This window comes from Zootoca vivipara, chromosome 6, assembly GCF_965207765.1.
Source record: "Zootoca vivipara chromosome 6, rZooViv2.hap1.1, whole genome shotgun sequence".
In the NCBI taxonomy this organism is placed as follows: Eukaryota; Metazoa; Chordata; class Lepidosauria; order Squamata; family Lacertidae; genus Zootoca; species Zootoca vivipara.
Window position 1 is genome coordinate 17,033,479 of NC_142589.1, and position 118,977 is coordinate 17,152,455.

Sequence of the window (118,977 nt, forward strand, 5' to 3'; positions counted from 1 at the left end):
AAAAATTCCAACTACTGTTGCAGCCTAATATGGAAAAGACAAAAGAAAATCCCAACTCATGCTTAGTTTCACATTAGAGAAGCATGACTGATACTGACCTTAGAGCTGACCTGCTCTTCATTTTTCCCATGAGGTCATTTCTTCTGGTTGCCTAAAGGAGTATTTTTGGAGGATATGCCCAGCCCTTCTCTCGCGATGCAATCCAATGACAGAGTTGTCAAGGCAGGGCGAAGGGGATCCCAGCTGACAGCGGAAAGAGCAGCTGACACATATTGTGCTCCAATTACATGTTGCTATCCTGAGTCACCACCCAAAAGCAAGGAAAAATGTACAGAGAAGGCAGAAGCACCCTTTGCAGAAAGGCTGGTGAACAAGGCTAGGGGGGCACATTAGCATCTTGAAATGCAGCAGCGTCATTTCCACCTGTTGTGTTTTAAGACACATTTATTGCATTTGTATTCCACCTTTTTCCTAGGTGGGTTACATGGTTCTCCCCACCTCCTCCAGAACACCTCTGCCTTCTTCCACAATCTCACACATTTCAATCCTTCCTTTCTGTCACTTGTTGCTATGACAGACGGGACGAAGTTGGTTCCATTAATTTCAGTGGGTCTGCTCTCAATAGAGCTTTGTTGGGTGCAACCCCTGAATTTTGGTTCTCCTTATAGAATGTGGCTTGCATGGTATAGTCCAGCTAAATCCAAGACCAGACCATTGGTACTGGGTGGAAGGCAGAGAGACCAACAACTGGTGAGGGCAGCGACAGGCAGAGCAACCCCCTGGACTAGTTGACAGCATACTGGGGGTGTTGAGGCAGTGCCCGGTTTATTTTACTTATATTTTTATGGCACAGAGGTATACATCTAAGTTTGCAGCAATAAAAACATAAAACTATACAATAAAAGCCATAAAAAGGTAAAAAACAGACACCAATGGACCACTGAGGAACAATGTTCTTAACTGCCCGCATTGGGATGGAAAAGCTTTTAGCAGGCATTTAAAAGTTGGCACAGAAGGTGCCTGTTGAATCTAGTGGCAAGGTGTTCCACAGGACCAGGGCACTGACACTAAAGACTTGGTTCCTTGTTGTCATCGTCAAATGAACCTCAGGGATCTACCACTGACACTCTTGCAGATGATCTCAGTGATCGAGTGGGATGGTATGAGGCATTAGGAACTTGGCAACTGTACAGAGAGATCTATAAATGGATCCCCAGCCCTGCCTAGCAAGGAGCGTCCTCTCCCCTCTGACCCAACCCTATTTCAGGTTGCAAGGAGGAGTGAAGATGGTGTAGCTCCTTCTTACTCTCGCCTCCTGCAGCCACACTCTTGCTGTCGCTTCCTGGGCCCCCAGCTGCTGCCATGATGCCAACCACTGGGCAACAGAGCTGCCCACCACAGCAGACGCTTCTGCAGTCCACCCATGAGACATGTCTGCATTCTAGTCCCTATATACCAGACACCCCCAAACTTCGGCCCTCCAGATGTTTTGGACTACAATTCCCATCATCCCTGACCACTGGTCCTGTTAGCTAGGGACCATGGGAGTTGTAGGCCAAAGCATCTGGAGGGCCGCAGTTTGGGGATGCCTGCTATATACTTTACATTCTGGGAGAAGCTTAGAAAGCCAAAGAAGCAGGCTAGAAAGGGGAACGCGTCCAGTTGCAAAAGTGTCAGTTCTGCGCATGCCAGGAGCAACGAACCCATGGCCATGCAAATGTCATAAGACTCCACCCCCCATCTTTCTTTGACTGTTGACCATGGTGCTGGGGCTGATGGGAGCTGGAGGACAATGACACCTGGAATTAATGTTTTGTACAACAAATTGAACATGCTTATAGTCCCACTGCAGAGTCCAAAAATTGTCACACACACACTCTCTCTTGCACACACCTTTTTTCCTTTCCACAGCCCTCCCTTTAGACTCCCCTCAGCCATAGGCATGACTCCCTTGCTGCAACTCATATGACTTCCCAATGGCCCCTCTTGTTCTGCAGCACTGCAAATTCCCCCTTTAACCCCAGCAAACTCCACCTGTCCCCACCCATTCCTCCAGCTTTCTTCCCCCAACTGTGGGAGGCCTAAAACACACACACACACACACACACCCCACCCCCACCCCTATTCCCTTTCACTCTTCAAAATGCCCCCTTATCTGCCAGTCAGTTGTCCTTGCCCCCTTCCTCAATTCCTTCTCTTTCCCTCCTGACCACCACCAGAGACGACTAAAACAGTCCTGTAAACCCAGGCATAGGCAAACTCGGCCCTCCAGATGTTTTTGGGACTACAACTCCCATCATCCCTAGCTAACAGGACCAGCGGTCAGGGATGGTGGGAGTTGTAGTCCCAAAACATCTGGAGGGCTGAGTTTGCCTATGCCTGTGTTAACCTGTCCTCTCCCACTTCTCTCGCCACCACATTGTTTTCTCAGAGCAGCCTCACCCCACCCCTGCCTTTGGAACTTTGGAAAACAGCCAATAAAAACAGAGTGGTGACAAGCTTGCATTCTTACTATACGCAAGATACATTAAAACCTAGTTTACTGTGAGTGAAATTCTCCTAAGGGGTGTGTGTTGTGTCTGCCTGTCTGTGAGTGTGTGTTTGTGTGCGTGTTATACATTAAATATCTCTCACTTTTTCCTCCAAGGAGCTCAAGGTGGTGTACATTGTTATTCCCTCCAAATTTTAACCTCACCACAACCCTGTAATTCTGTCTGTCTAATTATATATAAATATCCTCTTTTCCCCAATTGGGCCTCAAAAAACCCTTGGAGGTGTTCAACACATACTGTAAACAGGAAAGCCTATCTATAAATTACTCTAAGATTATGATTTTGAGCAAACAAAGTCCTAGGTATAAATGGTGCTTAGCCATCTATGCACCTGTTTGCGGGGGGGTGGGGGTTCGGGAAAAAGGAGTTCAATAAAATTTCTATAAATTGTGGTGATGATTAAGAGGTTTAATCTGAAATCAAGCTGGATTGAATTTGTTGGTGTCTCTGGTAATTTCTCTTATTTCATGGATGTTAGCAAATTAGATTTTAAAAGCCCCCCCCCCCAAAAAAAATTAGAATTGGAGCTGTCAGATATGGACAAGGGAATTTTGTATTAATGCTCAGGAACTTGGCAAAGCCTTTTTAAAAAATAATAATTAAGGATTCTTATATTATGGACACCCCAAATAATTTTATTGATACTATGGCTCTAATAGAAATTTCCCATGGCCTCTGGCTAGAACAATAAACCTATGAACTGAACCGAATATACATTTGCTGCATTTTTGTTTTGTTTTCACCTTCCATATAATAATATAGTTTTCATTCTGAAAATCAAATCACACCAAACATTACAAAAGAGAAAGCACTAGATACATACTACAGCCCCATTGGTGAGATGTACGGCACCACATTTTATTTTAAAATGCATTGCCCACTTTTCTTTATGCAACTCAAAGGGGCTTACAAAACAGAACCACGAAATACCGTATTTTTTCGTGTATAAGACTCCCCATGTATAAGACGCCCCCTATTTTGGGGGACTCCAAATTGAGAAAATGGGGGGAGATTATATCCATGTATAAGACGACCCACAATTTTGAACATAATTTTTAATTTAAAAAACCTAGTCTTATACACAGAAAAGTACGGTACACAAAAATGCTGCAATAATGGTTCAAATGACTTAACATCACTTATATATTTTTAAAACTAGGATCACAGTCAAACAACTGGCTACTGTATATATAGAAACCAGGGAGACAGCATTCAACCCCCCCCCCAAAGAAACCCCTCTCCGAACGAAAGCCTTAAGGTTGTATCCAGTGCTGTGAGCATGATCCCTTTCGCGCCACTGGAGGATTTCTTCACGATTTAAATCTAGAGGAGTAATCCAACCACCAACCCAAGTGGGGAGAAAGAGATTAACCAACACCCATTGCAGTCCCGAAAAGGATCACTCCCCGTGACACACACACACACACACACACACACACACACACACACTCCAGCTGGTGTTATTTGCAATTTTATTTCTAGACATAATGCACATGTTAAAAATGCAAAGATGCACTGAATGTCAGATCAGAGTTCTCTCGGTTGGGGGGGTCTGCTTAGAGCCCTAGACCTCCCCTGTTGCCTTTGAATGAGGGTTCTCCTTACGCAATCAAAGCAGGCAACCTTTTTTAAAAATAATAAAAAAAGAATTGCTTGAGCCCTGAAGGGACAAAGTACTGGGACCATGTAAGGGAGGAATTAATTCTGTGATTTCAAGGCCTGAGCAAGGTAGCTGGAGCTAATTAGGTGGTTCCACCTGTCTCTCAAAGCAGCTGTGTGTGTGTGTGTGTGTGTGTGTGTGTGTGTGTGTGTTCTTTTCCTTTCCTTTTTAAGAGCTTGTGTGTTTGCTTTCTGGGTTAAAAGGTCGTTTGCGCACAACCTGACATTCTTTGGTAAGTGTGGGGGACAGGACACAATTGAGAGGAAGTCACACATCATTGGCTCAGATTCTTTGAAAACATGATTGCCTCTTGATTGGCATGAGTGTGGCGGGAGAGATATTGCACTTGTGAAGGCTGGGCATCCAGGTGCATCAGGTGAGATGTACACAAATAGAACTATGTGACTGTGCTAATAACTTACTGTAATAATAATAATAAGAAATTCTGCACCAAGGTTGCCTAAATTCACTGACACATGCAAAAGGTGAACTCTGCAGCTGGTACACACATTGTAAATTTTATTTTGCTCCTTAAATCTTGCATATTTTATTTTCCTCCTGCTGCTAGTCAAGGGAGGTAACTCTTCACAGCAATGTAAAGATTCCTACACTTGAGTGAGTGAGTAGGTAGCTATTCTTAGTATAAATAGGTGAGGCCACATTTGCCTCCTGTTCGATTTTCAGGTTCTCTGAGGAAGGACTACGCCCTTCCTATTCTTTGCAGTCTTTTCAAAGCCACCCAACCAAAGCAAAGCAAGTTACTCAGGTCAGTTCCACCTGCCTTGGCTGATCAGTTCCAGGTCAGTGATCTGGGATTCAGCCCTGCAGGGTTCTCTCTACCAGTGACTCTGAAGAGCCAATGGATTTGCATATACCTGCCATGGGGCTGGAGGTCCCCAAAACAGCTGCTTGGATTTCTGACCGGCTCTCAGACCTCCCTACCCCAACGTGCCTCCCATGGCCACAGAAGCAGAAGGAATTCAAATCAGGCAGGAATTTCAGGGCCACCACAGCCATGTGGCCCTACTTTATAGAGGACACTCCTCTATCCGAAGCGGTTCTATATCTGAAGGGCTATCCGAACCACAATTGGCTTAAAGATGAAGAATCGTGAGAAGGGAGAACAGGAGAGTGAAGTTGTATACCAATGGTTAAGCACCCGGACCAAAGGAAAACAGGTCTCAGCCACTGGCGTAGGAAGCTGCTCGGGCACCCGGAGGAGCAAATATGACGCGCACCCGGGGGCAGGGCATTACTATGTACTGCGCATGCGCAGCACCGCTACATACGACGCGTGCGTTGCTATGTAGTGATGCTGCACATGCATGCTACGTAGCGGGGTGCCAGCGGCGCTGCTCGTGCTGCCCCCCCAAGACAGAGCTGGGAGTGGCGAGCAAACACGGATGGCATGTTGGAGGGAGGGGACGCTTCTCCCCGCCAGCCCCCAGCCTCCCGGTAAAAAGCCTCGCTTGGTTCGGCAGCGGCTGGCTTGCTCGCTCACCTGCTTGGCTGGCGCGCGCTTTGCTTCTTCGTTCCTGCTGGGCAGAGCCACGGAGGCGAGGGGCAGGCCAGGGAGGCTGCACGAGGCTTTTTACCGCGTGGCAGGGCTCGGCTTGGGAGTCACGGGGGGGGGGCAGAGTGTCACCCCTTCCAGGGTTGCACCCGGGGCCACCCACCCCCAATGCACCCCCTTGCTACGCCCCTTGTCACAGCCTCTCTGACTGTGGTGAAACGTGCTAGATTTCTACTTAAATTATAGTAGTTCTTTCCAAACTGGCATCTCTGACTGCAACCTAGCATATGCAGGTGTTATGCAAATTGGCACCCTCTTTTGTCCTTTTTTCATGATTAATTTAGATAATTTAGGGTCATCTAGTCCTACCCCCAGCAATGCGGGAAACTTTTGCCCAGCTGGGGCTCAAACCCACAACCCTGAGATGTAGAATCTCATGTTCCAGCAACTAAGCTATCGCAGGATTTATGAGTGGCCACCCTGTCTGTCCACTTAGAAGGAAGTGAGGCCACTTGGGAAGAGGCGGCACCTGCCCAGATTAGGGCCTGGCTGAGAGCCAGGTGGTTGGCATAGGGAGCCTTCAGCTATACAAACTCCCAGTCTGAACTGAAATTCCTGTCTCCCTGGCCTGGGGAAACAGAGAATAGGTCCTTAGGCTCCAGCAGAACATCTCTATCTCCTTCCCATGGGTCTTAAAAAGTGCCTATCCATTTACTCCAGGGATTGGGTATACAGTACGATGTAATCCAACTATCGTACAGTCCAGAGATATTTGCTGCGAAGCCTCTGCTAATGGAACAACCCCTCCACCCAGCCACTGGGCTCAGAGTGCTCATGGAATGCTTATGAACATTCAGACTGCTCAGTTGTTTTTCTAAGGAAAACCTATCAGGGTAAGAGGTTTAGGAAGAAATGCAGCTGGCTGAACATTGAAGGTGGGTATGGAACGGACTGGCAATAATTATGAACAAGGATCATTTCACACTGCAACGTTTTTTTTGTGAGTCCCACATATTTCACTGCACCCTTTGCCAACCCCAGTTAAATCACAATGGGTTGTATCCAGTATTAGTCCCACTCAGAGTAGATCTGTTGAAATTAATGGCCCTAAATTAGTCAGGTCCATTAATTTCAAAGGGTCTGCAATGGATATAACCCAATATCTTCTCATCCCCCCCCACCTTTTATGGGGGATTATGCCACATTCCATTTTTTTCTCTGCTGGCCAGGATATGGCAACCCAATCACTCCTGTCTTTCTGGAATTTTTTTTCTTTTTTCTTTTTTCCCCAGAATGGTCCCGGAAGCATTTTTCTCTCTTTTCCTCCTCCGTCATCATTATCAACAGACAATCAGCAAACAGCATGAGACAAAACACAAAGCTGGTGAATACCAGGTACAACTGGAATGCTTTCCTCAAAAGTGCTGGGTGTTTAAGTGTGTAGCTCTCTCTGCGGGGGGGGGGGGAGAGGGGGAGCTGGAATAATTTGCATATTTCCTTTTTTTAACCTGTTAGGCATTTTAGCACACACACTGCTAATTGTAAGGAAACCCTTATTCTCCTCCCAGAGCTACAATTCCCATAGCAGTTTAACAACCATTCCACAACTTTAGGGAACTCTGGGAATTGTAGTTCTTGGAGGGGATGGGGGTGTCTCCTAACAACTCTCAGCACCCTTAAACTACAGCTCCCAGAATTCTTTGGTAGAAGCTGTGACCATAGCTGCCAAGTTATCCCTTTTTTAAAGGGATTTTCCCTTATGCTGAATAGGCTTCCTCGCGAGAAAAGGGAAAACTTGGCAGCTATGGCTGTGACTGACTGTTGAAAGTGGTATCATAGTGCTTTAAATGTATGGTGTGAATGTGGCCGGGCTCATATTCACTGCTGGTTCTTCTTAAGAGTAGACCTACTGAAATTAATGGGCATGACTCACTCTGGTCCATTAATTTCAATGGGCCTACTTTGAGGAGAACTTAATTAGCTACAACCTGGGCGTTGTACAGGGGTGAACATCAGCCCGGAGGGCAAAGGGAGACTGGAACTGAGCAAGCTAGTGGAAAATACCCAGCAATAAAACATCTTCCTTGCTCAGTTTCCTCTGAACCTGTTTTGCTACTTGGATTCTTGTCTCTTGGCCAATTTGTCTAAAGGTGTTGTTTTTGAAAGCGTAAAGAACTGGAGATGGAGTCTGGGTTTTGGGCATGTACCGGATTTTGGCAGAACCACCGATCCTATCTTTCTCCCAACTATTTTCAGTAGTTGTCTTGCCACAGGGAAACTGTGAAACAGTTGGGTAATTTTAGACTCCGGCCTTAAAGGAGGCGAAGGGGCTCTTTAGATGGCAACAGGTATTACCACACTTATTCAAAATAGAGGACACCAGCTCAGTTAAAATGTCCTTCTGTCCTCCATCACATATTCCATCAAGTGGAATCTTTGACATCAGCCCCAAAGCACTTCCACTATTACAATAATCATCAACATCATCCTCAAACGAATGTATAGGCTACTTTATAGCATCAAGCCCTTGAAGCGGTGTACAAGGTAAAGCAGACTAAAAACACAAGTCCTAAAGACAAGAAAATCCACCCAGCAAATTCTAAAAACAATAAAACCAGTGCTTTTTTTCTTTTTAAAAAATGTTTAGGGTCACTCTCATTTTCCTACTCATATTGAAATACTGCCCCTCAATGAAGCCAAACTTAAATTCACAAAATATTTAGGGGTATTCTGTGTCCCCCCAGAAAAAAAAGGCAGAGAATAAAACCATCTTCACACATTCTAAACGAATAAATTTGTCATATGCATCATGATGACGACGTTGTGTGGAACATGGATGCGTGCCACACAAAAAGATATTTTTAATATTATTTTATTCTGCATTATTAAATTTTGAAAGTCCAAGAAGTTGTTCTATATTTTAACATTTTGTAAGTCGCCATGAGACGCCATGTAAAATGCGACGAACTAATAACAGCAATATTCTCAGGCTGGAGGTTCGTAGCTGCCAACAAAATTAAAATTAATCCAGGACATTTAGAAGCCCACTACAATGTAATTTACAAGCTGCTAACCACTTTGCCAAGCTGCCCCACCCCCACCTACGCCGACAACCCGAAGCCTGGTGAAAACTAGTTTTTAAGACCCAAAGTAGATAGATTGGATTTGCAGTGACTGGCACCTCAGGTTCTGCGGTACTTCAACACAACTCACAGTCTCTGAACTGGGATCATGCTCCCTACTTCACAGTCTTGCCACCCCATCCGGGAACTTTAGGAAACTGCCTTAGGGAGCCAGACCATTCTTCCATCTAGCTCCTTTTCCATCTCCCTCCGTCTCACATCTGCACCATACTTTTCAAGCACATTTAAAGTGCCTGGGGACTGCCGCTTACTCCTCACCTGGGGTGACCTTGGGCCAGTCACTGCCTCTCAGCTTAACCTACCTCACAGGGTTGTTGTGGGAATTAAATGAGGAGGGAGAGAACCAGGTACGCCACCTCAAGCTATATAAGTGCAATATAAATGACAGACAGACAGACAGACAGACAGACAGACAGACAGACAGACAGACAGCATCTATCCTAATGGTTATGACAGCCTCTCTCAACCTTATGTACCCAAAATGTGGGACTACAACTCCCATCATCCCTAGCTAGCAGAACCTAGTGGTCAAGGATGATAGGAGTCGTAGTCCAACAACATCTGGGGTCCCCAAGGTTGAGAAAGGTTGGGTTAAGATATTGGGCTTGCCTTGTTCTGGAGGTGGCGGCAAGATTCTGCTGGGGGTGGGTTCCTTTGAAGAACTGGCTGCCATTAGATCATGAGATATACAGTACTGGGAGTATATTTTGCTCCTTTTGTAGGCTGGTGCAAAAGTTAATGGCTTATAGAAAGGTACACAGGAAATACAGTATTAATGAGGTGTATCCAGGCAGAGGTGAGAAGGCACGAATTGTTTGTGGGTCTAAAATAAAGCATGTAAAATGTAGAACAGTTCCTTGGGGGCCTTCCTGGTGTGTGTTGTACAGTTCTGATGCATGTTTTTGATAGATGATAGATGATAGATAGATAGATAGATAGATAGATAGATATAGATGATACAGTATAGATACTTTCCAGCAGAGCTGTCCTTTCAGGGACACTGAGCGTAGTAATTTATCTCCTGAACCTCATGACTGAGCAGGGATTCGAACTAGGGTCTCTCTAACCTTTGTCTGGTACCCTAACCACTCTGCCACAAAGGATCATCTATTAGCTTTTCCTTATGTTGTCTTAAACTAGCTTGCTGAGGTAATGACTTTTTATTTTACTAATGTTTTAACTTTATTAATTTTTTCCTCTTTTACTTACTTTTCCTACCTAATGTAAACTTTTAAAACTAATGTTTCTATCTTACTATCTTAAACTACTAATGTTCAAATATTATTGTATTAATATTTTGTGCACGCATGCGCGCGCGCGCGCACACACACACACACACACACACACACACACACACACAGAGAGAGAGACTGACAGACAGACAGAGAAACCTATTCACTGATGAGTTCATGGGAATTAAATGTTCCAAAACCCTACATGGACGTGTCCTTTTGAGAGTTTGGAGGAAATACTGAATTAAAGTCACGAGGAGTTCCACTGCAAATGAGACTCTCAATAAACAGAAACTCAGTTAAGAGAAAGCAATCAGAAACCTACAAACAGGCAAATGTTAGATTGTGTCACTTAACTGGGCTGATTCACAATCCAGCCCCATAATGAACAATCCGCCAAGCTCAGGTTAGGCTCAGCTATTTAAACATCACAACAAGTAAGTTAATGTTTTACACTCGACCCTATGAAACAGATGCTGCATGGAAGTCCCACGCTCAGTGTATGCAACCAAATTGTCTACCACCGCCCTGCTAGGAAAAGGAATTGGGGTGGTGGGGTGGTGGGAAAGTTAGCTTATGTTTCAGCCAACAATTCTGGCTCCTGGGCCTTTAAACATTAGTGAGCCAGAAATGATAAGCTAGAAGGCTCCATGGTGCAACACACTCATGCTTTAACTCAGGAATGAGGAATGAGGAACTCCAGTAGGCCAGATCATTATCTCCCCCGCACACAGCCCATCGGCCAAGTTTCACTAGTGGGTGGGGTCACCAGCCTGTCCATCACCCAACATCACAATGATGTGAGGTGACTCTCTTCACCCTCATGGTTTGAAACCAAACTGCGTGTGCAAATGCACTGTTCTCAATGTGCCAATGGCATTTCAAAGTGCTCCACAAGACCCAGCCATCAGCTTCCTTTGCTAAAAGCATTACAAAACCATCACAGTTGGTTATGAAGGTCCAGAATGTTAGGAAACTGGGAGGCTAGACAAGGGTGCCTTAAGACTCATACGTATGTTGGCCAAGCCACTGTAGAACCAAAGCTACCCCACTTTGGACAATTGGCTCTGCTAGTTTCCGTCAGAAGCCAACTGTGCACAGCACCAATTGGCTGGTGCCCGTGATGTCACAAAGCATCCTCCGCACACCCTAGAGCAGTTTTTTCAAATAAATACTGTAATAGGTAAACCAAACCAACTGTTTTATCAGATTAACTTGCAAGGATTGAAAACAAAAACAAAAAAAAAACACACCAATGAAATGCAAGAGGTACAGCCTGTCCCATTTCTGTGCAAATAACTAGAAGATAAGAGCGGTAACTATTTACAACAACAGGAACTGGTGAAAGGGTCATTGCATATTAAAACAGTTGCAAGATAAGAGCAATCATAATGGTCACTAATGGTCGCTGGTTGTGCCTTGTGCAAGCCTGAACTTTGCATAGAAAATGCGAATATGCATGCATATACGGTATATATATGTCAACTGAGGATAACATGTCAGCTTAGGAGAACATCTGATCACAACATGTCATCTAGTTCTCTCAAAGGCGATATCAACAAATTCTTTCATTGTTTTAGCTACAACAGACTAAAACAGCTGCTTAGGAATCTAGATATCAGGCTAGATATGTAGATAGAGCAAGGTTGTAGAGTGTCAGGCTCAGGACATAGTTGACTGTCAGATCTCCCCACCACCCCAGGTCACACTCCCTCTTCCCAGGCACCATCCCTCACTGATCTTGCTTTGCACCTGCACATTTTCATCTGGCTGGGATATGACCTTGAATTCTCATCCTGCCTCTTGCTTGTCTGGATAAAGGATAGAGAGGTCGAGTGTGTACAGTAGAAACAAACCTACTGTACAAAGGTAATGTCTACATCCATTGCTCTGCCCACTTTTGCAAAGCTAGAATTGGTTGGTCATGCCCATCATTGGCTCTGGCTCCCCCTACTGTTCATCTCCCAGCCTTCCACCCTACCAGTTCCAATCGGTGCCAACCACCACTGTTGTAGAACCTGTGGATGGAAGCATTAGTAGTTAAGAACTACCATTGACTAGTGTTGGCTAGTGCCCGTTGGTACTGATAGAGCAGAAGAAAAGGAACCCCAACAGTTGAGGGAGCCAGAACCAATGACAGGTGGAGTCAACTAATTCTAGCCTTGTCCCCATCTTCCTCCTGGCAGGTTTTTTTTTTTTTTACAAAGGTAATGCTTGGAAGGAGGAAGTTGACAGCAGAACCACCCCCTGAGCATTACCACCTTAGAAGCTAGGGGTTTTCCAGTGGGTTTCACAACTCTCCTACCCCTCCCAGCTGTTCACATCAGCACTGCTTCATTAGTGTCAGATCCATTTCGGACTGTATACACACCGGGGAACGCTGACAGGGATGCCTTTGCCCAATGCAAAGGTATTCATACCTTGGCAAATTAGGGAAGAGCTTAAGGACACCTATCAGTGGGGAACTGGATTGAGAAACAATGCATTCAACAGTAGTATTTTATTTAAATAGAACAGGATGCATGTGTGTTTTGGATAACTTCACAAGAACACAGCTTAAAAGCCCAGCAATGAAAATGTAACGAAGACACAGTAAATGGGAATATGAACATAGCTTAATATTCCTCAGGCAGGGGGCTGTCTGAGGGCAAACTGAAGTTGGTGGGTAACTGGCCTATTTGCCCTAATAGACTGGCCTCCACTGCTCTTGGTGTATTTATTGTACGCCAATGTGATTTCCAGAGGCCCTTTTCTGGCTATCCTCCATTGTTACCCAAAAGCTTTATTGCTGCTGTGAGATCTACAGCTGCCTTGTTTTTCACACCTGTTATCAGCAGAATATAAGTCACCCAATCCAGGCTGTCTTTGCACAGCCCGGAGAGATGGAACAAAATATGTTAATCCTCCAATACATCTCTGCTTGTGACCTGTGCTAGGAAACAACTGAACTGAGATCATTGGCAAAAAATGTACCTTGCAGACCAAATTGCAAGGCCAACTCAGAGGTAAGCCCTGCAGAGTTCAATGTAGTTTAATGGAGTCCTTCATCCATAGATTTCAGGGTGGTTCACTGCAACAGAATACAAGATAAAAACACAAATTCATAGAAGTCCAGCTTTTGAAATATGACAGTGTTTCAGTCCGCATATTGTTTATGAAAGCGAGAACCAGGTATGTTGAAGTGAACCCTATTGCTCTCCCTTCCCTGTCTGCAACTGGGGCAGATTCCCAGGTTAATCTTCTGCATCTCACTAGCCGGACTTGGGCAAAGCCCCTACATCCCAGATCAAACACCTACCTGTGCTGACTCATCCATGAGGAAGACTGAGGGACCCGCCTCAGGTGACATAATCCAAGGGGTGCCGCCGCAGGTGAGCCCCACTGTTGGAGAAGTGGCAGTGGTGGTTCCTGGAACCCGGAGAGATCACACAAGAACCCTGTGAGATTTGGAGGCATCTGTGCTGCAACTGGAAGTTGCAGCCACACAACCCCAGTAAGCAAGGGCTTCAGGAGGGGCAACAAGAGGGGGGCAGGTGGCATGTGAACATTGCAGCATTTTCTCATTTTGCCACAGGCAGAAAAAGGCAACAGGGTACCCCTGCCTCCCAGGGTATTTGGTGCTAGTTTTCAGGCGTGATTTGGATGTAGGGATTGGGGGGGGGGGAGGAATGAAGAGGCAGAAATTCAGGTGTATTGCTTTCTTGTCCCAAGCAAATAATGCGGTAAGGAATAAAGTGGGTAGTTAGTGCAAAGCTGTTAAATCGTATTGCCTGCAATTCGGAGCTAAAGAGCCAAGGTGTGCCAAGGTGAATAGTTGCCAGCTATATAACTGGCAAGGCCATTCTTCAGTATACCATAACACTGTGACAACATAATTCAGCTGTAGTATTGCTATCGCCTTGTATGTTTTCTCCTTACATCAACACATCTCTGCTGTAAAACTAGAGTCAGACTGGCAAATAAATGCATTTAACGGCACTCTATGTTTATACCTTTATTTGCACAAGGGAGTGGAACCAGCATAAGGCAAAAGCCACTCATTTGTTCTGAGAATTTAAGCTTTTGCTTAAACAACAACAACAAAAAACATAGATCCTCAAGATTTCCAGGATGGAGGAAAATGTGAAAAACCTGGTGAAAATATCAATAAAATGTTGGGTGGTGGAGGACTGTTTTTGGTCCCCACAAGAGAGATGTTTTCACTCAGAATAGACCTATTGGCTTACTTAGGTCTATTTATTTCAATGGATCCACTCTGAATAAAACTTAAGTTTATGCTGACTGGCTGTGCCTCTCCAGAATGTCACATCTTTTCCAACTCGGCGTCATGGACTGGTTGGACACAGAGGAATGGTGGGAGGAACCAGCTGGGGAACTCGCAAGGGAAGAAGCTCAGAGCCCAGGGATTGGTGGTGGGATGACGATGAGTGGTCAGAGGGAGAAGACTGGGGAAGAGGAGGTGTCAGAAGCTGAAGGCGGAGCAGGGTTTAGGGAACTGGGAGAATCTTTGAGAAGGAGAAGTCCAGTATCAGAGGCAGTGGGAGAAGAAGGAGGCCAAGAGGCAGAGATAAGTCAGGCTGGTGAAGAATCATGGGTGTCTCCCCCCTCCTGCTGTGACAAGCTCCCCTCCTTCATGGTCTCCCAGAATCAGAAGAGGCATGAAAAGGGTGGAGGAGAGGTTGGCTGCAGGCAGACGCAGTCTCTGATTGCTTGGAAAAGCCCTGGAGAGGAGGGAATTTAGACAGCTGTGGGGAAGCAACTGATCCATGGGGCAAGACCTACTGGGGATGAGCTGCTTTGCTCATTAAGGCTAACACTCCACCAAGTCGGTGCAGAATGTGTTCTTGCTAATACAGAGTTTACTTCAATTTGAACAGTGTGATTTATTGCCAGCTCGCACCTGGCACTCTACCTGGAGATGCCAGGACTACCTGCACACAAAGTGTGCCCTCTACTACTGACCTGCACTGAGGCCTGAAGGGATTCCTGTTCCTTTAAGAGTTACATAGAAATACTGACTTTCACCAGCTTCCTTTCCTTGCCAATTGTTGCAGACCTGGGAAACGTTGAATCTCTTTGGCATCTCAGAAACCTTCATAGGGGGCTTAAAAATGTCGGGTCAGATTTAACTGGGGGATCTGTCTCAGTCCAAACTCCATACCTTGGATTTGTTTACTCAAAAACTATCCATTTCAAAAAGAACCCATGTCACAAGCCTGGCAAATATAGAATTGTGCTTGATAATCAGATAACACCAATATTATTTCTGTGAAGAAAACATTCATTCTTGCTTACATGCCTGGCCTTTGCGGATTTAAAAGCAGAGGTTATTCACTCCTTGGTGAAGAACCGCAAGTGTCCCACATTCTGTTTAAGAGGGCCAAACAAAGCTCAGCAGCTGCAATGCATTTCATATCAAAGGTCTGGGATATGAATGCATAAAGCCCTGAAGAACTCAGGACTAGCTTATGTGAAAGATCATCTGGGAACATTTTGCTCCTGGCACGGCACCCTAGAGAATATCACAGGCAGTGGCCTCAAATCAGGCATTTCCAAACATTGTCCCTGCACTCTGGAATGCCCTTCCCTCTACCATATGGGGAGCAACACACAACCATCACTTCAGATGTATTGTGATGACATTTGTTTGCTTGGCTTTCACTGACCCAGACAACTGGACTCGGTTATTACTGATTTCATTCTTTATATTAACAGCGTGGGGAGAGGACAGGAGCAAAATCCATTCTCTCACCACAGACTGCTGTTTGAAATGATTTATTCCCATAAATCAGATTTGGAACGGAACTCAAAACATTTAGCCCAGCCACAAAAAAGCCACTGCTACGCAGGCCCGGATTTAGGTTGGATGAGGCCCTGCTGCTACATCACCCCTGATTCAAGCCTCAGCTTGAAAAGCACTCATGACTGAGGACCCCCCACCTTTCAAGGCAGCCTACCCAGCTGTCTAGAAGCTCTTCCTAAACCATAATCACTTCTAGTATCTGAGCCAAGCTGGAGACAGGCAACTTCAGACATCATGCAGGAAGAGAAAGTAAGAGCGGGGTGGGATTTGCTCCTGACCTGCTCTCCCTCTGTTGCACCCTGAAAAGTGAGCACCCCACCTGTTCTTTATAGGCAGACTGTAGAAGAACAGGGCATCTGAATTGTCTGTTAGCTTTCCAGGGAGAGAGCTGAACAGGGAGGTGGGGAATGGAAATACAAACCAAACTAATGTAGCAGTATGATGGACGCAAATGAAAGAGCTTAAAAACCTCCCAGAACAGCCAACAACTATAAACTTAAGAGCCTGGTTGGATCAAAGGTCCGCCTAACTGATGTTCTCAGAGGGGCCACCCAGAGGTTTCTTGCGAAACCCCAAAGCAGGACACGAGTGCAGGATCAGCAGCACCTCTCCCTACTTGCAATTCCTAGCAGCTGGCATTCAGAGGTGTACTGACTTCAACAGTGGAGGAAGGACTAGAGCCATGGTGGCCAATTCCTCTTTAAAGCCATCCAAGACGAGTATGATGAATCAGCAGGTATGAATCGCCTTCTGGATCATGCCAGTGGCCCATCTAGTCCGGCATCCTGTTCTCACAGTGGCCGACCAGTTGCCTGTGGGAAGCCCACCAGCAGGACCTGAATGCCACAGCACCTCTCCGCTCCTGTGCTTCCCAGTAACTGGAATTCAGAAACATCAAGGCTTCCGACTGTGGAGGGAGAACATAGCCATCATGGCTAGTAGCCACTGGCTGTCTTCCCCACTGTGAATTGGCCAGATCTTCTTTTGAAGCCCACCCTGGCCCTCACTACCTTTGATGGGAGAAAATACCATAGTTTAACCGTGCACCTGATGAAGAAGGTGGAGAGATCGGAAGTTAAAATGCATACACCAGAAGTAGATTACAAGATAAAAGGGTTTTTTAAAAAAACATTCCCAGAATAATTAATAGGTATAACACTAGTTCCCACAAAAGAATGAAGTGCAGGAGATGGAAACTGGATTTCTTGAAACAAAACAAAACAGCCAGAGGCCAAGATACTGTACCGAAAACCAAGCTTGCTTCAAGATAGCAGAGCAGCCATCAATGTCAATTTTGGGAGTTATCCAAAGTTAACTAAGACACCCTGGGGTGGGGCCTTATGAATCAGAGTGCTCACATCATCCAGGATCATGTCTATTAGCTAAATTGTCTCTGCTTCCCACTCAAAAAGAGAGCCACTAGTGTATTCTTCACCGCATAATTAAAAAGTGGTTGCTGTATCCTACTTTACAGCAGACAGTCCTCTATTTAAAGGCATCCTCTGTATGAAGAGCTACCTCTGACCTGGGTACAGTTAGGAGATGAAGAACCCTAAGGAGAGGAGGAGGAGGAGGAGGAGGAGGAGGAGGAGCCTTGAAACCGTCCAACAATTAGCACCTGCACAGCAGATTGATCACACAGGTCCTGATCACAGTCTTGCCCACAATTGCTAAATTTCAAATACTTATGTTTAAATTAGAATTGTTATTTGTAAATGCGCATCTATACATATTAACCAACACATGCAGAATTAACGCAAATCAACAGCCTCTTGTTGTCAAGTACAAATGACCTCCAGCAATAAAACTGCTAGCAAATTTGCAAAACAGAAAACTAAGAAGGGGCCAGTATAGTTTCACGAGTTGAGATTCCAGCATTGGAGGTTGGACCAGATTACTCTTGGGGTCTCTTCCAACTCTGTGATCTCCTTTTATCATTATTTATGATTAGTTATTGAATTTGCATACTGCCCTGTCCCCGCAGGTCTAGGGGTGGTTCACAGAATAAAATCACATTATAAAAAAATAAAACAAAAGCAAAACAAAATGAAAAGCATCCCTTTTAGGAATACATTCCCTTTTCTCTCTGAAATGTTTAAGTAACTGGCCACCCGACTGAAGCACATTCCCACATGCCGGTAGGTGTTCTCAGGAGCTAGAGTCCCAGTTGCTATAAGGCACTCACCAACCCACAGAGAATTGCTGGCACAGCTTAAACAAACCAAGGTCAAGCATAATTTTCAGGTAAGAACCAGTCATATTCCAGAAGTCAGGTCAGGAAACAGCCCACTGTCAATATCACTGGGTGCTCAGCAAGGCACAAGACCTGGGGGGAAAAAACCTCCAGGCCACTGGCAGAAGGCTCAAGACTGAGACCTTATATACTCTGGCTTCCCAGACCACACCCTGACCACAGCTGCTGACAGCAAAGGAGCCTCAATGGACGCCAGCTCAAAAGTAGACCCCTTACTCATTAACTGTATGACAATTCTGGGTTCATCAAGTCCTGCTGGAAAACTGCAGCCACCAGAAGGGACCTTGGAAACATCTGCTTTACCCTTCATGGAGAAGGGAAGCACAGGCGTTCATTGACTTCATTGCTCCCTGGGACAGACTGTTGCTGCTACCGCAATCCGCATGCCATTGCTGAAACCGGGCTACCAATTAGTTACTAGGTTCTGTTTCTGGTATACAAAGCCCTATGCAACCTGGAAACCTGGTCTATCCTGCTTTTGCAATACTCTCCCCAAGGAGGCTTGCTTGCCACCTTCACTATATATCTTTAGGTGCAAGGCAAAAGCTTTCCTCTCCCAGGCCTTTGGCTAATTAAACAATCTGTTTTGTTAATTCTCTGTGCTAGGGACTTTCTTGTTATTGACGTCAAGCTGACTAGTCAGTAGTTAACCTAGATCTTCTTTTTTTCTTTTATTTTTGAAGACGAGGGCAACATTTGCCCGCCTCCAGTCTGCAGGGACCTCACTTGTTCTCCAAGAATTCTCAAAGATTATAGAGAGAGGCTCTGGGATTACATCCGCAAGCTCCTTTGGTAGCCTTGGGTGCAGCTCATCAGGCCCTGGAGATTTGAATTCATTTAAAGTAGCTAGGTGTTCCCTTCCCTTACTACCGTGTTTCTCCAAAAATAAGACACCGTCTTATATTTATTTTTCCTCAAAAAAAAAAAAAAAAATCACAGTGGCTTATTTTCAGGGGATGTCTAATTTTTTATTATTAAGTATGGTACACTTTAACCTACAAGGTTAAACTGCCTATCACTATGGCTTATTTCCGGGGCATGGCTTATTTTCGGAGAAACACGGCATCTCTTTTCCTATATTGGGCTGCAGCTGTCTTTTCAAGAAGCACTTTGATTTATTCTGGATGGATATCCTCAAGATATGCGGCAACGAAGATATGTGGATGTACTTGGGAATGTCTCTGAAGGAATTGTACTGGATTGGGGAAGGAGTGTTGTTGTGAAGAGATGGGGAAATGCCTGTAATGTTACTTTGTTATTTGCTTGTTATTTGCTACAGTTCTTTAAGGAAGGGAAGGGTGACAGACTGGCCTTTTCCTAAACGTTTCAAATATTTTGACTCTCTTCTGTGCCATTTTTCTCTTCTTTCACAAATTTCCACGAGGCGGGAGATCTCTGCCCTACTGAGTAAACGGAAAAAAAGATCCCTATCAGCAACTCCTTTGAATAGAATATTTCCCCCCTCTTCTCCTGTGTGGCAGGGCAGAGAGAGGAACAGGTCTAATGTTTGAGAAATACTCTCCTTTTGCAAACTAAGCTGATCCTTGACCTCCAACATCGTACATTTAGGTGTGAATGCTGTTCTGTGCAGCCAGAGGCTGAGAACCAGCTTACAGACTGAATTATACACTTATTGGGCATTTAATTCCACCTTCATTCCCAAATTCCAATATTTGTTTGTGGATAGATTGGCAAAAAGAGAAGTATTTTGTTGGTTAATTCACTGATTGCATTTACAAACTGCTGTGAGTTTTGGAAATCTTTAGGAGTGTGAAGGAAGTCTATTGTTACAGTTTTGCTTCAACCATCATGGGAATTAAAGATGTCACTGTTCCTTGATAGCTGAGACTCTCTTTCCAGCCTTGGAAGGCAATACCCATCGAAGTTTCGAAAGATGACCCCCTTCAACTAGTGGGAGAAGTTGTGTTGATGAATCTGCCAAATTCAAATTCTTCTGGTTTCTCATTTCTCCACTCTTAAACCCAGTTCTCCACATTCCACATCAGATTGTAATTCACTCCCCACTTTAAAAAGGAACATGAAAATTCACCAGCATTTTGGTGCTATTTTATCCTAATATGCACATTTTTAATCCAACCTTGCCTGATTTACAGTTTTGCAAAGCAATTTCCCTGTAATGTAATGTAATTTGTGTGTTTTTAAAATTGATATGTGCCTTTTAATGCACGTTTTGCCCCCTTGTATGCATTTTTTGTAAAAAAAAAAATGGCTGGAGAATTGTATTGCAAAATTTGAAGCAGTGTGAAGTTTGAGCAATAGATGTGCTTCTGTTCTTGTGTTATTCCGAAAAGGGTGAATTGGGTAGGCTTGCCTTTAAATGCAAAGGAGCCCAGGTGTCTACAGAGAACCACCAAAAGGCGCTCTGTCTTTCTGTGTGTATCTAATAAATAAATAAAAATATGCCCTGAACTGAATTTCTTGCCCATTCCCTAGGGAGAAGGCAGAGAAACCGTTTGGAGCAAAAAGCCACAATTGGGTGATACGTTTATTTGGCTCAACCACACTGTCAAAAACAGTGAGCAGAACTTTAGAATTCTCCAGAACTCATAACAAGGCTTGATGTAACATAACATGAACCAGATGTGGTGGTGGTGGGCACTGAAAAGAAAATACAATAAAAGGTAGAAAACAGAGATGCAACAACAACAAAAACAAGTAAAACGATATTATAAAAACAGACTGAAAGCAGGAATTCAGCAGTGACAGGGTCTGATCTTAAAGGTCTGGGGGTGGGAGCCCAGAACTGAGCAAAAAGATACAGTATACAGTATTTGCAAGATGTCTGGGGGAAGTGATGGATAGTGCTTCATGTATGGCAGAGAGAAGGACATTCCGGAGTTCAGAGGCAATGGTGGTATTCTGTTGGGCGCAGTGTCATGGGTAGCATTTCTCCAGATGATAACAAACTATTGTACCAGTCTCTATTGGGGCAGGTGGTCCCTCAGATAGCTGGTCCCAAGTTGTTCAGGGCTTTAGATGTTAACAAGAACATGGCCCAGTAGCTGGTTGGCAGCCAGTGAAAAATGGTGCTCCACTCAGCATCCCGGAATGGGTGATAAGTAGTGTCTGATCCGTTTTTAAAAAAACAAAACACAGCTGTTACCCAGAGCTGACTCACGCCCTATGGAAAATGTTTTGACTTCTGCAGCCAGCTGATGTGGACAAGGTGTACTAATTTAAGATTGAAAACATGGGAAATCCAAATCGATAGATTCACTCATCCCATAGATCGATCGATCGATCATTTCAATGCAGAATTATTCAAGTATTAAGGTCTGGGTGGACTTCATGAGAAACCTCTGCTTGACCCCAATTGTTTATTTAGCTTTATGGTTACAAATCATGTTACAGCTCCATCCTGTGTATCTGGAGTAAACAAGAAGAGATATCATCAGGATCTGGAGGCAGCAAAGAGGCTGTAGGAACAATGACCTCTCATCCTGAGCTGGCCAAGCCCTGCAGGGGTTTTTCCATTGTGATCTTAAGATAGAGGAGAGCCAAGGGCTCTTATATAAACACAAAACTCTCCTGTTCCCCACTCAGACTACTTGAATGGGTTTAAACCTGATTGGACACTGCCTACGTCAAGCAACACGGTTTTTCATTCACCTGAAAATTACGTACACATTGTAATTTATCTGGCTAGGGTTTATTGCCCAAGATTAATTTCTCCCTTGCACCTGTTCCTTTTTGGCCTTTTCGGTAGCTGCTCTTCTGATGCAATAAATAACATTTGGGCCAAGTCTGAAGGACGCCACATTATGGTAGAGAAGGGGGAATGAAGCAAAATGTTGCCAGTGGCGTCTTCCTGTTCAGTATTTTAGTGATGCCTTCTTCCAGGATATCCCATTCAGGGGCCCTCCAGACTTCACTTTTATTCATAATTATTTGTGCTCATGACAGTATTGGGGCGGTTTAAACACAATCGTGTTTGCATCTATAGATTCATTTCATTTTATAGCTTCATTTCCAATCAGTGTGGACCCCCTAACTTCCTGCTGAAACTTCCTGCCACAAGATCGCCCCTCCAGATGGCAATAATGCAATAACACTGTGGATCTGGATATCATGGTGCATCGGGGTGGGGGTGAGAGAGGGGAGAATTACCCGTTTGTATGTATGTATGTATGTATGTATGTATGTATGTATGTATGTATGTATTACTTCTACAAATCCTGGTGTTCCTCCAAAGATTAAATATACCTTCATATTCTGCATGAGTACTGCCGTGTTGGCTATTTAAGGGTTTATGCTTAAAGGAGGAACTCTTTATATGATCCCACACTTGTCAATATAGTTTTCCTCTAGAACCATTACTTCTGAGGGATTGAATCCAGAAAAAAAAACAAGGACCATGAACCCAAGAGGTACTTAACATGGGCTCTAAAGCAACATGCCCTGTGGGGATTTTGGATTCCCTCATCAATTTGCTTTTGAAAGCCCCGAAGTCCCAAATAAATTTTCCATGGGGCCTGGGGGCTATAGTTTAAGAAACCAGACTAGATCAACCTTAGGGTTCTTGGGATCCTAGTCCATGCTGCTCACTTAATCTTTTAAAAAACACAAAAACACCACCCTAAATTCTTTTATTATCTGCAAACGTGCAAGACTGCACTCCTTGTGTAGGAACTATGAGATGGAGTGGGGGGGGGCAGGAAAAGGTCATTGGAACTATTAATAGTCTGGAGCCCTTTCCTTAAGAAGAAAGGCTAAAAGCACCTGGTTACTGACAGCTGAAATGCTCCATGTTTTCCCACTCCATTAAAAATGAAGACACGTCAACTGTACTTCTAAAGAGCAATTTGACAATGGAGCCAATGCCTCAGAGGGGTGGTGGGCTCTGCCCTCAATGGAGGTCTTCAAGCATTGGTTGGAGAGTCATCTTCTGGGGATGCTTTTAGTAGACAAGAAGGATGAGGGCTCAGTGGTAGGGAACAACTATTGATCAGTGAGGATTAGGGCTCCTCACTTAGTCTCTCAACCTTACCCACCTCGCAGGGTTGTAGTGAAGATAAAACGGGGGAAAGGAGAACCACGTTCACCACTTCAAGCTCTTCAGAGAATATAAATATAATAATAAATGTGGAAATTGGATGGAACAGACTTATGAATGCATGGGAAACCGATGTGGAACTCCTTCTTCCAAATGCTTTTCACATATTACTCTTACCCCACCAGACACTTGAGCAACATTTTGATAATGCTACCTATCCCCTTCTCCAAAGGATCCCTTCCCACCTCCACCACAGAGCCCCTGTTCTCCCCATCCTGCTCTTGCGTTGAGGCAGTTTATTTCACCTTCTGAATGCAAGTTCCCCAACCTGGTGCCCTCCAAGAGATTGTCTACTATCAGCCCCAACCAGCATGGCCAATGGCGCAGGGCTGGTGGGAGTTTGCAATCCAAAATATCTAGAGGGCACCAGGATGGGAAGGCTGTAATCTGAATAGTTGAGGGTGTTTCAAAACATGTATCATGAACACATCTGTAACTCAGCCAATGATTGAGAGTGGACTCATTTAAATTAACTCAGGGTGGGCCTAGCGATGCATTAAAAAGTGCAGTCCAGTGGGGCAAAGTCCCACCAACCCTCAACCTCCTGGCAGTCAGCCTCACCTACCTGCCCCCTTACTTGCAACCACTCATGGGATTGGCTCTGCCTTTCGTTGACTCTGGTGCCAGCTACTATTGGTCTTGCTGCCCTCTGCTCCACCAGTCCCAATGGCCATCAGCCACCTCTGCCTGAGGCTCTGTGGGTGGGTGTTTATCCAATTTTGGTATAAACTAGCAAAGGCATGATTTCTTCCAAAATCTCTATGCTCTAAACCAGGCATCCCCAAACTTCAGCCCTCCAGATGTTTTGGACTACAATTCCCATCTTCCCCGAACACTGGTCCTGTTAGCTAGGGATTATGGGAGTTGTAGGCCAAAACATATGGAGGGCCGCAGTTTGAGGATGCCTGCTTTAAACATTTATTGGATACTATCTCAATTTCTGACAACAACCAGGGCAATCTAAAACAGGGGTGGGGGACCTACCGCCCTCCAGATGTTGCTGGACTACAACTCCCGTCATCCCTGACAGTGCTGAGGCTGATGGGAGTTGGAGTCCAATGGCATCTAGAAGGCCACAGGTTTCACAACCCCTGGCTCTGAAAGGTTATCTAAAGCTGCATCTATCTTCACAGGCACACAACCAATCAATCAAAGAGATTTGTATGATTGGGTCAGCCTTGACACTGATGCAACAGCATGCGATGTCTGCAAGTCTTTACATTAACAAATATTCCACGTAGCACACATTTATTGTAATAACTGGTTGTGGAACATGCATCTGCATGCAGAGGCCACATACTGGGCAGTGCAAGCTCCTACAGTATAATTATTGTCATTTATAGCACCACCCGCGGTGTGCAATTATCACCCTGGAACAGACCTCATTGGCTCAGAGGCCAGGATGGAATGTTCTGCCAGCTGATCAGACTGAGAGGATAAACAGCTATTAGCTGCCCTTCACAGTGATTGACATATGTTTGCAAAAGGCCTGGAAAAACTTCAGTCAAGCGAACTTCTAAGGAGGAAACACACAGTGTGATTACGAAGATGGTTGGTGGGTGGATGGGTGTGGCTCTGGGGCTCAAAACCCCCACAAACTTCCATCATTTCAGGCTACAACATTGCTTCCTGAACAACTGGAGGGTGTGTGAGTTCAAAATTGAGACAGTCCTGGCACCAAGGGGAAATAATAAGTTTTTGCCGCTTTGGCCCCTGCTGAAGCATAAGGAAGAAAGTATACCAGACCTCCTTTCTTTTTAAAAAAATAATGTTTAAATCAGCTGAATACACAATGAAAGCTACTTAAAAACATATTTGTATTCAGAGGACTTTATTCCAAACAACAGTGCAGCCTTGACTCAAATTAAAATCATCAGTGGGTTCCTTGAAATATGGCAGGTTTGGTTGCTAACCATCCATCTGTGGAGTCTCATTCTCCACCTTATTTGCCAAATTTAACGCTCCACCTACATCACTCTCTCTTGTTTCAGAAGATAAGTTGGGATCACCATTCCTAGAAAACCATAAGGGATCACTTAAAAGAAAAATCAGAGCAGTGGTTTTGTGGAAGGAGGAGTTTGACCCCCTTCCCCATCCTGTTTTCCAGATCTATATAGCTCTGAAACTGCAATTAGCCTTGCTGGTGTTTGGTTAGAGCTGTTTATGAAAAGATACGAAGGATCCCCAATTTAAGCAACTTTAAGGGAACTGGATTGTGCCATTTCAGATCGCAGACTTTTCCTCATCTTTTTTTTTTAATCTGTTATCTTTTGCCTCAGTTCTGGATGCTCTGGGATATTCATGAGGGGGATGTTTCACCATCTTTCTTCAGAAAGGGCAGTTTGGAGCCTCAGCTCAGTGGCAGTTCATTTGGTCACGATCCTGCCCATGAAGTAGACACTGTACACCTCCTTGATGTCTCCCTTCACATTCAATATGGCTGATCCAGTCACAGGCTGGTTGGGCTGCAGAGACAAGATGGAGGAAAGTGCTAGCCAGAAATTGCAGGCAGCCCAGTGGACAGAAATGCTAGCCCTGCCTCCCTATTGACCTCTTTATGTTTTCTGAACTACAGCTCCCATCATCCCTGACCACTGGCCATGCTGCCTGGGGCCGACAGACTGTCTGGAGGGCCTCAGGTGCTCCAGTACTGTTATAAAGGGTGCATAAATGTCACTCACCCCCCTTCCCACAACCAAATAGATTCATGTAGAGCAGGAATATTGGCACAATAGGATCAGGAGGGAAGGAGTTAAATTCTTCCCATACCACCTGCTGCAGTCTGGAGAATTATCAGCTCCCACATCAGATGCTACTTGCATTAAAAATAAAAATAAAAATTGCACGTTATATACAAAGCTGCTTGTCATGTTCAGTATCTACTATAAAATGTCTCTCATGCTTCACATGGACATATGAAGATGCATTTTACAGAGTCTGACCATTGGCCCATCTAGGCCAGACATCTAACTGGGAGTGGCTATGAAGGATGTCAGGCAGAGATGTTTCAAGCCTGACTATGCAAGATTCTTTTAACTGCAGATGTCACATACTGAACATGGAATATTCTGTCAGCTATGCTGGTGTTTTACCTAAGCCTCCTTTGCTTAACAGGGAAACTGACCTTATAAAAAACTTCCTATTCTACTGCTTGGGGAAGTATAATACAATAGCAATAAATGGCACATTTTAAAACTTGCAACATACATTTGATCCAGCAGGGGGCACCCAAGAAACATTGATGGGTTTGGTTTGTCCACGCTCAACGCTGCCTTTCACAGGATCGACAGTGAATCCTTTTAGCTGAAGAAGTTGCATATTTTCCCAGTTGAATTCCACATTCTGCAGAAACGAAAGGTTCACAACATGCTGTCAGACACTATGACTGATGAAACCTCATGGCGCAAAGCATGCCGCGGTGAAGAAGTGAACATGCCCTAAGATCTGCTCCCCATTTGTAGAACCGATTCAAACTGGGATTCTTTTTTTAAAAAAAGGGAGGCAAGAGACCATCTCAGTTTTTCCGAGTATCCCATAATAAGGTTAATCCATAGCACTGATTTGTGCTGGTGTAAAAAAAAGAAAAAGAACACCAGCAATTTCTGCTCCCATTTCTGTTTGTGCATGAATTCTCTGACATCCCTAGACACAAAGATGTGCAGAGCTGGACTCTACATGCTGGTTTGCCAGGGTCTGGAAGAGAACGATGGGGTCTCTGCCACTGCATCTGACATCAGACCTGACCTATACCTCTATTTCCCTTTTTCTTCTTCACAATTCTCCTGCACGGAAACTGTGGTGGGAGTTTCCTCCAGGTGACACATCCCAGGTTATTGTCGCTCCCTTTCTCAATGTGCCTCTTTCACATATGCTAGCAAAATGGTTCATGAGAAGGAAGGCCAAAAATTGCAGAGAGACTTGAAAGGGTAGAAAATGACCGAGGGAGATGATTGGCTTTTCCCTACAACTTGGGTCTCATCCCTTCCAAACAGTGTTAACACACTCCTTGGTATATGGCCAATGTTTCCCAGAAAACCACTGTGCTGTGTCCTCTAAGGATGAGGGTGTTGGGAGCCACTGGCATATGCCTGGTCCCTACGGCTTCTGCACCTTCTTTGATGCAAACTGAGTGCTTCGTATCGCGCCAACTTTCAGCTCCCGTGTGGCTGGGATAACAAAAGTCTCTGATTGGAAACATTCCAGGTTCAGAAGAATTGAGTTTGTAGACTTGCCGCTTTCTGCAGGAGAAACAAATCCAGTTGTAATTGTTGGTGGGGCAAGAAGAAGTTGGTAAAATCACACACACACACACACACACACTCCCAAACAATATTAACTGGGATTGTACAGGGACCATAACTACTGTCACTGGTAGGGATAGACAAATTTGCCAATTTCAGTTTGTTTGTTTGTTTCATAAAATTTATACACTGCTTGGTTTAATAAAAAAAAAATCTCAAAGCGGTTTACCAAAAAAAGACAATGAAATTATCAGTAAAAACAACTCTATAAAAACATAAAAATCAGCAATAAACAAAAACAGATTAAAACATACATCAGCATTCTACATGGTGCGATAAGTTAATCTAAACATGTTTCTAAAAATGAAACAGAGATTCACCCATCAATAGGGACGGGTTTAAGGTGGGCTACCTGCTTTGGTTGCTTCTTCAGCCATAGACGTAGTTACGGCCAGAGACTCAATGGGCACATCCAGTGGGTCACCTCCTTCCACAAACATTATGTGGTTCCGTGCTGCCCCTTTCAGCTGGATCACACGGATGGTTTCCTAAAAAGAAGATTATTGCAGCCTAATGTTTATTCCACTTTACTGCAACTGCCCTCAGTAGTTTCGGCAGCAACACTCTTTGCAAACAGCTTTGAGGGTTTTTTCCTTTAAACAATTAAGTGGTCTGGAAATTAAGTGGTTGCTTTTGGGCAACCATTCAAAGCTCTCCACCAAAGTTCAGAAACTTTGCAGAAATCCATATGAAGTTTGGGCTTTGCTGGGGTTTTTTACTGGCTTTGCAAAGGGAAGGGCTGCTCCTGTTGCTTTTCCAGGGTATTTGAGAGTGCTTTGCCCTTTGGCCTAGTAAACACTAGATGGCACTCCTCATTCATCGCCAATGTTCCTTCATTCACTGGTTCATCTTAAAGTAGGGAAGACACTTTCACAACTCAGTCCTTGAGGCCAGTCACTTCTGTTTGGATTGTGCCACACATAGTGTACCAAGAACCAAATTTACAAGGCCTTAGGAACATAGGAAGCTGTTTTACACAACATCAGACAATTTGTACATCTAGCCCATCCAACACCAATTGGAGGTGAGTCTCCAGGCTTTCAAGGAGGAGTCTTCCCTGGCACTTGCTACCTGGAAATTCTGGGGGTTGAACCTGGAATCCTCTACATGCAAAACAGATGCCACACCAATCAGCCCTTTCTTTAAGGTACAGGAACAAAGGAAGCCGCCTTATACAGCTAGACCATATTGGGTCCATCTAGCTCAGTGATGCTGATACTGGCTGGCAGCAGCTCTCCAGGGTTTCAGACTGCAGACACTCCTAGCCCTACCTGGAGATGCTGGGCATTACAGGACACTAGCAGGACCTGAGCAGAACAGCACTCTCCCCTCCTGCAGTTTCCAGCAACTGATGTTCAGAGCCCTACCTGAGCCAATCTCACCTTGCCAAAGATTAAAATGTGGATGCAATCGGAATAATACAGGCTCTCATGATCAGGGCTGAAGGTGATGGTGAACTCCTGAGTCTTCTTGAAAGTGATGGTGCCTTCCACGGGAGAGACGCTGAACACACTCAAGCCATTGTAATTTTGCGTGCCTGGGAAAGGATGGAAACACAAATTGGTAGGAGAAAAGCAGCTGGAGAGCCACATCTCCTTTGCCAATATTTTCAGCACTCTGTTCTACAGGAGAGCTAAAAAACCCAGCAACAAAGTTGGAAAAATCTGGATGATTAAACGTATTAAGCTGGAACCTGCTGTCAAGCTTGTAAAAAGGTATAACAGAGAAACACACAACACACATACACACAGCTTAGTGAACTAAAGTACCGCAGATTAGAACAATTCAAAGCAAATATTGAACACAAGGCTTGTCACCTGGCTAAGGAAGCCCTATCTGTTTTTAGTTTATTTTTTATTAAGTAAAGCTGCATAACTATACATGTGAGAAAAGATTACTTTAAATCACAACAGTCACAGCATTCTTCATCTTAGAAGAGAGATCCTCATTCTTTCCTATGCAGGTAGGAATGCCTCTGAAGATGGTGCTTGCAAATAGTTGTATTAAAAGTAACCATCTAAAAATCTGCTGCTTAGTTGATCAGGGCCATTTAAACACTGTAGCCTACATTTTGTTAACTCCGACTCCATAGGCTTTTCCCTCTCCTTCATCTGCCATCCAGCAGCAGCTATTCCATTTGTCTGCTGCAGAGAAGAGAAGCAGAGCCAGCCCTTTTTCCTTTCATGCTGCACCTTCCAGATTGTAAATTTGAGGGCAGGAACTGCTGCAAACTGCTACAGTTTGGCTTTTGCTAAAACTTAAGCTGTACATCTCACTATCTGCTCTGACCAAAATGAAAACAGTTATTTCTTAAATTAATTTCAGTGGAAGAGGAATGCCAAAAATGATGCAGAAAATAATGTAATTATTTATGTTACGTTCATGGACTAAAAAAGGATGGCCTGTGATTGTGTGATTTCTGTTCCTGACCTCGGACAAATGTGCGGATTGTGGCACTCCTGGTTCCGAAAGAATTCTCCAAAATCTCTACTTACACCGTGTGGCTGGAATTAAAAACAGCAACTGCGCCTACTCTTAGAATTACTTTCATAGAATATATACAGACCCTGATCAACACAGGGTTGCTTTCAGTAAGTCCACAATTATCTCCACCACTTCCATTAATTAATATTCAAAAGCATTAAGAGCAATTATTTACCAACGACATCTGCTTGCCCTGGAGATGCAAGGAAAGGGGGAATCTTTGGCTGTTCTCTCTCTCTGCTTGGTGAGAGCGAGTCAAGAAGAATATTGTATTTCAGGGTCAGATTCGAAGTGTTCTCTATCTGCAAGAGACCAATTAACCAACGGCAGAGTCAAAAGCTGTATTCCTGCAAACTGACTTCAACCTTTTTCTGTGGTTGTCTTTCTGCTATATTGATGCATGGGCACATTTATATGAACAAGAAATCTCGATTAATAATAATAGCAAACAGCTGCGGCAGCCTTAATGTTTATATACCACCTTCAAGTACTCTAAATGCTTTGCGTGTGTGATCTAGTTGTAATACTTACTCTGTACAGACGTGATGGAGAACCTGTGACTTTCTGAGTGTTGCTAGACTCCAGCTCCCATCAGCCCCAGGCAGCTTGGGCCAAGGATGATGGGAGCTGTGGTCCAGCAACATCTGGAGGTCCACTAGTTCCCCACCCTTCCTGTGAGGTAAGTAAGTATTATTATCCCACATGCTGCAGATGAGGGGACAGAGGCTGTGGTTCGCCTAAGGCCAGCTATTGAGTTGTGAAGCAGAGATGGGATTCAAACTGGGGGTTTCTTGATTCATAGCCCAGTGTCTTACCCACTAATTCAAGACATTGTTTGCTTGGTCCCTGTAAAAAAACGATCATATAAATACACTCGTTCTGGTCATCACTTTGGATTTGGAGCATACTTTCTCCTGGCTTTTACAGTATTGAAAAGGCAGGTGTCTATTTCAGGCTTCCTCAACCTCGGCCCTCCAGATGTTTTTGGCCTACAACTCCCATGTTCCCTAGCTAGCAGGACCAGTGGTCAGGGATGATGGGAATTGTAGTCTCAAAACATATGGAGGGCTGAGGTTGAGGAAGCTCCATTCCAGAGCTGGCCCTACCATTAGGCAAAGTAAGATGGCCACCTCAAGCAGCCAAGAAGCATTGTTGAAGAACAGGGCTGTGTGTTTCACATGGCATGCCCTGTACTCCTTAAACTAGCCTGTGGCTCTCTGAAGGATGGTGTCCCGTCACCAGCACAGAAATAAGATTCAATGGCTAATCTGGTCAGCTTCTGCATGTGGAATTGAGATGGGAGACGGGGGAGATCAATCTCGTTCTTCATTTCAGGCAACAACACATCTTAGGCTGGCCCAATGTCAAAATTAATGCTCTTTGTTCACATTCAGAGATGTGGGGAGACAGCATTTTTCATCTTGCCTCGTGCTCATTGCAACTGGTGCCGTTTCCATTCTACTACAGTTTGGCTTCTGCTAAAACCTATGTCATTTTTCTCACTAATCCACTATGGCTGAAACTAGTGTTAGGGAGGTGTTTAATGTTTAGTAGATTATTGTATTTTATTTTTCTGTTGGAAGCCACCCACAGTGGCTGGGGAAACCCAGCCAGATGGGCGGGATATAAATAAATAAATAAATAATAATTTGATTATATAATCAATTTCCATGCATTTCATTAGAAGGGAAGCATCAAAAACAATGCAAAATACAACATAATGTTTGTGGACTAAAAAAAAAAACAATAATAGTGAATACAGTGGTACCTCGGAAGTCGAACAGAATCCATTTCAGAAGTCCATTTAACCTCCAAAATATTCAGAAACCAAGGCGCAGCTTCCAATTGGCTGCAAGAAGTTCCTGCAGCCAATCGGAAACCGCAGAAGCCACGTCAGATGTTCGGGTTCCAACGAATGTTCGCAAAGCAGAACACTCACTTCCGGGTTTGCGACATTTGGGATCCAAGGTACAACTGTACTGCTTTTATTCACGTGTGTAATTTCTGTTCCTGACCTCAGACGGACCATCTCATTCCATTTCTGATGGAATCCTTCAACATCGCTATTCACAGTGCGGTTGTCATTTACCTTGAAAGTGGCAGTGGCTGTTTCCTTAGCAAGAACATATCCCATGTTGAATACGTCTCCTTCCACTGAGCAAGAAATTGTAGGGATGACACCCTGGCCTGTCAGGGTAAGGGTTAGAGTGAATCTCCCACTACGGATCTCCAGCATCTCAAAGTACTGTGAGATAAAACATTATTGGTCAGTAAGGATAGGATTGTTTCAGGTGGCATGAGCCTCCTAAGGGGTTCAATAAAGGCTGAGTGTCACCTTCCTGATATTTAGGGGCTACTGATAGTAAAGTGTCCATTACGGATGGCTAGACCTATTTGTCTCAAAGGGCAAATAGTCCCAGTGGGACTTAGTCAAGAGCATTGACACTTGATGACATTCCATCATTCTCAGGGCAAATTGTACAGAAGAAAACCACTAGGGACAGCCATGTTTCTTTTCTGTACACTTGGACTAATAAGCAAATGGGGCACTGACCCACCAACCTCAGTCTCCTCTCAGCTAGCCACCACTTCCCTACCTTCTTACAACCAGTCAGGAGGTGGCTCTGCCTGTTATTGGTTCTGGCTCCACTGGCTTTCATTTGAATGTGTGGTATACTTAAATGTACATACACATTTATATTTATATATGCATATTCATTCTTTGTTTTAATATGTCTGTTTGTTTGTACTTATAGTTAATTGAACTGAATTTTTTTTTGTATTACTGTCATCAGACAGGTGGAAGATGTGCCTGTGAGATTTCATCCCTCAGGTGCCAAAATGACCTAGCTGGCCTTGTAGCCTGACTTTGAGGGGAACTGTGTCTGCTGCCTGCACTGCCTCAGGCGGCAAAATGTTTTGGCCCTTCCCTGTGCACTTAACATGTCTGCCCAGCGTTAACAAGCCAGGCATACATGATCTGAGACTCTGCTGGCATGCTAACACAGCATGTATTGTGGGACAGCACATGTGACAGGTATATTTAAGCATGGTGGGGGCATGCAGAACTCATGCACGATTAACCACCTGTCATGAAGTCTGCATCACTGCATCACATATAAACAGGGCCCTAAGATAAAATGGGTGCGGAGGAGAGTATGCCAGGGCTGCAGAACCTTTTTCAGCCAGAGGGCCACATTTCCTTGTGGAGAACTTTCCAGGGGCCACATTCCAGTGGTGGGCAAAGCCAGAGGTAAAAAGGGTGGGGGGAAGCAATGGATGTGCCTCTTACCTTTGTATATAGGCAACATTTCAACCATTGAAAAGTCAGATGTTCTACACCAGGCAGCCCCAAACTTTGGCCCTCCAGATGTTTTGGACTACAATTCCCATCTTCCCTGACCACTGGTCCTGTTAGCTAGGGATCATGGGAGTTGTAGGCCAAAACATCTGGAGGGCCAAAGTTTGGGGATGCCTGTTCTACACAAACACACATATCCCTACCTCCATCCTTTATCCAGGTAAGGAAGAGGCATTAGCATAGTTCAAAACCCACACATTTATCCAAGCTATCCTAGTTCAATGACACATCCTCAAAGAATTTCAGCAGGCCCAGGGAATGGTGTGGATGGGGTTGTGGCCTGTGGAGAGTTCTGAGGGTCAAATAATGAAGCCTGGAGGATAGCAGTTGATTCCTGGGCCTGAGCTTCTCCACCCTTCCAGTACGATCCCCTTGGAGGTAAGGTGGGACACCAATGAAATAAACTAAACTAATTCCTTGTTTAGAGACTCACTGGTGTGTTCTCCTCTGGGCAGAATGAGATGAGAAGATTGCGGGATTCGCCTTCCTCCAGTGTCCAGATAGGATTTAGCACAGTGAAGGACCCAAAGGGATTCAAGAAGGAATATCCCAGCTGAAAATGACAGCTCAAGGAAACACAAGTTTAGTGGTAACCAAAGCAACCACTCCACCCCCCAAAAAAGAAAAGAAACGGAGACAGCCATGGCAATCTGTTACCTAGGGACTATTACAAGAATTAGCAAGCATGCCGGAAGACTGAATTGATCTACTGTAGCCTGGTTGGGTTGCCATGTGTTGCCTAACGACATACAGGGGCACTTCCGGCTACATAAAAGACTCTGGGCACAGGCTTATGATGTACACTTGCATAAAATCTGCAGCTGCTAATCTAGATCTGCAGAAGCAAACACTGGTTTCTGAGCAACTTAAGATGGAGGTGTGATCAGGGTTTCACCAGCACTCTGCTTTGCAGTATGTTGAAAAACCTTGTAAGCAAAGGAAGAGGCCTTATTATTATCAGCTTATGGTAACATGGAGGTGGGTTTTTTCACTGATGGTACCAGTGGTATGGAATGCCTTCCTTGCGGAAATAAGAGAGGCCCCATTAATATTGGCATTCTGCTGGCTCTTGAATACATGCATACCTGTTTAGGGTTCAAGCATTTTCTTGAACTTTAACATCATGATCTAATAGTTTTAACTTTTTTAAAATTAAAATTAAATTAAATTTAAAAAAAATTAACAATTTTTTAAAAATTGTTATGCTTTTGTACTGGCTTGTTTCATTGCAGATATTAGCTATGGATGTATGCTTTCATGAAATTGTTTCACTATGTATTTTAATTACGTACAGTATAGATTTTATAATTGATTTTACACATGTAAACTACTTAGAAGCCATTTTGGCATGTAAATGATGTATACATTAAAAATAATAAAATAAAATAAAATAATAAAAGTGGAAGGAGCAAGAGATCGACAGACTAGCATAAATGACATGGCTGCCCCTCCACCAGGCCATTCCCCAACACCTCAGATTACATGCCAAGAACAATATCAGATGGTGGACAGCTGATATGCAGGTTGTAGCAAAGTGCCTCATCTATTTCATTTATTTGCAGATTTATAAAACACCACGCAACAGAAATATACTGTACTTTTCCGTGTATAAATCTAGGTGTTTTTTTAAATAAAAATAATGTTAAAGGGGGGTAGTCTTATACACGGGGGAAATCTGCCCCCCTTTCTTAATTTTGAGTCCCCAGAATTAGGGGGCATGTTGTACACAAAACAATATGGTACAGTATATATAAAATATCATCTTACTTTATGTTCCCTACCTCAAGCAGGCTTACCCACTATTGCTGCTGGCAGTGACAAGCAATGTGATCTATAGCTGATGACTCCAAGATCCCTGCCATTTTCATTTACCCACAATACCCCAACACAAGGGCCTTGTTCAGGTAGTGGGCACAATACCCCACCTGCTCAGCTTCCAACCCACTCCATTGTTGAGTGCAGAAGGCCTGAAGGGGCCTCCTATATCCAGATGACAGGGAACACTGCCTTTTCAGGGTTCCAGATTGTGTGTTGGTTTCAAACAAATAGATAAGATAGCCCCTTTCAATCCTTGCCCACTCAGCACAGGAAAGTCAGTAACTGAGATGTGCTCTTATAAGATGCACCTACTATTCCATTGTCTTTTTGTATAATCTCCACTACAGATACAAACTGTTCTTGCTCCCCAGGAAACCCCTTGGAACAGTAGTTCTCCAAAGCGGTGGAGGAAACCTCTAGTGATTCTCAACTCTCTTACCAAACCATGATTTTCAGGATCCTCTGGTTGCAATCATGCCAATTCAGTGGGTACCCAACTTAAATTAGTAGTGCAGGTATCTCCATAATATAATATTCTAACCTGTGACTTTGAAAATGGAAGTATATGTGGGTATCCTATTGTTTTTATTTTGGAATATTTCATCCCAAAAAGCAGGAGGTGAGTCCAGTTGATGTCTTCTACTGAGCAGCCACAGATTTTGGGCAACAGAGTGGGGATGATTCAGATCAAAGGATACAACCAGGTGTTCTTGGGAGATGTTACGTAGCTTCACTTCTTTCTTAACTGTGTGACCTAGTAAACAAGAGAACCTCACATTTACAAAGGTGAGCCACCCAGAAAGCATCTTTATTGGATGGCCATACAAATAAGAACAATAAAAAAAACAAGCCAGGAAATCAAGCCAGCGGAAGTCTATTTTAAAAATCCACCCAGAAGCCATTCTCATTTTACTCCAGAAAACAAACAAAAAACAAAAAAACTCAAAGAATTCTTAAGATACTTTCAGATGTTTCAGTAGGGAAGACAACGAGGTCCAGCTGTTCCATGTGTAGAACGGGGACACTTTTCACAAGTGCCACACAATGTTTATTTGGTACTTGCAAGGAACTGATCCCTTAGTGTGGCAGCACCTACTCTTTGGAACTCCCTGTCCATTGATGTTGGTCAGGGGCCTTGACTGTTTAGTTTTCAGCACCTGCTAAAACTTTTTTTGTTTATACAAGCCTACCAACACATGCAATTTTTAGCATGTAATGTTCATGACATGCATTTGTTGCAAAACTGCTTTTATTTATATTTTGATCGATGTTTATGTCAATTGAGGTTTTTTTAACATATGATTTTATTGGCACCTAAAGAAAATGTTTATTAATTTTGGATATAAGAACAAACATACAATCAGTTACAATTTCCCCCTGCTCCCTCCCCATAACAACCCCAACTACGTATTAGCATTTTTAATTATTATTTGCATTTTTTATGGGAAAGGCTTAGAGCAGGCATGTCAAACCTGCGGCCCTCCAGATGTTTTGGCCTACAACTCCCATGATCCCTAGCTAGCAGGACCAGTGGTTGGGGAGGATGGGAATTGTAGTCCAAAACATCTGGAGGGCCGCAGGTTTGACATGCCTGGCTTAGAGGCTTGTTAAATAAATACAGTGTGGCTGCCAATGCCCTTTTAGGGATAGTATATGGTTTGAGCCATGTCAAGAATCAGACTGTGTGTGTTCTAAAGTTACCTAGTGAGTTTGCAGTAAAAGCAAAGACTCAGACAAGGGAGTCCTTCCTGATTCAACAATACAGCCCCATCTGTGCTATACATTTATAGCACTGTCATGTCACTTTAAACATTCCTAACTCCCTACAAGGCTCAAGACAGATCTGGCTAATGGGTGGATTTTATGTTTTAAAAAGTGGGGGAGCAGCTTGTGTAGAGATTAAACCAACTCAGCTCTTTGCTGAGCATTTGATCTGGTTTGTTTAAGGAGCAGTTATATGAAAATGAGTGCTCGTCTGATATTCATCCTGATTTGCTTTGCAGGGTACTTACACATTGGCCCACTAATCATTTGTTCACTCCACAATTCTCAATGTATTTCCCTGTCACTTTCCAAACCACTTTTTTTTTTTAAAGTGGAATTGTTGTGCCAGGTCCTTTAATTCACTTTAACTGCACAAACCTAAAGTTCCAGTTAAGTGTTCCAATCCCTCCTGCAAAATGTTTACAGCCTGGAGGTCACCCCATGTGTTTCCCAAGGGTCATCTAGTCCAACCCCCTGCAATGCAGAAATCAGAGCTAAAGATTCTTTGACAGATGCCCATGCAACCTCCCTTTAAAAACCTCCAGTGAAAGAGAGTTCAGCATCTTCCAAGGTCTGCCACATCCTTCTACACTCCATCTTAAGACTCATGACATATTTTTGCTGCTTTAACACTGTTCTAGCAATAGGGTGTGAGGAGGCTTGATTCCATACCTACGGCAACATCCCCAAAGTTGAAGACTGTTCTCCCATTATTCGAAGTCACCATGACAGCAGGTGCTACGGCAGGACAATGCAGCTCTAGGTACAAGGTATAATAAGGGCTACAAACACACACAAAAATAAAGAAAAATTATGATTGCTCTCAGAATGTATAAGGTATCTGGTTGTTCCAATATATGGACTGCAAGTCACCCTAGTGTTTTATTCAAGGTCTCAAGTATGTGCAAACATGGCTTGAAAATAGGAAGTACAGTTTTCTTGAACTTGAAGGCTTCTGCACCAATATCTGATATTTGGGTGGGGCTAAAAATGATATTGCCCTAATATGGATTTTGAATCAGCAGTAGAATTAAGAGGCTAGAAGGTATGAAAGGGGAACTTTTTCCTTTGGGCTAATGGTAGTATAGAGTAAAGGGAGGGGATTTTTGTTGGGACAATAGTGGGAGGGGAGAAAGGGCTAAACCTCTCCCCCTCCTTCATGGCTAAGTAAGGTCCATTATGGATTGAGAATCATGACTACTTTGGTCCTCATTTAATCCTGACAACAACGAAAATATGGTGCCCAAATTTATGTGCTTTCCTATTATCTTTCTCTTTCTGCATTGTAATTCTTAGCCTGTGACCAAGGACTGAGATTCCTTTCTTAATCTTTGTATGGTGCTGAGGAAACTAGGAACTTTATAAATAAATTAATGAACAACAACCACACTCCTTGAAAAGTAGGAGAGACATACATTTTCCCTATGCTGCACAAGGGGGCAGAGGATGAGAGAGAATGGTTGGCCTAAGGGTGGGCTGGGGAACCTTTGGCCCTCCAGAGGCTTCTGGACCACAATTCCCACCATCCCTGAGCACTGGCTGTGCAGGCTGGGACTGATGGAAACTGGAGTACAATACCATCTGGAGGGCCAAAGCTTCTCCAGCCCTGGCCCAAAGCCATGAAGTTAGTTCATGAGAGAAGTAAGATTTGAACCAGAACTGCCTGGGTTTAATTTTAGTCATTTCCCCACTGTGCTACACTAACCAATTTATTATTTATTACTGTTTTATTAATTATTATTATTATTATTATTATTATTATTATTACATTTATATCTCGCCTATTCTCCAAGGAACAAAGGATGGTGGACACGGATTAGCCTCATCCCATTCTATCCTCACAAAAACGCTGTGAAGTAGGTAGGCTGAGAGACTGTGACTGGCCCAAGGTCACACCCAGAAAGCTTCATGGTCGAGTGGGTATTTGAACTCTGGCCTCTTGGGTCCTAGTCCAGCACTCTAATAACTACACCACAGCAGCACTTGTTCCAGCTGGCTTTGTGTAGTAGGCTTCTTAACTGGTTTACCTATCCACTCGACCCCTACTGCAAATAATCCATCAGTGCAGTGGTAAATTACAACAAATCAAAGTGTTTTTTCCCCCTTTTCCTTTTACATTTTCATATTTAATAGAACAAAATAGCTACTTTAAAAGTGACCTCTGATACACTGCCATGTGGCGGGGGAAGCAGTGTGCGCTCTCTCTCTCACACCCACACCCCAACTCCCATCTACATCTATGCTCAAGGCATTTAAAACTATATGACCATGGTACAAGTCTGACAAAAGTATGCTTGAGCAAGTTCTAGCCTTTAATTATCCTGTGACGCAAAGAAGTCTGTGTCTGTTGCAACAGGCACACAGACTACTTGCTAATTTTAGCAGCTACAGATGTAGCCAAAGCAACCACAACAACAACACCCCCGCCACATGAACTGTATGGGGGATTGCAGCTCCCAGATAACGCACCTGCTCGGCATGCAGGAGGCCTTGGCTTTAATCCCCAGCGTCTCCACAGTTGGAAGGGGAAGGAGAATTGACCTTGGAGAGCCACTTTTAGATAACAGACCAAGAATGGGAAGCCTGCAGCCCTCTATATGTTGTTGGACTCCAGCTCCCATCAGTCCTAGCCAGCATGGCCAATGGTGAGGGACGATGGGGGCTGTAGTCCAACAACATCACAGAGGGCCACAGGTTCCCTACCCCTGATTCGGATTGAGAGAATTCAGAGCCATCCTAACAAGATTGCAGCACCATTCAGCTCCATAAGAATGGTTATTTTGATCTGACTAAATGTATGTATCTTTCTCTCAACATCATCTCAGAGGCCCACAGGTTTCCCTTCCTTGGACAGAAGGCTCTTGGGAGCTGAGAACATCACCCAAAAAAGAAGGCTGCCTGCTGTGTCTCTGCAGGAGTAGTTGCACTGTCTTTTATTAAGGCTGATTACAATGCAGATGGGGATCCTGTGGCCCTCTGGATGTAGCTGGACCCTGCCTCCCAACAGCTCCAGCCAGCATGGCCAATCCTTTGGGATGATAGGAGTTGGAGTCCAACAAAAACTAGCCACCCAGAATGGCTAGGGCAACCCAGGCAGATAAGTGGGGTACTGTAAAAATAAATATTATTATTATTAGTAGTAGTAGTAGTAGTAATGGTAGTAGTCATAGGCTCTCCCTCTCAGTGGCAGACAATACTGGGCTAGCTGAATCAATGGCCTGGCAGGTGGCTCTGTATATATTTAGTTCCACATTCATCACTGTACTTGTAGCGTAGGTTTTCAGCTCCTTTCTTCTCATCTATATCTCCACATGCTATCAGGCAAGGGATTACATATTTTTCGAAGTGGTTGGCGAAGCTCCGGATCAGAGATAAATGAGCTGCGATATACTCTTCGGAACTAGAGAGGAGGAAAAGAGAACATTGATGGAAAAGCAAAACAAATAATCTCACGCATCCTTTTGGTAACAAGTCATGGCTGTGGATTTGATGAATTTATAGCAGAAGAGGAGTCATCCACAGCTAAATGGAGCTTCCATGTTCAACGGCAGTACAGTATGCCACTGAATACCAGTAGTGTGGAACAGGCAACTGGAACAGGAGAAGTCTAGTTTTTAGGTCCTGCTGGGAAGCACACAACTGGCCACTCTTGGAAATCTTTGATCTGATCTGAGATTTTATTATGCTCCCTACCAGGGATCACTAAGAGCAGGCATCCCCAAACTTTGGCCCTCCAATGTTTTGGACTCCAATTCCCATCTTCCCTGACCACTGGTCCTGTTAGCTAGGGATCATGGGAGTTGTAGGCCAAAACATCTGGAGGGCCACAGTTTGGGGATGCCTGACTAAGAGGGAAGAGCAAGGCGGGGGATGAGTCTGTGGCAGCTGCAGGCACAGTTATCTCAGACCAGAGCAGAGATGACTTTACTGGCAGGCATCACTAAGTAGAGCAAGAGGCAGACAGATCTGACCCATAGGCGGGGATTGAGGTTCTAGGTGGGGATGCAGAGAGTGTGGTAAACCTATAAGGGGGGTTTGGAGCAGGGGTCAAAGGGAGTAGGAATGGACATGTGTGGAGTACTTGCAAAAGGTTTCCCCTGACAAGTGTACCAATAAAAAAATTAAAAATCTGTGCCATGGTAGGTAACCCAAATTACACAATTAAAGGTTAATTCTGACACCCCCATAAATGATGCTCTGCCACTGAGTTACAGCCCTACCTGCTCAGAAGTGGGTAAAGAGAAGCCAGAATGACTGCTGGAGAGAGTTCCATCTAACAGCAAGGTTGCTGGCCACATCTTTTGTAAGGGAGACTGCTGGCTAATCCATTAGAAATCTATCCTAAATTGTAGATTATTGATTAGGTGCAGGAGCAGTGCATGAGCAGCCACTGTGGTGCTCTGCAAATGAATTGCACCTCTGCTTGCCTGTTTCCTGCTTGTTTGTTCTTAAGTCTTCAGTTATTCTGGGGTCCCAATGCCCTAGCAGAATCTACCATCCCTGAAGCCTATCCTGCCTACTCTCATGCTGGGTGGCTATGAGCCACCATTAAAAAAATAATTCCCACAATGCTGGAGTTTGACAAAGCATCACTCTGGGGTTTATGGGAAACAGCAGCTCTTGGCTACTCAATTTTACCATTAGATAAATCCATAATGGGGGGAAGGGTGCTAGTGTAGGAGGATGGCCCACTGAGGGCATTGTGCTAAAGATTTCCCAATGCCAGCCCAAATTAGCCGTCCACACCCTGGCATGCACCCCGACAGTCATGGAGAGGTGCACTTGGTCAGCCGTGGATGACAGAAATGGAAGATGCCTTTTCTCACGCACTCTGGAGAGATGTCCTCTGGGTTGGGCGGCTGAAATGGTCGGGTATGCTTTGAGATTTGACTGATGGAGAGTATGCTTGATGGCTTCTTTCCATCTTTTCGGGTAAGCAGGGCTTCCTCTTTCCTTCTCTGCCAGAGAGAGAGAGAGAGAGAGAGAGAGAGAGAGAGAGAGAGAGAGAGAGAGAGAGAGAAGCAGGGAAGCAAAACATTTTGACTAACTGCTGGAATGGGGGAGTCCGATGAAAGCGCCCCTTGCAGAGGTGCAGAGGAGTCACTATGCTTGCTTTCTGGCAGGTGGAACACTTCGTTACAGAGGGGATTGGCAAGGTGGGCAGGAAGGTCTGCATGGTGTAAATGCACTCACAGAGCCAATCCAGTGCTCCTGGTGATGCCTTTGCCCCACACTGACCTCCCCGTTGCCTCACCCCTCCTGGAAAGCAACAGCCATCTACATTCTGGGAAGTGACTGTAGTGGCTTCTCCCCACACAAGTTGCTTCTGGCTCTCTGAGCCCTTCTTGTAATGGACTGCTTGTCGATAAGGGCTGATTTGTGGGCAAGGGCAGGGATATGGTAGAAAAGGCATGTCTGGAGAGCAAACTATTAACAGGAGGTTGATGAGGAAAGACCATCATTATCTCCAGGACCAGAGGCAATGTGCCTTTGATTATCTGTTGCTGAAGAATGGGTAGTAGAGGCTGGTCCATTAGGGCAAATGGCCACTGCCCCACCAACCTGTCTGCCTGCAGCCAGGTGTCTCCCCCCCCCTTCTAACTTACAACCACTGCCTGCCAGAATCCTCTTCCTTAGTGCCAGTGTCACCATTAAAGGATGGGGACAAAACTAGAATTGGTTGGCTTTCTCTGTTATCGGCTTTGATCCTCCCTACTTCTTGGGCTCCCTTGCCTCCTGCTCCAACAGTTGCAATGGGCATCAGCCACCACTGCAGCGCTTGGCAATTCCTAAAACTGCACCTGCCTCTCCACACAGTGTGACATGGGTATGACAGATGTTCTTTGCAATGAGCAACATACAGGAGGCATAGATCCCTCCCACACTTACCTGCAGTTCCAACTCCCGAGCCTTCCTCTCCATCTGAGCCTTTGCTTCGGCAGCCTGGCATAGCAGGTTGACTGCCTCCAGCCTAATAAGCTGATCACACAACACTGGACGGAAGGATACTTCCAGCATGCATTTCTGGCATGGGGGGGAGGGGAGAGGAGGCCAGAAAGAAGGAGAACATGCAGAATGAACTTGGGTAGTCAGAAAGAATGCAAGACCTGTTGTTCCAAGTTCAGACTTATGCTCCATTTAACAGACAATCCAATCCACAATAGAGAACAAAGCAGGAGGCCTGCTGGATTTGGCCAAAGGCCCATCCAATCCAGTATCCTGTTCCCACTGTTTTCCACCTCAATGCTATGAGGATAAAATGTGGAAGAAGGGAACCATTAATGGCCCTTTGAGCTCCAATGGAAATTCCACAGCAGGAAATGAGTAGAATAGCACTCTAGCACACATGATATCTAGCAACTGTTATTCAGAGACATACTGGAGGTAATATAGATATTATGACTGGTAGCATTCATGGATTTGTCAAATCCCCCTTCAAAGTCATCTAAAGTGGTAGCCAGAATTATATTTTGTGGCAGCGAATTCCACAGTTTAACTGTGTGCTGTGTGAAGATGTACCTCCCTTTGCCTGTTGTAAACCTCCCACCATTCAGCTGCACTGTAAGACCCCATGAAGTTACAGTATTGTGATAGAGGCCTATCCACTTTCTCCAAACTGTGCATAATCTTATACGCCTCTATCATGTCCCCCATTACTCAACTTGCTTTCTAAACTAAAACTCTCCAAGGCATTGTAACAGTTCCTCAAAGGGGAGTTACTCCAGTCCCTTGATCATTCTGTTTGCCCTTTTCTGTCCTTACACTGTATGATCCCTCCCACAAGGCCTGTCAATCCCATGCCCACCTCTGTACTCACAAAATATACATTTTCTAGCAAATGAACACAATCCAGTTCATGTCCATGTTACTTCCTAAATCTGGGGTTTTACGCTTGCAGCATAGGCTCTCCTTATTAAGAAGCCTCAACTATATCTAGTGGAGAACAAAAAAAGGACTCTGGTTACATTTCTTCTTTAAAAATGTGAGTTAAAACTACATGTGCTCCCAACACTTTATTTTAGGCTGTAGTACTCCATAAGCATGAAGGTTCTTTTTTTATCCAGATCTTTTAATAGGCTGAGAGTCTGTGTTTACCTTTCCAGGCAGGACAGTTCCAACGCACGGCATGATTGTAATGGGAGAGTCTTCTGGAACAAGGAACTGGAAGGAAGTTGGCCCAACGGGGGCCACTGCTCCCTTGCCAACTCTTGGGACACTGTGAGTGAACTGATTGACACTGACGTGATTGTTGATCACAAAGATATTTGCTGTTGACACGTCGTTGAGAGCAGTGGCGGAAAACTTAACCAAGTTATGAGAGAGCTCAAGAGGAGGGTGGACTCCAACTGCCTTGCATGACAGCTTGAATTCTCTAAAAATGGAAACACAGCTGAAAAAATCCGGTCACAGCATAATACGCAGCCTGCTGCCAAGACTTTAAATAAGTCCGATGACAAGTATCCCATTGCTTTCAAGTAACAATATATTTCACTGCCCATTCCAGGTTCTGTGGCACCCCTATGGCTCAAGACTATATGGAAATCAAACCATGATGACACAAGATGGAAACAGCCCCTCTAATTCTGATATTCAGGTGTGAGTGTAGTTGCTTATGTAGCCAAAATGGCTCCATACCCATGCTGAAGAAAGAGTTTTCAGCAGAGGACAAAGAAGGTTGCATCAACCAAGTTATTCTTAGAGTAGATCCACTGGGTGGGTCTCCAATGTTAGCCCTATGCAAAGTAGACCCACTGAAATTAATGGGCATGACTACTGTACTCTGAGTACAATTTAATTGAATACAGTACAATCAAATGGACCTAAGTTTGCCATGTCTTTTATTTTCAACGAGTCCACCTTGAATAGACCTAAAGATGTATAAAAGTCAAAACCTTTCTTAACAAAAAGCTTAAAGGGGAAACATTCCCCAAACAGCCCTACAAAAACATGCATCCTGGATGAATACACTGCGCAGGAGCACTTCATGCTGCAACATTTTGCTCTAAGTCTCACTTCTGGAATACTTAATCTTCACTGAAAAGATGCTGCTGATGCTGAAACATGACTGCAGAAATGCTGAAAGAAGTTGGAATGTTCTCTGGTGGTTTATTACAAGTAGAGCAACTGCAAATATTCACTTTCAAGTTTGGGGTTTGGTTCTAAAATGCAAAGCTCCAGAGCAGGGGAAGATTTGCTGTGAAGAAGCGACATGTAGCAATGCATGTTTAACTCAGTCCCACAGCTGCTAATTTTCCTATGCAATTCTTCCACCCTGGCTGATTTCCCCTCAGCAGGGCTCCAAGACTGGTGGCATTTCCAGGCTGTCACTGTTTTCATGTGGGATTCAACCACACACCAGCAAATCCAGACTGCACAATTATAGTTGATTTGTGTGTGTGTTTGCGTGTCGGGTCTTGCACAAGAAGACTTCTTCCCCCAAAGGTTGAAAAGTGGCAGGGAAATGCAGTTTGAAAGTGTGGGGTAGCACTTTCATGCCACATCATCTAATCTCCCTGTGAGGAAATCCGATTGCATGCTCATTAAATAGCCCATATCATCTGATCACCCAGCAAACAAATCAGGATGGATGGTCAATGAACAGGTCATTTGGAAGCATTCTGAGGGTCCTGGCTAAGCAAAAAGTGGCCTCTGTGTGCATGTGCATGTAGAATGCAAGAATGCAAGCACCGCACCCCCAAAGCAGTAAACAGGTATAGGTTGGCCATCACCTCCTTCCCACTAACTGCTTCTCTGCAATGTGATTTGGCCATTTAAGGCAAACCTGAATCAGACTGGGGGATCAAACCTGGTTATCCTGCCTCATTGGCAGAACCTTTGATGGCTTGAAACTCTGTGTGCACCTGTTTATTTCAGTCTTGCAAGTCAGCTCAAAACTGTATTCCTTTGCCCGCTTGGCTTTGAAGATTATGTCCAGCTGCAACTTTTCAAGGGGCAGGAGCATTCCAAATCCATCATTGGGCTGAATTTCTACAAACTTTCAGAAAGAGGTAAAAAAGCATCACTCTCTCAAATTAGCTATGATCCAAATGATAACCCTCCCGAAACTAACCTACCTATTCTAAACCCTCCCAATTTGGATCCCCCCAACCCAACTCTGTAAGTGGAAGAAAAAAATCACACTCATTCATCTTCTCATGATATAAAAACAAAGACACTGCATGTACTTTTGTTACTTATGGGAAAATCTTTCAATAAAATCTTTTTTTAAAGAAAGGGAGTAAAAGAGAAAAATAAATGTACAATATTGAGAATATACCAAAAGAAAAAGAAAAAAGATGCACTATAGATCAAATGGAAACAGGGGAAATGCGTTGCCTAATCATGCACTTATCAGGAACAGATATTCATTTGGTCCATCCCATGCATATTGTGATGATCAGGACTGTGTGTTTGCATATATTCTGAGTGGAGTACAGAAGACCCTAGAGTGCAGTACTGGGAACACAATTATGCTGAAAATCTCCATTTTTTTAAAAAAAAAGGCAAGTTCCTAGCCCTCATGGCTATAAAACTGTATACTTTGAAAGTGTGGGTGAAACGAACATAGCTCCTTGCCACTTTTCCATAATGTGTAAAACCAGAATGAATTAACATGTTAGAATATATTATGCAACACACAAGAAATGATATACATTTGCTTAGTTTGATAATTTATGCACATTATAGAACGGAGCTGTTAATGGGACAGATTTTATTTAAAATGAGATATACGCAGCTCTGATAGTACTGTAATCATTTGGGTACAATTCTCTCCGTTACAGTGGTACCTCGGGTTCTGAACACGATCCGTTCCAGGACGCAGTTCGTAACCCCAAATGGTCATAACCTGAAGCGCCGTTTTGCGCATGCACAAAGTGTGATTTTCACGCTTTGCGCATGCGTAGAACGCGCGTGGGGAGAAAATACTTCTGGGTTTGCGGAGTTCATAACCCGAGGTGTTCGTAACCTGAGGTACGACTGTACAAAACTTCATGGAATATTTATTGTGTTAGAAACTGAGAAGAAGGTATTTACCTCTGGGAGTTCCACAAATCCAAATTCCTGGGGAAGGATGGCTTTGTTTGTTAGTGTGATTGTTGTTTGGACAGCTTCATGGATAGAGCAAAATCCAAAATCCACTTCAGTTGGTCTGATCTCCAAATCTGAGGTTGTAACGATTGCATGGACAGTAAATTCAACTGGCTTACTCTGAAACAAGAACACAAGTTGTGTTGTGGTGTAATGATTGAATTAGGACAGAAGAGATTCAGATCCAAATCTTTATTCAAATATGGAGCTCACTGGGTGACATTGAGTCAACTCAAGTTTATTGTTCCAATAATTTTGTTAAGAAATCTCTCCTCATCCTTACTATCTTAAGTGTAATTCCCAGAGATCCCTAGAATTACCATTAAAACAATGTGTCCACTTTGTAGATATGCTCTGAGAGCGACGCATCATGAGAAACATATAGATTAAAAAAATTAAACTGAAAACATCAGAATGACTTTTGGGAACTATCGGGAATGATTATGAAAAGCAGTAGAAGTATGATCAGATCTCCCCCGACCTCGGAGCATGGTGAAGTCCCCCTGAAAAAATTATAATTTGGCATAATATTTGGACCGTTTGATTATTGAATAATATGTATAATTTTGAATATACGATGTGGTTTGATTGGATTGTTAAAATGGAAAATTTAATAAATACCATATAAAAAATTAAAACTGAACACTGTGCTTTAGGTTACAGTCTTAGACTTTTTATCCCTTCAAGGCAACTCCTGCTGGCCTGGGGAGCTCTCCTAGGTTCTGAAGAAAACCATTCTGGCCCAATCCCTGTACTTCACAGCTGAGGAATATTTTTTAGCTGAGGAGCTACATTCATTTATGGGTAACCTTCAAGGGGTGCGCGGGGGTCAGTGCCAAAGTGGGTGGGGCTAGAGGTAGGGCAAACTGATGTGCCCTACCTTCTTACAGTAGGCTACATTCGAGTCATGCCAAACTCAAAAGTTCCTGCATACACATTTTCCCATGCAACATCCAGGCAAGCAAGAAACATTATTATATCTCAAGGACACATTCCAGTCATGCCCTTGAAGAAGGGTACAGAGCCAGGTCAGCAAAGAGGGATGATCTGAGGATAGTGAGTATAGCCTAAGGTCTTGAGGGTCAAATAGAGAAGCCCTCATCATGGGGTGGGCACATTTGGCTTCCAGACCTGAGGCTCCCCACCTCAGCTGTACTTGGTTCTCTGTTTCCTACCATTGATTGATATTATGCTACTCAAACCATTTCCCTCAGACCTGGACCACACCCAGCAGGCTCTCATCCTACCTGAGCAGGACACAACCTTCCCTTGTTCTCTAACAACAAGCAGCTGAATCTTGCACCACCAACCTGATCTGAAACCATGATCATCATTGGGACTTCCAGAACTCTTGTTTTTACATCAAAGTACTTCCTTGCATCTTCTCGAAGAGAGTGCCTGAAACAGCAAAGTAACACATACTCTTTAAAGAGCCAAGAATACCAAGCAGAAGGAATCAGACACTATGGATGGGTTTAAGCTCTTCATTGCTGAGAGAGCCAGTGAGAAACCTTGGACAGACTTTGATGGTGTGAACAAGAGGAAGGAAAAGCAGAGGAATATTTGCTTTGAGGGATTGAAGATGTCCTTCATTTCCACAACATAGATTTTCTTATTGAAGTATCTGAGTATGGAGCCCTAAATAGAGGTGTCTAATATTGCCCAATGGTTTTTAGGCATTTGGGGGGAAATCCAGATTGAAAAATTTCAAGGTATCCAATTATAACCTAATTATTCAGTGATGAATGAAAACATGAGCGATAAGGGCTTCCTCACAGCAGCTTCCACCTGCTGATTTCTGGTACAATGTAGTGCTCTTGTTCTGGTGGAAATCATTATGAAAGCCTTTTAACATGGCTGACTTTTGTCCTGTTAGCATGTAGCCAAACCTTACAAGAAGCTGGGGACAGTCCTTGAGAAGCTGTTTCAGCTCAAACAAAATGAGGCACATGCTCTTGAAGAATGTCTGCTAAACCTCTGCAAGTAATGCTATCTGGAAATATGCTTCCAGTGGAAACTTTGGCCCTCCAGGTGGTGGACTACAACTCTCATCATTCCCAACCATTAGGTGTGCTTGCTGGGGCTGATTGGAATTGGAGTCCAACTACATCTGGAGGGTCAAAGTTCCCTAGCCCTACAGTACAGGCTTGAAATGTATTTCACCCAGATACAAATGCTCATAGAAAAGTTTCACATTAAGTGTTTAGATCATGCAAATGATGTTAATAATTGCCTACCTCTTTCAAAACCTTAAATAACAACTTCCCCCACCTAATACTGCATCAAATTGGTGAACTGATAGCAATTGATTCGTGAAATGTAGATAGTGTAAAATCCAGGCTTGTTTCGTGCGACAGTGTATTTTTAAGTACCAATTCCATGTGGGAACTGCAAAGCACATGAAAGGGTCTTGGCCCCTGTTTCTTTGCGTGTAATTCCCATTAATGCTCTCATAAGTGTTCTCGGCTTGCATTACTAAAGGGAGCTGATTATGGGGCCATGTTGTATTTACCAGCGTTTTAAGAAAGTATTAACCGATATATTGCTCTTTTCCTAGCAAAATATTGACGACTATAAATAGGGCTTTAGAAACTTGCTCGGTAATCAGTATGCAAGCTTCCTCGGCCCCAGCTGTAGTCAGGAGCACAGATGAGACACCAATCTTGGGCAATCTGTTCCTTTTGACATTGACGTTAATTAATTACCAGCTCTTCTGAGTCAGTATCAATAGGAAGGCAATACCACACAGATACTGAAATAATAGCAGGCTGCAAGGAGAGTCTTAAAGACCATCTCCGTCTGTCTGATTACCCACCACAGAGAGGGGATGTGTAGGGTTTTGCTTGCCAGAGCTTCTTGCCTAGCGCAAACCTTGTTTGCAATTTTGAGCCAAATTAGTACAAACAATGTATCATTTTTAGAACCCCCATCCTATTTATAATCTCTGGGTCCTATAACACAGAGTGATTTCCCCCATTTTGTCTCCAGGGAGACAGTGTTCTGTCTTGGAGTCTTTGCTTTGAAAAAATGGGTCGCTAGTGAGCCGGTACAAGGTCATATATATTTGGTTTCCTTCCTTTTATAATATTATAAAAAGTGGAAGCAATGCTGTGAAAATGTTGTAGATGTATGGTTTTCAAATTTAAAAAGGAGGAGGTAACCTCAAAATAGACTCTAAAAGGGGGAAATTATTTAATGAGTTGCCCAGTATATGTTGACAAAATCTTTGTAATATTGTTAGACTATCAAAATCAAATCAAGGAAAACAATATTCTGTAAGTTGATAAAACAATATTTATAAAAAAGAGGGAGAAAAACTGAGTAAACAATCAGTATACAATACAAAACTGCCATACTTAGTCATGTGAATACATTTGAAATCCTTTTCTGAAGAAACGATTGGCAACGGATTTATGATTTTCTCCTACTCAGAGCAGACCCACTGAAATTCATGGCCATGACTAACTTGCTCTGAGCAACATTTAGTTGGAGACAACGCTTAGAATATAATATGACAACCTATTTTCAAGCCAGCCATTAAATGAACACCTTCAGCTAACAAATTATGCAATATTCTTGAGAAAAAAGACAAATTTTCCATATAAAAAGGGCATCTTTTAGATTATAAAACTGCAACAATTATATCAAGTTGTCCTCTTTCGTAGTCAAGCATTGCCACAAAAGTCATTGTATGTTTTTTTCAGAAGAGAGCAAGGATCCATTCATGGAACTCAGGCTTCTGCTAGAATTTGTCCTCCCAAACAACCACTATGAACAAAAGCCCCTCTTTTGGAACCCCTCAGAAGCTTCTCAGGGTTTCCTTCATGAGAAAATTATTGATGGGACAGCCATGTGGGGAGTGCCAGAGGTGTTTCTAGATCACACATTTACCGGTAGTTGACATGGAGTGATGGCAGAGCCAACAAGTGGTCAGTTGCAACCATAGGTTTGGCATCTGCTGAGAAACTGGATGGATACAAAGACCATATACAAATTGCACATTGATACTTAGACACATAAACACAAAGGGAAGCAGGTGTTTTACACACACATTAACACTCTATCAGAAATTCAGCAAAGCAGGGCAGTGATAAAAATTACCTTCAAATGGATGACTCTTAGGTGATGTGGTGTGATGGATGCAGGGACATGGAAAACCATCTCATACAGCAGGTGTGGGGGACCTTTGACCCTCCAAATGTTGCTGAATCAGAATGCCTATCAGGTCTAGCAAGCATGGCCAGTGGTTTGGGAGTGGTCTGGGATTATGGGTGTTGTAGTTCATCTGGGGATTGAACCTGAGACCTTTTTCATGCAAAGTATGAGCCATCAGAGCCAGTCTAGCATTTCCATTAAAATGGCCTTGGCTTAACATTTTCAACACCAAACTTGTGTAAACCCTCCGTGTAACCCCACTCTGCCTTCCATGCACCCCATCGCCTTTTATCCAATCTCTGCTTGGTGAACCAGTCTGGGGCTTATTTCATGAGTCAGAACCTCCTTAATCTCATCAAATCTCCTTTGAAGCTTTCCCCCAGTACCCCCCCCCCCCCGAAATGCAGATTAACATTTTAAATCCAAGCTGTGTCGCCTCTATCCACTTGACAAAACTATAGCAGTGTTTCACAACATTTGAAGTTTAGGGATTGGAAACTGTCATAATAATGGTAACTCTCTTTCTATAATGGGATAGGAATTTAATTCTGCACAGAGACATGCAGTGTTTGCATTTCTTAAGGCTCTACTGCAAAAAAGTGCTCTGGTAATTTATTCCACCAGAATGCAAATAACAGATGCTGATGCTGCTTTTATCTTGGTCTATGTAGTTCTGTGATTCTCTAAAGTCTCAGGCAAAATCCTTCCCAACCCTGTGACCTGATGGCCTTTAGCCCAGGGACTGGAAAACTGCAGATAGAAGGACCTTTTCCATGCATAGTCTGAAAATTTGCCTAATACTCTTTTAAAGCCATTCAAGTTGGCAGCCATCACTGCATAGTAGGAATGTAATCCAAGTCAATTTCCTTTCTGGGCACTCCTACCGGTAAATATGTTTAAAGGGGGGGGGCATGGTGGGAAAGAGCCAATAAACCTTTTAAACTACATGGTAGTCAGAAGTGTATTCCTTAACGTGGGCAAACCACTGACAATATTTAAATAGCATGCTGCATAGTTCACATCTGTGCTGTTTAAATGCTATTGTTGGATGAACTGGTGATTAATCTTTTCTTACGATTAAGCTGAGCACAGGAAAGTTATCACATCTTCCCTTTCCCCAGTATACCTGAAGGAGCGTCTCCACCTCCATCGTTCCGCCCGGACACTGAGGTCCAGCACCAAGGGCCTTCTGCCGGTTCCCTCGCTGCGAGAAGCCAAGTTACAGGGAACCATGAGAGGGCCTTCTCGATAGTGGCACCCACTCTGTGGAACGCCCTCCCACCAGATGTTAAAGAGAGAAACAACTACCAGACTTTTAGAAGACATCTGAAGGCAGCCCTGTTTAGGGAAGCTTTAAATGTTTGACGCACTAGAGTGGCTGGGGAAACCCAGCCAGATGGGCGCGGTATAAATAATAAATTGTTGTTTGTTGTTGTTGTTGTTATTAACTCTTAGTTAAGGTCACACAATTACACACCAACAGTACAATCCTATGAGTCCTTGATGGGGAGCACAGACTACCTATTTATTGACTATTCATCGTGATATGCTTCCACAAAGGCTTACGCAGAGATTACACTATGTCTGGGCTTATATTGAGCATTTTTTCTGATATTCTTGTCGGGTGTTCTACATCACTGAGCATTTGTCCTGCATTCATTCTGATTTGCTAATGGGGTGTTTACACATCTTCCCATTAGTCAGTCAGTCATCCCACACTCATCATAGCATTTCCCTATCATTGTGTAATCTTGGTCCTCTCACTGCCACTCAGTCTAACCTGCCTCACCAGGTTGTTGTGAGGCTAAAAGTGGATAAAGTATCACATACCGGTATGTTACATTGAGCTCCTTGGAGGAAAGGTAAGATAGAAATGATATCTGAAGGGCCACCATCTCTGGTATGGACAACCTATGGTTTTATTCTCTCATACCCTGGGTGACACATTATGAAATAGTCTTGCTGCTACCTTCTGTTCCCATTTCCATGGTCTGCATTGTTCTGAAATTTTTGTAGGCTGCTTTGGGAGCTGGAGAAGTGGGATGTCATTAGGGGCCAATGACTGCACCCACATGAAAAAGGCAAATAGATGATGGAAGGATCCCAGAAAGAGCAGGGAAATAAAGATCTCCCAGGATGGGAGACTAGGGGAAGAAAGGAAAGCTCCCAGGGTGATTTTTGGGGAAGGTGGGGGCAGGATAAGAACTGCCTTTGGATAGAGAAAAGGTTCTGTATTTGTGTACTGCTTTGTATTTTAGATACCCTGCTGTGGGTTTTCTTCTTTATTGTTTATCTTGCTGCTGTTATAAGAATATGCATTTCATAATATATTTCTTATTGTCATAGTTGTATTTATATAACCATTCAGAAGTTTATGTTGTATAGATAGTATGCTATGTATGGACAAAGGATGGTATGTAAAGCTAATAAATATAAAAATAATAAAAATTAGCATTTAAATAGAATTGAGACACCTGGCCATGGATGGCTGAGGTCTACCTTGGCAGAAACTTCAGCTGCACACTAAAGGATGAATGAGCTTGAATGTAGCCTGTCTTTGGAAGCAGCTCCATGTGGTTGGCAAGTTCCTTGCAAACTTCAAACTTCAACCGCAAGGCACTTTTTGCTCTGCAAAGAGAAGGGGAAGATCTGAGTTGGCATGACATTAGATGCTCTGGCCACCTCTACTGACAGATCTGACTGCATCAGCTACCATTTCTTCTCCATTGCACAAATACACAATGATAGGTGAATATGTTAATTTTGGCTTCTCTCAGGCCACATTCACACCCTGCATTTAAAGCACTATGATACCACTTTCAACAGTCATGGTTTCTTTCCCCAAAGAATTCTGGGAGCTGCAGTTTGTTAAGGGTTCTGAGAGTTGTTAGAAGACCCTGCTTCTCCTCATCGAGCTACAATTTCCAGAGTGTTTTAACCTTGGAAAGGGGATGAGTTCAGAAATTAAATAGCCTATATTTTAAGACAGCAAAAACATCTCATTTAAGGAGCAATTAGTAGGAGATGTTTCGTCCAGTGCAGGATCCTGAACACCATACAAAGAAAACAAAAAAGGATTGATATTTGGTTAAAAAAATTATGAAAAGCAGCTCAGGTTTGGGGCTAAGCAACTTGACAGTTTTCTATCGGGAACACCTGAAAACCTTGGATTTGCATTGTGATGATGAAGCAAATGGATCTGATAACAAAGATACTCTGCCACTATACTTATAATCCCTTTCCTGGTAGTGGGTGTTATCTAGACCCAGGAAAGTCTCTTACATAACTTGACATTTGTCACACTTGTAAACTGAATTTCTGAGATAGCAGCTTTATTCATTTCCTTCCAACTGTGAAGAATCTCAGTGGGGTCTAGTTCTAGTAAGGAGTTTAGGATGTATCCCTTTCCAACAAAAATAGCAAAAGAAAGGAAAAGAAAAGAAAAAAAGAGAAAAATAAATACCATTCAATTGTATTTGCTTGCATTTAACTAGAATGTGAAATAGTGATAAAGGGGAGCAAGTTAAAAATAGCAAGACTCAACATCTAGCTAGCAAAATCTATGGATTCAAAAAAAGGGGGGAGGGGCGTCAGCAATGGCTGGTCAGGGGAGATGACAGAATCATTTCTAAAAAGCAAAAATTGAGCTTCCATGGCCTACAAGTGGGATGGTGCTTGTCTGCCAAGAAACAAAACCTAAACTTTTTTTCTTTTAAAATTTCCATATGTAAAAGTGCTGTGGAGAGAAATAGGAATCTTATTTCCCTATAAAACTACAATATAAAAACATGGGCAAAGGGCATATAATAGCTAATCAATTAATTACTTTGTTACCGTTATAACCAGTATTCGTAGAACAGCTAAATAAAATACAAATATCCAGAGCCAATCTAGTCTAATTCAGTCTAATTCTGGACCACCTGCCCTGCTTTTTAAAAAAGAATTACTTTACTTTTAATAGTTTTTATACAGAAAAATGAAAAAGAGAGAGGGATAAGAAGCCCCGTCCCTTAACAACAACAACAACAACAACAACAACAACAACAACAACAAAACCTGCTTAATTTCTAAAAAATTAAAGAACTTGGTTGTAGCCAAATCCTACTCAGAGTACACCCACTGAAAGGAATGTACAGTACCTAAATTAGCCATTATCATTAACTTCAATGGATCTACTCTGATTAGGATTAGCAATGGATGCAACCCTATTCAGAATAGATCCATTGACGTTAATGATGATTGGCAACTAGCACAGCTTCCCCATCACTTCCTTTAATATGGACCCGAGTTGCTTCTGACACATGTGAACGACTCAACAAAGGCTAATATAAATGAGCTGCCTGCCCAATGCTCTGCTGCTGTTAACCTTGGGAAGGAAAGGGTCAACAGGACTTTGCCCGCATTTGAGGAGAGAGCAAATAATGGTAAGATGTGCAGAAGAGGCCAGTAATCATGGGGTAGGGCTGGGAGGCTGTGGGGTTGAAGGCTGCCCACTCAAAAGGCAAGCCTGGCCACCCAAGGTGACCACCTCTGAGGAAGGCAGGAAACAGACTGTGGTTGAGGAGGACTAAGCCCTGCCTACTTACTACAGCTTTGTGTGCATCGGATGACAGGTGGTGCCAATACCCCTTGTGATGGACCTTCATCCCAGCAGAATAAAAGTGTACTTGGGAACACAATCGAGTTTCCAGCTTTAAACAAATAATGGCAGATTAACAAAACCAACAGTGCAATCCTACTCATGTCTGCTCAAACTAAGTTCCATTGAGTTAATTTAGACTTCCTCCCAAGTAAATGTGAATATGATTGCAGCAAATGCTAATAAACGAGGGCAAATTTAAGAATCAGTCAACCTGTGGAAAAACCTGGAAGTAGATGCATTCCTGGGCCACACACCTGCTTTGGATGATGATGCAGTCCTGATAAAGCCTGTCATACATGCAGATTTTGAGGTCAACGTTTGGATTGGGCACCCACACCGGCACAGACACAGAAACAGCAGTGGCACTGAAGGACAACTGAACACGAACAGATGTAAAGTTTCAGGGACAACACGGTCTTGTATGCTGAAAAAACATTTGCTGCCCCAAGCGTTCAGGTTCAAACTCTTCCCCGAAACTCTTGGAAGCCCAAATTACATACGAGAGTGGCCTATATGTTTGGTTAGTCTAGGGATGGGGAACGTTTGTGGCCCTCCAGATATCTTCCTTACCTGACCTTTGGCAACACTGGCTGGGGCTGATGGGAGCTAGAGTGCAACATTTGGAAAGCCACAGTTTCCCAAGCAGCTGGTAGAGTGCTTTGAAACTCTAATCAGCTTAGGGAGGAACCACCTTGTTTCAGAAAGCACTCACTTCAATAGGAACCTGGATAGGGCTACCCTCTTCTACCTTTTCTCTTCATTCTCCTTCTCTTGTGTGTCTTTTTAGTTCCTAAGCCCATGGGAGTGACCATTTCTTTCCAGTTTTGCTGTTGATGCCAGCTCTCTCATTTATCTGAAAAGTGTGTGGGGTGTGTGCGTGTGATAAATGAATATATGAATGAATGAATATCATATCACTTTGCTCTCACAGGAGGCAGAGATGGCCACCAATTGGATGGGTTGAAAAGAGGATGGAGGACAAGGCTATTAGCCACTGCCTCCACGGTTAGAAGCAGTAATGCTTCTGAATACCAGTTGCTGGAAACTGCGGGAGAGCAGAGTGCTATTGTGCTTGAATCTTGCTTGCGGATTTACCAAAGGCATCTGGCTGGGCACTGTGAGAACAGAATGCTGGACTAGACAGGCTGTTGTTCTGATCCAGCAGGCTCTTTTTATGTTCTTATGCTCAACTCTCCGAAAAAGCACCGTCACACTAAGAAGGGGCGCTAGTCAGAATTGCCTGCAGATCTTAGGGTGAAAAATACATTTTTGGAGGTGACCAAGGGCACTTCTAAATTGCCTGTTTATTGCAGATTCATTCCTATTTGTATGCAGGGAGCTTAGATGATGTTGCATCAAAGCAAGTGTTACCCTACACTTTCCAATGCATTTTCCCATCAAAATCTGTCACAAAAGTCTGATCATTGTGGGGAAACTTGGTTTGTTGTGCAAGACCTCCCAGTAAACTGTAATTGCACAATGTGATTTACTAGTACGAGGTTGAACCCCACTTGAAAATAGTGGCAGTCTGAAAGTGCCCTAATCAGGGGCCCTAGGCCTCCGTCAAACAGCTACAATACTGCAGCTGTTTGCTCTGGAGAAAAGGTGGCTGGATGCTTAACGCTTACTCCTTGAAAACCCTTTCCCTCGCTCAGGTTTCTGAATGTGCCTTTGCCACATCAGGGAAAAAGAACAGCTGTGGGGACTAGAAGACAGTGTTGCAAGGGGGGGTGGAATGGTGGGCAGTAGCTTTTGTGGCAGAAGGTCCCAGTTTGACTCCTGGGCATCTCCAGGTAGGGCTGGGAAAGAATCCTCCACGGAGAGCTCCTGCCAGTCAGTGTTGACAATGTGACACTATATGCTGGGCATCCCCAAACTGCGGCCCTCCAGATGTTTTGGCCTACAACTCCCATGATCCCTAGCTAACATGACCAGTGGTCAGGGATGATGGGAATTGCAGTCCAAAACCTCTGGAGGGCCGAAGTTTGGAGATGCCTGCTATATGCCCTGGCTTGATGTAAGACACCTTCCTATACTGCTCTTTTTACCTGCCACTTCCCCACTGCTAACTATGTTTTACTGCTGTTTGGCAGCAACCCAACTTCCCAGACCTGCTGAGTGCATATGTGGGCCTATCAGGTATATACTTCTGAACCTTCCAGAAGAGGGTTTCAAACCCATTTTGTCCTGAGCAAATTCTTCTAGAGCCATGCCTCCCCTGGCCACATCCCTCACCAGCCTTGCTTTGCACCCTCCCCTAGTGATTTTCCAAGCTGGAATGTTTATTTGAAGTGTGATAATACTTTTTGTTTGCCAAGTGTGTGTCTGACCAAACCCACCCTGGGAATGAAGACTCAGGAAAGTTCCCGATGAGAAAATGTGGCCCTTGTGCTGAAGAGCCCTCCATCCATTCCACAGCACATCCTAGCACCAGCACAAAAAGCAAACATAAGGCTCAGAGCAATAACTACTCACTGGTTTGCAGTCCGGGTTGTCAAAGGTAATCTCAAAATCAGCCTGCACAGCCCCAGGAATTGTTGGGGTGAACATAATCTGAAGTTTGACAGAGCTGAAGGGTCCAATATCACCTTCAGAAACCTGAATAATAAGCAAAAAAGAAGAGTAATGACAACTCAACTTTCTAAAAGTGGTTTGCGATTATTGCTTACTTTCACTTCCTTTTTATCTTCTCTGCATCTTTTCTCATCCATGTTTAAGTTGCATATGCACCATACATTTCCCACCTTCCCAAAGAATCCTAGGAACTGTACCCCACAGAGCAACAATTCCCAGTACCCTTTACAAACTACCAATCCCAGGATTCTTGGTGGTGGTGGTGGTGGGGTAAACTCTCTCTCTAGTGAAGTGTGTCTGTCTCCATCATTTACCTTCAGGAGGAATTTTAAAACATTCCTGTTTACCAAGCCATCTGGTGGCCGAAGGACACTGTTTCTGGCATTCCCAAGATCACTGGATGGAAGAATGTATTTTGACTGTAACTGCTTTATAATGTTTTTCCTTGGTCAAGTTACCGTAGTTGTTGAGATAACCTTTCTTATTGTGAGCTGCTTATTGGCACAGTGCACTATGGGAAAGTGCCACTAAAATAAAATAAACTACATGAAGATATCTCACCTAAGGTATTGGAGAGCCTCTCCATTCACCAATAAGCTCACAGGGTTATATCCAATGTTAGTCCAACCCAGAGTAGACTCACTGAAATTAACAGGTGTGACTAATTAGGTCCATTAATTCAAATTGGTCTACTCTGGGTAGGACTTTGTTAGCTACAACCTACAGTTTCTCTATCAATGCATTACCTTGCCCACTGTGAGCTCAAGTACTTCTTCCCTAGACTGCTGTTCCAGAGGTCTCTCAGCTGAAGGGATTCGTAGGCTTTCCCCAATGATGTCCGTTTCGGAAGCCAGGTTATCAAGTTGCTCTAAAAGGTAGACAAATGAGGAAACTCTGTAATGTTATTAACCATATTTATTTATTTGTCTCCACCTCCTGCCTCTAAAATGAAACTCAATGTGGCTTGTAAAATCAGACATTAAAAACAAATGTAAAAACAAGGGGGGGGGGGACAAAAACCCTGAAATGTTCACCAATTACATTATATAATATGCGGATCCAACTCAACCCCAACTCACTAAAAGAATTGACGAAAATGAAGATCCAAATGCCTGGGAGAACAACAGTGCTTTTGCCTGTTGCCTAAAACAGATAGTGATGATGTCAGCTGTGCCTCCCAAGAGAGCAACCACTGAGAAGGGGTACATGAGAATGGCCTCAGATGACAAAAGCAGGGTTGGTTCAGAGTTGGAGAACCTGTGGTTTTCCTGATGCTGTTGGACTACAACTCCCACCATCCCTATGTTCCTAGTCGGGGTTGGGGTTCTGCATGCCTCCTATATAGCATGTGTAGTCCCCCAGATACTGCTAGACTAATAATAATAAATAATAACAATAACAATAACAACAATAATAATATTTATTATTTATACCCCGCCCATCTGGCTGGGTTTCCCCAGCCACCCGCCCATCTGGCTGGGTTTCCCCAGCCACTCTGGGCGGCTTCCAACAGAAAAATAAAACACAGTAATCTATTAAACACTAAAAGCCTCCCTAAACAGGGCTACCTTCAGATGTCTTCTAAAAGTCTGGTAGTTAGTTTTCTCTTTGACATCTGATGGGAGGGCGTTCCACAGGGCGGGCGCCACTACCGAGAAGGCCCTCTGCCTAGTTCCCTGCAACTTGGCTTCTCGCAACAAGGAAACTGCCAGAGGCCCTCGGTGTTGGACCTCCCACCATCCCTATTGGCCATTTGTGGCAGGAACTGGTGGGAGTTGGAGTTGAACATCTGGTGGGCCATAGGTTCCTCACCACTGCTATAAAACGAAACATGACTCTTCAGACAATAATACTAGAACCAACAGCCTCCTGAGCTCTGCAAAATTATCTAAAGCATGCTTGCTCCTTGATGGTGTTTTGTAGAGGAAGTTGATGCGATGAGTGATTTCTCTTGGCAATCATAGAATACTCCAGCTGTTCCTTTCTGACTTCTAGAAACTGCTTCCAAAGGGCTGGTGCTGCAACACCAAAAGCCCAGTTCCTAGTGTGTACAAAAAGCATAGTTGCTGGGCAGCAATCTATGGGGTAAGGAGGTCCCTTTGGCAACCTGTCCCAAGTCATGTAGGGCTGACATCAAAACACTGCACTGTCTTTGGTAGCATATTGGCCACCAGTGAAGCCCTCTCAGTAGAGGTGTTATATGGTGTTTGCAGAATGTCTCAGTTAACATCCTAGCATTCATGAACAATAAATGAGAGTGAGCTATTGGGATAGGTGGCAGTTATTGCCCTCCCCCTCCCTATTGCTTTCACCACCCCAAGAGTTATGAGAGATAGTGGGCAAATGAAAAACATATTATAAAGGTGTGCAAGTACTGCTTGTCCTCTCCAGGCCTGCAAATGATTGGGCCCAAAGGGTGAAAGCAGGGGAGGTAAGGGTGGCAAGAAACTGTAGCAGCAGATGATTCTAGTCAGAATTGGGCTTTCTACTAGAACTGTACACAGGACCCTGATGATCGCTGGAGACTGATTCATTAGGGTGAATGACTCACAGTCTGCCCTCAGCCAGGCCGCACGTGCCTGCATTCTTAAAGCCAGTCCATGGGACTGGCATTGTCCATCACCTTCCTTCCCCTTAGTCTCACAGTTTCCCCCTAGGGAATTCAGCTGGGAGGAGGCAGAGGACACAATTGGAATTATTGGCTCTGCCTGTCATTGGTCTTTGCTGTGTCCAGGGGCGTAGCCAGGATGAAAATCAGGGAGGGGCCAAGGGGCGGGGGAGGGGCCACAGCGGGGCAAGGAAAGCTCCCTTCTCCCTTGCCAGCTTTCCCTCCTCCCCCTCCTTGAACGGCAGGGGCGAGGGGGAGCCAGGATCAGCCCGAAATCGGGCTGCTCCGATCCCCTCCTCCCCCTCTGCAATCGCCGGGGCAGGTGGAGGGAAAGCGGTTGCCTGGCTTTCCCTCTGCCCGCCCCACAGCCAGTCGGCTAGAAGGGACGTCTCCCTTCTCCCTTGCTGGCTGTGGAGCGGGCGGAGGGAAAGCCAGCCAAACGCTTTGCGCGGCTCTGGGGCTTTCCCTCCACCCGCCCCACAGCCAGCCAGGGAGATGGCACCGGGCGGGCAGCGGGGCAGGCTGGCCAGCGGCCCTGCTTCTAGGGGGGGCAATTGCCCCCTCCTGCCCCCCTGCCTACGCCCATGGCTGTGTCTGTGATTGGATCTGGCTCTGTCTACTATTGGGTCTCCCTGCCTTCTGCCCTACCAGTCCCAACAGGCACCAGCCGCCACTGCTATTGCTGCTGTATTGCACTGGCAACTTGTTTTAACTGTACAGTTCAAATCCCACAGACTAGAGTTTTGTTGAAAAGCAGCACAGCAGGGCAACTGTGGCACAGGCAGCATTTGATAAGCACAAAAAATGGGGGAGCAAATATTTCCAAACTGAATGGCTTTATTTTCTCCAAAATAAATAAACTCGATGACGCTTTTGAAACATTTAAAAGCTGGGGAGAGAAACTTACACAATTTATCGTTGTGTCACTTTGTTCATAAAATTGCAGGTTGTAAAAATAAACTTGTCACCTGGTTCTTGCTTTTTGAGATGTGGGTGTTTCAGATAATTTCTAGGAGAACAGTGATAATGATTCTGTATCCATGGGAAGAAATCTTTGGAGGTTTTGTACTTTAGGGGAAACTGCCATTGCCTGCTCAGGCCAGGGTTGCAGGAATACGCACCTTGAGGTGCTCCTGGATAATTCTTTGTCATTAGAGGACCAAGCGACCCCAGAAGGTTGGGAATGCTGTCCTTGGGCTGAAAAGGATTCCCCACTGCTGTTTTAGCCCCCTTCCCAAGTGATCATTCTCTCTCCTTGCAGGTCCATGCAGATTGGGGGGGGGGGGAATCCAAAATCCATAGTAGGGTAATAATGTTATTAGGCAGCTAACCCAAATGTCACAAAATGGCAAGGCGAGCATGATTTTGATTTCTTCAGAACTATTGAACAAGCCAAGTTTTGAAGGAAGGAAGCTTTTTTAAAACAAAAACAAACCAGGCACAAACAGTATCTGCAAGATTTTTTTCTACTTATACTTTTACTTATACTCTTGGAATTTACCTTAAAATCCCTTAAACCAGAAACCTTACCCAAATAGTCAGGAAAAGGGGTGTGGTGAATAACCTCTTCAGAGCGGTTAAGAGAAACTGTTTCCTTGTCGCCAGTGAAACGCCCCATACTAAAGTTGCTGTCTTTCTTAACACCAGTTGTTGTTTCGACCACAGGGGCACAAACCTAATTGGGAAATATACAAAAAGCTCTTGGGTTTAAGAATTCCAATTATTTTCAGATGGACTAAGATTTGATTTATCATATTTCTATGCTGCTTTTCATTCAGATGAAACTCAAAGCCTCTTGCAAACAATCAATAACAGTAACGTAATAGAACATCACAAATACAGCATAAATAAAATAAAACTCATGAACAAATTATCAGTAAACTTTATGGTTGAGTAGGGATTTGAACCCTGGTCTCACCAGCTTCTAGTCTGACTCTCTAACCCAGGCGTCGGCAATGTTTTCCGGCCGTGGGCCGGAGCATTCACACGGACTCTTGTCCGTGGGCTGGACATGGGCCGGACATGTGCAGAAGTGATTTCCGGTGCCGCGCTGTCCATCTCTGGAACACTGGAAATGGCTTCTGTGCATGTCTGCGACTGCACAGAAGCAATTTCCGGTGCTGCGATGCCCATGTCCGGAACACCGGAATGTTCACAGCTTCTGCGGCTGCGCAGGCGCGATTTCCAGCTTCGCTCGGCAAGTCCCCGCGCTGCGCTGGTTTAGCACAGCGCACAGGGGACTTACCAAGCAGGCAGCTCGGTTCATGGGCAGCCCATGGGCCAGATAAACGGCCTTTGTGGGCAGCATCCGGCCCATGGGCTCGATGTTGCTGACCTATGCTCTAACCATTACACCACAGTGTGCATGCACATGAAAGCTCATACCAATGACAAACTTCGTTGGTCTCTAAGGTGCTACTGGAAGGAATTTTTTTATTTTGTCCCAACACAGTATTGATCAGTCTGGCCTCCATATAGGGGTATTTCCTGGACAGCTACTAAGCCTTTTGATTCTGAAGGGGGGAAACCATCAGTAGACACAGAACAGGACCATCCACATAAGAACACCAGAAAAACCTGCTTGATCAGGCCAGTGGCCAGTGACTCATCTAGTCCAACATCCTGTTCTCACACTGGCCAAGCAGATGTCTTATGGCAGGGGTGGCCAACTCCCAAGAGACTGCAATCTACTCACAAAGACTGGCAGTGATCTACCCCCTTTTGGGGGGTTCAGGTCAAAGTTGTTCAGCTATTTTTAGAGGAGCAAAACTTGTTGAGCGATCTACCAGTGATCTACCACAGACATCCAATGATGTTACCTGTTGGATGTGCCTGTCTTATGGGAAATATGCAAGCAGGACTTCAGCACAGCAGCACTTTCCCCACTTGCGATTCCCCGAGACAGGCTGCCTCTGAAAGAAGGGGGTGGAACACATTCATCATGAAGGGATTGATTGAGAAATAGATAAGATATAAGAGATAATACAGTCAAGAGATTGGTAACAGATGAGATAAGCAAGGAAAAGGATAATATAAAAGATAAGAGATAAGAATAGATAAGAGATAGGAGAGATAAGAGGTATGTACAACAAATGTCCATATAGTTAAAGCTATGGTTTTCCCAGTAGTGATGTATGGAAGTGAGAGCTGGACCATAAAGAAGGCTGATCGCCGAAGAATTGATGCTTTTGAATTATGGTGCTGGAGGAGACTCTTGAGAGTCCCATGGACTGCAAGAAGATCAAACCTATCCATTCTGAAGAAATCAGCCCTGAGTGCTCACTGGAAGGACAGATCCTGAAGCTGAGGCTCCAATACGTTGGCCACTCTCATGAGAAGAGAAGACTCCCTGGAAAAGACCCTGATGTTGGGAAAGATTGAGGGCACAAGGAGAAGGGGACGACAGAGGACGAGATGGTTGGACAGTGTTTTCAAAGCCACCAACATGAGTCTGGCCAAACTGTGGGACGCAGTGGAAGACAGGAGTGCCTGGCATGCTCTGGTCCATAGGGTCACGAAGAGTCGGACATGACTAAATGACTAAACAATAACAAAGCTATATATGATAGAAGATAAGAGATATAAGAGATAAGAGATAAGAGATAAGAGGAGGTTGTTTGTATGTAAAGAGGCAGATAGGCAGGTGGGAATTGGCTGACAACTGAGCTTGGTGGGGCGGCCTCCACAGAGAATATGAAAGGAAATGTCAGTGCTATATAAAACCTTGCCTTCTGTATCGTGAGTTCCAGGGCCATTACTCCTCAAACACTGCACCATATATTGCATAATACCAGGGTATTTGTTGGGGGGGAAATACTCTTGAACAACATAATAGCCAGGAAACTCTGGAGAAATATATGGTGAACGAGCAGAAGCAGCCACTGACCTCAGTGTTGCTGCCATACTAAAGTAAACTGCCCTAATCTCTGAATGGCACAAATGGGGAATGTAGGAGTCTCAGTTTAGAGCAATTTTTCATTTGTTCCAAAATGAAAGAGGGCTCATAGTGCTCATAATGATCAAGGAGCTTGATGTTTATGGTTGTGGTAACTGCCTGATCTCTGCTCCATTTAAGTTAGTCATCAAAGCGTTCACTGGCTTATCCCAAAAAAGGTTCCTGGGAAAAACACACACCTTGATTTGATAAAACTGTAACAAACAAGGCATGGGCAGTTTGGAACAGAGAAATTTGTTCATTTCAGTTTCTCATTTTCACAATTCAGTTCAGCTGCCCCCATTTCCAAAGTTTGCTAAAAAAAATTAAGTTCGCACAAAGTTTGTATGCATTTGCTGCATACAAGCAATTTTTGCAGACCAATTCCCTCAATATAATGTGGTTTTGTACATCATTTCCCACAATATGAGCATTGTTGTGCTTTTTTGTAAACATGTTTTGGTTGGGCAGATGCACCAAAAATTCAAAGCAGTGTAAATTTTCAAGTGATAACTGCGTTTCACTTTGATGAATGGTTCAGGAAGTTTGGTATGTTTATATTAAAATGCAAATGAAATATGTTTCTCCTCTATCCCTATGTTCAGTCTGTACCCCACCGCATCCCACAAGAAATCTTATCAGAATGCTTTCTTTCTTTCCTTAAAAGTCTTGCCTAAAAATCAATCATTAAGCTTGCTTTAAGTTTTCGTATTTCTAGTAGCAACTTTAGGCTGGGGGGAAATAATATCACTGGGCTAGACTCTTGGATCCTATAAGGAAGCCAATCCAGAGCAAAAGCAATAGAGAAGAAACTCTGAATTGCAAACTCATCAGGAAAGGATTCCTGCTTCCAAGCAGGCTTAAGGGAAACGACAGTCCAATCTCTCTGGGAAGGGAGCACCTATCAATGACTAGTTTGAGATCTGCCGATCTATGTTGCTTGGAGCTCTCAACTGAGGAGGGCTTACAATGACTGTTTTGTCGATGGAAGGTGGTGCAGTCACATTATGTTGCACCATTGCAGTGTGTGTAGTGTCAGCTGCTTTGCGGAGCTGGAATCTTGTTCCCAAGGCGCCAGAGTTCGTCAAGGTGATGGTCCGTGAAATTGTCTCTCCCACCACATGAGTGCCAAAGTCAATGAGCTCTTTATCTAGTGCCAGCTGAAAAGAGAGGGAGAGAGGGAGGAAACATAATTACTACTGTCCTAGATAGGCAGTAATGTCAGTTAAATGAACGGCTACCATTTCAAGCACAAGACCTTAAAATCCTTATTGCCGCTTCAAAAGGCAATGTCACAGTGGGATCTTTTCCCCTTGACTGTTGCATGGAAGCTACAGCAGATTTATAAATCAATGATTTTTTTTTTTTACAAAAGGAAAAATGATATCAAATTTTAAAGAATGTAAACCATTAAAAAAAAAACCCATCTAAATACTACAGATTGCACTCAGTGTTCATCCTACTCAGAGCCAGGATTAAGGCCCATTAAGTTCAGTGGATCTACTCTGAGAAGAAATCACTAGGGTTCAACCCAACATCTCTCATACACAATTAGGTTAATACTAAATCTTGATAAAAGCATGAGTCCAAGTTTAATCTCTAAATTAAATCAATGCTTCTACTACGTACATCAAGTTAGAGGACGCTTTTCTATGTAAATGAACAACTCACCGAATCATTCATCAAATATGAATATTAACACTCTAACTGGAGGGGTTACAGGACCCCTCCAGAATGATGAACCCATCCTGCACTAATTACTTCTACATTCCACAAAGTACATTCATACAAATGTCTCTATCCATTTGGTGAGCACAGGACAGAATATTACAGCACCTTCCACGGTACAGTAAAGATAATGCTTATTTTTAATAAACTTTGTATTTGGATATCAGGTCTGCTACTTGCCCCCAATACTTCATCCTCCGACCTGCTGCCTCAGTGATACGCCTTCTGGGATGGGGCATTAGCTATATTCATAATTCAGCTATTTTAGTATTTAGGCACGTTTGTTGTGCTGCTCAGTTTTGACATTTAGTGACAAATAAGAGATCCAGCTAACCAATTTATTAAGCAATTCATTTCCTGCCAATTTGCTGCTAAGTCAGGGGGCACATTTCTAAACTTGGCAATGCTGATTGCCATGGAGAGCCAGCAAGATATGATTCTCGCCCAAGCGTTGAATACTTGTCATGGTTTATTTGATGGGAAAGGAAGAAATTATTTATGAAACATCCCTGATAAGGGAAAAACACACACACACACACGGCAAAATCCGAAATGCATAAGGAGAGCCCTGCTGGATTAGGACAACCCTTTTCTCACAGTGGCCATCTGCTAACATTGTCCTTCAAGATGGCTGTCTAATTGCAAACTTTTTTAATAATAATTTTATTGAATTTTCAAATTATAACAACAAATTTTCCACAAATCTTAATTGAACAATTTATATATCCATATTTCTCCCCTCCCCCCTCTTTGGCTTTCCCCGTATTTCCGTATTAATTTATTAAACAAATTCTATACCCTGCTGGTTTTACCTCTTATATAGTTGTGAAAGTTTAGTCAAAACCTGCCAATGGTTCCAAATGTTTATACTGTCTTTTTATATAGTTTATAAATGGTTCCCACTCCTTTTTGAAATCGATGTTGTCTCTCATGTATCTAATTGCAAACTCTTGAATAGTCCTGAGGTCCTTCTGTGGTCAGAAAGTAGCACAGAACACATGTACACTGGAATAAACATCAGACTGATCCTATCAACTTCAGGCCTTGGGTGCAGTGATGCACTTACAGGCTTGTGTTTGGGACAGAGGTCCACTCACCAGGCCTCACACAGCAAAACTAGTAGGAAGGCTCAGAAGTGAGGCATGTCTGCAGAAGGAACAAGCAGCAATGCACTACATAGACTCAGCCTAGCCTACCTCACAGGGTTGTTACGGAGATTAAAATGGGGTGGAGGAGAAACATGTGCACCACTATGAGCTCCTTGGAGCAAAAGGTGGGATATACATTGAATAAGTAAACAAACAAACAAACAAACAAACAAACAAATAAACAGCAGAAGCTGGTAACCTGGAGCAAAATTACCCCTTTGCTGGTTTCCCACAATTTGCCTTTGAAGAATTAAAATGCTGCTACCTTGCAATGCCTTGATAGCAAGCACATGTTGTGGAACTAATCATGTCCTTGGTTGTACAAGGAGCTTGTTTAAGCATCTATGTTTAATAAGAGTGACTGTCCTTGATGGAACTGTGCGTCCAATGCCTAAAAATAATGCGTTGACGTCCTTTCCCCTCGAATAGCTAGCTTGATAAAATTCTCAAAAGGCTCCCAACAATGTATCAGCAATAAATAAATAAACAAACAAAAGGTTCATAAACTTTTATTGCAAGCTGTTGGTTAGATTTCAAGATGCTGTTGTTTTCCACTGCACAGCTAATTTTAGGAACAAATTCTCTGAAGTTGTTGTCTTTGAGCATTATACTCAAGTGCACTTTTAAATGGAACCACCTACATGTGTTTTTGCAGCACTGGCACCTGTAGTCTTAAAAAGAGAAAACACTATAGCAATACGTATTATTTAAAATTTAAAACAGAGAACTTCTGTGTGCTTGGGACTACCCTGTTCTCTGCAGTTTTTCTGAGGCTTTCCTCCAAGTGGCGCTATGCAAAGCAGGTCCCTTTCAGTAATGGCACCAATTGTGTGGAATGTCAGGTTTTACAACATACTCCTTTCACTGCCATGGTCAAGAGTGGTTTTCCCTGCCCTGAAGGGCTTTAAAGTCAATTCTTTTCAGACCCTTTTCAAGGGAGACGACTTGAATGTGAGTGGAGAAAACTCCAGTCGAATGAAGTCAAACACTGGTTAGGACTCATCATCGAGCCAACCTAGTGGCAGTGAAGGCAGAAAAGGCATACTTTGTTGTCTCCATTGCCTCCTCGCTGTGCTGTTCAGCAGAGCTTTTCCAGATAGTGCGGGTCCTTTTAAAGTCTGGCCCAAAGGAGATGACAAAACCAACAGTAGTTTGCTGTGACTTGTTTGCCAAGCATTTTGAGGATAAAATCAATGGCGACTGCTTGGACCTTGACTCCACTGTAAAAGCAGATGAAGCTCGAGAGTCTAGTCCAGAGTCTAGTCCTGTTATGTTGGATGAGTTTAAATAGTAAGGCTTGAGGATGCAGACAAGGTGCTTGGATCATTCAGAGCAACCACTTGCGCTCTGGACCATTGCCCCTCTTGGTTGATAAAACTAGCAGGTAAGGGACAGCTGGTTGTATGAAGAAGGTGATTAATGCTTTCTTGCCAAGAGCGGGTGATACCTGCTTGCTTGAAGGGGGCAGTGGTAAAACCACTCCTCAGGAAACCCTCCCTGGATTCAAAAAATCTATGTAATTATCAGCCAGTTGCCAGTCTCCCGTTCTTGGGCAAGGTTCTGGAGCAGTTAAATCTGATTAGGTAAAGGGACCCCTGACCATTAGGTCCAGTTGTGACCGATTCTGGGGTTGTGGCGCTCATCTCGCGTTATTGGCTGGGAGCCGGCGTACAGCTTCCAGGTCATGTGGCCAGCATGACAAAGCCGCTTCTGGCAAACCAGAGCAGCACACGGAAATGCCGTTTACCTTCCTGCTGTAGTGGTACCTATTTATCTACTTGCACTTTGACGTGCTTTTGAATTGCTAGGTTTGCAGGAGCTGGGAGCGAGCAACGGGAGCTCACCCCGTCGCAGGGATTTGAACTGCCGACCTTCTGATTGGCAAGCCCTAGGCTCTGTGGTTTAACCCATAGCACCACCCGCGTCCCTAAGTCTGATTAAAGGTAAAGTCTGATTAGTGAGGGGTTAATGCCATAGAGTAAGCTGTTCTGCCAGTCTTAGCTGGGTCACTCACTCTCACCTTGGGAGGAAGGTAGTCAGGTCTATTGCTCTTCATCTTACCTGAGAAGCTCAGAACCTAAAGTGGTATGAGCTGGTTGCTCCAAGTTCTGACAACATGGCGTTAACAAGCCTCTCTCTCTTCCTATACCAATAATTTAAGAACTTTCACCACTGTAACTAAGCCAGGTTTTCATGCTTGTGCAACTTTTAATGATTGCTGTATGGAAAAATCACATGAATCTGACCTTTGAAGAGTTCATAAGTAGAACATTTTAAACTTGCCAAGCATGTGGCCTTTTCCTATGCTAGTGGAAGAGGGGAACTTCGGAAGAAACCGAGAAGAGCATATTTTAAAGGTCTAACAGCCTACATTTCCATGCTTTCCTATGTTTCATATTTGTGATTTTAAGTATCTGCTGGGGTTTTCTCACCAAAGAGTACTTGCCCTAAACCTGGATCTTGGCATCCAGGAAATTCTCCTTTTATGCTTTTTCCCCACTTGCCACTGACACTTGCTTCAACAGAGGCGGTGGTGAACTGAGGCCTTCTGAGCTTCTGTCTCCTGTCCACCTTCCCTATGCTTCACCCTCTTTGTTAGAGAACTAGAGACTCTTAAATAGCCAAACCTATCACCTGAAAATGGGCACTTCTCTGTTACTCCATGGTCTTCTGCTTGGAACACTCTCCATACCAACAGACTGGTGTGTGTAGGAGTGCCAAGGCTCCACTCATTGTAGCTATGGAGACAACAGCTGTTCCCGCTTTGGAGCGCTGCTATGCTGACCTGATTAGAGTTACAAGGCAGCAGCTTTCTTAAAGGAAGCTAATAAGGGGAGGAGGGGTGGAGCCAAGCATTCTGGAACGCAAGCCTCAAACTTCAGGAAATCTCACCAGGAGACGGTACTGGGCTTGGCAAGTGGTGGGCACCCTCAGGACAGAGCAGCCCGTGTGTTCCAGTGGCCACTTCATTCCCTCCTGAAGCTGAGAGACGGTGGTGCTCTACAACCCCGTGGTCACCACCAGCTCAGCCACAGCCAGGGCTTGGGACTGGTCTAATTCTTCTTAAGGCCAGATATATCTCCTCCCTACTTAAGTTAGATGAAATCTTGAATTCTTGCACCAAGGAAACAACTTGCTCCGATAAAGCTTAAGAGCAGATTGAACCTTTTTAAGACTATGCCTCCACACTACCTTTCCTGGGCTCTGCCCCCCACTTTGTGGATAACTTTAGTTTCTTAGTGGGCCAGCCCTCTGGTTGGAAGAGAGCACCCCTCCTCTGTCCCAAAGCCTCTTGCTTGTTGTGCTTCCTGCACCTCAGAACGGGTAAGGTCCTGTGAGGGGACATTCAGCTCCTCGGAGGAAGGTGCCAATGAATGAACTGGCTCTGCCAGTCTTCACTCTGGCTCCGCCTACTTTTGGCTGTCTTCTGCCCTAACAGTACCAGTAGCTACCAACGTTTGCTGCAACTGGATAATGAATTTAAGGTACTTGGAACACCTGTAAAGTGCTATACAAAATGTTAAGCGTTGCTTTTACTACTTCAGCATTTTATAACTGTGCACAACAGGAAGTCACAAGTGACTTGGGTTGCAGTTCCACAGAAAAGTCACCAAAACATATGCAGAAATTGTGTTTACTCTAGAATAAATGGTGTGTGTATTTGCTGCATTAAAAAGGAGAGAGAATGCAACCACTTTCCGTCCCTCTATTTACTTTCATTCCTATTTCCTGAAACAGGGCTGTCTCATCCAAAGATTCAAGGATAGGTATTGGACTCACCACACTCTTCTTGGTTGAACATTTGAGTGGGATTGAGAAGGAGCCGATCTGAGATAAAAATGTGACTTCTCCTTCAAGATCTTGGTTTACCTTAAAAGGAAACAAAAAATGCCCATCAGAATCTAGTTATACCCGCCAGTAAATTAAGCATTGCTTTAGACTATTTTAAGGGGTTAATAAAAAGTGTGCAATGTTTTGCAGGATAACAGCAAGTATTACAGTCTTTCCCTATATAGCCCTAGCTCTGGAATTAAGGCAGATTCACCCAGTCCTATTTGCATAAGCTTTTAACCATAATCAGTATCAGCTGTCCATAAGCACTTCTTATTGGCAACTGTGCTATTGTTTACTTACACACTGTTTAATTGGGCTGTAGTTTCTTTTTTCTTTTTTAATTGCTATAACTTCATACTGCTTTATATCTATTATGGATGTCAACTTGAAAGCTGTATTAGTGGGTATACAACCACGGTGAAGAACTTCAGGCCTGGGGGCAGAATGCGGTCCTTCAAGCCTCCCTAACTGGCCCTCAAAAGTCTCACCTAGCCACACACCCTTTCCCCAGGCACCCTTTCCCTGCTTCATGCCCCCTAGTGTTTATGCCTGGTTGGTACATGTCTTTGCTCCTTGCTTGGTTTTAAATAAAAACACTGAAGGTCAAACTAGCCTCACATTTAAACTCTTATCATCCCACAGCAGCCCTGAGTGAATCCTTGCTGTTTGCATTGCACTAATGGAAACTTTTCCCACCAACTGAAGTTTTTTCTTCTAATGCAAATTGCAGGCATGCCGCCCCTGTCCCACCCAGGTTGGAACATCTGCATAAAACAAAAGGGTTAAAGCCCCTTAACTTCTATGTGAGGGTTCTAATCCCAAACTCCTACATCTGCTAATTTGTGTAGTATTGTGGGTATATCCAATAGGTGTGCATGGGAAAGTAGGGCATGTAACATTGTGAATGGACACTGCCACTGCTGGTTGGCTATGGCTGAAAGTATAGCCACACCTGCCTTAGGTGTCTATTAAAGCAAACAGGAGGGAAGCATTTGCTCCATGGTCCCTCTTTAGATGCATTTATGGGAGGGACTGCAGCTCATGCAGCAAGTTCCAGGTCCCCCCCCCCCATTTTTAAAAATATCACTTTTTATTTGCAAATAAAACAGAAGAAAAAGAAGAAATAGTTTTAAAAATGAACTCCATTGCCAGATAACATTAGTAACAATATTCCATCAATCCTGATTTAAATGTATGAATATAGGTTGCCCATAAAAGTATCTGAACGAAACAGATGATTACGAACCACACAATCAAATGTAGAATAGTCAGTGAGATCTTCAAATCACTGGTGGGTATTTCTCCTTCCAACCTTACAGGATTCTCAGGACTCACTTCTGATGTCCATCTGTTAGTCCCCACTCCACAAGAGTATAATGTAGGAGCTTATGAACATTCACAAATGTCAAGGATTTATCCAAGACAACATTGATGTGAGCAGTAATTTCTGATCAGAAAGAAAACACTGCAGCAATTTCAGTGCTCCATTAGCAACACCTGTCTGAACTGTCTGAATTCCTTCCTATGGAGGTGCTGTGGAGTCCAGTAATCCCAAACAAACTTTTGTTGCCTCAATCTCCATTTTAAATCAAAAGAAATTCTGCACACCAATGATAAAGCAACATTCCATTGCAGTACCTGGAATCCTGAAGGGCTACAGTCATTCAGAGTGGCTAACATTGGGACAGAGAAATACTCTGTCCTGGGGGGGGGATAGCTTTCTATACTCCTAATTCTTCCTCAGTTCAACAAGAAAACATTTCAAAATGTCAGCTCTCTATGACTGGTACAGTTATAAAACAGAATGATGGAATTTCACAGTTTGCAAAAAGCAGATCAACCTTGTGTGACTCTTCACTTAATCCTTTTGCTATCATGAAATTTGAAATGCCATTTAATCAGGATGAATGTATGGCACGCCTACCATAGGTTTAAAGGTCACCCCTACTTCGCAAGAGAGTCCAGAAGACATTGGGCCCGGAGGATCAAAGCTACAGTGGGAAATGAAAGACAGAATTAGATGACCATTTGAAAGACTTATTTGTGCTGTTCTTGTAACAGCAGCAAGCAAAAGATGTGACTAAAATCATTTTAATCAATCAAGGTTTTTTTAAAAATGAATCAGCTGTCATTTTCCAAATTAACTGACAGGTATTTAAAATTCGCATATATTTTGAAAATTACTGAAACTTCAGTGCAGAGACCTTTTTGAGACCTACATTAGTACATTTGCTCTTTGAGAGATTATTATTCAGTGTTCAAAGGCAACAACAGATTTAATGTTTTCTTTTACAGTCCTTATTAAAATAAAGGAGAAATGGTCTTAAAAATAAGTTAGGGATAGGTGAATCTGTCCATTTCAGTTTCTAATTTTTTCAATCTCAAATTCAGTTCCCCATATTTCAACAACTGTTCAAATTTTTTTAAAAAATTATCATTAAAATTATCAGTAAATTTCTCCTAACAAAAACATTTTTCCAAAACAACTTTTCCTATTAGAATGCACACTTTACCCTGGTACGTGCCTTTCTGCACACATCACTGGGCTGAAGAACTGCTCTGCAATTTTCAAAAGACGTACATGTTTTACTTCACATCATGGGTGGTTGTTCTCAATAAAATCCTGGCTACATTCAGATATATTTCTTATCTGTATCAATCTCATATGGATACCTATCTGGCCATCTGGAAGTCTTATATTAATCTATATGCTTAATTTAAGATTCATGAACAGATGATCACTGTTATTCATGATGTGAACTGATGATGGTCTATTAGTAGTATTCTTGGTAGTATTTTTATGTATCACTAGCTGGCCCAGCCACACGTTGCTGTGGGTCAGTCTGTTAAATGGATCCTCAGACTCCCCTTACCTTGAGAGTAGCCCTTCATTTTGTTGAAATGTTTTATGCGTGTTCTGTTTACACAGGGTCATCCCTGTGACTCCCCCCACCCTTTCCCTACCCATGAGGTATTGCACCCCCTCCTCCCCCCACCCCGGGTCATCCCTGTGAGTCCCCCCACTCTCCCCCCTACCCCTGTTCATCCTTGTGACTGTCCCCACCCTGTCCCAACCCATGAGGTATCGTGGAGTATCCTCCCCCCATCCCCTGCACATCCCTATAAATGGCCCCACCCCCTTGTTCTGGAGGCGGGGGATGCGGCGACTTTGGGGTGGGGGTAGCGATGTGGGTTCATCCTTGTGACCATCCCCACCCTGTCCCGACCCATGAGGTATCGTGGAGTCTCCTCCCCCCACCCCCAGCACATCCCTGTGAGTGCCCCCCTTGTTCTGGAGGTGGTGGCAGTGGCGACTTTGGAATGGAGGTTGCGATGTTGACTGAAGTGGCAATGGGCGGGACCTGGCTCTCGAGGTGCCAGCAGCCGGTCTGTCTCTTGCCCGCAGCCTGACTTTGGGGTGCGGCCTGTGTCGGAGGTGGGTTGGAGGCACCAGTGGCGGTGACTTTGGGGTGTGGCCTGTGTCGGAGGTAGACTCCAGGCGGCCGTTGGGGTACGTCGGAGGTGGGCTCGAGACGGCCATTGGGGTGTGACCGAGGAGGAGGGGGTGTGACATTTCTACGCGAATTGCCTAAGATACCTCGCGTATTCGTTTGGGATGTTGTGTCAAAATTTGAATGCAATCGGTCAAGTGGTTTCGGAGAAAGGTTGGAAGTCACACACATGCACCTTTTAGATTTATTATATATGTATGTATGTATGTATGTGTGTGTGTATATATATATATATATATATATATATATATATATATATATATATATATAATGTTTTTTCTCTTCTCTTTCTTCTTTAATTTTATTTCATCTTTTTCTTTTTTTCTTGTTAAATGTACAAATAAAAAAATAAACAAACCAAAAGCGGTAAGCCATGGCTACAAATTATGATATCTTTGGAACAAAACAAACCATAATCCCTGATTCAAGCATAATGCTAAAACAGGGTTTGTTTGTTTTTCCTGGGGGTTTTTGAGGCGGGGAAACAAAGTGGGGAAAACTGGCTTATACACCATTAACTATGGGTCACATGCAGTGGTGGTATGCAACATACATTGAACTCTTGAAAGTATTCTATACATTTCAAGTACTGTATATTCCTGCGTATAAGACCACTTTTTAACCCAGGAAAATATTCTCAAAAGTCAGAGGTCATCTTATGCGCCGGGTCGTATTTCTTATACGGCGAGTATATCCCAAACTCTATATTTTAACTGGAAAAGTTGAGGGTCGTCTTATACGCCCAGTCGTCTTATACACCGGAATATACGGTATTTATCATTATTATTGCTCTGAATTTGATATTTGATAATTCACACACCAGTGTAACAGTGCTGTGCATCTTTAGCATAAGAAGAGAGAGCTCTGTCACATGACACACAACCACTGTAACTATTTTTAAGCATGCAAAGGTAGAGTTTCTTGCCTCCAGGGCGGCCGGGGTGGGGTAGGGAATAATCCAGCCTGGCAAACCAATCCCTGATTGGGACTCTTAAAAGGATGACATGAAAGTAAGATGTCAAGTTGTCATTTGATTTACAGCATAATTTCTGAACGCTTGGCTAAAACCGGTCACTGTAATAAGCTGCTAATTTACAGCTTTCAACTTGAGATGAGAGTATTAGAGAGCCCGAGTTCAATCCACACAGATCTTTTCTTTCCAAGAGCCACCCCTAGCAGCAAATCTGCTGCAGCATGTAATCTTTGTCGAGAAGAGGATGTAGTCGAAAATGCTAGCCACGTGCTTGCTTAATACGTGCCAACACAGGAATAAAGTTGTGCTTTCACCATATGAATTTGCTAATCAACATTATGTTCTTAAGTTTCAGGTACCAAAGGAAATAAATCAAGCTTCATGAATGGTGGTGCTGGAGGAGACTCTTGAGAGTCCCATGGACTGCAAGAAAATCAAACCTATCCATTCTGAAGAAAATCAGCCCTGAGTGCTTACTGGAAGGACAGATCGTGAAGCTGAGGCTCCAATACTATGGCCACCTCATGAGAAGAGAAGACTCCCTGGAAAAGACCCTGATGTTGGGAAAGATTGAGGGCACAAGGAGAAGGGGACGACAGAGGACGAGATGGTTGGACAGTGTTCTCAAAGCTACCAACACGAGTTTGACCAAACTGCGGGAGGCAGTGGAAGACAGGAGTGCCTGGAGTGCTCTGGTCCATAGGGTCACAAAGAGTCGGACACGACTAAATGACTAAACAACAACAACAACAACAACAACAGGGATTGGCAACATGCACCCCATGTAGTTGGACTGCAACACCCATCATTCCTGTTCATTGGTCATGCTGGCTGAAATTGATGGTAGTTATCATCCAACCACTTCTGGAGGGTTGCGGGTTCTGCATCCCTGATTAAAATACAATCCTAAACATATTTGTTCGGAAGTAAATTCTGAACTTCTTCTGTAGAACAATGCAGGGGGCCCCTGTGGCTCTACAGGTGTGGCTGGACTCCAACTGCCACCTCCCTGGCCATTGGCCATGCCTGCTGGGACTGCTGGGAGTTGCAGTTCAGCAATATCTGGGGACCAAAGGTTCCTCACATACAATGATCAGGGACTTGTGGCTCTACAGGTGTTGCTGGACTCCAGCTTCCAGCATATCTGGCGACTGGACATGCTACTAAGGCTGATGGGAGTTGGGTCCAACAACATCTTGGGGAGGAAGGGCCAAAGCTTCTTCCATCTCTGTCACAGGAGATGACAAGGGGAAGCTAGGACCCAGGGAACCCTGGTTAGGACCCAGGGAACCCACAGACTGCGAGAACCGTTGACCCATCATATTTTGTTGGCCTACCACTCTTTAATCCCATTAGCTTTGACTATTGGCCATGCTGATGAGAGATGTAGTTCAGCAACACATGGAGGATCAAAGGTTCCCTACTTCTGCAGTAATGGAAAATCCTGTTTCTTTACTACCATGGTCATTTGCCGCATTGCTGGCCTTCAGAAAAGTTAGCAGTGGCTGAAGCATCCAACTGGGAAGCTGTAAGGTCTAACAAGTGCCACTGCTCATTTTCTTTTCCATCTCCCCTGCACCCCCAGTCCCAGAAGAAGCAAAAATCCAACCAAATGTACTTACTGAACTGTGAAAAAATCCTTGAGGTGTTCACTGACTCCCACCAGCTTGCAGTAGTTAATGCTATAGAAAGCATTGATCAAAACCATCTTCTTTTTATAGGTTTTACCAATGTCAAAGTCCTGGAAAGAATTAAAACATGTGGTATTCTAACACACTAAGAGATTTTGTGGTGGATAGAAATGTCATTGACTGTGACTGGCTGAGCTGCCCTCATATCACACAAGAGTCAGGGGAATCAAAAGGCTTTCTTGTTGCCATTGGCTAAGTTCTATTGAACTTACTTCTGAGTAGGCATGTATAGGATTGCATTGTTAATTATAAATTGTTCTTTTGATTCCACCAGGGATTAATTTGGCAGTGTACTTTTATTTTTAAAAACAATTGTAATAACAAAAGCTAACTAACGGGAGGTAGCATGCACCATCTTAGAAGAAGCATTCCCCTTCTTTCACACACAAGGGAACACCCCTTCTAAGACTGCCTACACCAATGGTGGCTAACTTGTGGCCCTCCAGGTGCTGTTGGACTTTAACTGCCATCAGCTCTAGCCAGCATAACCAATGGTCAAGGATGACAGAAATAGTGGCTCAACAATACCTAGAAAGCCACAGGTTCACCATCCTTGTGTTACAGTGTAAACCTGTGAATATTTTTTAAATAAAGTCCCATAGTAATAAATTGTGCTTACTCTCAGGTATGGAATTGTAGCGGTAATTCATAGCTCCATCAAACAGGGTCATTCTGCAATTGATTAATCCATGAAATACATCAATTACAAGCAACCTGATTGGCTAGAAAAGATCAACTGGGCTCAAGATCTATTTAAAATTTATTTTTAAATACATGAACAGCCATAGGTCAGGGTGGAGGAACCTATGACTTTCCAGGTGTTGTTGGATTGCAATTCCCACCAGCATGGCCAATACGCAGGGATCATGGGATATGTAGTCCAGCAACATCTGGAGAGGCATATGCTCCCTATTTCTGGCATGAACCTAAAAAAGAATGCACAATATGTTTCAATCTGTTGTGTCTTAAATATCTTTGAGTCAATCTGTTGCATACCTTTTGAAATATCAGAGCCTTATGTTTCCCCTTTCTTTAAGTATGATGCTTTGTATATATATAAAAAGACATTGCTCCACACAAATAAAGAAATATGCATGCAGCATGGAAGGCTATGCCTATGTGATATTGATTAATCAACTAAGATTTCTTAGATGAACAGAATTGGAGAGGAAGTACAGTCTAGTTGCTGCAGTGCTGGACTAAATCACCCACTCAACCATGATGCCCATTGTTTGACCATGGGTCAGTGTCTCACTGTCTCTCTCCCTGCCTTCAGTCTAACCTACCTCAAAGGGTTGTTGCAGGGATAAAAATGGGCCATGTACACTGCTCTGAGATCAATGGAGGAAGGATGGGATGGAAACCTAATCATCATCAATTTAAGAAACTTGAACTTTGCTAGAGTAGGAAATCCTGTTTTGTGCATATTGTAACAGTATGAAAGTCAATGGGCCATTTCTATTCTTTCTAGAGCTGTAAACTCAAAGTTGTTTGTTAAAATAAAAAAAAACACCAGGCCCTGATCTATCCCCCACCCCCACAGAAACCCCATACTAACCTTAAAGTGAATGAGGCTTGGCTTGCTATAGAAAGGACACCCCTTAAATTCAAGTCCACAGACTTTATGTTTGCGAATAATTCCACTATGCAGCTTCTCCAAGTTTTGAGAAAATATCTCCTTTTCCAGTTTAGATGCACCAACAGGTTTGGAGTCTAAACCGACATCTGGCACCTGAACAGTGTGAAATCATAGTGGGGAGGAGGAGATATATGATTACATTACTTCAAAGATGGGGGATATCCCCCCCTTTCCCCCCTTTTTGCTAAGGCTATTCATTATTTGCAGGGCTTTAGTTAACAGTTGCAGAGAGGCCCACAGCACCGGGAAGAGAAGGTTAATCTCATTCCCTAAAAAAGTTGCTAATTGTCCCATTGGGTAAAACATACAGAAGCCCACCCTCTCACCCACTCCAGCTTCAAATACCATGATTGTAAACTGAGAAAATGATGTGGAAATCAGTGGGGATTCAAATTGTGAGAAGAATTTCTGCCATATATTTTTTAATTAAATAAATGTGACAAATCTTCCTGGCTGATCTTCTGTATCACATAATGGCCTTGTTTGCACACAAGAGTACAGCATAGAAACAAAACTACAATCCCTGGTTCAGACATACCACTAGGGGCAGAATTCAACAGTGTACCCTTCTGATTGATCCATCAATGTAACCATGAAGGGGAACATTCCCCCTCCTCCCCTGTAGCCTTTTTAGGGTTACTACAACCCCTCATGGAGGCACAGGGGGGATCCCTGTTGTACAAGCAAACACCCATGCGTGAGCTTCTGCTGATAATACTCATTAGCTAAATCCTGTCCTAAGCCAGGGATTGTGATATGTTCCATCCATACACTACTGAGGAGACAGATTTTTAAAAGGCCCTATCATTGTAAACCACTATAACTATGGTTTGTCACAATGTGCAAACTGGGCCAGAGTTTGGCCCACACTTGTCTCCCAAAAGCCACTGGAGAACAGAACACAAAGGTTCTTGGCAACAGAGTGAAACAGAGGTTTCCACTTTGTGAATGTACATTATTCATTTGTCTTCCAAGCCTTTAACACTGCTGCAGTGCTCTAAAGAGTCACTCTGTTGTTTCAAGCGCAGGGTGAAAAGGGATTTCTTTTTTTCCACATGAAATCATCTCCATCACCAACTCAACAGAATGTCATATTCAGTCGCAACAGTCAAACAAGCCAGCAAACATGAAGTGATATGTGTCTTCACAAATCTCTGAGGCAAGACTAAGCCAGATATCTCTCCCTACCCCCCACCCCCAGTTAGGAGAAGAAACACTTTTGAAAATAGTCCCAGACCTCAGCTCCTTTCAAACAGAGCATCCTAACAAGAGTTTTGGCAAACAAAACACTTCTCCAAACAGAATTGAGGCAAAGGGGAGCCAGTTTGAAAATGGCATGAGAGAAGCATCAATTCCCAGAATAGTAGGAAGCTGAAAACCATTGATATACTGGTCCTTTGGGAGGGCCAGCTTCACAGACATGTAAGGAGAGACAATTTCTGTCCTGCTCCATTCAATTAAACTATGGTTTAATTCAACATGCAAACTAGGGTCATATCTACACCATACGCTTAAAAAGCTATCTAATCTCTACTTCCTGAAGCAATAAGCAAACTGAAACACAACCATCTTTTGAGATTCACAGTTCTCTGAATTTTGCAATGCAGTTCTCCAGCAAAGTAGTAAGCAGAAAAATGCTTATACTGGGATAAATTGTGCATACAAAAGTATACATTAGTACAAATAACATACAAAAATGCATTATATTAGGGGAAACTGTTTTGCAAAAATCAGTACATTAGGCAAAATTGAGGTGTGGGTTATAGCCAATGCCGGTCCTACTCAAAGTAGACCTATTAAAGTTAATAGACACAACTGATTAAAGTTTGCTAATTTCAATGGGTTTACTCTGAGTAGAACTTAGTTAGGGAAATGCACAGAAAAATGCTGATATTTTTTTATGAAAACTTTAAAAAATGCAAACAAGATATGAAAATGTGGAGAACTGAAAGTAGAAATATGAAACTGAGAGAAACCAAAATTGACAAATTCCCCCATCTCTAGCAGTGGGTGGGGTCTCTCACAACAACAGGGTAAGACTCTTCAAGGACTGATATGGCACGTGCCCGTGTGACAAAAGGAGTAACCTATCTTAGCAGAACCTCTTCTGCTGAAGGAGATCTAGTGTGGTCCTACCAAATGAAAATCAACAAAAAAGCAAGTAAAGCATGATGAACCTGGGGGATGCTGCACTCTTTGTCCCAAATTCCTGTAAACTCTGGCTTTGCTAGAGACTCATCCCTGGTGTTCCCTTCTTCTTCTTCTTCCTCCTCCTCCTCTCGGTATTTGCTTTCTGCAATTACTGGTATCTCCTGAGATGTCCCCATAAGGAAGTTTCTGTCATCAACTGAGGTACAAGGTGAAGGAGAACGCCAATGTTTCTATTGCAAGACAAAAACACCAGTGACGGGCTAGCTACCCTGGTGAAACAGAGTAACCACCTTGAAACTTTTACTGATTAAAATTACATAGGGGGAAAATGCTGGAGATTTATTTTATTTTTTACATTGACAAATGATCTAGAAGTCTTGACAATATTACAAAACAACATATCATGCATTTCTAAGCAAGAGCAGCCCAAACTAGTCCAGGAGTCTGGCTTTCCACAGTGACCAATTAGAAGCTTCCAGGAAACTCAGACTATGGGCACTAAGGCAATAGCACCCATGCATCAAATTGCATTTGGTGAAATAATATCACCAAACCAGGAAGTTCTTAGCTATTAACCATTTATCTTAGCCATTTATACACCTTTTATTAACTTGTCTAATTTGACTATGGTTGCCATGCGTCCAGAATTTCTTGGACATAGCCAGAATAATGCAGTCGGAAGCAGTGCCCAGGAGGAAATCGCTGAAATGTCCAGGAAAATCCAGACGTATTGCAACCAATGCCGGTAGTCTTGATTTTGGCATATTTTATTAAAAATAGCTCCAAAACTTCCTTTTTAAAATAGATTTTGCAAATAAAGCTCAACCAACAACTTTGGGCTGGGAGAGATTCTGCTTGAAATCCTGGAGTGTTGCTTCCAGTCAGTGTAGACAATACTGAACTAGGCAGAACAATGAATCTGACTTGATAAAGCAGCATCTGATGTTTCTAATCACACTGTTAACATCACATGTAGTTAGGTGCCAAGACCCAGGCTAGATTATGCATTCCCTAGGGTTTGTTTTTCTTCTAGAAATAGTGAGTGGTGGGAGGGATATTGGATCAGGATTGTGGTGTATAAGAAGGAGGGTGATCCTTCCCCCTCCTCCTATCATTTATCTCCAAAGGTGTCATTGCTACAAATAGAAATTTAAGTGGCAAACAGTAGTTCTGAAGAGTTGGTTTTTAGGGTGGAAACAGTGGATGTCACAGTCCCAATCTATAAAGTCTGTTCTTCCCTACCAAGACATAGCTGCTGTTTCTAGAATTAAAACAGATCCTGCATTCTTTATAATCTGGATCTAAACTAGTGGCCATCAGCAATACACCTTACGCCAATGAATTCCTAAATGGATTCTTATTTATTATTTATTAACTTACTATCAAGCCCTTCCTCCCAAAAGGAGCCCAAAGTGGAAATAACACTGAACCAGGAGCCCTACAGGTCTGGTACTATTTACCTACCCCTATCCCAACAAAGGAAGGAACTCCAGGCATTTCAAGCTAGGACAGCCATACCACTGATTTATCAGCCCTTCAAGACAGAGGTGGGAAACCTCAGGCCTGGTGTGGGGAGCGAATGCCGCCCTCCAGGTCTGTCTGTCTGGCCCTCAGAACTCTCCACAGGCCACAGCCCTCATTGGCCCTTGTTTAGCACCTCAAATGTTTGCCTGGCTGGAGAACCCAAACAATGCCTATCGCTTGTCTGAAAGGAGGATAAAGAAGTGCTTTTTTTTGTAGAAACTGGACTAATATATAAAGGTAAAAAAATGCATTTGTTGCTCCACCCCCTTTTACCTCTAGCCCTGCCCACCACTGGCATCTAGCCCTCGGAAATTTGACGTGAAGTGAATGTGGCCCTTGGGCTGAAAAAACTTCCCCGCCTTAGTTTCAAAGGCTACTGCACTTCTGTTTACCTGTGGAACAGTGCGCACTGCATCATCACATGCTTTCTTGATGTACTGCCATGTTTTCATGCGCCATTTTACAGCGTCAGAAAGCTTATCCTGGCTCTTCAGGGTCTGTAGGCATGACTGCTTCTTCACTTTCTCCATCTGAGCATCTTCCTTCAAAATCTGACTGACAATCTCAATTTTCCTTGCTTTCTGCTGTTCCTCAAATTCCCTGTATTGAAAGCAAATATGCACAAACTAAGAGCCCTAATGAACCGTCAGATCTTCATCTTCACCTAAACAGCTGGAATTTTATTGTATTTTGAAAAAAAGACTATAGATTAGAGAAAAAAAGAATGGGCATACAGTGCTGCAAGCATTCTCTTTGCATAGGCAAGGTATTCCCTTTCAAGGCTTTTTTATACTTTGTGCCAGCTAAGTAAACCTGTGTTATCTAGTACCTGTTAGCTACTAGAATCTGTATCAATGCCCCACCTGCTCAAAAACTATTCTGCAGTTTGCATCTAGCCAGTGAAGGAGACAGAAGCTCCAGATGGTTAGCAAGAAGGTGCCAGGGAAGTCTTCAAGGATTTGCTATTGGGGTGACTTGTGGGTGGAAGAAGCAGTAGCTTTACATCTGGCTACCTGCCTGCTCCCACTTTAGAGTATCTAAGCTGCTGTAGGAGCATTGATTATATGCCTCTACTTAGTTATAATGTAATATATATATATATACACAGAGAGAGAAAAGGTGTGCGTGTATCACCTATGCAACGTTTCCCCATAAAAATAAGCATTTCTAATATAGAAGGCATAATCCACGAGGTTAAAAACATAATGGATAGCCATCTGTCATGGATGCTTTAGTTGAGATTTCTGCATTGTGGGGGTTGGAGTAGATGAGCCTCAAGGTTACTTTCAAATTAACAATTTTCTGTTTCTATGATAAGAAAAGCCTGCTGGATCAGACCCAAGGCCCATCTGATCCAACATCCTGTTCCCACAGCGGCCAACCAGATGACGTTGGGTAACCTGTAAGCAGGATTCAAGGACAAGAGCACTCTCCTCTCCTGTGGTTTACAGCAACCAGTTTTCAGAATAATCACTGCCTCCAGCTGTATCACGGCTAGTAGGTATTGATAGCCTTATCCTATGAATGTGTCTAATCCTCTTTTCAAGCCATCCAACTTGTCCTGCGCAGGGCAAGACCCACTGAAATTATCAGGAGACATGCAAGAACATTAAATGTGCTCTTCGCTTCAATGGGACTCATGCAAAATGACTTTTTAGAGCTTGAGGGAGCACTGTAGAGCATCTAGTCCAACTCCCTGCCCAATACATCAAGCCCATAGTTCGATCAGCTCCAACAGATGCCAGGAGCTTGATAACCTCCATTGTTGTGACTTGTGACTTGCTCTTTCCTGGTACCAGACACTGAGTTCTCAGAGAACGAACCAGTTGAGGACCTTGAGGATCAAGCCAGGTCTCCTTCCGGTGGTGCCAAGGATCCCGTTGAGGAGTCCTGTGGGTTGACACGTGCTGAAGGACCCTTGAAGCCACCGCTCTGTCCTTGAGCCCAGGCTGCAGAGTAACAATGCAACATGTGTCCACAGACCCAAAGTCATCACACACCTCATGAGTAAGGGGTCTGGTTGTGGTAAGCAATCCCTGGAACTCCTCTACTATCAGCAGCTGGAGTTAGGGTGTGGTCTAGCATGTGTAGCCAAGTTATGAGAGTAGGAACAAGAATCACAAACTGTATGTTACATTGGACTCATTAGAGGAGAGTCAGGCTAAACAAATTTTGGGGTGACAATCTTATGTGTTTTTACAGGTACCTTTATGCAGCCTAAGATGACTCTCAGAGAATCCCTAGAAAGTCAGCACCTAATAATATAAATGACTTAATGCAGAATGCCAATGCCTTCCTTTCTTTTTTTAATAAACCCAGCAAGCAAAGCATAAAAACTTTCATCTAATCTTTGTCTTTAGTGATGCAATGCCTCCCACACCTTTCCAGAGTTAGATATTATATAACCCAGTGTTCACTTGGTAGTTTCCTCTAAGTTTGAGACTTCATATCTTCATTGCAAGAGACACAAATAGTTTCCTTTTCCTTTTTAAAAAGTACTACCATCCCCCCCCAAAAAAAGTGGCAGCTCACTTCTTCCGCTTCTCAAACTCCACCTGTCTTTTATAGAGAAAAGCCTCCCGGGTGACGTTGTGTCCTTGGGCCTCGATGGTTTCCTTCATCTTCTGCTCTTGCTCTTGAGCATCAAGAAAGTTGGCTTTGTTCTGGGCCTGCTGAGTTCGGAGCTTTTCCTACATATTGGTGCAGGGGAGGGGTTAGATTCATTTGTGCACAGTTCCACAACAAAGAAACTTAATATGAATTTGCAGAGCACTACATATTTAAACATGCCAGACAGAAGGACATCAACCCACAATTGAAGACCCTTGGGACAAGAGGGCCTTTGGCATAGGGTCGAAGTTTGCCCTACTGGCCCCCGTTATCAAGGAGACACATTAAAAAAAAATTCCTTCCAGCAGCACCTTAGAGACCAACTAAGTTTGTCATTGGTGTGAGCTTTCGTGTGCATGCACAATTCTTCAGAGACCTGGTCTGAATAGAGATATTGGATTCATATCTCATTATACATGATAAAGCTATTTTTAGCCATCCCACCCCTTGCTTTTTCCTGTAAGACCAATTGCAGTTGTTAACAGTCATCAACAGCTATCAGTCAGTTAATCACCCATTCCCACCACCCTTCTGAGTAATACCCCTCCCCACCCTCTCACTATATATAAGGGTCTGGTGACTTCTTTTTCAGTGTACCGTGTTTCCCCTTTTTTAAGACACCGTCTTATAACTTTTTTCCTCAAAAAAACCACAGGGTGGCTTATTTTCGGTGGGTGTCTTAAGTAAGATGCAAAGTGATACACAAAATAAGGAAAATATTTGGTGTGTTCAAGCAGTTTTGCATTTATTTCTATTCTGCTGCTGAGTCTAGTCTTCTTACAACACAAGGAGGCGGCTTGCCGGGTTGTCGCCCAGCAGCGCGCGCGGAGCGCCCCGAGCCTCTGGGAGCCGGAGGAGGAGGCTTGCTGGATCGTCGTTTCCCTTGTGTTTCCTTGATTTCCTAATCCCTTCTTATCCCCGCCCTGTCCCACCCTAACCCTTCCCCACCCCCACTCCCACCCCCTCATCCTCCTAGTGCCGTACCTTCACTGCGTGTTCCCTGCTGGGGGGTGCGCCTTGGGGGGGGGTAATTTTTTCGGTTGCATAGGCTTCGTTGAGCGGCTTTTTAGCTGCTTGAAGGGGGAGCAGTCCAGAACGCTCCGTTTGCTTGCGCTGGGAGCGGGAGCGCTTTAGTGGCCGGGCTAATTTTAAGCTTTTGCCATGTTTTCCGTGCTCTAGGCTAGCGCTCTGAGCGGGAGCGCTCTAACCGCCACCAGCTACCGGTATTTGGGCGGCAGGGTGCCGTTTTCGCGCGCCTCAGGCCACGTGTCCAGTTTTAGGGCTGGCTTGTGGCGCCTTTGGAGGGGTACTGTTGTGTGCGGAGGCTTCCACTCCCTCCCCCTCCTTTGTTGAGTCCATTGACAAGCGGCTTGAACCCGCTTGTCAGCGGTTCGCCAGGCTTTTCCTTGTCTGCGCTCTGACAGCCGCCAGTCAGCTGGGCTCGGGGAGGCTTTTGTGACAGCTGCAGGTCGCGCCTTTTTTGCCGAGGGAAGCGCGGAGCGGCTCCTGGCTCGGTGGCAGCGCTTCCTGTTTGGTAGCGCCTCTCAGTCCTCCGCCTTGCGGAAAGCCTCCTCCTCCTCTTCCCCGCCCCAGTTGTCTCCTTTCCTCGCTCCCCGCCTTTTCTCTCTCTCACACACACACACAGAGGGAGAGACACCGTTCCGTGCGCACGGCCGCTCAGCCATTCTTTCGCGAGCGTGTCACAAACACCGCTCTCCTCCTCCCCCCACCCATCCTTTCTTGCGTGCGTGTTCATGCCTCCTCTGTGCGAGCACCGAAAGAGGGCCGAGCGCACGGTGCTTGTGCCTCCTCCTGTTTCTCCCCCCCCCCCGCCCGTGTGTGAGGGAGAAATTAGCAGTTGAGGGCGAGGACGGATAGAGAGCTGCACGGCGCTTCAGCAGCAGCAACAGCAGCAACCAGTTCCAGGTGCTGAGCCGCGGGAGAAAGAGGAGGCGGCGCGCGGAGCGCCCTGAGTCTCCGGGACCCAGCCCTTTGAATCCTCCTCCTCCTGCTGTTGTGGCTTGGGGCGCTCCGTGCTGTGTTGCTGGGCACATTGTCGGTCCCGCTGCTGGGGCGCTCGGCGGTCTCATTCTAAGTGGCGCTGCTGCAGCAGCAGCAGTAGCCGGTTCCGGGCACCAACCCAGCAGCCCTCCTTTTCCTGCCGCGGCCGGCATGCTGGGTTCCGCTGGCTCGGGGTATGGCTTATTTTCGGGGTATGGCTTAATTCCGCAAAAGTGTAAAAATCCTGCTACGTCTTATAAAATGACTACGTCTTAAAATAGGGGAAACACGGTATTTGAAGAAGTGTGCATGCACACGAAAGCTCGGTATCTGAAGAAGTGTGCATACACACGAAAGCTCATACCAATTACAAACTTAGTTGGTCTCTAAGGTGCTACTGGAAGGAATTTTTTTATTTTGTTTTGACTACGTCAGACCAACACGGCTACCTACCTGTAACTGAAGACACATTGACTTCAATACAGAGTAAAAACTGGTTTTTAAAAGTGCGATCCATTTCCAATCTAATCAAGGTGCCAGTGAGCTTCCACTGGACTTGAAACAGGTTGCAAGCGTTCCAGCTTTTCAAATGCTCTCCACCTTCCATATAATAGCAACACTGGTGCTTGCTAGAAGGCAGATTGTAATTATTACATATATATCCTTCCTTTCCTCCACACTTGAAGCAATACACATAATCTGCACACACAAACTTTATCCTCACAACAACCTTGTAAGGTACTGTAGGTTAGGCTAAGACACAGCAGCTGGCCCCAAGTCATCAACTGAGCTTCATGGTTGATCTGAATCCTAGCCCAACACTTTAACCACTGTGTAGTCCTGTCAAGAGGATGCTAAAAGAGACTCCTCAGTGGGGAAAGCTGGTCTACCCAAGGGCTCCAAGGCATGCTTAGAAAAATCAAAGAACTTCAAAATAAAGCTAATACCCGATTGTAAGATATGTTGTTCTTCAGGGACAAAACAGTTTCCATCCTCTTTTGCATATATTCCTGGTTTTTCTGTTCCTTGCTTGCTTCTTTGTCACGGATCCTATTGGAGGAGCAAATCCAGTCAAGTTCATGGCTGCATCTATCATTCCCAGCGTTGTTATTGAAAACTTAAAATTTTAATGAAGTGCAAATGGCAAACCTTCCCAAACTTTTCTTCAGAAACTTGACTGCTTTTTCATGGTTCCTCTGAGCATCTTCCAATGCTTTGGAAAGACGGTGCTCATAATCATCCCTGGCTTTCTGTATTTTTCTATAGAGAAGCAAAACACAGATTTAAAAACAAAACAACATTGTACGCCTGGCTTATATTCTTGAGTTAGTAGGACCATGGCTGGTGTTAGGGGTTGGTTTTTGTGGGCACCTGCCAAGGTCCACAATCCAGAAGGGGCATTTTATTAATCCTAGCCCTGCTACTCCTCTTCCTTGCTCCTGCTGCCTGTTTACTTGCCCTATACAAGCAGAGAGAGGAGCAAGAAGGAGCACTAACCTTTGTCCAATTTGCCTTCCCTCCCTGGATGCTGATGCTGCTGAGACTAAAGGAAGAGGCAAGTTAATGGGTGGCAGCAGCATCAACAGCAGTAAGGAGCTGGTGCCCACTAAAAACATGTTACCCAAGAACCACCACACAAAAAAGCTGGATCCAGCAGTGACAGGACCTTCAGAAGGTAACTGAGCTTGCTGTCAGGCTGGTGATCTGGAAGCAAGCAGGTCCCATTCAGGTGGGCAGTCCAACCAGGAAAAAGGTGGGCTGTATAAAGCAGGTATGTGAAAGTGAAGAAGGGGCAGGCTGAGTGCATCTCAGCCTGCCCCTGGGAAATGAGTTCAGGAAGTTCTTCTTAATGTTTAGTCAAAATCATCTCACTTGTAATCTGAACTCATTAGTTTGGCTCCTGTCTTCTGGAACAAGAAGAAACATACTTTGCTCCATCATCGCATATTTCAAGGATGATCTCATATTTTATAATGATTTATCAGTATACAAGTATGCATCACTAAGGGGAAAAGATATGAAGGAGCTGGAGAAATGGACAGCTACATTGAAGTATACTGAGGCAAGAACACTAGGAAAGAAAAACCAACAGAAGGTTCCTATTGCATTGGTTGCAACTTGAGAACTAGGACAGGTAATTTAGAACTCCAAAATCCAGGGAGAAACATGGATGGGGAGACTTCATGGAACAACTCCAGAGTGGCTCCTGCACTGGTACCTTCCAGGTATTGTTGGGAATAAAACCTCCATCAGTTTCAACCAGTGTGACCAATGGTCAAGGGTTTAGTCCTGGGGTAGGGAACCTTTTCAGGTTGAAGGCTACATTCCCTTCTGGGCAGCCTTCTAGGGACCACATGCCAGTGGAGCAATGATTGTAAAATTTACCTCTATACAGTAGGCATGTTTCTATACACACCTCTCTCTATCCTCCTTCCAAGCAAGCAAGCAAGAGGTGCTATCAGAGTTTAAGGGCACATTCCAGCCAGGCAAAAACACTCAAGGGGGATGCAAAGCATGCCCACTGCAGGATGTGGTCTGAGAAGAAGGGATATGGCTTTGGGGAGAGTTACAAAGTTTGATAAAGTGGCAAGTAGGGACATATTTGCCCCCTAGGCCCAAGGTTCCCACTCCAAGTTTAGTCTAGCAGTATCTGGAGGGGCTGGCCCTAAGTTGGGGAAGACTGCAGCACACAACTCACTTACCTTTCCATGGCCAGCCACCTCTGGTTTAGCTGTGAAGTTCGGTTCTTCTGGTTCTGGAGGCGTTCTGCTGCTTGCATTTGGTTCTGCTGGTCCAAATATTCCTCGTCCTGTTTGATCTGGTTACGGAGCTCAGAAAAATTGCCCTGCTCAATTTCAATCTTCCACATCTCGAGTCTTGTAAAAACACACAAAGGAAGAACAAGCAATAATTAAGGACGTCTGCTGACTTGACCACTGAGCAATTTGCTAGCATGTTAACATTATTTTGTGGATGGGAACCATCCTGCGTTTCCCCACCCCACCCCAAACTGACTTCAGCTTACAGTAACACACCAAATCAAGCAAAAGCTTGCCAAGTCACAGATTAAAAATATTTGACAGTGGAAAATAAAATGAAATATTACAATATAGAAATGCCATGAAAGCAAAACTCACTTTTCAGCTACTGAACAGAGAAACCACCTTCACCTTATTAGCCATAATTTTCCCTCCCAAACACAAATACAACAGCCCAATAAGGATGCATCATGCTCAATGAGAACAGAATGCTTACTAGCTATTCAGGGCTTAAAAACCAAACATCAAGTGGGCAGGAGTACGGAATGGAGCATCCGTAGACCAGGCATGACTAGCTACTTTGAACCCTGGAGCACTTGATACAGCAACATTTTTTCATAGCTGCCCCTTGTTTCTCGTCATTACAAAACTTAGGTTATTCTGGTTTCATAATGTGGGAAATGTTTTATGTTACAATTCTATGCACGCTTACCCAAGAGCAAGCCTCTAAAGACTTAGTGGGTTGTATCTAACCAAGTCCTATTATGAGTAGACCTTCTGAAACTAATAGACTGAAGTTGGTTATGCAGGGCCGGCTCTAGGCCTGCCCACGGTGGCGCGGGGTGCCAGGCCACCAGGGGCGCCGCTGCGCCCGCTGAGAGGTGCGGCTGAGGCTGCCCCAGGCGCGCCTCCACTGTTCAGTGGCTTCAGGCCGCTCTCCGGAGGTGCGCAGGCCTGGGGCCGCCTCCGCCGCGCGCAGGGGCGTCGCAACAGGGGGCGGGCAGCGCCCCCTGGCCCAGGGCCAGCCCTACAGCAGGCTGGGTGGCGCTGGGAAACGGGGCGGGGGGCGCTGGAGGGATCCCTCACACCACGGCGCCGGGCATGTCTCCTAGCGTCATTAGGTCTACTCTAAGTAGGACTACCATTGGCTACATATAACCCAAAGGCAACGCCTAAAGAATAATCACATGTGATCTTTTGGATACCACATACTAAAACCCTCAATTTCATCCACCTCTTTGAATTAGCTTGGGCCAGCTGAGGCCACTTTTGACAGCCGTTTTTTTAAAAAAATATTTTAAAAAAATGCATATGCCACTCATCACACTACAAAAAAAAAAGTGCCAAGGTTTCTTAAGCTTTTTATATAATTCAGCTGCAGGAGTCAGGCTGCTCTCTGGTTAATCAGCTGCTCAAGCTCTGTCATAAGCCCTTCATCCTGGACTCGCTTTGATGTGGCTGCAGCAGTGGTGTGACCTCCGGGACAAAAATAAAAAGGATTGGGTTTTTCTCCCTTCAAAAGACAAATACCTTGTATTTCTGTAAAGCATGATTTCGAACATGCAAGGCATCAGTTAAGAGCATGCAGTGTTGACTATTATTCCAGCTCAAACATAAATTGCTGAACCAGCCATTATTTTGACAATTCAGCCCCCCAAACACTCCTCTCTCATCCTAGTCCAACACTCTTAACCAGAATACCACACTGCCTCTTCTCCCCTTTCAGGCAATTTCTATCTCAAGTGTGAAAAAGGAAAGATTGATTTTCTTCCCTCTGTTGCAAAAGGAGAAGCAGGCCAAACCAGTGCAGCCTGGCAGAGCTCCATCAAAACATCATAGAAAGTTTGAGGAAGAAGTAGGTTAGACAAACATCTGTTGGGAATCGTTTAGATAGAAATGGTCCTCTTTCGGGGCATGGGATGACCCCATTAAGCTCCCTTCCAGTTCCAAATGTCTTTAATACTAACAGTTGCTTTCATTTGGTTCAGCTTGTGTATCAAAGTTTCATTTACAAAGCAGTTAATTGTATGGGTGCAAGAGAAAATAACTAGTGCTTTTTCTACAAATATATATGTTGAACACTTAAATTATCCAAAGAATCATTTAATAAGCTAAATCAAAGCTACATTTTAAAAATACATGATTTCTTTCTGCAAGTTTATTTTGGATTGCATTGAGGACAGAAAAGACAAGGTAAGGTTCAGGAGATGGGGTACTTTCTGCTTCCACCCTGCCACCTCACATTCTTGCTGCGGAGGGGGGCGGGAAGGAAGGACCAGAAGATTCACCCAGTGCATGACAGCTGGAAAGAATCAACATGATGTGAAAAATTATTTCTAGGCATTTCAGTTTTACCCATTATGCCACGAGACCAAACAAATAAACAAACAAACAAGTAAATAAATAAATAAAACTGCTTCCACAATGCAATTCAAACTTTCTTTAAGAGGGTGGTTGTCTTTTCACATTTTCCCTCCACCCAAGCGATAGGCCTTAACACATTTGCATACTTATTGATTAATTCCTCCACTTCAAAAAAAAACCCCAAAAAACATTAAGTAGGTTTTTCTGGACTCAGGGCTAAATTGCTAGGTTGGATTAATAGAAAACCATAATGATCAATCCTGCCTCTGTCTCTTTTGTGCTCTTTAAACTTACAGGCTTTCGTTCAGTATTGCAGTAATTTTTGACTCAAGGTCCTTTTCATTTCCCAGTTCAACACACACACGCCGCTGCATTGCCTGTAGGCGGAACACGGCAGCACTATTACATTAAAGGGAAAAAGAGAGAGAAAGAGAAAAGAAGAAAAATGGAAATAATGAATGTTAAAACCTAGCACATAAAAAAGAGAAACAATTATGGTGCCTTGAGGGGTAAAGGCTTATGTTTTCAGAATTCTGCCAGTTTATATTAACAGAATGTCTTTCAATTACGTCCCTAAAGTGTCCATTCCCCTTTCAATCTCCTTAAAAACATCTACACAATTTGAATGACAATAACCATGGACAGCATTTTTGCAGACCTTTCAGTCCATTTTAAACAGGTTTGCGAGTTAAAAAAAAAAGGAACAGAAAATGTATTACAACATTTTGTAACTAATATATTTTAAAACACAGGAGATTGATTTATCAGGTGTGAACAAGGCCACATTAATTGTCCAGGACTCGTACCAGTAGCAGACATCATTGGGCACCTGCAGAGGCCCGTTTCCCTGCTAATTTCCCCTGCTCCTGGTGTTCTTCCTTCTTGCTACCTCTGCCTTTCATCTGCCCTCTCTGAGTAAGCCGGCAGAAAGAGGAGCAAGGGAGAATGGTTACATCTGCCTGCCTCGTCCTCTTCCTCTGGAAAATGGTGCCAACCAGGTCTACAAGGAGACTTGAGCTGTTGGTCTCAGGTCATCCCAGCAGGGTGTTTGCCATTGCAGCCCATGATTCCCCCTAACATGGGATGTCAGGTGATGCTGAAGGACCTATTGGGCACGGTGGACAAATTTAAGCACATAGATCTGCTGACTTCAGCTAGCCGACTCATCACTGGGGATGAGTTACATACTGCTCCCCATGTACCTGAAGACTTCTAGTTTACAATCTAGCTATGAATGGCTTTAAAAGAGGAAGAAACAAATTCACGGAGGTCAAGACTACCAATTGCTTTTAGCCACAATAGTTATGTTCTGTCTCCACCCTGGGTAGGCAAACTAAGGCCCGGGGGCCGGATCCAGCCCAATCGCCATCTAAATCCAGCCCACAGACGGTCCGGGAATCAGAGTGTTTTTACATGAGTAGAATGTGCCCTTTTATTTAAAATGCATCTCTGGGTTATTTGTGGGGCCTGCCTGGTGTTTTTACATGAGTAGAATGAGTGCTTTTATTTAAAATGCATCTCTGGGTTATTTGTGGGGCATAGGAATTCATTCATTCCCCCCCAAAAAAAAATAGTCTGGCCCCCTGCTGAAAAAGTTTGCTGACCCCTGGTCTCCACAATTGGAGGTAGTGTGCCTTTGAACACCTGTTGCTGGAAAGTGGAGAGAGTGCACTTGGGTCATTCTTGAACACCTGGCTACTTAAACAAGTACCACAGATCAGAAAGTATCAGTGTGTGAAGAACTGAGACCAACTAGAAAGAATTGACAAGTATGAGCCTAACAACAAGCAAGTCAGCCTTTTGTGCTTTGGCTAGCATTGAAATAACCATTTGGAAAATCAAATTTGATGTCTGTTTTTATGATGAAGCATCCTTCAAATGTGCATTTTTTCTGAGCTGAAAACATTTGCAGAGATGTGTGGACTACTCCAGTTATCGGGCATCTGTACTAACTCTACAGCATAGATAGGAGCCTGTTATCCCTGATGACTGGGGCTGATGGGAGTTGGAGTCCATCAACATCTGGAGAGCCACAGGTTCCTCCAATCCCTGCTCTGTAGCAACTTTTTAGAATCCTTAACTGTAGAATTTAGTAGATGGAAAGAACATGAAGTCAAGTGCAGTTCATAATTTTAACAGAAGAAGAGTGTCATCAAAAGGTTAAGGAGAACAAAACAAACAAGGACTTCACGTAACCACGGTGCTGTTTAGCAAAACCAGCATAGGAGGGGGAGCCATAAGTTTCAAGAAATAATTGGAATTCCTTCAGGATTATACTATTCTATCTCAGAATGAAATTATGATCATAACTTTGCATTTGGTTAATGAATCAGAAGCCCATCCTGCTGCTAAACACATTTGTGTGCCCTATTATTGCTTTCTCCTCAGCGAACCGAGCCATTAGAAATTACTGTCAAATTTAAATTAGTCCCATGAGCAAAGGGTTGGTTGCAGTACAGTGCCATCTTGCCCTATTCTCCTTAACAATCTGATATAATGATGGTATGAAACCATGAAAACGGAACATTTTGCTTGATTTCATTTCACCTTTGTACCTAGTAGTTATCTTTAATGCACAGTAGACCCACTAAAGTTATTGAGCATGACTAACTTCATTCCACTGACTTCAATAGGTCTACTCTGAGTGGAACTACAACCCAAAACTCTCTAAACTCTCTTACAAACTTTTATGTATATCACCTAGCTTGCCCCTTACAATAATACTTAAGTTTTGCATAACACTTCTAGTGTTCTGAGAGCTTCAGATATGTTATCTAGTGGCAGTTCTGACAGCAACCCTGCAAAGCAGGGATGGGAAACCTGTGATCATCCAAATGCTGTTGGACTACAATACCCATCATCCTAACCACTGGCCACAGGCTGGTGCTGATCGGACTTTGAGTCTAACATGCTCCCCACTTCTGCTGTAAGGTTAAGTCAGTTCTATTTTGCAGATGCGGGGACTGAGGGAGCCTTGCATAAAGCCCTCGAGTAAGTTCAGGGCAGAAAAAGTTCTGCAGATCCAGAATAAAACTGGAGATCTCCTGATTTATTGCTGAAATGTCACACACATCATACATTTAAGTTACATTAAAAACCCAGCCCACAGACACACACACAGGGGAAGGGCTATTGGTTTGTTTCTATTATGCATTTTGGGATCTCATGTTGTGTTTTTATGTTGTGAACCACCCTGTGATCTTCAGAGGAAAGGAGGTCTACAACAACAACAACAACAATAATAAGGAATCATGGGAGCTGTAGTTTTACCCCTCACATAGCTACAATTCCCAGCATCCTTAACAAACTACAGTTTCCAGGATTCTTTGGTGGAAGCAAAGTGCTTTAAATGTATGTGTATGTGCAGCCTTACCCTCTATGCCAGGCTTCCTCAAACTCAGCCCTCCAGATGTTTTTGGCCTACAATTCCCAAGATCCCTAGCCAGCAAGACCAGTGGTCAGGGATGATGGGAATTGTAGTCTCAAAACATCTGGAGGGCTGAGTTTGAGGAAGCCTGCTCTATGCTATATCAATTCATGAGAAACGAAGCATCTCCATTATGAGGAGACAGAAGGCTTAACTTGAGCGTGATTCCCCTGTGCATCCCCCCCTCCCACAATCTCGTCGTCTTGTGTGATAAGATCAAATGATCTTTGATCATTTTCTTTCTTCAAAGAAAGTTCAGTAATCTGCTATTAGGCACCTTGCATGTGTGAACAATTGCCCAACTGTAATCTTACCTCCTCCTTGGATGTGAAGAAGAAAAAGATCAAGCATTTCTAAAGCTGCTACATGCACCTAACTCTGCTGAGTAGCAGGCACCCACTGGGTATGAACAGTGTGTGACATACAGAGAGATGGCATCAGCAACGTGGAGGCAAAGTGCTCCATCTGCTTCCCAGCACACAACAAAAGGTTAATGTTTCCTACCGCACACTGTGGTCCTCAGAGATAACTGCATTTGTGTTTATCAAACATTTTAATCACTGACTCATTAAGAACCATTCAACAAAGAGAATCAGGAGAGGTGGGGGGGGGGACTATCAAGCACTTCCAGCAACAGCAAGAGGCCAGAGAGAGTAATCAAAGTTCAGAATAAGCCATGTGAATAAATACTGAAAAGGGTAGCAATCTATGGCATGCAGGTACAGCTATGTACGTACTTGTTCCCAGCCTCCTTCTCTCTCTCAATTTCACTCTCCACAACCCTTTGTTGGTTTGTTAGGCTGTCGATATGGGACTGACAGGCATCCAGTTCCCCCCTGAAAATAAGCAGGCACATATCACTGGGGGCAGGGAGGGGGGTCTTCCTATATCTCAGACCCTTCTCTTTCTTTGACATTTCTGGCAACTAAGTTGCAGATTTCAGCACAGAATTAAGAGTCAAAAATCCATCTGTGTACAAATTAATGATTATAAATACTGTATATTTTAATACTGTAATTTTTTAAAAAACCAAGAATACCGGGTTATATCCAATGTTAGCACTACTCAGAGTGAACCCACTGAAATTAATTGACTAACTTCAATCTATTAATTTTAATGGGTGTACTTCAAATAGGACTTTGTTGTTTATAACTCTGAGTAAGACATAGTTGGCTATACTCCATGGCAATATCTAGGGTAGTGTTCAACTTATTCTGAGTAGAACCTCAGGAATTGACGAAGATGACTGAAGGCATATCCACACTTCCTCTTGTCCCACTGCTTTCACCTGGGAGAAACCACTCCTCAGTACTCAATCAGAGCAAACGGCATTCATGTTTTCTCCGAATTGAGATTTGTTCCAATTTAGCACTACATAGCAGGTTTTCTCTGGGAAAGGAATGAGCAGGGGGGAAACCACTCAGGCCAGTGCCTAGAAAGTGTGGGTTAAGTGGAAAACCGCTTGGACACTTGCTTTCTAGGCACAGAATTAGCAGAAGTGTGGACAAGCCCTAAGTTAGGTCCAGTAATTTTAATGGGTCTACTATGAGTAAAATTTAGCTAATACCATCATTAGTATTTATTTTTTACAAAAAGAATTTCTAAACCACTTTTCATTTATAAATAAATCCTGAAGTGGTTTATAACAATAATATAGTGGCAAAAACATAATAAAATATTAATTTGTGTTTATGGGCTTCTTTGAAAGGATGATCAGGATATAAACTGAATAAATAAACAAAACAAATAAATAAATAACAACAGTAAAACAGTAAAAACATCACAATTACAGAAGCAGGGTCATCAAAAGCTGGCATCAATGGTTGACATATTTATATGTATTTGTTTAAAATCAATGATACAGATGTTGAGGGTTGGGGAGGTGGGTGCTTGCTTAGGGCAGCTGAGTGGGTTCATGGGAAGGGAGAGATTTGAACTGAATTTGTAGCCAAGAGCTTACCTGTGCCCTTAACTACATAAAATATCATAAATTTCTGAAGATGGATACAGCAGCAATCTGTGTTAGGGCTCTAGCATGAGGGGTAGGGAGGTGTAAACCCTTTAGGACAGTGTGCAATTTGCGCTGCATAACTACCTCTAATTCAAGGGGAGCTCTTTCCCCCAGCCCTCCATGCAAATTGCAGGTTTGTGTCCATGGTCCCAATCAAGACCATAGCAGGGGGCAGGCAATAGGATTGTCTGAGAATTCTGATGAAAACAAAAAAATGATGTGGAAATTGCTGTGAAATTGCATGTTTGCAGTCAGGAATGGAAATCAGTCAAGCAAATATTCTCTGTGTTTGTTCACACCCTTCTTGATTTTATAAGTCCTCAAATGATCCATAATCAATGACTGTTTTTTAAAATGTTGTTTTGACGTTTCCTTTACATTGAAATGAATGTAAGTTATGTAAATAGCTACATAATCTATGTTAAACAGTGAAAAGTGAGACAAGTCTTGAAATATTTGGCAGAAAGTGAACTGCAGTGAAAAAGAAACAGCACTGATTATGATGAATACAGATCAGAGCAGAAATTACTGCCTTCTTATGCCCATAGAAGCATTAAAGACCCCACCATGCTAGGATCCCAGGATGCTAGCAATCTGCATATAAAGCACGCCCCTGTACTTAAGGGCACCAACACATAGCTAACTATTGCCTAGCTCAGCCCTCAGTCGCTTGACACTATATTATGCTACTCAGTTACTCCATTTCCTCCCTTGCCTGCTTACTCCTACTTCCAGGAACCCAAGGATATTTTGAAGCAAGAGCATTTTCTTTAAAATAATGGCAGCAGATAGACCCTTTCAGCATAATGAGAAATCAAGTCTTTAAGCACAGGCTAAAAAACAACTTTTACTCCATACATTGTGGAAACAGCAGAAAATGCTTATGTGTGTGTAGTGGGGAGGGTGGGTGGAGAACTGACCTGGTTTTCCTAATAATCATCTCCTTTTCCTTGGCTAGATTGTCAAGTTGGTTCAGGTTCCTGCGCAAGTTGAGAACACGAACTCTGTCTGCGTAGTTCATTGTTTTTTTTATTCTCTGTGTCTTCGGTTGTTCTGAGCCTTCCCTGCTTGGTTGGCTGGGTGTGGGGAGAGAATAGATTTCTATTTCCATAAATCTTAAGATCAAAAAGCCATAAAAAAACAGAGGCCTTATAAACTTACTTGGTTTACTTATATATTTAATTAACATCTTGGAATTATTTCTGTTCCACCTCTTTGCCCCTACAAGGTGTCAAAGATGGAGACAAGCAACAAGAAGAAAGTTGTCATGTTGCTGCTTTTCTTGAGGGCTTTCTGTTTGGTATAGTGTCACCCAGCACTGAAGACAGGGATGCTGCATGAAATCAGGTTGAGGATTTCCTGTGCCCCTCCCTAGATCAAGGTTTGGGATGACGGCATCCCTCCCTGTGTCCATCCCTCCCTGTGTCTCCATCTGGCCCTCAGCATTCTGCCCAACTCACTCCCCTCAGTGGCTCTGATTTATTTACCTGGCTGGAACATAAGTGTGAAAATACTTACTGGAGAATGGGAGAGTGGTGTGTGTCTAAATGCACCCACATCTCTCACACCCACCACTGGCATGTGGTCTATGGAAGGTTGCCCATGAAGAAATGTGGCCCTTTGACAAGAAAAAAATCCCTACTCCCACTGTAGAGCTGTTGGATTAGAACTTCCAAAATGCTGGTGCTCATGGGGGTTGGACTTCAACCAGATCTGGAGGGTCAGTGGTTCCCCATCCCTAAAGAGACCTTCATCTAATCAAGGGACACAAGATGCTACCTTATATCAAGTCAAACCAATGGTGCATCTAGCTGTGTACTGTGCACCCTGACTGGCAGTGGCTTTCCAGGGTTTCAGGCAGGGAGCACCCTCTATTCTATCTCGAGATACCAGGGATTGAACCAGGGACCTTCTGCATGCAAAGCAGATGCTCCACCACTGAGCTATGGCTGTTCCCCAAGCAAGAACATTATCTTCTTATGGGTACTCTTATGGGTACTGAATTCTGAAATGAAAAGAGTATCTTCTCATGCCAAAGCACTCACCCAACAGAATCCAAATCCTCTCCTTTCTCTCCTTCCTCTTCACCTCCTTCCAAAGCATCATTACTGTCTGTGCGGGCCTCCTCCACATAATTGTCTGCAAGTTCAGGTCCTGATGGAAAAGAAGGAAACTTTTGCTCTTTGTGACTTCGATACCCTTCCTTGACAAGTCGACACAAGACAAGAGGCCGCACAGATGACAAGCTAAAAGCTTTACTACTGTGTATAATGGGGGGGATCTTGTCACAAAATATATACAAAGACAATTTTACACTCAGGGACTTAACACAGGCAAATGCGCTCCACCTTGGTGACAGAGCTGTCACAAGCCATCTTTCCTAAGTGCTGCACAAAGGAACTCTGTAATAGCCAAATGGGAAAATGGAATTTACAGTTCAATGAGAGGCTGTATCAGACAGCAGAGGAAAACGCATTTGTGTGAGCATTCTGTTCATACGTCTCCACCATCTCCATAAGCTCCACATCTCTATGTTCCATTGCTATCAGGAGAGGCAATGAAGGTCCTGAGTCAGTGCCTAGAGGTGGTAATGGATGGGGTTGCTACCCTGGGCTCCTTTCAGGAGGAATGGCAGGAAATAAATTGAACCCATAAATATGGACCTATAAATTGAAGCTGAATCCCGACAAGGTGAAGCTTCTGTGCTTCCCAGGTCCAGGATTGGCTGGGACAGACTGTTCTGGACAGGGTGGTAGCCCATCTTAAAGGACATGAGGAAATAAGAAACTGCTGGATTAGGCATCTAGTCCAACATCCTGTTCTCACAATGGCCAACTAGATGCCTGTGGGAAAACCACAAGCAGGACGAGAACACACGAGGACTCTCCCCTCCTGCAGTTTCCAGCAACTGGTATTCAGAAGCATTGCTGCCTGGTAGGTAGTTTGGGGGTACTCTTGGAACTATCACTGTCACTTGAAGCCCAGGTGTTTATGCCCAGTGTCAGGTGATGTATTAACTAGAGTCTTTTCTGCACAGGGATAGCTGGCTACAGTTATCCACACTTTAGAAACCACCAGGAAAGACTACTGTAACACACTTTATGTGGGGCTGACCTTGAAGGAAATACAGAATCCACACCTGATGCAGATTGATGAGGAAAGTCACATATAATCTCTATTTTCAGACAGCTGCAGCATTGCCTCTCTGATGGGCAGACCTTACCTAGGATAATTTGTTTTTAAGATTCAGCAACTGTTGGGACAACTTCAATGCTACCATTCAGAACTCCATGCTTGCTGTTGAGCCTGTATTGTTATTAACCTGAATAAAATTATCTTCCTTTCAAGTCAGGGCTGTTGTAGTTGCAAAGCTCTGATGACCCAGAGTATAGCTCATAGACAGAGTAGGTTTGCTCTTATGAGGGCATTGATGTCTCTAAGGTAGGGGCAGACCACCGCTTTGTTATCCATCTACCATTCCCTGGTGTTCCTCTTTCTCAGCTCATTGCCTATGTGTTTCCTGCTTCCTTCAGCTACTTTGCTTGTGGGCTCCATGATACTTAGCTTCCTTACCACTCTGCACCACAAAGCTAACCCTGTCCCTATGACCTGTGTGCATTTTTAATTAACAATGTGCTAAACGTTTCCTTTTATTTAAATACAAAAAGGGGAGCTACGGGAAGAGCATGAAAAACACACTTTTCTCTAGCATTTGCCCTTTTTTGCCAAGGCTTCTTCTTTCCCAAGTGATCCTGACCATTCAGGGATCATATAAGGAATCTGCCAATGCCACAACACCACACCCATGGTTTAAATTAGCAAGGGGTGAGGAAATTTCCTCACTGCCAAGCCAACTGAGCTGTGCAATTCTGGGTTTCTTGGCACTAGAGACACAATTTGTCCCTTTTTTCTGCCCTTTTCAGCCCCTCAGAACATTCTCCAGAAAAGTGAGTACAGACACCCCCTGATTTCCTTGGGGGTTGTTTTCCGGGTCATCACATGCAACAGCAGACCATGCAAAAGCCTGCTCCGACCCCATTCTGTCCCCTTTTCCAGCCATTTCCGGGTCAATGCAATGCACATGCGTGGACACGATGAAAATTATACTTTTAAGGAGACACAAAAAAATTCTGAAACTCAATCCCACCCTCCCACTTCCAGCTCAACTCTAAATTGCTAATCAAACTGGCTGCTCCCTTCCCCCATTGAATCTAGACTTCAAGTATTCTTTCAGTGTCCTTCCCTGAGCAATTGGAATGTTCACAAATATTACATGTCCTCACACTCAGCTTGACCAATTGGTGTCAGAAGCCTCACAAGTGCAGTAAAATATACATTATCATTTTATATATGAACCTTTCCAGCTTTCCTCCGCTTGCACAAGTTGGTCAGATATCATCTCATCTTCTTCATTCTCTTCGTTCTCTTCAGGCCTGAGGTTCTCTTCTGAAATGCCAGTGGATTCCATGTCATTTATTTGGTCCATCTTTTTCCTTTCAAACAGAGCTTAGCTGCCAAAGAAAACAAGAAATGTTAGCGTGAAAATTGTTTTCAACCCAAATTTAAAAACAAATAGTACTAAATAAATGTCTTCTTGTTCTGCGGCCAAAGGACTATAGGTTCAATATTTAAAAAGATTATATCCAACTAAGTTACTCTAGGCCTAAGCTGGTCATACTATTTAACTTCCGTGTGTCTACTCTGAGTACATAGGAAACTGTGATAAACCATTGGTCTGTCTAGCTCTGATTGGCAGTGATTCTCCAGAGCTTTTGACAAGAGTTCTAACCCAGCTCTACTTGGAGATGCCTAAAAGGACGTGGGTGGCACTGTAGTCTAAAGCACTGAGCTGCTTGGGCTTGCTGATCGGAAGGTCAGCAGTTTGAATCCGCACAACGGGGTGAATTCTCATTGCTCTGTCCCAGCTTCTGCCAACCTAGCAGTTCAAAAGCATACCAGTGCAAGTAGATAAATAGGTACTGCTGTGGCCGGAAGGTAAATGGCGTTTCTGTGGGCTCTGGCACTCGTCATGGTCCTCTGTGCACCAATAGCAGTTTAGTCCTGCTGACCCGGAAAGCTGTCTGAGGACAAACACTGGCTCCCTCGGCCTGAAAATTGAGCTGAGCGCCACATCCCATAGTCACCTTTGACTGGACTTAACCATCCAGGGGTCCTTTACCCTTACCTACCTACCTGTAGATGCAAAGGATTGAATCCAGGACCTTCTGCATGCAAGGCTGCATGCAGATCTGAAGGCAGCCCTGTTTAGGGAAGTTTTTAATGTGTGACATTTTAATGTATTTAAATCTTTGTTGGAGGCTGCCCAGAGTGGCTGGGGAAACCCAGCTGGATGGGCGGGGTACAAACAAAAATTATTATTATTATTATTATTATTATTATTATTATTATTATCTAAACCTGGAGTCAGTAGCTCATGAAAAAACATTCTTGGAAGCTTCACATGGAGTGTTTGCTCAAAGCATGAACTTCCCCTTCTTTCCAACAAACAGGTATATGTAGGTCACCTCCAGGCTGTATTTTGCAGGAGGGATTCACACGCATACCAAAAACATAAGGGTGTGCAAGTGGATTATAGCGCCCTGCCACCCTAGCACAACAAATCTTTCTTGGGCTTGATTTCAAAAACAGAGAAACTGAAGACCAGGGGTGGGAAGGAAGGGGAGGCTCAGTCCAGACTGGGACAATGGCCATCCAACCCACACCATTTTCCTGCTAAATGTTGTTGTTGTTGTTGTTTAGTCGTGTCCGACTCTTCGTGACCCCATGGACCATAGCACGCCAGGCACTCCTGTCTTCCACTGCCTCCCGCAGTTTGGTCAAACACTGTTCTCAAAGGGGCTAAATGTCACCCCTCAAATCTGTCATTTCTTTATATAAACAATTTTATACCCTGCTTTTCATAGCTGAAAAACTTCCCAGAACCATTTACAAGAAACAGTAGGATGACAGCCCCTGGTTCATGGCTTACAGTCTAAAAGACAAGACACACAAGGAAAAAGGGAGCATAGGGGGAAAGTCAACTCAGACACAAGTACTTAAAGATACCTTCAAATATGCATTTGGAGCGAGATCATCACAAAAACAAGTACAGGATATGAAGGGAAAGACCCACTCATCATATTGTGTGTACTCTTCACCCTAGAAATGCAATTTTCTTTTTCTTTTTTTCATAAAGAAAAAGATAATGAGATAAACCTATAGCCTATTCCAGCCCAACTCTAGGAAAACAAAAATTCTAGTACAGTACTGGTGGGCTTGATCTGGAAGCAAAGGCCAGCAGTTTTAAATAGACCCAGAGGTGAAACCTAGCACAAAAGCTGTCTACTATTCTGGAGGTCCACAATCTTTGGGGTTTGCCATGTAATAAATAAATAAAAACGTAACAATGCTGTATATCAGAGGTTGACGCAAGAGTGTATACAGTGGTACCTCTACTTACGAATTTAATGCGTTCCGAACACACATTTGTAAGTCGAAAAAAATTGTAAGTCGAATCCCATGGGAATGCATTGGGAGAAAAAATTTGTAAGTCGAAGCAACCCTATCTAAAAATTCGTAAGTAGAAAAAATCCTATCTAAACCGCATCCAAGATGGCGGACGGAGCTCCAATTGTAAGTAGAAATATTCGTAAGTAGAGTTATTTGTAAGTAGAGGTACCACTGAACTTAAAAAAAGTTTTAGCGTAGCCCGCCTTCCTATTAAAATGCTCAAAGCTGCCAAAATAAAACTGGGGTGCTTAAAAACAACCCAAGGTTGTAGCCAACTAAGTTTTATTTAGAGTAGACTCACTGAAATATGTGGGATGTATCCAACGCTAGTCCTACTCAGAGTAGACACAGTGACACTAATGAGCATGCCCAACTAAGAGCAATGAGTCTACTCGTGAGTAGGGCTTTTGTTCGATACAACCCCCATGTCTCTAAGTTAGTCGTCGCCATTCATTTCAAGGGGTCTACTCTGAGCAGGACGAGTACTGGGTACAACCTTGCAACAGTTTTAATTGTGTACACCTGTACAGCAGCTGCAGAATATCAACTTTCCTTCATCCCCTGTTGGATTTAACCCTGTTGAGTAAAATTGTTTTCAGCGCAAGTGACTTCAGATTGACAGATAAGTGTAGCAAACCCACCCTTCAATCTCTCCCCTTCCCGCTATTGGTATCGCCCAACCGCCACGAGTTTTAAATGAACTTACCCCAAAGGAAGGACGCAAAAGAGAACACAACCGCCTTACCTCCAGAGCGCTTTCCGTTCGTCAAGTTTGGGGTGGCTTCTAAGGCAACGGAGCGAACCAAGTTATAAAAAAGGGGGTGGGATATCATAGTTTTGCTTTTTTTATTATTATTAAAAGGGGAGAACTATGGCGCTTTCCCGCACGTTCTCTAACGAAAAATACTTTTCTTTTTTGGCCATTGGTAAAGTACTGAGACAAAGGCGGGTGGGCGTAGATGTCCCCTGCCTCAAGTTGAGGGGATGGTACATCCCAACAGCGCCTAGGCTGGCTAGGTGAGCTCGGTCACCTTTTAAGGCTTGCGCAGAAGGGCAGCTTTTTAAAAAGCTGTTGAGGGGATAACAGGAGAAGTGGAGTCTGACCTAATGGTGCCCCCCCCACACACACACACACTTCTGTTTTAAATCTTAAAAACCCAGGAGCCTAATTCTTTCCACTTCGCTTTCTAGACATCTTTCTTGGGAAAACACAAATTACATACGTATACTAACTCGCCGAAGCCAAACCCCCGCGCGCGCACACACACTTATTACCTCAGCAGCCTCAATGCTGGCAAAATGGGAACCGATCAAAACTCAATGAAATGTAGCGCCCAGTGAAAACATTGATAGCATTACAATCAAGCCTAACAATTGAAACTTTTTAATAATAATAATATAATAATAGTAGTAGTTAATAACGTACGGTACTTATAAGTTCAAGTCAAAGGAACAGGGATAGCTCAGTCAGTAGAGCATGAGACTCTTAATCTCAGGGTCATGGATTCAAGCCCCGCTGGGCAAAAAGATTCCTGCTTTCCAGGGGTTGGACTAGATGACCCTAGGGGACCCCTGCAACTCTACAATTATATTAATTGTATGAATGCTTGATTTTTCAGCGGGAGAACAGACTCCCACAGGAGTCTCTCCTTGGAGGTTTTTAAGCATAGGTTGGATGGCCATCTATCATGTAGGACGTTGTTGAGATTCCTGCATTGCAGGGGGGTTGAACTAGATTACTCTCAGGGTCCCTTCTAATGCTATGATTCTATGAAAACTGGTGCCACCTGTGGGGGGAAAGTCCCACTACGTGTTCCTACAAGCCATCAGGCTGTGGCAAAACTAACTGGGCTCCATTAGTGTTCTTACTGGGCAGTGAAGAGAAATCCTTGTTTACCAGTAACCTGGTCCAGAGTTAGGCTGTGAGGGTGTGACTGGCCTGAGGACATCCACTGAGATTCTTCATGAGGATTTGAACCTGATTCTCCCAGATTAATTAATTGGTTAATTAACTGCTACACTAGTGATGGAAACCATTTTTTGCCCAAGGACCACATTCCCTGCTGGGCCACCTCTGTGGTGGACAGGGAACAGAGCAACAACAATGATTTTTTCCCTCATGTGTAGTAGGGTAGTTTCTACACACACTCTCACACCCCTTTCTGTCCAGGGAAGCATGATCAGAGGTCCAGGACATATTCTAGTCAAGCAAAGACACTCAAGGGGATTGTAGAGCAGGGCCAGTGAGAGTCCTGAGGGCCAGTTAGTGAGATCTGAAGGGCCACATTTGGACCCTAGGCCTGCAAGGTGACAGCTATTCAGCTATGCTAGTAGTCAGTACCAGGCTGCTTGCAAGATCAGAACCATAACTTTGAATTGCACCCAAAGACAAACTGGAAGCCAGTGGAGATATTTTAAACCTGGCAAAATATGTTAAATGTGGCAGGCCCCTTCCAGATCACCACTTAATCTCCGGGTACGTTTTCCTGAACTAAACTGACACTGCTCAGTGATTGAGTTTGCCAACTGGCTGTGAATAAGAAACAGTCTGCCAACTGACAGGAAAAACAATTGATTTCAAAAATAATCAGCTAAATACTTATTTAGAGTTCTCCAGTTTTCCTGTATATACATATCTCCAAGCCGGCCCTTTCTGGCTCTTTTTCTCTCTGTTCTTTTTTAAGAATTGGCAGATAGAACATAAATTCTTATAAAATGAATTCTCCTGCTACATCTGAGTGACAACTTCTCTGTTACCATTTTAAATTTGTATTTCATCTTCCCACTGCCCTCCCCCATAAAGGCTACTGTTGTAGAAATAGCATGTATCGATATTTTCCCGCTTTCCTATACTGAGCTATAGGTTGCACCCAGCTAAGGCCCCATTGCACTGTATATTGAAAGCACTTTAAACAGTCAACAGCTTCCCCCTGGGAACTGTAGTTTCTTAAGGATGCTGAGAGTTGTTAGAAGACTTCAGTTCCCCTCACAGAGCTACAATGAGCCAGTGTGGTACAGTATAGTGCTTAGTGTTGGACTAGGATAGGGGAAGCCAGGATTCAAATCCTGACTTAGCCATGAAGCTCACTGGATGACCTTGGGCCAGTCACAGCCTCTCAATCTATTCTAACTCACAGGGGATTAAGATGGGGGGGGGGGAGAAAACTATATGCAACCCTTGAGCATGTAGTGGGCTATAAATGCAATAAACATAAACATAATATTTCTATAATGGTTAACAATCAATTCCTGTTCCCAAGAAGCTCTGGGAATTGTAGGTCTCTGAGTGGAATAGGGGTCTCCTAAATAGATATCTGGGATGTGGGTGGCGCTGTGGGATAAACCACAGAGCCTAGGGCTTGCCAATCAGAAGGCCTGCGGCTCAAATCAGTCCCAGCTCCTGCCAACTTAGCAGTTCGAAAACACGTCAAAGTGCAAGTAGATAAATAGGTGTGTGGTGCAGTGGGAAGGTAAACGGCGTTTCCGTGTGCTGCTCTGGTTTGCCAGAAGCGGCTTTGTCATGTTGGCCACATGACCTGGAAGCTGTACGCCGGCTCCCTCGGCCAATAACGCGAGATGAGCGCCGCAACCCCAGAGTCGGTCATGACTGGACCTAATGGTCAGGGGTCCCTTTACCTTTAAAAAGATATCTATGCAGAAGCACTGGTGGAGGAACAGGGGTGTGGGAGGAGCGTACCGCCCCCGGCGGCACAATCCTGGTGGGTGCCATTGCGGCTGTGTCGTCCTCCCCCCCCCCCGCACTGGGCACCACGCCCCTGCAGGTGCACCACACACCCAGGATGCATGCCATGCCCCTGTGGGCAGCATGCCAAGCTCCCGGGACGTGCGCCAGCCATGCCCCTGCCTGCTCTCCCCCCCCCCATCAGAGCTTGAAGCTCCGCCACTGTGCAGAAGTAAATCCCACAGAGTTCAATGGGACTTCTCTCCCAGTGTGTGTACACAGGCACAGAAAATGCAAGCTGTGGGGTCATCCATTGTATTCTCCCTGTAACATTTGTTTTAATTTGTGTAAGCTGCCTTGATTCCCGGTTTTCGGGGGAAAGGCAGGATATAGATTATTATTATTGTTCACAAACACAAAAACACAGCTGAGAATCATCAACGTAGCCATTTCCAAATCCCAAACTAATTCTCTAGCTGTTCCAAAAATTCCAGCATGAGTTTTGTTTGGTGATTAATCAGCTATAGTACTTTCTGTTGACCCAGGTCTGTTCAGCTGGCTAAGGGACAAGATAGCAACGGAGGTGCCATTTCAGAATTGAGTGTGGGAAGGATGGAAAGATTAACACAGCTAGATTTGCAAACACCCACTCTTGGACATATTCAACCGTACATTTGATGTCTTATATTACCAATAAAATTAATGGGGAGGGTTTGTTCTGAAACATTTTAACACGTTTTCCATGAACGACATATAAAAATAGATTAGCAGTACTGAGATGAACACTATTATTTTCACTAAGATATGCATTTTTACGCACCCTTTCCCCTCATATACTGTACATACGGTTGTGCAAATTTCAAAGGATGGCTCTGTTTTCAGTATGCATATCATTTTGGAAAGGGTAAATTAGGGCAAATTTATCCTGCATCCCCTCTTGTAATAAAACAGACTCTCCCCCACCTGGTGAAATGCTAATGATAAACAAGTAAACAACCTGACATGAGGACATGGAAATTTAAAGTGTCTGGGGATCTATTGTTGGAATTTAAGGGTAATAGATTTCCCATGAGCTTTAAAAGTCTGTAGGAACTATAAAAGCAATTCTGGGGCTGGGGTGGAGAGAAGATAATTGAAACTCTATCAAGGTTGTTTTCTGCCTCCTGAGACAAGGTGCATAATGTTTGTAAATTACAAGCAAGTGTAACTGGCGAAGCTCAGTCTAAGGGTGACCACGTGCACATCACTGGAATATAGGATGGTGCCTTATACCAAGGATGCATTCATCCATACATATGTTTTCTCTCCTGAAATTGCAAACCACACTGGAACCCTTAATACTACACCAAATGTGTCTCTTTTGTAAGAAATTCATGGTGAAGAAGAAGACATCAAGCATTCTTCTTTTTAAGGCCCTGTTTTCTGCTCTGGGTCTCCTAACTCCCTGGACCACACTCCATAGCAATATAAAGTTTTCAAGACAATTTTGCCCTGTTGCAGAGTGAATGGCAAAGGAAGTTGTCCTCTACTATTATTACCCAGCCCGGGGGCAAAAAAAATGACATGACTCTTTATTGCACACCCTCCTTTCTGGCAGTGATGGGAATTTTTAGCTTATATGAGTAGCTGTCACCTTGGAAACGCAGGAAAGAAAAAGCGAACCTATATCCATAAACAGCAATACCATATATATCACACAGAAGGAGTGCCCTGTACTTTATTGTATTTCATTCCACTATATATCTATCATGTGGCGTTTTTAAATTTTTAAGTGTGCTTGAGATCTTTATCACACTCAGAACAACCCTGTGAGGTAGGCCAATTTGATTATCTGTCTTACAGAGAGGGAAATTTTATGTTATCTCCACATCTCCCCACTTCTCTTTCTCTCTCTCTTAAGAAAAGACCTTTATTGTCATTTTTTCGTAAGAAACGTGTTACAAATGTAGGCAAATGCTGAATACAGCAGGAGCGATGATACTAAAACAGAAGATGATGAAAAATAAGAGAAGGGGGGGGACTAAGATATAATAAAATGCAATGCAGCTTAATACAACAATTGTATACTGTATGGAGAAAGAGTTAATTTAGTTTTCTAGCTTTCTACATGTTTACCTGGAAAATCAGAGTTTAGAGGCTGTTCCTCTGAATTAACATGGGAAAAGAACTTGTGCCATGGTCAAAGAAACAAAGGGCATTACTGTATATACTAATGATAGCACCTTGAATTTGTCCCAGTAGCAAACAGGTGACCAGATTTCCAGATTTCCAGCTTGAATCCAGATTTGTCACCAGGTGCCTCCTCTGTGGGCAAAGGCTCACCAGCGGAAGGTAGTGTATAGTAGGCTAAATTGTATACAAATATGTGTAGATTAAGAGAAATCTGCACAAAGATGCTGAAGAACTTTCATGAGGACTTTAAATAAAAAAAATTACAAATGTGGAAATGTGGAGAACTGAACTTAAGACAAAAACAGGGAACTCGAGAGAATCAGAAATGGACACATTTGCCTGTCCCTAGTGGCTATTCAGCATGATCAATTCTCATTGGGCTATTTTGGGTTTGTTTTGTTATGTCGCTGTCTTGCCTCTTTTGTACTTCTGCAAACCTCAGGAGTCTCCCCACTGAGCATGCTAAGCATCCCTCATTTCTCAGTGCCCCTGTTTTAGCTACAATCCCGTTGGCACACACTGCCTCCGTTCAGTAGTAGAGGGTGTGATATATACTGAACTACAGTATTGTTCAAGTGATCATCCCACCCAGTTGTTGAACTGGAAGCAATTCCTGGGCAAGCTCACCCAGAAGAGATCTAAATATTCCTGTGGTGAGATTGTTATTGATATCTCTAGCTGTGCTTGTAAAGATAGGGACAAGTGTGCAATTATATATTCAGAGATGTTTAGAGAGGCTGCCACACAACCACCTTTCCTTAGATGTTCATGCAGAGCTCGTGGGAGAGAGCGAAACTAATTGTGGATGTAGTGAATTTGGGGATGGGAGATGGGCGGGACTTGATTTATTTATTGCCTCTGGAAATTGCACAAGACAATTAGCTGTGCTCAGCTGACAGGTGGCTATGAAGCCACCTGTCATTCTTTGAAAGTGATCAATGAGAAAAACCTGAAACAATGCAGGTGCAACTTTCATAGCTGCCAAGTTTTCCCTTTTCTCGCAAGGAAGCCTATTCAGCATAAGGGAAAATCCCTTTAAAAAAGGGGTAACTTGGCAGCTATGAACTTTTGAAAAAATAATAATAATGAAAAATAATGAAAAATATACTGATCCAACTAAACAAAGCACTCAAATCACCCTCATCCCATTGAAGATGTTGCTCTCATACAGAGATTTAATGGATCACCCAGAAGGTTGTAGCTCTAAGGTCGTGAAAACAGGCTGGTCCATTATGCCAGTCTCAGTCTGCTCAGCCAACTCCCATCTGCCTGCCTACTTACTTACTTACTTACTTACTTATAGCTAGCCCAGGGAGTGACCCTGGCTATTAGATCCCCCCCTTCCTTAGTTTTGCAGGGAGGAGGATGGAAATAAAACTAAAATTAGTTGACTCCACCTGCCATTGGCCCCCCTGTCTTCTACGCTACCATTCCCAATGGACATCAGCCATGCTGGTCATGATCCTATCAGTACCTAGGGTCAATTAGTTGTTGTGGTGGTGGTGGTGGTGGTGATTGTTGTTGTTGTTGCCCACTAGTCGCTTGTTATTTGAAGGTCTCCGAGTGACTTACAACACATTTAAAACATAAATATAAACACATTATACCAATTATACCACATGGTAGTGGTGGGTGGGGCAACAGGCAAAAGTGGGTGAAGCAATGAATGTAAAATTTACCTTTGCTTGCCCATCTCTTCTCCATCAAGGAAAACAAGAAGCATTATCGGAGTTCAAGAGCACATTCCACCCTAACCTCTGAGCAGTGCAAGATTCCAGGGGTTTCAGGTGTGTGTTTCCTTTTGGAATGAGACACAGCAGAGACAGTGGTGTCTTTATGATATATGGTTTATTTACACTTATATACAAACTGAGTCTATGCTGGCAGGGTTCACAGCATCAACATCCCAAAAGAGTCTTGTTTCTTCTATAGGCATAGCCTTGAAGTCAAGCAGAAATAAGCCATAGCGCTTTCTCTCTGCCTTTCCAGCCTGAAGCTTTTTCTACTAGATCACATCATAGCAAAACTTTGCCCTCAAACTCTGCCTTTGTCCCTCTAACTATCTAAGATCTGGAGAAGGGGCCTCACCCCATTGCTATCCAGCACAGAGCCACTTTTCCTTTGTTCTCTTAATGGCTCATCACCCAGGTGATTACCCGAACACAGGAAGCTAGCCTGACTTATATTTTAACAGTTGCTGGGTCCAGAGGTTAGACTGGGTCTGGCACTCACAAACTCATAACATTCCCAACCACACAAAAACACTCAGGGAGACTGAGATGCAGGGCCAGTGAGGGAAGTGGCCCCTGGGGAGGAATGTAGTTGCACAGGGTCACAAGGGCTAGGGAGAGAGGCCTGGAAAGCCGCATTTGGGACCTAGGTCTGAGGTTCCCCAACCATGCCCTGCAGCATCCTTAGGAGTCAACACACCAGAATCCATCTGCCTGTATTTTGCGAAAGTTGGTCCCAAAAGGTGACAAGAGAATCTTCCTACAAGAAAACAGATTTCAAACAGAAGGAACTGAAACACATTTTGCTCCAGACCCAACAAAGTGACTTATGAGGTGTGACTTCTGTTTACTTGGCTGAAACAAAAAAGACACTCGGGATAAACAAACAACTTCCAGCTTCTGGCAGATGCAATTCATCTTCCTTATGAATTTCTTTACTCCTGCAAGCTCACATCTGTGCTGAGCTGAATTCCCAAATGTTTCCACAAGGTCCTTAGCAGGCACACTTTTTCTCACTGCTGCAAAATTGTAACAGGAGAAGTGGCATTTGTCAAAATTCCCTCTTCTGTACAACACCTCTGACTTTTATTACATATAATCTGTTACAGAGCAGCTTCTGCTCATCGCACACAAAGTAATCTGCCCATGTGAATATGCACATCTGTATGATATACCAATCTCAGCTTGCCTCCTTCCAATCAGCCTCCACCGTGGGTTATTTCATATCTTCATTACGCATGTGAAACAACCAGCTACTCCCCAGCACTGAGATGAGCTGCCTTCAGGAAAGGCTGCCCACCACACCTCAGAAAGAGTCACTGTTCTGGACTTAATAATAATAATAATAATAATAATAATAATAATAATAATAATAAATAATAATAATAACAATAAATTTTTATTTATACCCCGCCCTCCCCAGTCAAAAACCGGGCTCAGGGCGGCTGACACCAACAGAATTACAATAAAACATAAAAACAATTAATTAAAATACAGATTAAAATACAGTATTAAAATTTAAAGTGCAGCCTCATTTCAAGTAGGCCATAAATCCAAGCCATGAGGGAGGAAAACACAGGGGTCAGGCTGAGTCTAACCCAAAGGCCAGGCGGAACAGCTCTGTCTTGCAGGCCCTGCGGAAAGATGACAGATCCCGCAGGGCCCTGGTCTCCTGGGAAAGAGCGTTTCACCAGGTTGGGGCCAGTACTGAAAAGGCCCTGGCTCTAGTAGAGGCCAATCTAGCCATCTTATGACTCGGGATCTCCAGAATATTATTATTTGTGGACCTTAAGGAGGCGGTCCCGTAGGTACACTTGCCTTCTTCTAGTCGGCCTCCCCCTAGAGAATGAGCTGCCCTCAGAGGAGCCTTCCTGTTGCATCTCTGCACAAGGGTGCCAACTTGAATAAAGTATTAGGGGCACAGGTAACCCCCACGCTACATAACTGATCACATGATGCAGTGCGTCCATACCATTTGAATGGTAGTGTTGATCAACTTCGGGGGCTGGCCCTCTCAAATATTTTAGGGGCGGCGAAGGGACCTTTGCTCCTAGGAGTTGGCTCCTATGTCTCTGCATGAGTCTTGGCGCTTGGGTTGTCTCCTTCCAGTAGAATAGATATGCCCAAATCACAGGTTTATACCAAAAAACAAAGGACAGACTCTCCTGGGAATTAGTAGTTTGTAAACTCTGAAAAAGTATGTTTCTGAAAAAGTCTAATAAGTTGCCTTATACTGAACAAGATCATTTGTCCATGTCTGCACTGACTGGCAGTCACTGTCCAGGGTTTCAGGCAAGGGATATTCCAACCTGCTAGAAGATGTCAGGGATTGAACCTGAAGCGTTCTGCATGCAAAACAGATGCTCCACTACTGAGCTGTGGCCATTTCCCTAAGACAAAGGCAGTTGCCTTGGACTGAACCAGCTAATGGTCCATCTAGCTCAGGACAGCCTGTGCTGATTGGTTGTGACTCAACCTCTTTGCCAGTCCTACCAGGGGATTTGAACCTAGGATCTTTTGTGTGACAACAACTGATTAATTTTATTTAAAAAATAAAGAAGGGTGCAATGTTTAGCTGACTGATGGAAATGTTTTTGATTGATGAATGCAACCAATCAACCAAATAGGTTCCATGATTAAATTGACCGTTACATTGTGGGTAAGGAATGCAAATTATTTTTAATCTACATACTAATAAAAACTACTCATCTTAGAAGAAGCATCCACCTTTGGGATAGGGAGGGTATGCCTTTCCAAAGATGACATCTGCATTCCCTGCCCCCTTCATATCTGTCATTTTATTTACATTAATGTTCTTTTCATACGGCAGTGTTTTTCACCCCAAGGGCCACATTCCTTTTTTGACAATCTTCCAGGGGCCATATGCTAGCAGTGGGCATGGCCAGATGCAAACATGGGCAGAGCAAGGGGTGTTAATTTTACTTTTGTAGAGTAGGCTAGTTTCTAGACAACCCCCCTTCCCTAGTTTCCCTCCAGACAAGCAAGGGACATAATCACAGCTCAAGGATACATCCTAACTAGGCAAAATCACTCAAGCAGGGTGTGAAGCAAGGCCAGTGAGGGGTGTGGCCTGAAAAGAAGGGTGTGGCTTGGGAGAATTCCAAGGGCCAGACAGAGGGATGTGGTGGGCCACATTTTACTTCCTTGGGCCTGGGGATCCTCGCTCCAACTTAATACATTTCCATTAACATCTATTTGCAGTCATAGGTTTCATCCGCTAATAATTATTTAACTGGGCGACTGCTCTAGAAACTAAGCGGCAGTGTTAGGGAGCGAGTATCCCACCCCACCCCCTTCAGAAAGCCCATAGTTGGCTGTGTTGCTGGGGCTTTGCAAGGGACTGGATTGTCGGGGTGGGCGGGGTGGGGGGGGAATGGCGTTTAACATATCTTTCCTTGGATTAAAGGAACAGATTTACATCTCTGAGAAGAGCATTTTGAGAGATTATCCAACTCAAGACTTCTGCGGGGCTTGTCATCTTGCATCCTCTTTTCCACTAGGGTCTATTTAAATACGAGCGATCAGAAACTAAAAATAAGTACCAGTATCATGGCATAGGCAGGCAGACAAAGCAACTCCTCCACTCCCAACTTCAAGCGTGAGGCACACCACAAACCCCACCCTCTGCTGCAAGGGTTGGGGAACATCAGGCCTGGGTACTGAAAGCGGCCCTCTAATCCTATCAGTCTGGCCATTAAAACTCTCTGCAAGCTACCCCCCGCCCCCACAAAGGCTCTGCTTCTTACCACCACCCCATGTTTTTGCCTGGCTGGAATGTGGCCTTAAATACTAAAAATGCCTCTTGCATATCTGGATGAAGGAAACAGGGGAGTTGTGTGAGTACCCGCCTAGAAGAAGGTTAATTTACACCAGTTGGTCCTCCTGCTGTTGCCTCTGGCCCCCATACCACTGGCATGTGGCCCCCAGAAGGTTGCATGGAAGCTAACACGACCCTTGATCTGAAGAAGAAGAAAAACCGCTTCATTAGCATGTGTTGATCTTGCCACCCCTCAAAAAGATCAATTGCGTGTTCTCCCTGGTAAGCAGTACTCTTTAAATACCACCACCAATTTTCAGGAGCAAAAAACCCACAAACCTGTCTTGCTGGATAACTGTAGTTTCACAATGGACAAGGCTTATCTGTGGAGGGGGGAGGGGGGAGAAGGACTGATTTTCTTCTGACAAATCTAATTCCATCTAGAAGAGGACTGAATCTTTGCTGAAGCTTTAATCCTGGCACATATCCATAGAATCATAGAACTGTAGCGTTGGAAGGGAACCCAAGGGTCATCTAGCCCAATTCCCTCCAATGCAGCAAATCATGGCTAAATAATCCCTGACAGATGGCCACCCAACATACCTACCTCCAGTGAGATGGGTTTTTGTGATTTGATGGTTGTATATTGTTTTCATTTCATTTCAATAACTCACAGTGTGTACTGCTTAATAAAACAAAATCTCTAAGCCAACGACAGTTACAAGATCACAAGCGAAAAGTCAGTACACAATATCAAAATGCAATTTTAAAAGTTACCCACGACTCCGGCAAATGACCGACAGTAAAGGCAATGTGGTTCTGGATGGACAAGAACATTTTGATTGACTTAATCTCTTGTAGTTTTATTGTATATTTCCTTGGTAGTCGTGTACTGTTCACTGGTCCACAAAGGAGTATATAAATAAAATGTCATGTAATGTTTAGCGGCATTTACTTTTGAGCATAGACAAATATGGGATGGCGCTGTTCACTATTATAAAAGGAACATGGCCAGTTTAAAGAAAGGGCAGCAGAGAGCAAAGTGTGATGGGAAATGGAAAAAGTGGACACTTTAAATAGTTACACCTGTACCTTAAATAGCTGTGCAGAAGGGGAAATTTCAGCAGGTATAACTTTTATTTATTTATTATTGCATGTATACTCTACCATTTTCTCCAAGGAGTTAAAGGTGGTATACATGGTTCTCCACCTCTCCATTTTATCCTCACCCTGTGACTGAGAGATCGTGACCGGCCTGTTGTTATCCTGTGGGCTTCATTCATGGCAGAATGGGTATTTGAACCTTGGCCTCCCAAGTCCTAGTCAGACACTAAGCACGACAACACTTGCCAGGCAGACTGCACCTCCAGCCCTCCAGATCATAGAATTGTAGAGTTGGAAGGGAGAACCATGGTCACCTAGTCCAACTTCTTGCAATACAGGAATCTTTTGCCCAGCGTGGGGCTCAATCCACAAGCCTGAGATTAAGAGCCTCCTGCTCTGCTGACTAACTCTCCTCCTAGGAAATTGCCTGATATGGAGACAGATCTTTGGTTCACCTAGCTCAGCATTGTCTCCTCTGACTGGCAGTGGCTCAGGCAGGGAATTTCCCCCACCCCAACTGGTCAGGGAGGAGTGAACATGAGACCATAGGCATGCAGGGCAGGTGCTCTAATAACTAATCTGCAGTCCTTCCCTTAAGACCCAGGCAGACCACTGGTCCCCCTACCTCAATATTGACTGCACTGACTGGCAGCTGCTGTCCAGGATTCCCATCCTGAACAGGAGATGCTGGGCATCGGACATGGGACCTTCTGCGCCCAAAGCAGGTGCTTAACCACAGAGTAACAGCCCTTCCCCAATCACCAAGACAATTCTGCCTGGGGGGGCACCATTGCCCCCCCTTCCAGGATGATTTCTGAAACCTTGAGCTCAAACAAAGTTCTTTGTTCACACTCTCACCCCCTTCCCAAGATTGGTGGCTGCTGAGTTTATTCGGGCATTTTTGCACTACTCTGCTTCTGTTACTGTCACCCCCGGTGCCTCCCCCCCCCCCACTAACAACAACAAAAAAAACCTCTGGAGCTGAAACTGACTGATGCGGGGGAGAAGAGCGTGCTTCTAACACCCACCCACCCCTCCTGAAACTGACAGCTTGTTTTTCCCAGGAAGAATAAAGGTAGGGGGTGGGGGAGAAAGAGAATTCGCCTTCTTTTTCAAGACCCTCCTTCCCAATAATTCCTGCCATCTTCCTCTGCCTTCTCCCCAACCCCGCTTTGCTGTGCCTTGGGGACCGCCCGACTGCTCTTTTTATTTATTTATATATACAGTACATATATATATAATCAAAATCTGAGCTCGAACTGAGCACGTGGAGAGGCGCTGAGCCCTCCTCCTCCTCCTCCTCCTCCTCCTCCTCCAGCTGCTGCGCTCTCTCTGGTAATGCTCAAAATCTGTAATTTCGGAGAAGGTTTATTTTCGGCCACCAGCTTTGTACGGATCTGCTTTTTTATGTTTAAAGAAGAATAACGGGAGGAGAATAATTTCGCCTTCTTGGAGAAGGGGAGGGAGGGGGAGGGGGGAGAGAACCATGTGGGGCAGGGTGCCATTTTTAGGGTGCCCGGGTGCGCGTTGCATTTGGCATCAAGGGAAGGCGCCCCTCTGAGCGGAGCGGAGCGGGGCAAGGCAGGGCAGCCAGGTAGTGTCTGTCCCGGAGTAGCTCTCCATCCCTCTCTCGCTACCCCGGCTCCAACTCCGGGGCGATGGTGGGAG

The 118,977-nt window shown here is 43.9% G+C and overlaps 1 protein-coding gene and 1 long non-coding RNA gene across 4 annotated transcripts; both read right to left on the minus strand.

Moving 5' to 3' along the window:
- Positions 1-11,857: 11,857 nt before the first annotated feature.
- On the minus strand, positions 11,858-18,594 carry LOC148685260 (uncharacterized). The gene is made up of 3 exons (XR_015950369.1): positions 18,374-18,594; positions 13,399-13,508; positions 11,858-13,170 (listed from the first exon to the last, which is right to left on the minus strand). It is a non-coding gene; the product is annotated as an uncharacterized LOC148685260 (long non-coding RNA).
- Positions 18,595-25,045: 6,451 nt separating this feature from the next.
- Positions 25,046-105,622, minus strand: CFAP74 (cilia and flagella associated protein 74). 3 transcript variants are annotated; one of them, XR_015950454.1, is made up of 39 exons: positions 105,550-105,614; positions 102,690-102,844; positions 100,379-100,487; positions 99,254-99,409; positions 97,060-97,158; positions 93,190-93,294; positions 90,475-90,648; positions 88,922-89,032; positions 88,720-88,822; positions 85,694-85,851; positions 83,554-83,761; positions 81,664-81,867; positions 79,406-79,579; positions 77,779-77,897; positions 73,596-73,662; positions 71,618-71,707; positions 65,930-66,121; positions 62,558-62,702; positions 59,166-59,287; positions 58,321-58,443; positions 56,100-56,221; positions 53,703-53,831; positions 48,359-48,446; positions 46,995-47,168; positions 45,821-45,954; positions 44,055-44,331; positions 42,849-42,983; positions 41,790-41,917; positions 40,225-40,359; positions 37,632-37,741; positions 35,894-35,949; positions 33,811-33,930; positions 32,106-32,203; positions 30,192-30,318; positions 28,915-29,069; positions 27,885-28,020; positions 27,342-27,469; positions 26,439-26,573; positions 25,046-25,696 (listed from the first exon to the last, which is right to left on the minus strand). XR_015950454.1 is itself a non-coding variant. In XM_060276180.2 (39 exons), the coding sequence occupies exons 2-39, from the start codon at positions 102,817-102,819 to the stop codon at positions 25,598-25,600; spliced, it is 5,133 nt and encodes a 1,710-aa protein (XP_060132163.1). In that variant the 5' UTR covers positions 102,820-102,844; positions 105,589-105,622; the 3' UTR covers positions 25,046-25,597. The 3 variants fall into 3 exon arrangements, 2 of the variants coding, with proteins under 2 accessions (XP_060132163.1, XP_034976868.2); XM_060276180.2 differs by having other exon boundaries at positions 32,106-32,261; positions 105,589-105,622; XM_035120977.3 differs by having other exon boundaries at positions 32,106-32,261.
- Positions 105,623-118,977: the final 13,355 nt, after the last annotated feature.

Excerpts from the sequence above, each read along its gene's own strand:
- CFAP74 (XM_060276180.2), bottom strand. The coding sequence starts at position 102,819 with ATGGACCAAATAAATGACATGGAATCCACTGGCATTTCAGAAGAGAAC. Across the intron at positions 100,488-102,689 it reads AGCGGAGGAAAGCTGGAAAG|GACCTGAACTTGCAGACAAT; the intron begins GTTCATATATAA and ends CTTTTCCATCAG. Across the intron at positions 77,898-79,405 it reads CAAGCCTCATTCACTTTAAG|GACTTTGACATTGGTAAAAC; the intron begins GTTAGTATGGGG and ends AATTCTTTCCAG.